At 37.9% G+C, this 144,179-nt stretch overlaps 4 protein-coding genes and 1 non-coding gene across 6 annotated transcripts; 4 read left to right on the top strand and 1 right to left on the bottom strand.

Annotated features, from left to right (window-relative positions):
• Positions 1-19,275: 19,275 nt before the first annotated feature.
• LOC145786884 (uncharacterized) lies at positions 19,276-36,038 on the bottom strand. The gene is made up of 10 exons (XM_082598623.1): positions 35,774-36,038; positions 33,715-33,840; positions 32,895-33,062; positions 30,890-32,215; positions 30,425-30,517; positions 29,715-29,777; positions 25,083-25,094; positions 22,282-22,535; positions 21,321-21,506; positions 19,276-20,363 (listed from the first exon to the last, which is right to left on the bottom strand). Exons 1-10 carry the CDS (start codon positions 36,036-36,038, stop codon positions 20,313-20,315), a joined length of 2,544 nt encoding a protein of 847 aa, XP_082454749.1. The 3' UTR covers positions 19,276-20,312.
• Positions 36,039-50,267: 14,229 nt separating this feature from the next.
• On the top strand, positions 50,268-83,950 carry LOC145786883 (uncharacterized). Its single transcript, XM_082598622.1, has 32 exons — positions 50,268-50,385; positions 51,649-51,792; positions 53,168-53,301; positions 53,933-54,055; positions 54,490-54,548; positions 55,704-55,789; positions 56,896-56,999; positions 58,028-58,160; positions 58,377-59,170; positions 59,700-59,931; positions 60,474-60,728; positions 61,497-61,699; positions 62,248-62,383; positions 62,738-62,851; positions 63,127-63,298; positions 63,696-63,820; positions 64,482-64,597; positions 64,675-64,795; positions 65,215-65,358; positions 65,817-65,977; positions 66,465-66,594; positions 67,184-67,315; positions 67,941-68,039; positions 68,563-68,729; positions 69,110-70,023; positions 70,571-70,788; positions 71,934-72,101; positions 73,125-73,324; positions 73,730-73,821; positions 76,278-76,339; positions 77,943-78,048; positions 78,520-83,950. Exons 1-32 carry the CDS (start codon positions 50,329-50,331, stop codon positions 78,582-78,584), a joined length of 5,766 nt encoding a protein of 1,921 aa, XP_082454748.1. The 5' UTR covers positions 50,268-50,328; the 3' UTR covers positions 78,585-83,950.
• LOC145787014 (U6 spliceosomal RNA) lies at positions 74,553-74,659 on the top strand. Its single transcript, XR_014291342.1, has one exon. It is a non-coding gene; the product is annotated as a U6 spliceosomal RNA (small nuclear RNA).
• A 7,210-nt stretch (positions 83,951-91,160) lies between the features above and the next one.
• Positions 91,161-102,326, top strand: LOC145786671 (AN1-type zinc finger protein 6-like). The gene is made up of 7 exons (XM_082598383.1): positions 91,161-91,295; positions 92,999-93,145; positions 93,351-93,387; positions 95,518-95,592; positions 97,004-97,100; positions 98,184-98,292; positions 99,805-102,326. Exons 2-7 carry the CDS (start codon positions 93,001-93,003, stop codon positions 99,951-99,953), a joined length of 612 nt encoding a protein of 203 aa, XP_082454509.1. The 5' UTR covers positions 91,161-91,295; positions 92,999-93,000; the 3' UTR covers positions 99,954-102,326.
• A 14,420-nt stretch (positions 102,327-116,746) lies between these two features.
• Positions 116,747-139,982, top strand: LOC145786661 (ATP-dependent translocase ABCB1-like). 2 transcript variants are annotated; one of them, XM_082598368.1, is made up of 25 exons: positions 116,747-116,880; positions 119,319-119,436; positions 119,784-119,992; positions 120,142-120,253; positions 120,647-120,780; positions 121,655-121,826; positions 122,278-122,402; positions 123,350-123,569; positions 123,847-124,029; positions 124,525-124,641; positions 125,730-125,942; positions 126,312-126,492; positions 126,986-127,159; positions 127,499-127,528; positions 128,011-128,193; positions 129,619-129,797; positions 133,076-133,286; positions 133,681-133,796; positions 134,003-134,142; positions 134,600-134,740; positions 135,146-135,302; positions 135,576-135,773; positions 136,642-136,848; positions 137,625-137,771; positions 138,154-139,982. In XM_082598368.1, the coding sequence occupies exons 3-25, from the start codon at positions 119,811-119,813 to the stop codon at positions 138,361-138,363; spliced, it is 3,732 nt and encodes a 1,243-aa protein (XP_082454494.1). In that variant the 5' UTR covers positions 116,747-116,880; positions 119,319-119,436; positions 119,784-119,810; the 3' UTR covers positions 138,364-139,982. The 2 variants fall into 2 exon arrangements, with proteins under 2 accessions (XP_082454494.1, XP_082454493.1); XM_082598367.1 differs by lacking the exon at positions 116,747-116,880 and adding an exon at positions 117,841-118,038.
• Positions 139,983-144,179: the final 4,197 nt, after the last annotated feature.

Below are 144,179 nucleotides of genomic sequence, written 5' to 3'. Positions count from 1 at the left end.
GCTATGCCACCGGACAGCACCATTTTACAGAAATATTCATATCCACATTTTTGTTGAAAATGCTCACAGAATGCACCAAATTCAAAGTAATTTTTCAAAATTTTCTTGGAGAGGCCCCCCAGACCCCCCGCCGCTGGGTCGTCAAAACCCACCCTTTCAAAATTCCTGGCTACGCTACTGATTCTGGTGGATGTTAAAGCAAAAAAAACGAAACCGGCTTGCATGCGAAAATAACGTGAGAATTGCTGGTTTCGAGACAAAACCTCGAATCTCACTACTGGTCACAGAAAAACAACAACGGAAGTTTCATTGATACAGTAATGTATTATTATTAAATGTGGTAGATTTTTGTTTTTTGTGATTCAGCGAAAATTTGGGGTTCAACGAAAGTTTGCAGACTAGCGTAAGGGTTCGGCAGCTTAGTAAAGGTTAAGAACCTCTGATATAGTAGATTTGCATGAAGTTTCATGGCATGTTCACCTGCGTTTCGAATTCTTGTGATTCAGCGTGGAAGCAATTAAATTCAGTAGCAGCCTAAAGTCGTTAATTATTGAAAAGAGTCGATTTTTGGTTTCATCAATTTAAATCAAATCTTCAATGGTATTAAATCATCGATATATCCCGGATTATAGTTGATTGATTATATTTGTCTGTCACGAAAATAAACATCAAAAAGCAACAACATTACAGTCTTCAAGGAGCCTATAGTTTATTAATTAAAACTTTACCTGCTGCTTGAAACATATTTAATTAAGTTAACATGCAACCTCTGTATATTGATACGTATCGACAAACCAGATTTGAGTGAAAATTATTCAAATGATCTATGAAGCTAACATACGTTGCTGGTCTGTGCCAAACGAGCCAAGCCTAATCCAGCCAATGTCAAAAAGTCATACCAACTGTCGCTCAGTCAGTTGTGCTGGAATGCAATTCAGATAAATCATATTTGTTGGGTGCTCAAAGGATAATCCTCAACTGAACTTTCTTTTTCTGCTTTTAATTTTTTTCTGCTTGTACAAAGTTCGGCTTTTCTATTGCATTTATGACCATGTAATTCAGTTATGTAATATCATTTTTTAGTCTCCTGCCTCATAACTAAAATAGTGGGCTAAAGCTCATAAAAATTCGTAAACTTAATGACAAATATACCAGGTAGCCTACAAGCTATTGTACATGTCTACCATATGGAATGCTTTAAAAATTTCAAATTATTCGCAAATATTTTTTCGATTTTACATCACTAAATTTTGTCCTTGTTCACAAGCTTTGGTAAATACTTTGTTAACCTTTTCAGCTTTCCTCTTATTTTTATCAACTGCTTGAGATCAAGCAGTTGTGATTTTGCAGTTTACAAATTAAAGTCTTTCTCTTGCAAGGAAGTGTCCGTTTACTCACATTAATTTATTGATTTTAATTCAAGGCATTACACGTTGTTTTACAGGCAATTTACCGAAATATCGTGAAAAGCGAAGGTCCACATGAAATCTGTCAGAAAACAAAGTGGACTGGTGGTCAAGGATAAAGCATTTCGCTTTCGATTAGTGATAATTGCTTGCAAATTAAAACAAATCCTCTTGTCAGTCGCCAAAGTTCATTCAAATATTGATCCAAGCAAGACCTCTCAGTTTCATGATCGATAGCCATTTGCGACCACTTGGTGACGCTGATGCCCATTGTGACAAAATAATACAGCCCTTCTTGTGCTTCATAAAGAGTTAGCAGGAATATTCCGTAATAAGTCCATCCTAATAGCACAATCCGTCGTTTTTACATTGATTCAACGTCTGCAGACGTTGAATTTCACGGTATTTAACTGAACTGTAATATTATATCAGACTGTAAGTTTTATGAGTAGCCTTAGTTTGGAAACAAAATCAAAGTGATCAGAAGAAAAGCATTTATTGGGTGATGCATCTCGGTTTTCCAACTTTCAGCTATTTTTAACAGCCAAGTTCTGATACGTCATCACACAAGCTTTTAGATACAACTAAACTTCGATTGCTTTCATAGCGTTGTTCTTGTGCCTGATAGCTTCCATATTCTTATCTTCAATATTGCTTTACATATGTTGCACGAATAGAAACTATACTTTTTGCGGTAACTTACAATGCAGTTGAAATCCAAGCAAGCAATGGTACAATGGTTTTCGGCTCTAACTAGTTCGCTATGTTAATAGCGATCTGTAATAAGCATTCTGTTTTCTTTCAATAACTGCACAACCAATTAATCAGCAGGTGCAATCCCTATGACCTGCCCAATTCTTCCTAGGCAGAAAGTTGATCTTCTGTCGTCAATTGATAGTTTAACGCTAACCTCATTTTAAAGCAATTTCTACCGCCTTCGTTTATGACGTCACTGAAAATATCGCCCCTTCCTGGAAAAAGCCTTTCCCTTTCCTTGCACCCTCTTTAAGATGGATCTGGTTACGCTACTGATGCTATATCGATCATGGAGTGCTTATGAAAACTTCAATTACTGTAAACTTTTATTCTATTAAAATTATTAAAATGATCTACCTTTTTTTCCTTGATGACTATGATGACTATCTTTATTATTGTTAGGCTACCATTCTGCCTGGTAACCTAGCCCTGATTTTGCTACAACACATTTATTTTCTTGTAATTTAAACACATTGATCAAGCTTTTTAAACAAAACGATAGAATTAAAATTTTGAAGCACAAAGTTTTGTGCGCACCACTTGCTGTATGCAACCGCAAGATTAAAAGCTGAAAATGAAGCTCGAAGTTCTTCTTAATTTTGTTGAAAATATAAAGAACTTCATTTAAAGACAACTTTACTGCATCACAAAATAATACAAACAAAAACAAAAAATTACTGAACAACCAAAGTTAATTTCAGGGAAATAATTTTAGAGCTAATGTTTTTGTGAAATTATTGCAGGTAAGCTGTAACCTTTACACATCTGCATAAAATAGTTGTAAATGTATTTATGTTTCATCAGCCTGCTTTACATGCCATACAAAAGTTACCAAGATAAATTTAAATGTTGTGCAGAAGATTTAAGATAAACTGACTAACAATATGGGAATTTTATCTTTAGGAAGCAACATATTTTCCATGGAAAGTACTCTTTTGTGCTGGCACCTCCTGTCGCCTACATATTTCTAAAAATAAGGCAGAAATCTTCCTAGAAAAATCAACTAGTTGAAAACAACCACCTACCAAACTAGTTTTGTTTGACATTTACTGGAGACATAAATTAGGTTTGGGTTATGAAAATGCTTAAGATATGCACAAGGAATGGCGGTGATGATTAATCAAATTGCATGTTCCAAGACCAAACTATGTCTAGAGATGAAAAAACAAGTAACTGGGCTTAAAAAATGGAATAATTAAATGTCAAAAGTTGCTTTGCAAGATCTGTGGAACATGATGCAGAATGGAAATTACAAATTTTTCTATATATAGGTTGAAACTTTAAAACTGGGAATTGCTTTATTTAAGAGCTTCCTAATGCCTCTTGGCAAAAATTAAACTACTGTAAAAGAGAAAAGATCTCGTCGACTTATTAAATGCTAAATAGCCGACATAGAAAACGTGAAGAGATGTTTTAAGGTTTGAAAATAATTTTATAATATTCTATCACCTGATTTGCTAACCAAATGACACCTTACAGACTACCAAATGTGTAAAAATGAGCGGGTTTAAATCATCCACTGTAGCTCTAGCATGTGCGGGTGTCGATTCATGACAAGGATACGACCGACCTACCAAGTTCTTGTCGTCAAAACCTTTGCATGGCCTTCAAAACGCACCATGGTAGATGTGCATTGATTTAATTTAATCACAGTAGCCTACTATTAGAAGTCTCAAAAGTGCGGTGGCTTACTTGTGTCAAGTGTAAAGAAATAAATAAACAAAGAAATGCTTTCTCAAAGGATTTTGTAATATCTCTGGCAAAACGCCAAGCCAATGCTAGGCACGTCGCACGCAAACTACGTTGACGTATACGCCATGACTCACAACCTGACACTAAAAAATTACCTGCGCAGTTATTACTAAATAATTACATCTAAATTTAAAATAATAAAAAATATAGCCTATTCAATACTTCACTGATTCAAGTGATACGTTTGATCAAAATGAAAAATATTTTCAATTCCACATTCGCAGACAATTCTATCCAGTTTTCGTAGAGAGGTGATTTTTTTTTAATCGTAGGCAAATAAAACCTAACAATCACACGACATTTAATATAATAACATGAAAATAAACTAAAAATTACAAACGTTTTCGGCCAGAATTATGTTAGCCCTTTTCAAATAACCAACTGACTGATGTTGTTCATAAATTGAAATTACAAAACTAATCTACAAACACAAAAATCGAAAAAATAAACGCATTAGAATAAAACGGGAAGGCAGAGGAGAGGCAAAATCACATGACGAAAAGTTAAAAAGTCACAGGCGAAAAGTCACGTAACGATAAAAAGTTTTGCCTCTCCTCTGCCTTCCCGTTTTATTCTAATGCGTTTATTTTTTCGATTTTTGTGTTTGTAGATTAGTTTTGTAATTTCAATTTATGAACAACATCAGTCAGTTGGTTATTTGAAAAGGGCTAACATAATTCTGGCCGAAAACGTTTGTAATTTTTAGTTTATTTTCATGTTGTTATGTTAAATGCCGTCTGGTTGTTAGGTTTTAATTCTATCCAGATTGACGCATTATTAATCAATTTTTATAATTATTTTGAATAGTTTTCAAGTTATACAATCTAGCTCAACTTAGGTCTATAGGCTACTTGTATCAAATCTTCTCCTCCCTTGGAAATGCAGGTTACCGCAGGGTTAAAGAAGCGCGGAAGAACAAGATTTTCAGCCACGATTTATTTTGCATAGTTAACTGTAAATTGAATGCGGCTGTTCACCGAGAGTCTAGCTTCACGAAGAAGTCAGTCGTGTCTGATTGACGAAACGTCGAAATAAAAGCAGATTATCACTTTATACATCGTGTGATAGTTTAGCTTACGTAATTTGTACCAGTAGAACGCATCGTGTTATTTAACTATGTAAGTTAATAGCAACACAGGTTACGTAAAAAACGACGCACGTATGCGATCGAAGTGTTCCAGAACGGTGTTGTGTGTTAATCTCCTTCAAAATGCGCCTTAACAAAAATTTTCAATGGTGCACCTAATTGGAGTGTCTAAAAGTTTCAAAAATATTGTAAAATTCTAATACTTTAAAGCTGTGCAAGGAATCCATCAAACATATTAGTATTTCAATAAATACCCATATAGCTTAAATCGTTCTGCTGCCATTGGGCTAACTCAGCAAAGCCTAGCTAATGCTAGGATACTCACTCCAAAATTATTGGTCCTTTTCTTAAAGTTTTAAATGTTAATTCATGAAAGTTTAAGCAAAAGACTTTCTTTGCTCAACTGCGATTAAGATAAATTTCTGCGTCAATGTGAACGATCTATGATGTGAACTGAGACTAAGTGATAAAAAGTTAATCTTTTGCGCCACACAGTGACAGCATTATGTTAGTGACATGCAGTATTTTTAACTTGATGCTTTTGCATTGTCATTTTGAGTGATGCAATAAATGAAGTATATAAACCATGATGCAATCGATGTAAAAACGTGAGCTTGCTTGGGTTGGGTTTTGTAACCGAGCTAGACTGAACTATTTTGTTAAACCCAAATTTAACCTTGATATGGTTGACAGTGACAAGTGACGTGTGTAGATTCAATCTATCTTTCTCATGCGTACACAAGCAAAAAGACATTTATAGAAACAGCTAGTCAGGGTTTGATATCAAGTACGTCACAGGTTGCTTTGAACTTGATCTCAGAGAACAATTTTCTGAAAAAGCAGCAAATCTTAATTTTTTTGTTGTATTTTGCTCTTTATAGACTTTAAAAAAGTTTCTATTTCTGCACTGCTATATATATTGCGCACGTTTCATAAACCTGGAAACACGTATAACTGTCGCGGCTGGGCTTTATGAAAGGAACACTAGCAGCTATAAATTAATAAACTTAATGCTATACATTTAGAATTCTGATGCCTTGTCTCTGCTAAGCCTTCGGTCTGCAGAACGATGTTCAACATAAAGTTAATCTAACGTCATAGCATGCAAACTTCATTTCACCCGGTGATAAGTCCTCACCTTTTTGATTAAGGGAGTGCTAGCTTGACGCAGGTGGGTTTTTTATCACATAACTTTTACAAAGCGTGAGATGCCTGGCAGCGGTGTGAGCACTTGATCCCGTGGTCCCGCAACAGCGAGAAAAAAGATGCAATTTTTCTCTTTTTTTAGCAATGACCACATTGCAATTGAACTAACCGAATCACTTGCGATTTGACAATCAAGGGGAGCAACTTAATGACAAATAGACTGAAAAAAAAACAAAAAAGTTTATTCATTATTTTTATGGTGAAATGTAATTCGAAAATTTTGTTTTTCAAATTGTTAATTTAATTGCTTAGTGTAAAGGTGGTCCCATACTTGGGTAGATTCAAGTGTTGGGCAGGTGAAGATAAGGTTCTCATTGTGCTATGCCTTCCTTCGGAGAGTAGGGTGGCCAGTTCCTTTCTCTCGACCGCCTTTCCTGCAGCAACTATGCCGACCCAACTTATTACAGCCTATAGATAGAGATGAGCGGTGCTTTTAGCAACCAGCTGAAGCCGGGAGCCGAACCAGGTTTGCATAATTGGAAAGCTTACGCCTTTTCCGTTGCGCCATCCAACCGCCTACTGTGGATGATCAAAAATGTCTGAAGTGCATTTTGTACCATTCTGTTGTGTTTTCGCAATATACATTTTCCTTCAATACACTGTCTAATGTAATGTAAGCAACCTTAGAAGGTCAGGTCATTTTAACATCGAGCCCATGTCACGACTAGATTGTATATTTAAAGCTTATTAATATGCCAATAAATAAGTCACACATTTTAACTATGAAATTTTGGTAATATTTCAACACAAATTCAACTTTATATAATTTTAATTTGCATTTTTAATCAAATAAAACTGGATCAGCTTTTCGAGCATTCAATGAACTATGTGTTCAGCTTTTATGTTTTGAGGAGCTATATAAAATGCTTCCGATGTGTTTTATAATCGGCTTTGTTTTATCAACGAGGGAGTGGCGCCTTGCCATACGTCATCAGCCACACAAAGTAAAGGTTCAAGGTACATTCTATTGGCAAATCTCTGAGAATAGCAATAAGTTAGAAACAATATAGATTTAAAAAAACGCATTTTTAAAACTCACAATTTCATTAGAAAAAAACCTATGATGTTTTTTGAATGTCTGCATTGCTCTTGGAAATAGATTTTGTGAAACAAACTAAATGTGTAAGTCTACCAAAAGGGCTTAACGTGTTACTTACAAAAGTGTGCCTTTTCTAGATCCTTTTGTATTCTCATTACAGGAATGTTGGAAGAAACAAGTTCTATCGAAAGTAAAGATGAACTTCAATTAGAAATTGATGTCAATCATGTAGACTACAAGAAGATTGTTACGTAATTTATAGCTTACAGTTAGAAAAAACACTGGAAAGAATAAAAATATACCGTATTAATTCATTTGCTCAACGAATAGCCTACATAAAGCGTTGTTACTTGGAATATTGTTTGATTGTAAAGTCCTTCATTTGATTATTTATTAAATGGAAAAAAAATAGCGAGAAAGATGATCGCACATGGTAAAGAAACGTGAACTCAATTAAAATTCGAACTATTTCATTGGTCGTGCTTAAGATAAACGAACAATCGGGCTTCAGTTGCAGAAACGTGAAGAGATTGTAAACAAAATAACAATTTTAAAATATCTTAATTGACAGAATTCAGCAAACGTTCATGCAAGTTATTAAAGCGTATCATTTTACCAAATAAACCCCATCCCATCAGCACCGGTAAAAAGGGTTTTCTTTGTTGTTTGTTCCCATTGTCAAGAAACCACGTTAGCTCATCTATAAATATAAGCTTAATATTAAGTGGTTTCTTTGTATAGACCCGCGATCCAGTTTTGCTCATGAATTACGAGATTAACTGATCGATATCAGGCCGCTGTCCAGCTAGAACAACGAGGTGATTTTGCATAGATCAAACGTCTGCAGACGTTGAAGTATAGTAAAATGGGTTAATGTTGTTAGCTAGTTGGGTATATTTTTAAATGCCGATTAATAGTCGTATTTCATAAATGCGTGCCGAAGTGGTTGAGAAAGACTGTTTTATTAACTTGTGATTATTATTTTGTATATATGCAATGTCACACCAGACAACATTAGAATGACTCAAGTATTATCCCAACGACAATGGCAGGTTTGTTGTACAAGTTCCAAGCAAGTTTGGCAAACACTAAATTAGATTTTGTGTTAAAACTGTAAATCTTTCACCGTAAACCTTAAATGGTTATTAAGCAATAGCCTACTCTTGAAATATATTCTTACCGCATACGGAAAAAATGTAATAAATACCAATAAAAAGTGTAGTGATACCATTAACCAAGCAGAACTTGGCAAGGGAGCTTATGTACATTCAAGAAAGTTGGAATCGTTGAAAAGTTTACATTTAAACAGAATGGGCCAAAAAATAAAATACGTAGTCTTAACATATTGTTCTCTACAAAGCATAACCACCTCCACCTCGTACCTGTGTTTCAGTGGGACTTGTTAATTTAATTGTTACTTGATAGAGATTAGTAAAGACTTTTTTGCTTAGAAAAGTTCAGTTTTTAATGACACATGACCAACTTCCTTTGCTCCCGACTTCAATCCACTGGTGGCTAAATATACGAGTGCTTCTTAGTTATTTTCTATTGTGAGATAATTTCTAGAAAACGCTTCCATAAGAACAAATTGAAACAAATGGAACATCCAACAAATGGAACATCAAATTTCTATCGAATTTATTGCAAGGAAAACTTGTGCTTGTTAGAGTATGAAGTTGTAGTCTGCCTTCAACAGGGATCACACGTATTAGCCTATCCGTTGAATCCACCCAGTTTCAACTGATCCTTTGTTGTTGAAACCTTAGTCTCGAATTATAATTATTAATCTGTTGAGAGAATTTATTTTGTTACATGTTTCAAACATAGTTGCAAACGGTGCTTCACTAAATTCAACATCTGCATGCGTTTGTAAAGTACTCAAAGTGAGTCCATAGGCGTAGGAGCCAGGGGTGCAACCGCAACCCCCAACCTTTTCAACTCTGGAAAACTTTGATAAAAACTTGGGTAAGAACTTTCAGCACGTTTTAAAAATTTCGTTAAGATTGAACTTATTTTTGATTTTTTGTTCAAATAATAGTTATGCAGATGTCAAATAAAATGCAACCGCATTCCTAAACTTTTCAATTGCTCGAAAATTTGGAAGTATTTTATAAAAATTTGGACAAGACCTTTCAGCATGTTTCAGAAATTTCATTAAGATTGAACTTATTTTTAATTTTTTGATCAAATAATCAAAATTATACCAGACTATTGGCAGACTATTGAGAGCAGTGTAGAATTTTTAATTGGGCGTTCTATGCTTTGTCGCAAAAAATCTTTGGGCACATTTAATTATATATGGGCAAGAATTGTTTCACATCCCCAAAAAGTAACTTTCCACTTCGCCCATGAAAGCGACAATGAAATGTTATCACCAAAACTCAAATTTCAAAACTTGTTTTTTGTATGTTTCAGAAGTAGATGTTGTAATTTAAACAGTCTTTCCGTTTCGTGAGCCTGGTCTTCTGGACATAGTTACACACTTGTTTATTGTGACCACAGTTATGGTTTGCTTTCAGGAATACCAAAAAGCTTATCAAAATACAGGCGTGCCTTTTGTTACGTAACAAGTGACAAACTGCTACCGCGATATCAACGTAATCAAAAGGCCCACGGCCATAAGCCAATTCACATTCAATGGCTTCGGATTTTGTTGATAAAACGAACCCATCCTTCAACAAAAACACACCCGTACATCTTGATGGACGTGAAGATGGTCACGTTACTTGCCCTATCTATCAAAATGTGGTTGCCATAACAATGTTATTGAACTATGACGTACTACAAAGGCTGCTACCGAAATGATATTAATCTGATGATGTGTAAATTTTGCTGCGAAATTCAAGTTATTTTTCTTTGGAGCTATTTCGTCTAGCCTACTCATCATTACATGGCAATTTTTTGTTTCTTGTAATCGATAGTAAAAGGAACACTTAGCCTTACTTCATGGATATTATTTATTTATGTGTCTACGCATATTTTTCATACTGAATCTAGAATTGGATGTCACAAGGATATTACCCAAGCAAAAAAATATATAACACGGACAATATAAAAGTTAAACTCTAACGAACCAAAGATGTTTGTCGAAGACCGCTGGAGCTTGTCCCTCAACACAATCGGCATTTTTTCCCCCTCGTTGATTGCAGTTTGTGTATTTTAGGGCTAATACAGTGGTTCTCAATCTTTTGTCTTGGCAGACCCCTTTTGGTGCCCTCGAAGCCGTCGTGGACTCCTTCAGAATTTTCATTGGAAATTTAAGTAGGCTATATTGCATCTTTTCATAAAAACAAATGTTTCTTAAGTTTTGAAGCGACACTCTCAGAAGAATTTGCTGAAGTAATTATTTCGAAAATTACTACGTAGAATGTTTGCGACTTTTTTAAGAATTTCTCCCTTTTTTTTAATTTTTTTATGTGTAACTAATATTTCGTTGCAATTATAATCATAGAAAAACTGTGAGTGCTAGTATGATGTTGATTAACGTGTGCATTTCTGAATTAAGCATTGATTAATTTTCTGTCTCAACAAAAATAAGTCGAGCATAGGCCTACATAATTTATAAAATGTTTTAAGCTAATTCTTTTATATGTTTTGTTTTCGTTTGAAAACCAAACCTTTGTGCAACACTATTTGAAATTTCCAACCACGCACAATCTGAGAATCACTGTAAGCTAATACTTAATTCTTAACCGGTATTCCATAGACCACCAAAAATAATAAATTTCTTGCGGAACACCTGACAATTTTTCACGGAACATTATTAGTCTTTCGAGGAACACCGGTTGAAAAATTGCGTAGCCTGATAACTTTTATGTACAGTTTGTCTTTTTTTTATTCAAATCACTCACGAAAAGTGGTGGACATCCGCTACTTTGAAAGTAGCACGCTATCGCTACAATATGCCAAATGAGCGGCGGTAACGCGCTACGGCTACTCGGATCAAAAGTAGCACGCGCTACCGCTACCGTCTTTTAAACGGACACTGGAAACCTCTCTTCAAGTAGGCCTACCTTGTGAAGTCAAAGGACCTTGAAAGCGAATGATATCAACTTTCAATCTCACATTTGTTTGCATTGTTATTTCAACGTCGCTATGGAGAACAAGTTCTAGGTGAAATTTTATTCTGATTTTCCAGGGTTTCCATCAAAAATCTTTAAAAACAATTCATTTTTTCACGCTAAATTGAAAGGTAGCGGAAGTAGCCTACGACTGAAACAATTACAGCCCCTCTCTGCTACAACGTACCGCACTACTGCCCACCTCTGATTATTTTAATGCATAAAGCGTTTCGTAGCGTGGCTCAGAAAAGATGGAAATACACTGGGCTACATTACTCAGAGCAGACAAGTTTGTGAATTTACATGCTAGGAGTGGTGATCACAAATCGTTTGACGCAGTAAGTCCTGAAGAGCATCTCACTGGGTGTGTATGTGGAGCTGCCCATAAAATTAAATCAATTCAATGACAATTTTGTATTCTTGTCTGTACAGATAACTGCTAGCTTAGGGGCTGTCCATAACAGACGTTCTCATAAAATTGCAAAAACTGAACTCCTCTCCCCACTTTTACAAAATGTCTTCTCTGTGTCAACACCCTTCTCCTTTTGTTCATGCGTACAACATTATCAATATCTCCGAAGTGTAAGTGACCATGACCTTTTTGGGGATCTGCCTTTTACCACCTTAGAGGAATGCTGGCGACTCGGTCTAGATGTTTGGGCAGGTGTCGAACAGGAACAGCCACTGAATATATTCGTCATCCAGTTCATACCAACCATTAGTTGCATGGCAAATGGCGCAGTTGCAGATGGTGTGGTCTGCGGTTTGTCACTCGCAGATCGCGAATGGAGTCATTTCCCAATTGTGCAGGTTGGAGCGAAATAGTCCGACGCCAGTACGCAGGCGGTTGAGCCGCACCTTGGCAAAAGCGCTTCGATTGGATGGGGGTAGGTGTCGGAGATGAAGGTTTGGAGTCTTGACGAGGAATACTTTTTCCACTCCGAGCTCCATCAGTGGTCCGCCCAGGTAGTCGCACTGATGGATTGGTCTTCAGCGGTTTTTATCAAGAGTTGTGCAGCCTGTGCAAATGGGTGTCTCGATATCAGTCGCCGGGATTGCTCGCATACAGACTCGTAGACTTGAGTGGAGCAAGTGGTTGGGGTTCGTAGCGATGCGAGAAAGCGACAGGATGGCTTCGTGACGAAGCGTAATTGATTAAGCTACATTCAATTCCAACTGTAATGGACTTAACTCTGTTTCAGATCCCAATGAAGTATTATAGACGCTGATTCCTATTCAGACCAAGCTATTTTTGGCAGCTAACGGCCTGACGTGTGGACTTATTCCATCCACAGTTTTATTTTCTAATAACTTTTGATATAAAAACGTTACGAGGTTGCTTTTTTTGCAAAGTTAGAGCAAAATTATTGACAAACTGGTTAAAATTTTAAGTGGACACACATAACATACTCTTCCAGTTTTTACTAACTTATTGCTTTTTTCTAAAAGTACAGGTAGTTAATTTTTTTTAAATTTGTCTGATGTCTCCGCTATAATCTCTTTGAAATAAGGTACCCTTCCCTAATAAGGCCCGCCTTTTTGATTTTGTCGCAAATTCATCATGAAATGGAAAAAGCGGGTACCAATGTGTGTTTTATTGTGTTTTAGCATCTTTAAAGCACCTCTTTAGAATAATTTTAATAAAATATTGACCACGGTTTTAAAATTATAGTTGATTTGCTAATTAGGCTACTTCTGAGTGGGCCTTAAAAGGGCACCATTGCCTTAATAAGGCCAGCCATCTAAACTCAATTTTTTGAACCATTAAGTGCGGAAAAAAAAACAATACACAACATCAAAACCGCGAAAAATCCCAAAAACAATTTCGTTGCCATAGTTTATTACAAAAAGAAATGTTAAACTTCACGTAATGAGTTCAAGTAAGTTCTTTTCCAATCAATCGTAAGTTCGTGCAAACAAGTTTTTTTTCAATCACAAGTTCAAATAAATTTCTTTAAAGAAATTCTTTTTCAACAATAAAACATTTACATATCACAATCAGGGCATGCAAATTCATTATCATCTTTTGTTAAACCAACGCAGTCTTCATGGTTGCCTACCACATTTTGCAACTTTCACGTTGCCTCATGTCGGAGACTGTATTTTCTAAACATACTGGGCAACACCAATTTCCTACACTTGGACGTCTTTTCATAATTACTGTTTTCCCCTTTCGTTTTGCCTTTTCCCTCCCTTTTCCATACGTGTCAAACAGAGACTTCGATACAGTTGTTGTGCGATAATTAATGCTCCTTTTTCTTTGCCCCCGCTTCTTGCTTAGAGTATTTTCTGACGGTGTAGCCATAATGCTATGACATGGTGTTGATATGGGGGGCTGTGTTGAGATCCCATGACTTGTTGATGGTTGAGGAGAGATCCCATGACTTGTTTATATTTGTGGAGACATCTCATGACTTATTAATGGTTGTTGAGACATCTTATTACTTGTTGATATTTGTGGAGACAACTCATGACTTGTTAACGATTGTGGAGACATCCCATACCTTGTTATTTGTGGAGACAACTCATGACTTGTTGACGGTTGGGGAGACATCCCACAACTTGTTGGTGGCTATGAAAACATTTCATGATTCGGTGATGGCAGCTGAGATTGGTCACCGACTGTATGGTCAACGTTGGTGACATTACTTGGAGCAAAGACATGGTCAGCAGTAGCCTTGTTAGCAAATGGAAAAATTCCAAATCCTAATAAAAGCGAAACCCAATTTTCGCAAAACTGGAAACAGATAGCCGAAGTTATTTTGTGCCCTAACCACATGGTGGTGGTGTTTTGATCTGAGGTTGTACTTGTTAGCTGCCAGTAAGGGAGTATCAACTGCACTGTCTTTCTCCTAACAGCCCTTACAAGCCCACAATTGAATGCCAGGGGTACCTACCCTAATAAGGCCCATGGCTGATTTTGATGGGCCTTGTTAGGGCAAGTCTTCACAATCAGTTTAACATGAACTACCTAAATACACTATCCAAGAAGGGTCAATATGTCAATACATGTTGAAACTTGAGACCCTTTAGCATCTCCTGAAACTCTAACAAAGGTAGAAAACAAACACCACTTACGAAAAACGCCGATAGATTAAGAACTGAACAAAACTTTACTCCTGCAAGATAGCTTTCAGAAATTTACAACTAACTCTGCTGGCATGTGGTTTCTTCTAGGAAACCAAATTAGGGGAAGGGAAGGTAATTTGATACACTTTTAACATTTTTGCCTGTTAACTGAAAATTACGTGACACAAACTATTGATTTTAAGCTGAAATGAAAGTCTGATCCCTTACACACTTTTTAAAAACATTTTCACTTTTCTATTTTTGTTACTTTTTTTTTAATTAAAATTTCAAAAACGTCACTCAAATGTATCAATTTACCTTCCACGGAAGGTAAATTGATACACCCGGAAGGTAATTTGATACAGTAAAACTAATACAGAAATCCCCTTTGACAACAAAGCAATAAATGAAAATTTAAAACGCGGTTGGCTTGCTTGGGTGCAAGGATGACTGTTGAGACCTAGTGTGCGGCAAAGCTTCTGCAGCGGGATGGACATGGGAAGGATCATTGGCTGGAGTTCTTATTCAAGGGGGGTGCTTTGCGCTTTTCTCATTTTTTGAAAGCAGATAGCGTGTAGGCCTACGAAAGCCCATATAATGGTTGTTTCCCAAAGTAGTAGGTCATGTTAACAAAGAATAACTTATTTAAATCAACTAGATCAATAACAACATTTATTACAGTCACAAAAAGAATTTAATATACTGTATCAATTTACCTTCTCTACATGTATCAATTTACCTTTTTCAAAAAAAGTTATAAAATTCTGATTTTTGTATGCTTGGATGCACATCGCAGAAAAAACGTGACATGCCCTTGAAGCCTTATCAATGAACTGTCAAATGAGTTTGGTTTGATCTTTCAGGAACTTTTCTTTAATTTTCCAGACGAAAATAATCATGAGTTAAAATTTTTACGAAAATACTTAAAAAACACACTTTTACAATTTTATGCCATAAAAGCACGAGTTAGCTGCATGGTGCAATTTTTGTAGGCATTATTTTCACAGATCTTCCACCTAATGACAATATTTTTGACTAATATTTTTTGTACATTTCTGTAGGGGGGTGTATCAAATTACCTTCCGTATCAAATTACCTTCCCTTCCCCTACTTTTCTGTTCATTCACATGATTATCGCAGCCAATTAGATTACAACAGATGTTCCGTGCTTGCTTTGGTTTTCCAGATATGAAAGGGTGGGCCTTATTTGGGCAGGGTACCTTAGTTAATCTCTTGGTTAAAGGCACGCACGGTCCAGTCATACTTTCTTGACATGAACTACTTTCTTCTGACAACTGCTGATGCAAAATCCAGCTGTGGAGTTAACCCCTATTTCATTTCACGCTGATTGATGTTTTATTAAGCTTTGTTTTGCAGACAATTTTGGGAGTAGAGTGTCAAAAACTGCTGATAACTAAAAAACTATACTACACAATGATGTCATTTTGTTACTAAACCAAAGAAGGAGAATTTTTAGGAAAAGTCATAAAACTTCAGTTAATTTGAGCCAGTAGCTTTTATGTAATCGATGAAAGTTATAGGTATAGACGGAACCCGTCAGGCCGAATAGGGTTAAAATTCTACAACTGTGCACAAAGCTCTTTCACGACTTGGGCAGACCCAGTTTTTAAAGCGTTTGTCGTTGCGTCCTGTTCGGTTAGCAAGAATGTCCCTGTTAGGCGGTTGACATATCATAGTGCTACGGCGAATGGAAGAAACATTTTTGTTGTGTGATTGAATTACCGAGTGCTAAAGAGAGAGATCTTCCTCATACAACCTTCGCACTGCGAGGTTTAGTTAAGATAAGATACACGGAAATTGTTCTCTCACTTCGCACAGATTTTTTGCTCAAAAAGGTTGTGAGAACAGAGTTAGCACGCGGCAAACATTTAGCGAGTAGCCTATCGTACTGCGGTTCTATTATTTGGATCTGGCTCATATTTGAGACGGGTTCTAAAGGATTCTATATTTTGATATGGGCATCCCTACTGAATGGTTGAGTTTCGTGTGTGTCTGAACTTCCTGATATGGGAACAGGAGGTCAGACGATTTATAAAATGATTTTATTGTTTGTGGTATTAAAAGGATGTCCGCATCCCAGGACCCCCCACCTGTCCACAATCCCTTCCCCCTTGGCTGCGGATGTCTTTTTATGAACAGCCTCTCAGCTTATACAAAAGAAATCACCGATGCAGACACCTCAAAAGAAAAGATGTCGACACAGACAAATCCATAGCCTATACTTTGTTCCTGAACTTCGGTTTTAGTCCAATGCAAGGGTCTGGTAAAGCTAAATGTGTAGCCTTGTCTAATTAGCAGTGCCGCCGAGTTTTATGCTTTTGTGTACACTTCGGCAACACAACGCAAACAAGATCGTAAAAAAATAATGATAGGACTAGTTGCATTTAGCTTACCCTACACATATAATATGCGCGCAGACGGTAGATTACAGATGCGGAGCAATACAAAGTTGCTACATTGTAAGGTTTAAACCTTCGCAAATTTTAAACTAGCCGCTCTAGGGTTTCCCAAAGTATTTGGAGGAAGATAAATTTTCAGTTATTACAACGTCCAGTTTTAAAACGCAATTTAGTGCAGGCAAGAGCATGGCTAGAGCTAGTTTGACTTTTTATAGATCAACCATCTTACAATGCGTTAGTTATTGTTTCTAATGCAGACATGTCCACTGTATCTCTTCGAAGTTTCTCCTTCAGCTGAGAATGACCATGTTGTGAGTGCGATAAAGTTGATTTCAAAAACAGGCTTAATGGTGATAATCATGTTATTTGCGCCCATCGCAACAGCACATCTGCACTGCGATCACAACTGCAACATAGCAGACATAGGGAAGCAGCCAAGAGACCCAGGTCTACATGCTCTCATTAGTTTGGTATTTCATCAAGTGTTTTTTTTTGTCGTATCCAGGCTTACACCTGGTGGTTGAAGATTTAGATTAAGTGGACGGGAATGCAAGGCTCGCAGTCGAGAGCCTGCATGTTCGACTCCAGCCACGCGCACTTGTTGTTGTTTCTCTGGGCAAGAAACTTTACGACAATTGCCTCTACCCAGTGATCGATTTTCGAGTAATGGGTAGTACCAAATTTAAGTCATAAATAGAGTAGACAACCGGAAACAGACATTGCCGTAGGCTGCAGCGTGGGTCAGGTGTACGTCGGAAGGCGTACACCGATGCATAGCGCTCATGTCCGCTTTCCCGCAATGCAGGATAAATATAAAACAAACAAACAAACAAAACCTTCAGGCATGCCTTTCAGTGTCTTGCCAAAGACACAGCCGCATGCTCTTGAGCGGTGTCGAACCGGCGCCCTTTCGATTGCCGTTCCAGGGCTCTCACCACTCGGCTATGTGTCTTGCCGATACACAGCTTTGGAGCGGTGGCAAACCGACGTCGCGTATCACGCAGAGTCGCAGACTTTCCCACCACTCAGCCAGCGAGCGTCATAATTTAAACGTCATTAAGCACAAATACTCAATACAATGCGAGAATTATAACTTGGATCCACAGACCTGTGTATTCGAATAGTCAAGCCAAAGCTAAGCCAAGCCTAGAAGTTGGCAACCTTAAGTGCAAATAAGGTGAAGTGTGACTTGGACATATTCTGGATTAATCAATGTGCTCCATGGTAAGCATTGAAAACACAAGATATGGTTCATATAAAAACTAAAAAAACTATTTGTATGAATGAGATAGTAGTAGTCCAGTTTTAATCCGGTGGGGTCCCCGTTACCGGGGGTGGCCGGATTCACCTCCAGACACAATTTAACAATAAATTCCTTAAAAATTTACAAAGTAGTATCAAAACTGTGCAAAGTATCAAAGTTGTACAGTACAAAATATTAAAGTGCATCAGCATCACTAACACAACAATTCAAACCTGACAGTTTCGATTATTTCATAATAATAAGGGTAGGCTAGGGTCAGGACGCGAAATGCATTATCCCCGATTTCGTTCCAAAACTAAGAAGCAAAAACAATACCGAATACAATTCCCCGAAAACGATATCGCATGAAGGGACATGAAACAGGCCACATGCTACGAATCGATGACCGACATCTCCAAAAATCAGAATACCGATGATGTCACACGATGCAATGACTGAAATCGATCATAGGCAATGCATCTGCAGATATAATTATGTAAAAGTGCGTAATTATGTAATTGCTGTAATTATGTAAAATAACATCACATGCGATACAGAAGTCAGCAATAATCCGAGCTGTTTCAAACGGGGTACCAACGCGCGAGGCTAGGATAACAAGTTACGCGGCTCCTTGAGTCTAACGCCTTTGCGGCTGTTCACATTGACCTTGTCAATATGCTTGCAATAGAAATATCATATACGAACAGATAACTTTACATGAACATAAACCTGCAACTCAGACTTCAACGTCTACTCGAACATACACGGGAAAGCACGCTTGAGACATGAACGTCCACACGACTTTGGCGCTAAGTTGATTGGACTTAAAATTAGAATGCTGCAACACTGTCGAAGAAGCATATTGTTTAACATCGACCAACTATGATCATCATAATCCATCGTCGGTTTGTTCCCCACTAGTGGGGATGGCCGATTGTTTCCGCGCAGCAATTGTTTTAATCCCTTTTCTCCATTTCACCCTGTCCCTTGCTTCTTCCTCCTTCAGTCCGACTTTTTTAAATTCATCCTTCACTTGTTGTTTCCACGTTCTTCTTGGACGACCGCGTTTCCTCTTCCCATCCACCTTTAGATCTAGTGCCTTTCTAAGAAAACTTCCTTCCTCCTTATCACATGTCCATACCATCTTACGATGATGTCATCGAAAACGCGTAAAAAGCAAAATGCCAGACAAAGGTACAACCTTAAAGTGAAACTTTCCTTAAAAAATTAAAAAGCTTGAAGGTACGGTTCTAATACATTACAGATAAAGACTGTAGTCACCAGAGGCTGACTTAAAATAACTCTAGGCTAGATGCACTTTGTACCTCTTTATAATGACGAGAAACCAAGTTCTCAAGTGTGATAAAAAAAAATCATCACAACTGAATGCATAAATATTATAAGTAAAATAATGTGGTTGTGGATTGATGAGATTCCTGCCATGGTAAAACAACATTAATTGTGCAGAAGAAGCATAGGGGCGATTGCAAACTTTGATTAGTCAATGAGAAATATACATTCAGCAGCTCTAAACATTTGTATAGACACAATTACCATATAAAAAAGCATCGATGAAGCCGACAGAGAAGTAGAGCACTTCATGGTTCACTTGGTGTTAGTTTGCATATAAACATTCATTGATGCTGACCACAAGATGAAGTTACTAGAAACAACACAAGTTCAAATCGGTGAGTTCATTGAAGAGAATATGATTGCAAAAGAACTTCCATTAAAAGTGGAAATGTTGCCTTAAACAAAACACATGAAAGAATATCAATTCCAATGAAAATTTAACACAATGAACAATTATATAACTGACAATCACAAAAATTGCGCAGAAATGCAAAATATCTTAACAACGAACAAAAACTAACAATTTAATAATGCAAACAAAGGAGCACAAGAGAATCAAAAATTACAAAATTAAGAGAACGGTCTTTTTTTAAGCAATTTATCATTTTAGTAAACTCTTTCTCTTTCAAATATAAAACAAAGGTAAAATGCTTCGTTAGGTTCAGAACAAGCAGTTCACAAACCGCTTAATCGAGTAGATGAAGAAAACAGCTGTTCATTGATAAAAACACCAAACATAACTGCAATATCGTAAAACTAATACAAATAGAAGAAGCAAAACACAAGTAATGATTTAAACATAAATTTACTTTTGGAGAGATTGCATAATTATATACACTAATACAGCTGATAATAAAAAGATACGAACTGTCCGGCAGCCGAATGACACACTTCTGTGCTTGCGCTGCTGCACGAGAAAATTAAGACTGCTTCTGGATGAACAAGCCGTCTTCGTAAAAGACTTTCAATTTCTGAAAAACAGTAAACGCTATATTATGGATGTACAATATAAAGCAGAAGGTGAAACTGTCAAAATGTTCTCGCCTCTTCTGCCGCCACATCAATGCAAATCGTTTCAATATTCTATAGGAAATTAATTTTATTACTCGTATTTTTGTAGTAGTACATCACGAATGAAGTTTTTGTAAGACCAAGGAAAGTGTCCACTTGTAACCGGAGTGTTGTTGCTGGTTACGCTTTATTGATCAGGTGTCAATGAATGGAAAGGTGCCAAATGAACAGATATGAGGTTGAAGTACCGTTTCTGGAGTTTATCTTTTCTTAGTTTACGCAGTTCCGTGTATACAAGAGCTGTCGAGGTGGTAGGTTTATTTTTAAAACAAGTAACGTTTATTATAACATTGAGCAACGTTTGAGAAACGTTTTTCCTGAAAGCTCCGTGCAATCTTTTTTTATTGCAATGAACGAGAATTGAGAACTGTATGGAACAAGCTAAACCAGTACGATTGCCACTGGGGGTGACGACGTTCGATGTAACGGAGTGACCGGTAGTCTTGCGACACGTTATTTACTGCATGGCCGAGTGGTGTGAGCCATTGTACGACGTTCAAAAAGGCGCTAGTTCGACACCGCTCAAGAGCATGCGGCTGTGTCTTTGGCAGGACACTTAAAGGCATGCCTGAAGGTGGTCACGAAGATTGGCTTCCTTGCCTTCCCGTCTACTCAATGGAAATATTCAACCACCGCGCGTGACCTGAATACTACAAACAGGTTGATTGACACTTTGGGTAAGCCTTCAAGTACTGATATCTTACTGAGCATGTGTGTTTGTGGATTTGCATATAGCTGGATAGACACAAAAGCGATAAAATCGACTGGACTTGCAAAGGTACTGGACGTAAACCAAACGTACAAAACAAAAAAACGTTAAAAAAGTGAGCAAGTACTTTAAGGTCCGTGTAACCGACCGTGTTTTCAAGCCCGTTTAAAGCATCTTGGATCGTGGCAAGTTCCCGGGTGGTAGCATTCCTCCTGTCTCCATCACCACTGTCAAAGGCAACCATCACAACCAACTCATGTTCTATTTTGTGCAAAATCGAACAAATCATTTCCACGCCGGACAGATAGTTGAAGGAAAGATCCAGAACTTCAATCTGTAAAGAATGCTTTGCACATTATAATCCATGCACATTGCACAGTGGTGACGTGCGCAAACGGGCATGTTCTTCTCTGTTTTCTTTGTTCTAAGTTTTGACGCTATGAAAATAAATAGAAACAATTGTGCAACTTCTGTTTTATTTCTTCCTTTTTTTAAACTTAGTGACAAGCAAACAAACGACCAACTTTACCTCAACCAAACTAAAAAACTGATGAATTTTGCTCAACGTAGTCACAAAATGAAACGTGTAACTTACAAAAAATGTGAGATCATCTGAAAGCAAGCGCGAGACTAATTTAGTTTCTCTCGCGGGCTTGCGGTGATCGAAGCCAAACGTAACAGTAATAAAGTGAAATATGTATTGTTTATTTAAAGTTTTAAACATACTGTAGATATTTTCGTTCTTAAAGTTTGAAATCTCGTATTGATGATCAAACTACATGAGAAACAAGCCATTTTTCAGGCTTTGTTGCACCATACCAAAAAAATACTGTAGTTACAGATATAAATTAATAGACACACCAAAAGGTACTTTGCTAGTGTTTTAACGCAATGTAGAAGTCGGGCAATAGCAATCATACTTAAAAACTAGCACATATCAACCAGTTAAACACTAAATACTATTAATACTACAAAAAGTGATCAATGCCAAGAGAAAAAAACAGTCGTTTCCTCTAAAACAATGCTTCCATGTGCAATATGAAGAAACTATCTTTCAAGTTTTACATCCCATTAAGCAAACTTCACTCTCAAATCCTTTAACAACTCACCGTCGCAGGCAAAGCATTCATGCCTTCGGCCAAGTAACAGAAAGCTTCGGATTTTAAGCTGCAGAAAGAAAAGTCCAATTTTTTGATGGGATGTTTCACTTTTCTTAAGACGAAAGAAAAAGCGTGAGCAGTGCTTGTGGTAAAATTGCAAACTGACATGAAGATTTCCTCTGGAAAGTGCCTTGCCGCTCGCGATGTGACGTCATCATCATTACACTCTCGCACTAACGTGTAGTGGTCATTCAGAAGACGAGCTGAGAGAATACAAGAAAAGACGTAATCGGAGCATAATGGAAAGTATACGTGCGATGTGTACGTCTTCAAGTTAGCATAACACTTCCAGACATTGCTAAGTTAAATTACAGCTTTGGTACAAACGAGGACACAAAAATAGATTATTTCGTGCTGAATTGCGTAATTATCTACGTGACTTGAAAAGAAAAGTCTTCAACAAATTGTTTATATTTCGGTGCCGTTTTAATAATATCTACTCTATCGTTTTTTGTTGGTCTGGCAAGACCTGGTGCGTTGCGTTCTGAAATGGCTTTGCCAGTGGTAGGATTTCTTTCAGGGGTTTTCTTTGCCTACCTTGCTTTAGGTGATGAGCTAACGCATCAAGGGTGTTCCCCTCAAGACCATTAACACTTTTGATAACCCATCAAGGTCGATCAACATAGCAACTGTCTTTTTGTCTTTTTTTTTGTTTTGTTTATTTTTTTACTTATATAAATTATTAAAAAAAAAATTCACTAGCCTATTTTTTTCTCTTTTTTCTAAATTGATAAAATTTTTATTAAGGTGTTGCGACCGTGCCATATTTTAAACTGATTGTCCTGCTTTGGTATCATGCACTTTATAACGTCCGCGTTTAGTCGCTTCTACCTTTTTCTAGACCTCTGCTATGTTTGTCATATATTGTTTTTTCGTTGTGATGGTCAGAAATAAAAACAAACTGAAGTAAAGACGTAGAGGAATATTAGTGAAAAGTATTCGTGTTGAACCAGGGTTGAATACGAGAAGGCCAGTCGATCAAGCAACACAACAGTGATTGCTGGATGGATTTTGCTCAACTTAAACCAAGCCCAATGCATGATATTGCCGCAACTAGTTTTTACAATGCTGTCAACACCGCAGCATAGCGGGGTCAAGGTAGACCAAAACTTTCTTGGGAAGAACTTGTAAAACGTGACCTTGTAGCCCTGAACATGGACTCTGCCAACCCAATAAATCGCTAGGTGTGGAGGGGAAGACTTCGTTCTCGATAGACAGACAGGCCACACCCTCGACATGAGGGTTAATTCATGACCTGTATAATCAAAATTGGTTGATGATGATGATGTATCCATCGCAGACGAGTGACTGTCAGCGCTTTACAAAGCTGTCAGTGCCTGCCTATACAGCCGTATAAACGAGCAGATTTATTTTAAGTGGGTTGGTAACAAGGCAATATACTATGTGAGCGATAATCACATCAAAATAAGGAAAAGGGCAGATAATAGCTGAATGGCGAAAATCGACAATTCCAACTAGAAGGGAACAAACTGAGGAGGCGACAGAGTTAGACAGGTCGAAATGGAGAAAGGGGCAGACAACGAACTGAGAATGGGTGATGATGACCGCAAATGCACACTGTGAGAACGGGCACGGCACACCCATGTGTTGTGGGACTAAAAGTTCTATTGAAAAGAATCAGTTTTTTTTTTTGAACAATAGTCCAAACCCGATTGTGGCATCAAAACTGCATCAGTAAAACTATTCAATTTTGTTTTGACAGACCTTCAAGAGAATGTGCTCCTAGCTACAGCAGCAACTGAAATGACCTTTGACCAGGAGCTAATGCGATTTGAAACGATTGAAAGAGATAATCCAAGGACTGCTTACAAAATTACACGCAGCAGAAAGAGCATGTTTTATGAAAAAGTCCCTTCCCAAGATGAACTGACAAACAGGAAATGATCCAGTTTAAAAATTGACTGTACATGAAAAAATATTACAAGAGAAAAGAGATATATTTAACACACATTCAATCAAAAACTTTAGGGGGCAGTGCCTGTATAACAAGAACGTTTTCCTCAACGAAAATTAAGCATTATGTGACATGCATACAACGCAAATAAAGTGTTCATATTCTTACTTTCTTCGAGTGTTCATATTCTTCTCATACACTGCACGTCATAGTATAATCAGTCACGTTTTTCATTTACGCTCATTGCGACAACACACAGTACACTGCAATCACAAAAGCAACTCAACCCACCAAAGAAATCAACGAAGAGAACATAGTCTTCGAATCAGTTGCTACCAAAATTTGGCTTGTCATTAAGTGTTTTTGCCGAGACACAGCTCCGCGTGTTCTGGAGCGGTGTCAGACTGACGTCCTTTCGAACGTCACGCGCGGATATTCTGACTCCTCGGTAACGCAGCCGAAGTAGTAAGTTCGACCGAACGATGTCTCAACACATTTCAAAGCAAGCACAAGATGATAAACAAATGTATTTATTCCACCATTGTTTGTGAACGATCCTATTTTATGTTTAGATCTTGATTAGGCTATAAAGTGTAGTTTTCATGGTGTTTTCTTAAAATATGTTAAACCCATTGAAGTTGCTTTGTTTCGTACAACTGTGGTAGCCTACAAAGTGAACTTTGTTCCAAGCTACTAAAACATGGATTTCATTTTATGATTAGCTGTTAATTATAAAGAATAGTTTTTAAATATCAGTCATTGTAAACAAGTAACGAAATTTCGATAAATATAAATAAAAATAAGAAAAAGAGGTATTTGAGTGTGAACCACTTACCTGGCATGTGTGCTGTTTTGCATATCATCCATCAATCAAACATGGAATACAAATGAAACATTATTAACTTAGACCGGAACGGACCTTGTTTAGAACTAATATATTTATTGGACGCAGTTGCTGGAACACAAATCTATTCAATGATAACACTTGGATACAAGTATAGTGGCCTACAGCAATAATCTTAAGTTTCACTGCAGCTATACCATCGTGTATCAACAACATCCGTCTACAGTTGATTTAATTATAAATCCAATTTTTATAATAATTCTTCAGTAGGGTGGAGTGAAAAAAAATTTTTTTTTCAAATCAAAAAATTAGATTAACCAAAAGTGGCGTATGGACCTAAAACCAACTTCTGAAAAGGTTTTGGGTTTGTGCCACCTACACCCAGGTGGCCCATAATTTTTAAAGGTCATCCGAGGGTCAAATTTCATGAAAATCTCATAACTTGGAAACCGGTTAAGCTAGAATGTTGGTTCTTGGCTTAAAACGTTCAGAAGGTCCATGTTTATATCTGTTATATTGCAACTTTTGTCTCTATTTCTACCACCTAAGCCAGAATTTGCCAAAATACAGTTTTTGCCTAATTCTCATGAAAAACATAGCATCCATCATCATGTTCGATTTTTAAAAGGAATCTTTAACAATAGAATAGTGTAATGGCAATGATCAATGATCATCCCTCCCTTTTCTTTGCCGTTGCATCACATGATTTCTATGGAACTACACTGTTCATTGGTGCTTATTCATCCATGACATTCGGCTAGGTGCACATGGCTCAGTACAATTTGCAGTAACCTAGTGTAGGTGTTACTGGTGAGTTTCAGTCTGTCAGCTAATAAACCGATCATATAGAAATGCACTTGAAATAGCCTAGAATTGTTATGTTGATATTGCTGGCCCATATGCTGTATTTCTGTCAATGGGCATGTTTGTTCGAAAAATTATGACAGTGCAGAAGTTTGGTTGTACTATCCTGCCCAATTGTATTTTGAAAATGTGAACTGTGTATTTTGAACGCTGCACATTTATTTTGTAAAATTCAGACCGTGAAACTATATTACTGAGTTTTGAAATAACCTTAAACTGTTGTTTAAAATGCTTACAAGAAAGGCTGTGACAAGGATTTGTGAACGTCAAGGAGAGTATAAGTTTAGGAGTACTGGTTCATTCCCTATGGGTGTTCTTCCCACAAAAAGAGATGTACTACAAAGATTGTTGCATGAGCGGAACTGGAGAACAAAAGCAGCAATTGTTAACATCGCTTCCGAACTTGTTGAGCGTTGGATTCACTGCAATGTTTATTGCATCACTGTAAATGGTGTAGTTTTTAGACTTCAAAAGGTAGTTAAAGATTTTAGATACATGGAATCTCGGCCTAAAAAAGGAAAATGGGCAGCTACAAAAAGTGCAAATTTGGAACTCAGGACAAAAGAATTTTTGCTTGATATTGATGATTTGTTTGATATATTTTGTCATGACCAAAAACAAAGACGTAAACTGGAAGAATTACATAAGCTGAAAATGAATGAGAAAGACTTTACATTTTATCAAAATCAAAAGGGTCCAAGAATCGGAAAATGCCTTGACACAATTGAAACGTTGGACACTTCAGATTTAAATTTTGTACAAAAAGTATGTTCAAACACAATTCAGGACAACATGCTTGCAACAACCTCTGTTAATGCTGTGTCATCGATATTGAGTTCAGAAACTGACACTAGTGATACTGGATGTTCAGAGGTATCATCATTCATCACTAAGTGATAAGTATGTTAGCCCCAAGAAAAAAGTTCAGCAACAGAACCGTGCATCTCTTAGAGAAATTGCCCTGGTCTGTGAGAGGTATGAACTTTCAGACAGAGCTGGCGCAGCTGTAGCTTCAGCAACACTGAAAGCATTTGGCATCATAACTGACGACAATAAAACACATGTTATTGACAGAAGCAAATTGAGGAGACAACGAGAAAAATATCGAGCAGAAATAAGACAAACAGAGAAGGAGCTTTTCAGTCATGTGGATTCCATATTCATTGACGGAAAAAAAGATGCAACATTAATGATGGCCGAATCCCACGGGACATATTATCGCCAAACAAATATTGAAGAGCATTATGTGATCGTAGGTGAACCCGGTTCTTTTTACCTCTCACATGTAGCTCCAGAAGAGGGAACTGGTGTTAATATAGCCAAGACTATATTCAATGTCATTAAGGGCACATCATTAGAAAAGGTGTTAAAGATTGTTGGTTCTGATGGAACAGCTACAATGACAGGTATCAAAAGTGGCTGTATTGCATCCTTAGAAGCTTTACTGGGACGGCCATTGCAATGGGTTGTATGCTTGCTCCATTTAAATGAGCTTCCACTAAGGTACATTTTCCAACAAATGGATGGTCATACAGCAGGTCCGGATTCATTCTCAGGACCTCTGGGTAAAAAGTTACATGGTGCAGTTTCTGAATGGAGCGTGGTCAAGTTCAAGGCTATTCCTAACCCAAAGTTTCCTGTCATCCCGAATGACATAATTGATGATTTAAGAAGTGACCAATATTATGCGTATCGAATAAGCTTTGCTGTCATGTTGGGATGTGTAGATGCTAACCTTGAGCTGCTAGAAGTTGGTGGATTATGTCACTCACGTTGGTTAACACTTGGGTGTCGTATACTGCGTTTTTATGTGTCTGAAGAAAATGCATCGCCAACATTGTGCACTATAGTGGAGTTTTTACTCAAAGTCTATTTCCCTAGCTGGTTCCAAATCAAGCTCAAGAGCAAGATTACTGATGGGCCAATAAATTTCTACAGTATTGTTGATCGTGTGGTAAAGTTTCCAAAGAAAAATGTACGAGATATTGCATTGAAAGTTCTTCAAAGAAATGCATATTTTGCGCACAATGAAAATGTTTTGTTGGCAATGCTGGCAGATGACGATGAAAGCGTTCGCCGGCTTGGGGTTAATAAGGTGCTTAGCATGCGACGAGCAGCAGGACAGTATGTCATTGAAAATGAGGCATTTGATTGTGTTGATGATGGCAGCGACCTTCAAGAATTGGCAACCACTGAAGAGTTTGGTCACAGTTCATATCAAGAAGTCCGAAAGTTTCAAATTCCAAAAATTAATCCAACTGCTAAAGTATATTATAAATTATCCAGTTTGAATCTGAAAGCCATGTATGAGCCACCTGCATTACAACATTTGAAGAATGAAGATATTGAAGATTTTAGACAGAACAAGTTAAAACTCGAGCACCCATGTCACAGCCAAGCCGTTGAAAGGCATATTAAGCTGGTAACCGAAGCTTCATCAGCTGTCGCCGGATTTGAAAGAAGGTACGGTCATATACGTCAGAAAATAAGATCGCGAAAACTCATGAAGAGATTCAATACAAAGCAACAGTTCGCTACATAGCCAAATTCTTAATTTAGTATTTAATTAATAAACAATCAAGCATGCATTTTCATAGGAGTGATGTTTAGAATAAGCTTAAATTGTTAGAACCAGTATCAGCAAAACGAATATATTTTGCCGTGCTAGTTATTTCATAAACTTGTGCTGTGTATTGCTATTGGATACGTGTAAATACAAATGAGTTGATGTCATAGTTTCTGTAACACTCATTGCAAACAGTGGTGGATTAAGGTTAGCAACGGTCTTTACCAAAGCCCAGTCAGCCTTGTCCAAATTTGCAATGGATCAGAGTCGAAATATATTATTTCTGACTTTGATAGTCCTGATGTTTTCAGGTTGAAGGTTTTCAATATTTTTTCACCACATAATAATTTTTATAATGGACCCTGATTGTAAATAGTTTCTTATTAATTTTATGGAAACCAAAGATGTAAATTTTGAAACTTAATGTCAAATAACATTGTAACATTATTGCATATGAGTCTTTGCTACATTATTTTTGTCATTGAGTTTTTTTGTCACATATCCATGATTGTTGCTTGTATATCCTTTGTACTAACTACTTAGAAAGTATTTTAAGCAGTACTTAGTCAGTTTGTATCTATTATGCCTTAACACATAACTATGGGTGCAAATAGATCAAATATAGCATTTTCACGTCTTCACATTACATAGCTTTCAAACTAAAACGTCATTTTTTATTATTATCAGCTTATGTAGTTAAAATAGAAACAAAAGTTGCATTAGAGCATATATAAACATGGACCTTCTGGAAATTTTAAGCCAAAAACCAACATTCTAGCTTGACCGGTTTCCAAGTTATGGGATTTTCATGAAATTTGACCCTCGGATGACCTTTAAAAATTATGGGCCACCTGGGTGTAGGTGGCACAAACCCAAAACCTTCTCAGAAGTTGGTTTTAGGTCCATACGCCACTTTTGGTTAATCTGATTTTTTGATTTGAAAAAAAAAATTTTTTTTACTCCACCCTATTCTTCAGATGGAGAATTGTCCACAAGAAATGACATTATTAGTCAACAAAAATTAATTTGTAGCAAGACACAAAAAGTACAAGCTTGACGATTGAAGTCAGATCATTGTTATCAAATCACGTTTATTCTACAACAATAAAACTTTCATCTTGGTGCTTTTAAACAAGAGTAAGCTACTCCAATGGGAAATAACCTTATCATGACATAAACCCTTTCCTTCTCACCTTCATTTTTGATGCTTTCTTCCATCACCTTCAAAAAGATGTTTCTTTTCATTTCCAACGGATCTGAAACAAACATTGTTGAGTTGTATGTGTCAGGCATATGGTTACTTAATACCTATGCTTCAACATCATTGTGAAACTTTGCGAAAAATATGATATCAGTAGAGAATCAAATGCAACTATTAAAAAGGCGAAGTTGGTTACAGAATAAAAATTGTAATTTTAATAAAAAAACAAACTACAAGACGGGATGACGTTCTTACTATTATCGTGATCAATGAAATCTCGAACGCAAAATAGTGGCATTAGAGTTGCCATACTTGTGGACGTAATGTTGCTATGATGGGAGGAAAATATAAGAAGCCGATAGTGTGCGAATTTTTGGGAAACTGTACAGAAAACGGGCGAATGATAACGCGGCGGCAGCAAAGCGACTCTCACCTGGACTTTGGCAAGTTATCAGACAACGGAAATGTTGTGCTTGATAGAATGATAGTTTATGAAAAAAGATAAACGTGGCTCAATTTAACGATACAAATGACAATGAAGCTGCCTCGTACTTGTCAATGCTAAAGGTGAAGGCAATCCATTTGAAATCTAAACCATTGCTTGAACTTAGATCAGATGAATTAGAATCAGGTGATAGAATTGAACCTCATCAGAGTTTTACCACTAACGCTTTTGGTCAAGTGTAAGAGTTCAAATCTTACCTGACTTCTTCTTTCGCAAGAGTCGTCTTGAGAATGACACCAACTTCTGCTTAATGGACAACACACTGCTGGCATGTTGGGAATGCAATATATCTGCGCAAGAACATTAAAATTCAACTCAAAATGATCAACTGAATTGCAGAAGTATGTTGCCAGAACACAGCCACGATAGATTAACTGAGTTTTATTCTCGGACTGAGAAAGGCATGTCACAATTGTCACATCGTGGAAGTTTCACGTACTCGAATCATGGACGCAGGCCAAGTCCACGAGACTGAAAAAATGAAGTTTTGCCTGTTGATAAAGTATTGTTATCTATGAATTATTCCACCCACTAGGTGCCACTGAATGGAGAGCTGTCCTTGAATCACGTTGCTCAAGTTCATACCCCAAGAATCGAATCGCCAAAACGTAACAATCTGTATTTTAAAAGTCATGCCACGATGACATCAATTGATTATTTACCATTTGATATTGGAACGTCCACCAGAATTCCACCGAGAAACTGACGAACTAATGCCCACTTCTCTGTGAAAAGCTTTTGCTTCAAAAACGTTTTAAACTTGTGCAGTGGCAATTGATTTCTGATGTACAGTGCTGTAAAATACTCTTGAAATGTTTGATGACAAAAATAAAGTCGTGTCTTTCCTTCAAACAATGGACAAGAGCTTTGCTGAGAACCGTGCAACGTTATGATGATGTCTTGTACCATTTCAATGCTGAGTTTTTCTTTTTTCAGTTGGTCAATGTCAATGACAACGGTTCCGTCCATAGTTGCTTGAAAAGCCAACCTAGCTAAGCTTGATATAAAAACTTGACTTTCGTCATAATGAGTCGCGTGTTTTGATTGGCGGAGATTTTTAAGCACAGTAGCAAAGATTCTGGTCATGGTCGTGATGTCACCAATATCTTCAGACATGTTGATAGCAGCTCGAATATAAAGTTGAAGAATTAGAGGGCTGTGGCACATGGTGACCAATTGAGGCGCAGAAGTGGATAAGATGTTCCACAACCTATCAGCTTCATCCCCGGCTAAAACGTAAAACAACGATTTCATATCAACCGAAGTGAAATCTTGCAGAAGATAAGTAGTTTCAGGACGGAACAACTTTGGAACTGATAGCATTGCATGCGGTCTAGCAGTGAAAATCAAGTGGCAATTGGGTAAAAAGTGTCCACAACAAAGACTGGCGATCAGATCTTGTATGTGCAAAGGCGTTCCATAACTTTGCTTTGCTGGGATTTCTTGCAGAGTCCATTTGGCTTGGTCATAACCATCCAAGACGATGAGACATCGATCTTGGTTTTTCTGAATCCATTTAAACGCATTTTCCAGGCATTCTTTGTTCAGCATTAAATTTGAGTTATCCAGCAACAACTGTTTCAAAGTCAACTTTTCCTCACCATAATCCATGTCAAGAAATTTCAGCCGAAAGCTAACATAATCAGCGTATTGAGAAAATCTTTTTGCCAGTCTCTTTGAACACGTGCTCTTTCCCATTCCTGGGTAACCAATCACGCTAATAAATCTTGATTTTCTGCTCTTCAAGATCAAATCATCAAAGCTAATTTGCTTGTCAAAACAAACCTCTTTCAGTCTATTAAGAAATGGTTCATATCTGTTGTCCTTTGGCAGAGCTCTCCCCTCATAAAAGGAGATCCGATATATCTGTGGATGAACTTCAGGAATTTCAGTTTCAGAAATATCAAATCCAGGCAAATCCAAGTCTTTTTCGCGAGTTTGTTCAATAACTCTTCTTACCTTTTCGATTGCATCGGCCATCATTTTTTCTAAAAATGTTAAAGCACTAAAATGTCATTGCTTTCAAAAAAACATTTGACCGATTGTTTATGTGGTCAGTGGTAGTAGATCACAAGTAACCAAACGCCATCATTGAGGTTTACTTAATATTTACGTATTTTCTAGCCAACAGCCAGACATCAGAAAACGATTGACAGTTTGAAACATTCACCAATGTTACTTTTTTCATTATTATACTGTTTACAAGTGTAGGCTACATATATTATACAATAAAACAATGAAAACTATTAATACTACAAAAAGTGCTCAATGCCAAGCAAAAAGGCAAAGCAGAGCGAATTAAATCAAATATAGTTATTACCGTACTATCTGAAGCCTTTACAAATTGTTTCACCTAACGGATCATCAGAAGGTCTTATTCAAATAGAATCTATTACAATCTAGATTCTATTTGAATAAGACCTTCTGATGATCCGTTAGGTGAAACAATTTGTAAAGGCTTCAGATAGTAATAACTATATTTGATTTTATATTATACAATACATACTTTTAAGTGAAACATAATGTTTTCCATGGCTTTTTATGTGAAAGATGTGACACAAATGTCAAATATCTTTTGTAGAGTATCAATTACCATGATTTGTAACGTTTAAAATCGTATTAACTCCATAAAATAGAAAGTTGTTTAGAATCCGTAGAAACGATTACCTTCTGAAAGCGACAAATCTTGAAAGTTTTCTTGAGCCGGCACAGAACGTGGACAAATTGTATCAGCAGACAAAGCTCTTGGTGACAAAAGAGTTGCACTTTCTGAAGATGACAGCTGATTTGTCGCATTTGAAGTTATCGAATGGACAACAGCTTCTAAACAAAAGGCTGATGACAACGTACAGCATTGCTAATGAGCTTACAAGCATATGATGCTTAAAATTCTAAAGTGTATGACTGTATGTGACATGCTCAAATATTTTGCTTTGTTGAAATGTAAGGATTTTAAGCATGAAATGCATTGAGAGTATAATCTAAACTAAATTTAACATGCCGGTGTCCAGTAATATGGATTACGGTACTGTAGTGTATTAACTTAATTTAGCAATGTTGTGCAACAAACATTGGCCATTAGTGTTGTCGTCATTCCAATCAGAAAGTGTGAGAAGTCGTGTGTAGACTATCATTTTAGGAAACTTCATCTTTGATTGACAGAACATCATTGACGCATTACAGCAGAATAGTACCTATCATTGTACAAGAAGTGCAGTTGCAATGTCATGATATATTTTAATCTAGAAGTGTTTGTTGTCTGATTTTATTACAGAAATAATTGAGAAATATTTTAAGTTGGTGTCACGATTAAAAGTCAGCTTTGCATAAAGAGGATATCACAATGGTAGCAAAACTTGTAAAAAAAAACTAAAATTTTCTACAAAAATCAAAGAATGCAAATTAACCTGAATAATTATAGAATAAACGTAGAATAATATACAAGAACATTGATCCACTGCAAAACTTTTATAAAATGATTTCATACCTGATGTAACAACTTTTTGTCCAATATGAGCTCCACTGGTATGGGACAAGTCAAAGATGTTATACTCACGCACATTTTGATTGATTTGTTGAGCAAGATTTAAGTTGACATCTACATGCACTGCACCTAATAATAAGATTCAAAAATATAATTCACTTCTAGTTCTCTGATGTGTACAAGTTTAATGTATGTATAATATTATGATATATTAGGCAGTGTAAATCAAAGTTATTTCATTCAACAAGTCATGGATAAAAGTGAAGTCTTTATGCTATTGCAAATGTGTTGAAATTTCTTTAAGTGAATTTTGAATAATTCAAAGAGGATCTAGTTCAGTGGTTCTTAAACTGGGGGGCACTCCCCCCTTGGGGGGCGTGTGAAGCTCACAAGAGGGGCGCAAGAAATTGAAAAACTCTGCATAAATTATGACTAAACATGTCTTCACAACTACGCTGGACAGTGGACAGTCGATTGTAGAAGATGAAACTTTGTGTTACAGTGGCACAGTGTTTGTAGAGCGTGTTGTTGTCACATCTAACATACTTTGTGATGTTTTAGAGGTTGCTAAATGTTTCTGCGACACCTTAACTCTCGTAACATAACGGTTTTCTAACACAGCAGCCTCGAGCTCTAATTGTAATAATAATGGCAACGACTGACTGACAAGTGACAGCGGCTAGAAGTGCAGCAGTATACCGAACTCAACAACAGTACCATGCGTAAACTTTTTTTTAACATAGATTTAACTAGGTTTATATTTAATTGATCAATTCTATTGACATAAAATGAGTGGAAAAAAGAGAAAGTATGACAAAGATTATCTGAATTTTGACTTTATAGATGCCACAGTGACCAAGCTGTACCACAATGCGTCATATGTTTTCAAAGTCTGAGCAACGACGCTTTGAGACCAACTCGTTCGCAGCGTCATCTTGAATAAAAAAAAAAACACCTTGACCATCAAAATAAACCTTTAGCATTTTTCCAATGCAAGAAAGACTCTTTTAAAAAAATAAAGACTGCAAGTAGCAAGTGCTTTCGCCAATCGTCGTCGGCAAAACTTGTAGAAGCGTCTTTCGAAATTGCTCACATGATAGCTCGGGAGAAGAAACGCCAAAGACAATTTACAAGAGGAATTCTTGGAGCTAAAATGAAATTTTACTGTGAAAGGGACGACCTTAAAGCAATGCCACTAACTGAGTTCTGGGTGAAGCATGTGCAGACATTTACAAGAGTGTGGTTGCTGTGGTATATGCACACTTCTTCCATTTTCGTCTACTTACTTGTGCGGAAATATTTTTCTACTCTCATGAACATAAAGACAAAATCTAGGCACAAACTTTACTGTAAAGCCGGTCTGAGATGTGCATTTTCTGCACATTTAGTATCCAAAAAACAGTTACATCTTTCGCATTAATGCAACTTCCTGGAAACGAATTGCTGCTCTGCTTAATGTTTTTTGATTTTGAAACAAGGTGGGGTGCGAATTTTGTTAGAATTGTAAAAGGGAGGCGTGTCTCAAAAAGTTTAAGAACCACTGATCTAGTTGCTTTAGCATTCTAAAACTACACACAATCTTTATTGCTCAAATATATCCTCTAGTTAAGGCTTCCCAAATTATGAGTCATGACCCAAACAAGGTCACAAGTCATAATTTTAGGGTCACCAAACTAGGCAAAAGTGAGCCTACAGTGAGTAGTTTGCACTGTAAACTGCCAAAAAGGGCTTGCATAAAAAAAATTTTCCGAAATGGGGTCACACAATAAAAAAAGTTTGAGGAGTGCTGCTCCGGTTCATTCAGTCAAATTTTGTTTCAGTGTCCATTTTTTAGAGATTGCTTTACCACTGGTAAAAAACACCACCTGTAAGAAAAATCTAGTGATATGGTAACATTGCTTGCAGTAATAAAAGCCTCATAAAAAATGAAGTAAACTTACAATCAAACAGTAGAACTTTCTATTACATTAAATCATCAAAAGAAATCACTACTGATCAATAAAAAATGTTTTGTTACTGTAACATAAAAGTCTTAACAAATAAAAAACCAGCCAGGACTTACCACGAGATTTTGCAACACACTGCGCAAAGTTAGAAAGTTTTTCATTAACTACATCTATTTGAGAGTTCTCCAGGGTTGAAAGAGTGAAGCCATCTACACCTTTATCGACTGTTGTGTTGCTGAGCTGGTGAGCAATGCCATCAGCATCACATTGGTCTGCAGAAGAAAAAGCTAAGTCTCTTTTATTTTCAGTTGAAATACAGTGAAAACTGTTTCTAGCTTGGTCTTTACACATTAACATTGCTTCATCTTGAAGATCTGACATCTTTATATATCAAGCTGAGATAAAAAAAAGTTGATAAATCATATCATAACGCTTACGGTATTATGCAAACCCCTCATACCGTAACTAGGCAGATCACATTAGTGCTATTGACATTGTGCTCGTGAATGAATGAAGCCAAGTAGAAAAGAGTAACCCCCGTTGGGAAAGTCCCTTTATCAGAGTTTCAATGCTTAAAACAACTTTTTCACAGCAACAGAAATAAATTTATGTTTATTCGGTCCAAAACAGCTGGAAAAAAATCACAGAATGTTGACCATGTTGTCAATACCAAAGAATTACAGTGAAGAACACTTGGTCCAAAGCAAAAAAGTCTTCAACAAAAATTCATTTTTATATAATTTTTATTCTTTTTATTTTGGATTTTCATAATTCTTTTTTACTGAATTTTAAAGTTTTGTCAAAATGGTACTAGTAGTGCGAGTTATCATCTTATTTCGGTAGCAACCACGTCTTGAAGTTTACATATACTTGTTTCTACCGTTTTCAGACTTCTGTTCTCTGACATTTTGGTATGAAAGAGATTGTCTTTTTTTTTCGAATTGCGGTAAAATTGAGCAATTTCGCGCGATACCTCTAAATATTTTACGGATCATGGTCGAATCGGAGAACCTTTAAAAATGTCTGCCAGTTCTTAGCTAAAAATGTCGGTAGGCACTTTAACATCACCCACTCGTCGAAGAGTGCCTGCTTTTCAATGAGAAATTGCTTTGTGTTTTAGTGACAATTTTCCTTATAAACTCCATTGATTGCAGTCATTAAGATCCTTCTTGCACTCAGTTCAGTTGCAGAATTAAAAAATAGTAGCCTATTAGCAGAGGGTGGGAATCGAACCCACGAAATCAAAATTACTGCTCCTCTGCCCTAACCATTAGGCAACGCTGGTTGTAGCGAAGCATTCAGTTAAATTTCTTTGTATCAAAATTTTTCGATCAGAATATCACGTGTCGAGTCACATGACTGAAATCAGCTGAATCGCGAGTACGCTTTTCGACGAGTGGGTAATGTTAAAGTGCCTAGTCTTCCAAGCTGACAAAGTCCAAAGTTGCCAATTTCACATTTTCAGCTTGCGAAAGTTGGCTTGTTTTGTTTTCCAGGAAAAGTTATGAAAAATTTTTGGCAGTTAAGAGTCATGGTGTCGTCAGTTCTTTTGTTTTTCTTTTATTTCAAACTGAATTTCACAAAATATTACCCATTTTACCTCAAACCTTTTGTAATATTGACAATATGTATTTAGGGGCACCGGTTGGGGATTTGTGTTGCTAGATTTTTTTTTTTTTATATTTCGAACCAATTTTCACGAAAGGAGTTCCATTTATCTTCGAAAAGTTTTGTTTATGGTGACTTTGCTTTTCACGAATTTTTTAACTTTGTATTAAGCTACTTATATGCTTGCTTTGATTTGTAGTGATTAAGCTAGTTTTATTGACAATACTGTAGCGATCCATTATTTCGTCATATAAGTTTCCCTTTCTTTTACTAAAGTAAACTACTTTAACTTAAATTTATTTCCTAGTGTTTTTGTAATTTTCCATGTAAACTGCTCCCGAAGTAAATAAGAAAAAGGGAACACAAAATAAAATGGTTTGTTCGTCCTTTGACGAGAGCTCACATCAAACCAGTCCAGTTAGACCAGTTCAGCTCTCAGAAAACATTAAATTTATTGTTTAGTTAAAAATGTAATAATTCGTAATAGCTTAATGTTTCCCTGTGCTGCAATTTCACTATTCTGTAATGTTTAAATTCAATTTGTGTTATAGACCTACAATATTATACGAACAGTCGAACACCTTCTGATAACTTAAAATTATAATTCGAATAACAATAATTGTGTGGAAATTATTTCATGGAGTCAGATAGCCAAACTAGATAAATTAGATAAATAGAAATTTTATCAGGCAGTTAGATAGCCTTAATATTAATATTAAAATATAAACAAACATTCTCATACTTAAATAATCTAAATAAAGATTACCACATTTTTATAAGTTACGTAAAATATACCACAATACAAATGCAATAGACAGACAATCGATAACAACTTAACAACATTGAATTGCATAATTCAAAATTAATACAGAAATAAAATAGATACATAATTTCAAACGTTTTCGGCAAAACTTTTTGCCCTCTTCAGGAAAATATCTTAATTCATCTAAACAAAACAATTAAGTTATTCGTGAAATGTTAATAATAAATGACTGAAATTCAATAAAACTGCACTGACCTGCGTACAAGCAACAACTGACGAACAAACACAAAAGGTGGTAGCAATCTGTCATGATTATGCGGGAGTGTGGTCATGAGACAAGATAGTGAGCGGACAACATAACATAAAATAAACGTATGCTAATACAAATTTAACAAAAAGGATGCCCCTCCAGCGAATAATTGTTTGTTGAGCCTGGGGTTGGGCTGCTTTATTTGGAGTGCCTCATGAATTTTAGTTTCAAACTCTGATTGACAGTTGCGAATTTTCTTGAATGAATCTAATGTAAATTTGATATTGGAACAAATACTGCAGTCATAAATGTGGTCTTTGACTGCACTGAGTTTATTGATGTCTGCTAAATTTAAGTGTTCTGTTGCTCTTGTTACCAAGTGTCTTGTGGACATACCTATGTAGGTATGTCATGTTCGTGTCGCACGAACAAGTGAATTTGTAGACAATGTTGAAACGAAGAGACTGCGGAACGGGAGATTTCAGCGAAAAATATCTACTGATTTTAAAGGTTTTGTACAGAGGAACAATGTCGATATCAAATTTACACTTAAAGAGTTTAGATAGTTTTTTAGCGTATACGAGAGATTCCTTTCCTAGGAAAGGTATATGGATATGGAGTTCTGGAAATTTATGACGTCAGTATTCGGTGAAGATACTGAATTGAAACGTTGTAAAACCTTATCAAAAAACTGCCCGGGATATCCATTCTCACATAACGTAGATTTAATTTTGGTGATTTCATTCATGTAGTGGTATTTGTCTGAGCAGATAGAAATGCAAATTTGGAAAATAACTGGCAACACTTCTGTATTTCTCAATGTGTGTGAGTGTGACCAGTGGTGCCATGGCTTGTGTTTTGGCACAAGATCTGGTGTTTTAATTTTGATCTTGTGTTCTTCGATCGATTTTTGGCTAAATCTTGTGCTTTTTGATAAAAGTCAAATTAACCGTTGCTACCATGGTTTGTGTTTGGTAGAGAATTAAGGACTAGAACTAAAAGGTTTTGGTAATTATCGTAGGTTTCCGGTACGGTACCATATGGTACTTAATCATATTGACCAATTTTACTCATTGGGTTCAGGCTTGACAAGATTAGCTAAAAACTTGATCTGAAGAGAGTATGGTATGTGCTTGTCGTCAGACTCAGAGGTTGTGTACTTGTGTTGCTTGATACTAGATAACAAGAGCAGCGAAAAGAGTACCGTACATCAGCATCAAATAATGACATTCATTCACCAAGTCCCAAAACGAAAAAGTGGTATAAACAGCTTTTTAATCGTCAATGGTTGGGTTATCCTGATTTTAAGAATTTGATAGGCTACATAAACACAAAACTGATCGATAGGCTATGTAGCCTTTTGTGAGATACCGGTAGGTACCGTACGGTAGCTCAGAAAGCTCACATCACAAGCAACGTTCTCACCAGGGCTGGAAAAATGTTTAGCTTCCCGGGAATCTGTTTTTAGCGAAAAAATTTCCCGCGGCTTACAATCACGATAATGACGTCATAATTACACCATTTACAGTTTTCTTGCGAAACGCCTCACGCAAAAATATATTATAGACAGTCTTCGAAATTAGCATATTTTTACTTCGGAAAAAACGTTGCCGAGGCCAAACGGCAAAAGGGAAATTGCCTCGGCAATTGCTGTGAACGTTTAATACGAAAAGATTGTACCAAAACATGTAAAACGAGAAGCAAAAAATATGCTAGAGTAGTCTATCACAGCCGCACTGTTTGACTTGTTGTGATGTATGTAATAATACCAAAAGTAGCGATAAAGCAAGCAACGCGATACGCACGCTGTTATGGTAATTCACGTTAAATAACTCCCGGGAAGAAAAGTTAATTTTGGGTGGATTCAACGTTTGAGTCGGCATAAATCAATTTAATTTTCCCGACGGGTTATATTGCGTAACAACAATGCCCAATAAGAAATTTACATATGTTTCACATTAATTCGACATCTAGCGACGTTGAATTATCATAAAGTAACGTTAATTGCTCCACCAGGTACTAGTAACAAATTAAAAGCTCCCTGCACGAAGATTGCCTCGATATACGTATACAATAATTTCGGCACAATTAGGATACTGCGAGCAACACAAAGTTTGTTTGATAAAGAACTAGTTTTCAGAATTATCAGATGCTGTATTGGAGGATGAGGTTGTCCGTTGTCGCGTCATCACTGGAATCAGACACATCAAGACTCAAGAGGCTCATCGCTTGGCTTTAAATCTACACTGTCTTAGCCGTTCGCAATGAAGCGTCCACGTTTTGCGGCTTTTGTGCTTTGATGTCCATCCACACGCCTCTTTTGCAGAGCTCCATCATGGTGGTGACTACGGAACAAATCTATCGCTGTGGCATAACGACTGGGAGGAATGTCTAACCCTAACCTTACAAACGCTCGTGTGGCCTCGGCATTTTTATTGCCGACGTTAATGCGCCAATTGCCCTATTCATGCATCTGCGTCGGCAATCACCTCGGCAATTTCGAAGACTGTATAGACGGCCATCTGTAGCTTCATAGTTCCAATAAACAGTCTTGGTATCGTATTTTATTCGTAAGCAGGCATGGCGCACTGTTTGTGCCTGATGTGCCCACTTTGATCGGAATAAATTGGAACAACAATAGGCTTAATAAATTAGACGCCACATGCTTACAAATTAGATCCACTGACTCACCCACCACCGTGTGAATGTCATGAAACAATACGACATCACGAGCCGCTTGTTACATACTTGACAAGTTGGCAATAACATAACTTCATGCTCGAACGGGTTGATAGTATGTGCAATGTGCATGAATAGCATCACTTATTACGAAAAGCGATATAGGCGAATGGCCCGTTTCAGCGAGTTCCCTATTCGGCGATTTTTTAAAAATTTAATGGCGCCTTCTGTTTAGAGAATTTTGTATTTTATTCCACAATATCGTTTTTTATTCCACAAAGAATTTTTGATGTCAACAAAACTTTTGAATGTAATTTAAAGGCAATTACATCATTTTAACGTGGCCAGACGTTGAAATCGTATTCAAAAGGGAACTATTGCTGACCAGGTATAGGTTGTACCTGAGAAACATTTACAAAAGCCATTCGATTTGTTCAAAGAACCCAATTAGCCTAATGGTTCGTATTTACATTGATTCAATGTCTGAATATTGAATAATATTCAATCATTGGCTTTACAGAAGGCGTCGTTGGATTTTCAAAAAATCGCCGAATAGGGAATTCACCTAATAGTAGCAGACCCGATATAGGCATATAGCACAAAAACGGCCAGACGGCTGAATGCACAAGTTTCGCTGAGTGAGAACACAAGACATTGCGAAAATTACTTCTGTAACCTATAAAACAACCAGTCCGCTACATGAAGAGTAACGAAACGCATTAATTAACTTGACAACAAAATCAAAATTATGACGTTAAAACAGCTGTTTTTGCAAATCAAAGAAACCGCAAGCAAGTTTTGCCCATGCGAAGTTACTACAAATACATTACCGGGACATAAAAGATGGTGACGATTTCTTGTTGCTTGGTCTATCTACCACAGCAGACACTTTGTACATTTTCGAGCGAACGTCATTGGTACTAAAATGCAATAGTTTTCCTTTGAAATGTAGATTAAGAGCCTGTTTCACGATGCTATTGCACTTAGGGATGCACAATACAGAATACCTGGCTATTCTAGAATACTTAATTTCGAATCTAGAATTTCGAATCTATTTTGAAATTACACGGCAATTTTTTCCAAATAATATCGAACAAAAAGCGAAAATATTTGTAGCTTACTTTATTTTGAATTGTATTAGTTTACATGTCAAACAGAGTACAACATATGATAAATCAAGCATCATACGATGCATCATCATACGGTCACACGGAAACGTACTGCGTGTTTGCAGTTCTGATAACTGCGCAAACCCTATGAAGGAAGAAAAAAGTCGGCGCGCAAGACGGAAAATATCAACTTTACATTGTTTAACGTTGCACACTGTTCAATGTTCATTTAGGAGATTTATTTTCGAATCCTGATGTCCGAAAAGAAACTGCAAATGCGATTCGAATACATTGAGATTCGAATCTCTAAGATTCGATATTCTGTGTATTGTGCAATGTGCATCCCTAATTGCACTATGTTTCGCGATGCTATTGCTTATGCGTGGTCCATTCCAGTGAATGAGCAGCTCATCGCTAATGTCTTTATTTTTTTTTTTTATGGATGTTTTTGTATACCGTACCTCTGCATATATTTCGAATTTTTTCAATGACACTTCCTAAATCCCATGCTTTTTACGACGCTTTTGAGCGGACTACTGCAATATATTTGTGCAATTTTGCCAAGAACATGTTCAGCTCTGAGGTACAAGTTGGAGGTCGTAAATACGCAGTGGTACAAACCAGTGTCGGAACTGCAATGTGTCAGCAAATTACGATGACGGTTGACGGTGAATGAAAGACATTAGTAACGTGATTTTGACGGTAAAAATTGCCCGCGAACTGGCAAATTTTCTCGGAATGTCATTCCCGGATTCCCTATTTTTTCCAGGCCTGGTTCTCACAAACAAAATTCCACTATAACGTTGATTTATTACAGCTGAATCATTGCCTGAAGATAATAGAAGCATTAGGTGATTCCCCTCTCAACTGCTAGCAAAGGACAGCAAAAAGCGACTACGGCTGTCAAACCAAGAAAAATCTATTGAGTTGCCGACGTCCGACGAATTGACACGGAAAAAAATGTCGGCTATAGCCGACCGCCGAGCGGAAGTAGCTAAGCGATGGATCTGGCATACCGGTACTGTATATTAAGCACAAAGGAAAAAATCAATACTTCAAACATAATTTTATGGCTGTGGCTATATTTACACTATATATATAGTAGGGTGTTTTTAGCGTAATACGCAATATTCTAACCATTGTTAATATTAATGTACAGGGTGGTGTTCATTTCCTTTCAGTAAAAAAATCCTTTTGGAAAATTTTTGTTGAAATCCGTCGACATTTACTACTTGCGCAAGGAAGCTAAAGTTTAGGTTGTTTAGCCTATAATCTAGCAGCGGAATATAAGCAATTACCGGTACTTGTAGGCTTCACAGAACAAATAAAGCATTGTTACGTCACAATTGCAACACCTCGTAAAACTACAAAAATTACACTGTCAAGTTTGTTGTGCTGTTGCATTTATTTCAGTTTGCTAACAGTTTGCGGTTGTACAATGGCTGTGACAAGGTCTAAAGATAAAATTTGGCTGGTAGGTAGCAGTTCAGGTCATTTCAGCGCAGTAAAATTACCATCGAGAGGAGAAGTGCTACAAGTTTTGTTTGATTTTCATTGTAAAAAAGGTTTTGATTTGAAAAGTAGTGTCAAGAACACAGTATCTTTGCTTTTGCCTATTTGGAGTCGAACACGAATTCCAACACGCCATCAAAACCATGTGATTAATCAGGTTAAAAATTACACCAGGAATGGCAAAACTTGAAAAAATCTATCAATCGTAAGAGTGCGCTTGAGTTAGTCAAACGGACAGACTAAGAAATCATTGGATCACCTATTCGATATAGCACACAGTAATGCTTTGGAAATGATCAACATAGAAGAAGATCTGCAGGAGAGACGAGCGAGTGAGGAATAGAGCATTAAAGGAGAGAGAGCGAGTTGAGGCGGAAGCAGTTTGTGTTGCCGAATCTACTAATTTAACCATACTGGAATCCAGTGATTCAGAAATGGATACTCAGCAAGAAGATAATCTCGACAAGTCTGGAGATGGGCGTCATTCATCAGCTGGTGGATCGACGTGTTTCGAACAGCCTGGGTCCAGTGCTGCAAGCTGTCTGCCGAAATTCCGACAAAGTAAAATTGCTGTAGTAACCCCCCGAGATAGCAGCAACATTGGACAGGACCAATACTACCTCGAGGAAGGCCGTTCATATTTTAAATGCACTGGCAGTGTCCAAGCAATTGCTCCTTCCAACCGGTGATCTGATGATTAGCCCAAGTGCAATTCACAAAGCTCGCCAGATCTATCGCCAAAAGCCATCGGACGAAATTAGGGAGGCTTTTGACCCTTACACCCAACTGACCATACATTGGGATGGGAAGTTGCCTGAAATGCGTGCATATTAAAAGTATTGAATAAAGCTGGTTATTTGGTTGCGTGTTGTAAAGTTGCTTGTTTTATTGATTTTGCGAATTTTTCTACCTCCTTGCGCAAGTTGTAAATGTTGAAATAATTTCTTGAAATTTGAAAGACGTTGTTTTCTTACCAATTGTAACAACCTGGTGCCCTGTACAAATCAAACTTACGATATGAGAAAATTAAAAACACCCTAATATATAGTGTATACATAAGCGTCGAAATAGGGTGAGCCGGGTGGGCGACGCCCACCCTGCCGTGAAACGAGGGTGGGCAAAATATGTTTCGCCCACCCTGTTTTCATGACACTTATGAAGTGTTCGTTACAATTATTTCCGTTTTTCTTAAACGCTGGACTATCCAACCAACTGCAGCGCAACTTCTTGTTTTACGCTATGTCTCTCGCTAGGTACCGACAGAACAAAGCAATTCCGCAACAACGCTGCATGGAAAAAAGGGGCTACTCACTGCATTGTTGTGGCTACGGCAACTGCCACAGCTGGCAATTCCTGGTGAGAGAAAGCCACGTTTAATTTTTTCTCCGAATTAGCGTCGGCAATTTGATTTTTTCTCCGAATGGTCTCACTTTCGTTACGTCACAATTAAACTTCAGTTCCCGGTCAGCGTAAGGGAATGTGAATATGACATCATAATGATGAACATGACAATAAAATAACCGATACAAACTAAAGACGTACTAAAGCAATCGCTTTTACAAATCAAAATGCGGCAAATCCGAAGGCGCCACTTTAAAGATAACAGGTCACGAGTCACGCGTTTTTTAGGTCGCAACGGAAAACATAAAAGAAGTTTGTTTAGTTTAGCAGCGTTCATAAGATCGCAAGATGCAAGAAAGAAAACATCCAACCTATTAAAGCTTAATTTCTGCAGCGACGCTAAACACAGTCTTTGTGAGAAAGACTAACCACACTTTTCGAAATTAGCGTCGGCAATTGCCGAGGTGATTGTAAGGACCACAAGATTACAAGAAAAAACTAATTTTCTTAGACTACACCAGACTAGGAATTTGATTCAATCTTACTATTGCTGGATGTTTTATTTGGGTTACTTCCTACTTCGCCGGCGCTTAGACACGTGCCCAGCTGGGAGAATCTTTTATAAAAATATCACCCTATTTGCATTGATTTAACTCCAGTAGATGTCAAATTAATTGTAAGGATTTACTCCTTGTTGCGCCTCGCTTTTCGTTATCTCGTCCAGCTGATACAGCATCTGATGATACCGATTCTGACTAGTTCATCAAACAGACTTTGTGTTGCTCGCAGTGTCCGAATTGTGCCGAAATTATGTTGGCTTATAAGCTTACATATATCGAGGCGATCTCGCAGAGAGCTATTAATATGTCACCTGTACCTGGTTGAGCAATTAACGTTATTTTATGATAATTCAACGTTGCTACATGTCGAATTAGCGTAAAACAAACGTAAATTTCTTATTGGGCATTGTTGTTATGCAATATAACCCCCCGGGAAAATTAAATCGCTTTGTGCTGACTCGAACGTTAAATCAACCCAAAATTAACTTACTTTTCCCTCCCCGTGAGTTTTTTAACGTGAATTACCGTAACAGCGTGCGTATCGCGCTGCTCGCTTTATCACTACTTTTGGTATTATTACATCACAACAAATCAAACAATGCGTTCGTAATAGACTACTGTAGTATATTTTTCGCTTCTCGTTTTACATGTTTTAGTACAATCTTTTCCTACTAAATATTCACAGTAATTGCCGAGGCAATTTCAAATTTTGTCGTTTGGCCTCGGCAACGTTTTTGCCGAAGTAAAAATATGCTATTTCGAAGACTGAACCATTGCGAATTTGCAAACATACACATTCAATGAAATCTGTTTGATACGTCTCGCCCACCCAGAATTCCTCTCTTCTAAGAAAAAATCGACGCCTATGAGTGTATACCAGTGCTTTCCAACCTTTTGCAGTGTGCGACCCACTTTTAATGCAAGTTTTATTGTGCGACTCACAATGATATTTGATATCTTTATTACTGGCGTACGTTGGCTACTGAAATAGTTAATGCGACACAACACATCTAATTGTTACATATTTGTTACATTGTTGCATAATTGTTACGTAATGATAATGTAATAAGTTCCCAATCTAATAGAAAACAGGGTGCACAATTCATAAAAATGGAAAGTCAACAAATGATGTGAAGATAAGAGAGTGCAACCTAATTCGTACCGTCAGTTCGTACCTTGAAAAGATCAAGAGAAAAAATTAAAAAAAGCCGTAGTCGCTGATCGCAGTTTCCGCAAACATTTTAAAAGGGTTAGGGTATCTGCGTATCGGTATTTGCAAACAAACTGAAAAAATCGAGAGAGAAAAATAGAACATCGCTGATCGCAGTTTCCGCAAACATTTTAAAATTTCCGAGTTTGTCGAGTTTCCTTCGAGTTTGCCGAAGTCGCTTTCCGCAAACATTTTAAAAGGGTTAGGGTTGATCGGAGTTTCCGCAAACATTTAAAAGGGATAAGGTTTAGGGCTAGGGTGTTTCCGCAAACAAACAAACTGAAAAGATCAAGAGAAAAAAAATAGAACAAAGCCAAAGTCACTGATTGCAGTTTCCATTTTTTCCGCAGTTTCCGCAAACATTTTAAAATTTCCGGTAAGGATCATAAGAGTTTGCCGAAGTCGCTGATCGCAGTTTCCGCAAACATTTTAAAAGAGTTAGGGTTGATTGGAGTTTCCGCAAACATTTTAAAATTGCTTTAAATGATCCTAAGAGTTTTTGTTTGTTTGCGGAAAATTTTAAAATGTTTGTGGAAACTGCAATCAGCGACTTCAGCTTTTTCAATTTTTTTCTCGATCTTTTCAAGGTACGAATTGTTCATGGTTCGAATTAGGTTGCATCCAAGATAAGAGTAACGATTACGAAGGCACAGTACTGTTCAAAACCAAACTGCGGCTTGTGAGATCCATAGTAATGCCGGTATTTTTTAGAAAATTTTAACATTTAGTAACATTTAGAAATATTATAGCTTTGCACTGCACACCGCAAATTACAAAATTTTCAAAAAACATTTTAACGCGTTATTTTTAAGAAAGTCAATTGTGGCAAAAAACACCCATGGCATATAACTGGTAACCTACCCGTACAGTTGTGCACTAATTGACTAGGCTAACCAGATCATATTGTCTTATCACTATCAGCAATGCATCTAAGTTCTAACACATCATGTTTTTTCAATAGAATGTTTCTGGATCCAGTATCAGGACTTTTGAACACTTTTGTAAGCAATATTGCAATTTTAATGTCAGTGGTTGTATGAACTACACAGTACACAGACAGACAAGACCTCAAGAGTAAAACTTATAGCCTGAACTCACGGGGCTAACTGTTATAGTAACTAATGCACTAGGCGGATGCAACCTAATTTGTACCGTCAAGTTCGTACCTTGAAAAGATCGAGAAAAAAAATAAAAAATCCGAAGTTACTGATCTCAGTTTCCGCAAACAGACAAAAACTCTTAGGATCATTACTAGAAATTTTAAAATGTTTGTGAAAACTCCGATCAACCCTAACCCTTTTAAAATGTTTGCGGAAACTCTGATCAACCCTAACCCTTTTAAAATGTTTGCGGAAACTGCAATCAGCGACTTCGGCAAACTCTGAGGATCATTACCGGAAATTTTAAAATGTTTGCGGAAACTGCAATCAGCGACTTCGGCAAACTCTGAGGATCATTACCGGAAATTTTAAAACGTTTGTGGAAACTGCGATCAGCGACTTTGGCTTTGTTCTATTCTTTTCTCTCGATCTTTTCAGTTTGTTTGTTTGCGGAAACACCCTAACCCTTTTAAAATGTTTGCGGAAACTGCAATCAGCGACTTCGGCTTTTTTAATTTTTTTTCTCGATCTTTTCAAGGTATGAACTGACTGTACGAATTGTTTATGGTATGAATTAGGTTGCACCCGCGCTAGGCCTATAGCCTGGTAACTGATTAATCAAAAACACTCGTACAGCATCCCTTACAAGCCAGCCCCAAAAACCCTGTCAACTGCAAACAACCATTTGCATATCTTTCCAGCTTAGGGTTTCCATTGAAGGAAAAAAAAACTGATCCGTGTTTCCAATTTAAATTTAAAGTTTCATAAATAATATTTCTCGGAAAGATTACGCGACGCACGGCTTGGTCATTTCAACCTTCCACGCGGCGAAAAAGTCAAAAGCAACCGGCAGCCACGTACACGGCACGGCTTGCATCACTAATTTATATTATACTATCAATAGCCTTGCCAGATAAAGAATTCTGCCCGAATTTGAGAAAAATTTAAAGCTGTTGAAAACAAACACTTGTAGCCTATTTTGGAATTTTTTTTTAGTCCTGAGCAAAGATCAAAACCCTAACCTTATTCCTAACTCTGACCCTTACCTTTACCCGGGTCTGCTACTATTCGGTGAGTCCGATTCGGTGAGTCCGATTCGGTGAGTCCGATTCGGTGAGTCTGATTTGGTGAGTTCCTAACCTCTAACCCCTAACTCCTAACCCCTAACCCTAAAACGGCAATGATAATTAAGCCACGGTATCCGATAATTAAAAAAAAAATTGAAAAAATCCCCCGTTAAGGGATCAGACTCACCGAATTGGACTCACCGAATCGGACTCACCGAATCAGACTCACCAAAACGGGCCATTCCGCCTTTACCCAGTGGTTCCCAAAGTAAGCAGTAGGCACCAGCGCACCCTGGGGGCGTTTGCGACCATGAAGTGTTGAAAATCCAAACATTCAAGACTCACGCATTAAACTCTGGACAGCTATAGTCAGCTATCATAATCACATTCCATCTTTCCTGAAAATCAAGTTTCTTTACTAAGTCTTCTTTATTTCGTCCTGAAATTGGGGGACGAAGTGTTCAGGGGACGAAATAGGTTGCATCCATAAAGTTGTGCTGAAGAGAATTTAGTATTCGAAATCGTGATACACAACAAGATAACTTGATATAATTTGGACTCATTGTACATTTTTCTTGAAAATATAACAATCAGGCAGTGCATCCTATGCTGGGTTTTTTTTTCGGTCATTGACCAATTTTTTAGCAAAATGTCCGAAAAAAATATAGTCTATTTGGTCAAAAAGGAAATACTTTCGTCAGAAAAAAATGACCAAAATAAATTAAAACTAACCGAATTTTTTCAAGTCATTTCGGACAAATGACCGAAAAGTCTCAGCGAAAAAAAAGCAGATCCTATGGGTCCGTAGTTGGGCTTCTCTCTAGCACCAGCTTGCTTGGCACGTGTCGCGCAATTCTCTTGAGTTATGTGAAGAAAGGGGCGTTCTTCCCGGCTATCAGCACAAGGTTGAGCACTCACTAGTACAGCGAGCAGTTGCAATTCGCTAACCATAACGGTGTAGCTTCCATGCTAGCCATTCAGACTATCCAATCAACAATATGTTTCTATCGCTGTCAATTCTTGATACAAATCGGCTACCGAGAAACATACTCTTGAGTTATATTGCCTTTTTCATTATTTTTGGTTGTTTGTTTTTGACTTTTGCAGTCACGCATTCTAATGTGTACCGACATTGTACTACACAATCAACTATTCAGGCAAGTTTATACTAGTCAAGGTTTGTCATCTTTTTTCGTTGATTGACGTTCTGAGATATCACTCACTGTAGTTAGTACTATGGTTTTTGTTCCAGATGCATTACTAATGAAAAACATTACAATGTGAAGTTAAGGTATTCCAAAAAGAGTTTTCTTACTACACAAGTACACATACACTTGTATACATATATATATTAACACAATAAATCATTGTTTTCTTTGTATTTTCAGCTGCATATCTATTGGGTTGGCAATTACAGTAAGGTTTTTCTAAGCTCTTATAATTAATAATTTTGCCAAACAATTTTTACTGATATGGCTTGGAAATATGAGTGCAAGGATCAGAATTTACCAGAAATGATCATACGGAAGGTAAGACTGGTGTGTTAAAAACTTGTAGCTTCTTAGTTTTTAATCAATTTTTACAAGGTATATTTCATATCTGTGTCATGCTCATGAATTTACCACACCAGTATATGGCCTACATGTAATGTATAGTTGTAATTGCGTATGACAAACAGTTAGGCTAGTATATAATACTATATATGCAAAGCTTGGCTACTACCGTATTTTACGGACCATAAGGCGCACCGGACTATAAGGCGCACTGTCAATAAATTGCTTTGATTAGTTTTTTGTTCATACATAAGGCGCACCGGACTATAAGGCGCACCGGACCATAAGGCGCACCAGACCATATATAATAGTATATCGGTACTGGTTTTGAGTGTAGGTAATAAAGCACTACCGCACTTGATCCATACATAAGGCGCATCGGACCATAAGACGCACGATCAATTTATGAGAAAAAAAAAGAATTTAAAGTGCGCCTTATGGTCCGTAAAATACGGTAATATTTTTTTTTTAATTATTATGTATGCAAAGGAATGTCCATTAGCAAAGGAAAAAATACTAGGTAATAATACACTCGGTTGTACCTTGAAACAGATTTGCTAACACTGTCTGCTTTGTGAAAAGCTAACATTGTTGCAAATATTCAGTTTCTACAGAGTTATAGAAAAATCTACGGTTACAAATCCTTCCTTTTAAAGTTGCAATTCAAAAATTATAGCTAATAGGGTTGACAGTTGACAAAAGTTTACCATAAATTATATCAGACTGATGTTGGAACTAGAGTTTCTACGATTATCCCACATATAATAGGCTAGCCAAATTATAGTATATATATTTTCAAGTAATTAGTAGGTCGTTGTGAATGTGGGATTGTTTGAAGTCCTGTCTATCTGTGAATTCTCAACCATAGAATATGGAAACGGTCTTAGCACAAGCTGTGTGAGAGCTATTGCCCTGAAACAATACATGCTCATTGTTCATATATTCAATGTTGCCCTGATAACATCCTATGTGCTCTAGGGTAGAAGTTTGCATTATGTTTTGTATTATATTAACTTTTGTGGCAGTTAATCAAGTCTACGTTCGTTTCACATTAAAGTGATTTTTAGAGCAAATTCTATTGCATTATAGTCCCAAGACTACTGTGGCGTCAGAATTCGCTTTTTATTTTATCATTTCCAGGGAACTCATCCACTGTTTCACTACCAGTAAATTGAACTTGATTAAACAAAGCAACAACTACAATATAGACTTATATATTATAATGATTCTTGGTTGCAGGTTAGGGACCCTTCCAATTTCTGGGGAGTAAAGGCAAAAGATTCTGAATCTGGAGCTTTCGATAAACTGCAAAAGGACATTCACAACTATTTTAGCAATGAGCTGATTTTCAAAGCAATCTTACCTAACCCGTCGCCTGGAATGGTAATATAGCATGATGTTGAATTGAAAAATAATGATAATGCAGATTTACCCAAATTGAGGCAATACATCCGAAATGAAATATATATACATTATACTTTACATTATATATACAATACATAATAACAATGAAAACTATTAATACTACAAAAAGTGCTCAATGCTAAGCAAAAAAGCAAAGCAGAGCGAATTAAATCAAAATATAGTAATTATATAAATAGTAATAACTATATTTTGATTATACAATACATATATAGTATATGTAATATGCAGTGATATGCAGTTATATATAGTTAAATCAAATCAAATATAGTTATTACTATCTGAATCCTTAACAATAAATAATAAATTAACAATAAATAATTAACTAATAATACTTAGAGAGCGATGATACTTAGAAGAACTGAGAGAGCGATGCTGAGAGCAATGTGTGGTGTAAAGCTGATGGACAAAAGGAATACCGAAGAACTTCTGAGCTTGCTTGGGTTGAATGAGAGTGTTGATAAGTTGGCGAAAGCGAATGGAGTGAGGTGGTATGGGCATGTTTTGAGAAGGGATGAAGATGATGTTTTGAGAAGAGCGCTGGAGTTGCGAGTGGAGGGTCGTAGAAAACAAGGAAGACCAAAGAAAACGTGGAAAAAGCAAGCTGAGGAAGAAAGTAGCAAGGTGGGCTTGACAAGAGAGGACGCGCTAGACAGATCGATGTGGAGGCAGGGTGTGAAGACAATTGGGGCACTTGGAGGTGAATCCGGCCACCCTCGGTAACGGGGACATCACCGGATTAAAACTGGACTACTACTACTTAAATAATAAATAAATTAACAACAATAAATTAATATGCAGTTATATATAGTTATATATATAATATATATTGTGATTTTACAGTATGTGCAGTGCACTGTCAATTGTTAAAAGGATTTGTAATTGGAATAATTTTGTAAGGTTTGCAATCACTATTGTGACATTTTAAATTTTGCAGTTTGAAAGTATATAAGTTGCAGCTTGAAAGTAATTTCTTTCCATGGCGGTAATGTATGGTTTAACTCGTTTTGGTCTGTGCATCATCTGTATTCAGATGAATCTGTAGGCTCAGGTACCCAAAGAAAAAAAAAAAGTTTTAGGATTACAATGTATCATCAGATTCAGTACAAGTCAATTAGCAATAGAAGTTATGCCATTCTCGGACCAAAGTTTACTTTAGCTCTAACGATTGAGTTTAAATTTGAACTCGCTCAATTAAAATTAACATAGCCTACTTCTGAGAGCACAAAATGTAGCCAGCTGCCTGGACAAAGTTGACAGGTTGGCCTTGTCAGAATGTTCTCATTCCGTGTCAAAAAGGACGTTCTTAATCTTATTATGTTTTAATATTTTGTAGCAATGTGTTGTTCGTACTGGCACATCGGAATGGGAAAGAGGGCACGTTGAAGCTGTCATGGTGACTCATAATGGATACAAAGTTAAATGCTTTTTGGTTGACAAGATTACAACAGATCTATTCCCAGCAAACAGGTGAATGATGTTAATATCAGTGCATTAGAAACTTATTTCTTTTATGTGTTAATGTTATGCTAGTTTTTGTGTCTGGTGTGGAATATGGTATTTTCATTCGAACATGTCAAGGGTAAAATTTTGTGGCAAGAACGTAAATGTGTAAAACAACAATAACACTAAGCGCTTGTATTTTTGTTCTGCCAGTTAATTTTGGTTTATCCGGAAATATTCGCAAATGCTGTGGTACCGTACGAAACCACATGAAAAACGTTAAAAACAACAGCAACTAAAATAAAACGTCACCTGCTCGAACACACAAGAATCGACTCGCTACTCAACGGCAAATGTTTCATATACTGGACTAGTGGACTTCTGTGTGTCTCAGGGTGTTTTATGCAAGAAACTGGCCGACTTGTCAGGAGTAAGTTTCCATCGACTTGTGATTGAATCGACTTCTAGTAAAGAGCAATGCCAAATTTTCACATGTGGTGTATCCGTGTAAAGAATAAAAAAGATAACCAACGCGAGGGAAAATTGTAGGTCATCCAAATATTGTCAAAAACTTATTTATATATTCCTTCTACAAACACTGCCTTGGTATCCTATCAGACTTCATCATTCACAAGCAAGTATTCCATTGTTTTACCAGGATATATGTCAGTCCGGACTGGGTATGGTCTGTACCTCTACGTGGAATACGCCTGGCATTGCACGGGATCATGCCACTCAGTTTAAAACCAGATTATTTTCAAGATAATGTCGAACGAAAGATGTAAGACAGTGCTTCTATTTAAAGCATCGATTTCTTTTTGTTACTGTATCTTTATTAATATGTCCTGTGTCAACATGGTGGCAGATTGTTAATGGTAGATAGATACATCTTCTGGCCCTGGCCGTATTATATGAAATGACTATGAAGAGTGACATTTCAAGGGACTTATTTACACTTAACGATAAAAGTTTAAGAAACAAATTTCAATTATTGTATATTATTTTACTTTTGTTGCAATAAAAACGATCCTGGTACAGCGGGCATTTTTGTATTGCTGGCATATTGACCTCTTGCGTTCACCATCCAGCCGATTGTGTGCGTGTGCCTATTATTTCTACCATTTGGGTATTATTTCTTGTCTTTTTTGCACTACGTTGCATTAGCGGAACCTGATAACCGATGTGTCGAGGCTAATGTTTAAGGATTTTTTTCAGCACAAACGGGACATGGGACGTTGCAGCAACGGAATACTTCAGAAACCTGATAAATGAAAGTAGGTCAAATTAAAAACTGAATAAAATGCGCTGCACAATTAGGCTGATTCCGCGGAATGGCCCGTTTCGGTGAGTCCGATTCGGTGAGTCTGACCCCTTAACGGGGAATTTTTTCAATTTTTTTTTGAATTATTGGGTACCGTAGCCTAATTATCATTGCCGTTTTAAGGTTAGGGGTTAAGGATTAGGGTTAGAGGTTAGGAACTCACCGAATCGGACTAACCGAATCGGACTCACCGAATCGGACTCACCAAATAGTAGCAGACCCCTAATTCCGGGTAGCTGAACAATTAAACTTAGTAGAGCGATACGCAAGAACGACCACTTTTATGTTCACCTAGGCTTCAAGCGTGCTTTTAAGTGTCTTTTTTAAAGACACGGTTGTGTCCTCTGTACAGGTGTCGAGCTGGTGTCTCCAAGTCGCCATGTGAAGATTAATAAATCAGTGTAGAAAATCATGGTTTCAAAGGGACTCGGGCTGGGTAGGACAAGGCCTGGTAAACTTTTTCTGTCGCCACCCATTTTTTATATTAGAGCAGATCTCGACTCTACATAATTTTTGTCAGTCAACATTTTTAATTATGAAATATTACTTTAGACTTTGTCAAGTTAATAAGCTAATACGCTGCACATTATTCAGTATACATAGTCATAATTTCATAACCACACAGTTCAACATTATAAACAAACTAATTTGCCGAAGCGGCAACAGTCACGTGATTCTGTCCGGAGTCCCAAATTGAAAATATAAAAATGAGCACAAGAAAGTGTTTCTTTGCTATATATATTGTTATTGAAACAACAAAACTTTCTTTCGATTTCATAGATCCATTTCTTCGGCTTAATTGATGACCCACCGGATAAAGGCCAGTGGCCCAACTTTGGTTTGCAATCCATAATTCAAGAACCCCTAGGGTTGAGGTTGTTGGACTTCCTTAATCCTTATCTTTATGGCTGTTTTTTTTTATCTGGTTTAAAATCAAAGCCCCCATAGAACAATGCCCAAAGAGTTTTTTAATGTTATATATCTTTTTGCACGCAAAATTGCACATATTGCATCTTGAAAGTGAAAGAAAATGTTACCAATCAAAATTTGAGGCTAACTTAACTGAATGTTGTGATAACTGGCAATTATTGATTTCTATGCTTTTCAGACCGGGGTGAAGCGTATGTGAAGATGATCAAGATACTTAGCAATGGAATTCACTTAATTCGCTTGTATACTCCCAACAAGCTAGATGTACGTATATAGTAATGATTCTATTTGAATAAGGACCTTCTGATGATCCTCCTTTTGGGGTGAAACAGGCTGTAGAGGTGTTAGAGAGTAGCCTAATAATTATATTTGCTGTAGTAATTCTCTATATTTTTGTAACATTTGCCTGCCCTTGCATCACATCATCATGGCTCAAGAGTGCACTTTGTTGGTTTTAATTTGATTTTTAACAGCGGCCATGCTTATTTGCAATCTGCTTCTGTGAACCGAACCAAATTTTCATGCCTATAAGAACTATCAGTACCAATGAAAACAGCTGAAAATTAAATTCAGAGGTTGAACTCGAAAGAAAGTCGTCGAAATGTGAACTTAATACTTCTCATGATGGTTTTGTCAAGGAGACTAAAGACGATGTAAGGAAACTACGTCGAAAAAAAGTGACACAACTAAAATTAACAGAAACTGGACTGGTAATCTGTATCAGATTTGTCGGACACTGACATAAAATAACTCGGCTTTGCCGTTTTCAACATTTACTTCAGTTTTGTGTCAAAAACGTCACTCAACTCATTCTTCAAGCAAAGAGTCCTGAATGGATACAGAATTGCCGCTAATATATAACAGAATTGCCGTTAGTATCAGTAAAAATGAAGTTTCAAGCGATACTTCTGAACAGTGCAATCAAAACACAAGAAATAACCAACTTTCGCGGCATTCGAACCGTATCTTTATGTTGTGTATTGCATGTGAAGCCACTGTCATGTTCTGTTAGATTTTATGTCTAACCTTCTGCAGTGTGTTTTTAGATTCCAATTGAGGCAAAATTTGTTTAAACTGTAAACCTAGTTCCAAATTCACTGAACTATCCATTTAATATTCCGAATAATTCTTTCAAAAGAATTTTTGTCTACTTTCCAGACAGCAAATCAACCGTTTGTTACGTTGATTCTACGTCTGCAAACGTTGAATCAATGTAAACAATGGTTGATTTGCTGTCTGGGTTACTTCGTATGCAGCACCTTATAGCATGCAGCATTTCTCTTTTTGGTATTGGCGTAGCACCTTGCACTAACTAACGTAGTGCCATAAAGTGCTACAGTTGACACATGTTTGTTGTTAATTCACACCAGAACGAAACCTACAACGTGAACGAAATCTTGATTCGGCGCCAGTTTGCCTGCAAAGGATCAGCCCACCGAGTGGTGGCGCTGCAAAACAACGATTCATCTTCAAGGTTAGTGGAAAACCAAGCTGTTTCTTTAGAAATGTGTGCTCAGTGTGAGAATAATTGGTTATTTGAGCAGCCCAGCTATGTTGACAAGTGTGTTGTTGATCACGTGACATTCAATTTGCACTTTTTTGTTTGAGCTTTTGCGCCGGGTAGGTTTTAGATATCGTCACAAAAGTTTCGTTAGACGCCTGTGTTTGCGTGACCGCTAATAACTCGTGTAATTATAATAATGATACGGTTTATTTGTTGTCGCTCAGCAACAGCTAAGGTCTTTTAGGGACAGTAGGCTACTGTTTTTCAATAAACTATTATCCAACTTATTCTCACTGCGTTATGCAAAAAAAGTCGACTATCAGTATTGTTTTAAGGTTTTAAAAGTCTTTTGTAAAACCTAGCCTGGAATCGAACCAGGCCAACCAGCGTTGGAGCCGACGATACCCTCTCAGCCATTGAGCTGGTAGTGATTCGTGTAAGGTTTTACGGACGCTAAATCTCTTAAGCGAATAATAAAAAAGTATATATTAAAAATGCCCAAGGAATCCATACGGATTGAGTTGCAAATGTTTGTTTTTCTTCTGTCTATATGTCCATTCAGCAAACCAGTTTCTTTTTGCATTGACTCAATGTCTGCAGGCGTTAAATCAATGCAAAACAGGACCAATTTGCTGGTTGTACGGTTGGCAACCTACTTGTCATGTGTAGCAGTTGCTCCTATCACTGATGCAACAGTGTTGAGCTCATCCGGCTCCAGGCCAATATCCTGTTCAGGTGTGCTTGTTATAGTCTTTCAACAGGACGCTCTGACCTGCTTGTGTTGCTCATTCATCACAACATTCGATTAAAACGTTTATTTTTGTTTGTATTTGCTCTAAAACTATGTCTTAATTGTCTTAACTTTAAGTGTGAAGTAGTTTTCCAGTATGCATATGTCAATGAACTGCTTGTTACTACGCATGGAAAGACAATCTGTTTTTTTCCTGCCTGTTGTTTAAAACTTCATTCTGTTGTTAAATTTGCTGCATTGTTTTTAGTCATAAGGAGTCTATGGGTGAAGAGGATGAATCGTCTGGCAATGATGAAGGAGAGAGCTCTCAAATAGATGAGGATTCCATCCGGAAACAACAAGCTGAGTTTCAAAAGCGATCTTCTGCAATGCTTGAAAAGGTGACGTCAAGAAACTCTGTAAATGCGAAGTTATGCTTCAAGCTTTTTTTTACCACTTTTGATGGACCTTTCCTATGTCTTCATTTGACCGTTTTCAATAACAAAGCACATTTAAACATTTCTAGTCGTCAGATGTTCCACTTTTTTTTGTCATGTCCGTATTTTAATTGAATAGTTTTGAATGCTTTAAAAGGGTAACAGACGTTTTGTTTTCAGCAAATGGAGGATTACAAGGAAATATTAAAGTGCGCTCAGCAAGATGACAATGAAGACAGTGATGTAAACTCCCACTCTGAGACGTGCGGTAGCTCATCTGATGCGGGAGATTCACCTGCAGACTCTGGAAGAAGATCAATGTCTAAGAAGTCACCTCACTCGAACATGCGATCTGCATCTTCTGCAAATCAAGTATTTGACGACGAAGATAACTCTCTGCTGTCCACTGAAAATCAAGCCTTCGATACTTCATGCAACAATCACAAGCAGAATGTTGAAAATGGTCTCGAACGTTTTCCACCGTCTTTGTCAGGTCGACGTTGTAGTTCAGAAACTGATCAAAAATTGCACACTACTTCGCCACAATTTTCTAATATGCCAACTGCGAAATTCAACGCCTCTGGGCGAGGAAAAGGTTTTATTGACTATGTGAAACAAAATCTTGCAAACTCTACAAAGGATAATAGCAAACTCTACAAAGAAAATTCCAAAGTTTCCGATTCGATTCCCCCACAACTACGTAGCGAGTTTGATGAGATAGTCTCAAATGAGTCTCTCGCTTTGTCAACAAAGAAAAGAAATTCCTTTATATTGCTATCGCCCAGCAGCCAAGCAGAAGAACAGCTCTCTCAGATGTCAGTTGCGGAAAAAAACTCGCTTTCCCGAAAACAATTGAAGCAAGAGGCTAAAAGCCTGGATAATTGCCCAGGTTTTGGTGGCAGTTTGCCTACAGGGATAGGACGTGGTACTCCAATCATGCCAATTCGTCAGAAGCCTAAAGAATCTCCAACACCGTAAGTAACCTCACTAACCAGTCTATAAGCATCGACTGATTTGTTAAACGCCTTTTTGAATAAAACTTGTTCATTTGAAAGATCGATCTTAGTATTTTTGTCGTGGCCACAAAAAACTTTAGGAAGCACTGCTTTAGTTGTGTAAATAACTGTTTCAAATAATGTGGACATTTAAATGTTGCCAATGCGTTTGTCTTACCAACCACCAAGATGGTATCAGCAATACCTCTGGTAGTGGTATAAAGCAACAAGACAAGCAGGGTTTTAATAAGGTTGGTTAATATTTGTTTAAACTTATGGCTTAGATTCCTTAGAATGATGATGTAATGTGTAAGGACTGTAGCAAATGGAGTTAAGCTGAATCGTTAGCTTTGCTCTTTGATAAACTTCAGAAAAACAAAGGTGCATAGTGGAAGCTATGTGTTGTGTAAAGAGGTTGGAAGAAAAAACGTAAGTATGTTCGAAATTTCGTTTTCACAGTTGAATTTGTGTGTTATTGCAAATTGCAATCACATTTTTCTTCTTGCAGACTGTCTGGTTCTTCAGGCACACTTGTTGGACCAAAAAAGTTATCGGTTGAAAAACCGAAGAAGAAAGTTGACGCACCCTTGAACGAGCAAGGGTTTTTCCTTGCCAAAACAGCTGTGCTTGACAGCTCCCATAACTCTGGGGCTATGCTGGTGAAAGGCGCCGAACCCCCAAACCCTATTCCTCTTTTCTGTGATGCCCCCTTTCCTTCTTATATCATTGAAGCAATGCAGGTGCATTTACCTTTAAATGTTTTTTTTTTTTCATGTTTAACCAAATATTTTTTCATCTAATTATTATTTGGTGTCCACTGTTTTTTTCAAATTGTTACCTTCATTATTGATTGTCTATTTTGACGTGAGACTAGTTCACCCCCACTGGCGATGAGTCGACACTGATCCAGGTGTGCAACGGAGCGCGTCCTTTGTGATGCTGTTGTGCATCATGTGACCATGGCAACCACACTTGTTAGCCTTTGTACCAAGCTTAACTGAAAACAGATTTTAGTCAATCACTGATCAATTTTTACTAGAATGATTTTGCATCACCCAAGTTGCGATTGTTTCTTTAGAATTGGGACTAAGAGCTTTGTGCGTGTAGGTGGACATTAACTTGCATCTCGAGTTTACGTGCACTAAACATCTGACTAATTACTGATGTTGACAGTTTCAATGTTGAACTTTGAGAAAATTATTTTGTTTTTGCTCTTATTTTGGCACAATTCAATGCAATTCTTTACACCGGTTACAACCTGTATCATATTGTATATTTGTAGAATTTGAAGTACAGAGGTCCATACTTTTTGCAAGCTCACGTCTGGTCTGCTATTCTGAGCAAGCGGAACGTGGTTGCTTTGGCGCCCTCTGGCGGTGGAAAAACTCTAGCCTACGTTGTGCCTATCCTGGCAATGCTGAACCCGAGAAAAGTTTCATCGGCAGACGACAGGGCAACGTCTATTGTGAAGAAGCCTCGCTTTTCATCACGCAGTCCACGAGTGGTGGTGTTGTGCTCGTCTTGGAGAAATGTTGAGGCAAGTGATTTGACTTTGCATCGTCTTTTGCACTTTTTTCTTGCTTTCTTAAGAAATGATTTGTTGTTTGAGAGGTAATGTTTTCATGAAAGATAGGTTGATTTATTGAAGTTGTTTAAACCCACGATCACTTTCGTTTATACTGCACGCTTGCTTAGCTTTCATACGGTATCGTCCATCTGGGTTGTGTTTTCTACTTTCTAGTGTCTCACCATAGAGATATAATCTTTGTCTGCCTCCTAACCGTCTTGGCACACTGCTTAATGGAAGCCAAATCCATGCCTTTCATTACTCAGTAAAGACACGTGTATTTTAGTAAATATGAAGTAAATTTAAAAGTGTATTTTAGATCTTGTGCATCGTCTGCCAGAAGGATTTTCATATATTAACAAACTCTTCTTTGTGGTGCTGTTCAGTTATAATACATGTACTGTATCATATGTTGACAAAAATCTTTTGACTGTGCATAAAAAAGTAGCATATTGTCATGGCTGGATTTAACAATTTGAATAGTTCATATTTTAGCTGCAAAGTAAACTAAGTGAAGCTTCATGCGCCACGAAATTTTAGAACGGAATCCTTTTGAGGATAAGATATCAACAATCTTCGTCATACCACCTAACAGCATGCCTGCCAATGTATCCTCTTATGTGTCCTTGTCGCAAACTGAAGATCTGAGGAGCGATAATGTTGGTGTGGCACTGTGGCTCTTGTTATCATGATTGTATCTTTGTGATTTATTAAATCAACTATTATTTCGTCGCACAGACTGTCGTGGACTGCTTCAAACATTTCTTGAAAACCCCCTACAGCGATAATGCGCAACAGTACCCTCGAGTGGTGGGTATATGCGGAGGACCTAAAAGCGAAGAAGCCAACCTAATCGAGCTGATAACAGGCTGTAGTGTACTGGTGTGTTCCCCGTACACACTGGTACGCATACTGAGGGCCAACTACATCGACCTCAAGAGGTACATATATGCTGTATTGATTTATATGTATAAACTCATACACTGGCTATGTTTGAGCTGCATACACTTTATCAAGTGCTAAAGTTAGCAGTCCAATTTATCAATCAGAACTGTTCAAGCTAACTTAGATGATTGTCTTTTGGTATTTCGGTTGCGACTCCTGCGGCCTTATTCAATTCTGAAATAAGTGCTTTCTGTTATTTTTTATTCCTTGTGCTGCCATCTCTGTATCTGAGGGTTGTTGCAGTATTACTCTGCAATGTTGATAGATTCTTGTGCTTTCAAAGCATTTGTTGCAAAAAAATAGACTTGTCTGAAAGTGATATTGAGTGCAGTTTCAGAATACTACTATCTTTCATAAACTTAACGACTTTCTATGTTGACGTTTTGTTGCGAAACTGTTGTATAATGTAATTTGCCTTATATGTCTTAGTGTTCAACCTGTCTATAATCACCTTGCACAACAGCACCACTTGAGCCGTAACCTGGTATCGAACCAGGAACTCCGTAACTGCCGCCTAACATTCCACTTTGGTCTCTCGCCACAGGCTGGAGCAGTTGGTTCTGGATGACTTCCACGTTCTGGTGGAGGAATTCACTCCGAAGATTCGAGAAACCATGAAGTTATGGGGGGAGGAACTGGACGACCCCGACCGATCACCTGACCCCACCTTCAAGCCCCAGGTATGGCGGTAAATGACCCAGAGAGCAGAATCAGCCATTATTACATTGATTCAACGTCTGCACGGATTTTTGCTGTCTGGGTGAGGTTGTTGGCCAGTATAGAGACTAGTAAATAATGAGGACTAGTATAGTATACAATGTATAGAGTTGGGGATTTTCAGTTTCTACGTTTACTTTCTACTTTCAGTAATTTTTTTCTAAGTTATCGGCTTTTCATTTTTTTTTATCAAATTTTCAGTTTAGTTTCATATTTTAGGCATTATATTTTTTATAAAATGTTTTGTTTAAGAAAAAAAATATTCATTTATAAAATGGATATTGCTAAAGCTACAAACAGTGCAACTTCATTTGCAGATACTGTGCTTTGGCATCCAATGGACATCAGGAGTCGATAGTTTCATGAAAGTCTTCTTGAAGAAACCTCTGCTCTACATCAGTGATCCTCTGGAAGCGTCAGTTTATGGGGAGGCAAGTTTATTTTTATATAGCGAAGTCTGTCCTTTTTACATTGATTCAGCGTCTGCAAACGATGAATCATTGTGAAAAGTACCAACTTTGCTAACTGCTAATTCTAATCTGGAGAAATTGGAGAGTATTGGGTAATTTTCCAATGGAGTGGATAACTCTTCTCTCCTCTTGAACTCACTTGTGAAATTTGGAATTATATTTTCGATTTGATGTAAAAGTTTATGCTGACGTAAGTAGTCAACGTAAAGCAACGTCACGAAATCATTGCGTTCTAGGTTGTTCACCACGTTGACGTATTGACGCAACCCTCCATGTTTGATTGCTTGGTCGGCTTGCTGAAGAACTCACGGAACAGACAAGGGGGAGCTGCAGTTTTTGTCAGTTCAGTTGACAAAATGAAGGAGGTTGTTGAAGCCCTGAAGAGCATCAGTATATATTGCATTGAAGGTAAATACCGATATGAGTTTTTGCGTTGTTTTAACTTCTTTTGTATGAGGCAGATTTTTCAAAGCTTAAAACAGGTAGTGGAAGGCCAGTCGGGGTGGCTAGGTCTAGTAAGTCTACTGCTAATATTTCAATGGCTCACGTTCTCTAACTGCCAACATTAAAACGTGACGTTATGAGTTGAGCGTGCTTGAGGTATTGCTTTCTTTTGAAGGATGCCACTGTTCTGGAAATTGCGTCTAGTTTACGGCAATCCGCAGACAGCAAATCAGTCACTTTTTACAATGATTCAGCGTCTATAGGCGCTGAATCATTGGAAAAAACGACAGATTTTCTGTTTGGGTTGAGAGTGGACCATTGCACATACGGACCTCTTATAAGTTGACTCATTCTATCTCAGCCCACCGTGGAATGAGCGATTATGAGCTGCAGATCATACAACAATCATATGATGAACCGCCATCCTCTCCTGTGCTGGTGGTATGCGATGACGTACTCTCTGTGTTGGAGGTCGATGATATCGAGGTAATTTGACGGACGGTGATCATGAGACCAGAAAGCGAATCAAACGTTTTTACATTGTAAATACAGTAATTGTTGATTTGCTGTCTGGGAATGCTGTACTTGTGTTTCTGTCATGACTCAATGCGTGGAAGTCATTGTTAGTTATAACCCAGCAAGCGAATCAAATAACTTTATTTTGAATTTTCAGTTTTGGGTAAATTTTGAACATATTTTCACTCCCTTGCATTCGTTTTTAGTATTGCCTGCGATGCATTAGCTATGACGCAATCTTTTTTAGATAAATGTTGCACTGTTATCACCCAGAAACCGTTTTTTTCCGTATGAAACAACCTGATATGTTGTCTGAATGTAATATCTGAAATTTCTACCTGTTAAGTCTCGGCCAACATTTGGTCAAATGGGATCAGATTTGGTTTGTGCGATCTTCACATAAAACCGAACAATTCTACACTTTCACTGAAATTTGAAATAGAATGTGTTTGTTCAGTAACGCCATTGTCTCATGCTTTTTGATCGAAATATTTTCCCTTGTTGCAAACCGAAAGAAAGCCACAACTAATTTGTATCTAATTTCAACGCGCGGTTGATTTGAATGAACTGCAATCATTGCCGATCAACCATAAAACGCAATTAAATGTTTTAACAACGTTGATGTCCACAGGTTGGTGTTCACTATGAGTTTCCCAAGGACGACTACATCTTGGGCATGAGACTGTCCCTAATGAGACATTTCTTCAAGATACAGAAGGCCAACAACGAAACTGGAACCGTGCCGCAGTTAGTTGCTAGTTGTTTTGAAATGGCAAACGCGTTCACGTCGGATTTGCTAACTCGATTTTGTGTGTTGATTACAGCTCACACATCCTACTCAACGAAAAAGAGCTACCAACTTCTCTATGGTTAGACAAATTTCTTTCCCGTCTCTCCCAGCCAACCACTTCTCATTATAGACAAGTAGCCAAGCAGACGATGGAGGTAAAGTTTGTTAAGATCAGGCTAAAACAGGTCGTTAATATCTACAATGTGAAATCAACAACGATCATGCTGCTAGAAGCGAAAGTCAATCTATTTGTTAAACTTAAGGTTAACAACGCCCAGCTTCGGATTCAACAAACCAAATTACTTCAATAGCAAATGTTTTGCCAGATGTTGATGTTAATAACTTTATCGATTAATTTTTTGTTGCCACACGACAGCTAAGGTGTTTCTAACTGTCATTATGCCCTGGTACCAATAATAAGTGCTATAATGAGAACAATCAGTACATCGATGAAACCTTTGCTAATGTTGTATGACCTGACCCGGAATCGAACTCAGATTCCTCAGAGGTCGACTCGGGACCGCTCATATACTGAGCTGATAATTCGACGTTGATCAGTTTATTTTAAACTCAGAACCTGAAGATCGACAAGAGCAACTACACACTGTGTCCATTCCTGAAGGCTTATGGGAGATGCAGGGATGAGCGTTCGTGCAGCTATCGCCACTGGATTGCTAGGAATCTTGATAAACCAAACCTCGACAGCAAATATCCTCCGGTAAGCGAGTTGCTGTTTTCTCTCTTAGAGCTTCTGAGGCTGAGGTTCTATCCTGGTACCACCCCGAGATTCACGATGTTCCTGGTTTACACGGAAGGCTATTAGATAGCAGCCAGTCTTTGTTTATCAACTCTATTTCAATGCTCTCATTTCAACTTCCTATTCGTGTTTCCTATTAAGTAGAATGTTATCTTCTGCTTGCGTTTGAGGCCGCCGCAGATCACGTTGTTACATCCAGGCGCAGCAGCCAATAGATTGTGTGTTCGTCGAGCGTTGTGTTATAGAATGTTATATAGCTATGTTATGACAATAAATGTTTCAAGATTTTTATTATTTCCTCTTAAAAACATCGATCAGTAAATTTAAAACAATGTTACTTCCATGGTGTTGCTCAATCTAACGTCGTTCCAAGCTGAAGATCGACAAAACTCTGTTCTTCATACTTCTGATTATTCCAGATCCCCACTACTGGCCACGTCAAAGTACGCGTTACCAAAGTCAAAAACGCGTCGCTTTTTTTCGGTCACTTGGTCAAACATCGTCCCAGCCCAGGCCAACCACTGCACACCTACCCCAACACCCATCAACAACTATGCCGTGAGCTGAACAGCTACTACAGGTATTGTGTATTTTCAATTCCTAAGGCGAATTGGTCCTAGATAAGTTGCTTGGCTTTCAACCATGCGATGGTTGGCTGGTTGCTCTGCTCAGCTTGTTGAGAAACACCGTTTGCTCAAAGTGAAATCAATTAGATAAGAAGTAAAGTAGTCCGGAGGAAGAATTAGATAAAAAGTCCCATGATAGCCGAGTACACTAGAAACCACCTTATTCTCGATGATTGGTATCTTAGCAGCAAACCACCTGTTTGTAATAATGATAAAGTGCATTTAGATTCCTATTTATGCAACTTTGACATGTTTATTAACTCTCACAAGTGGTTCTACCATGTATTTGTAGACGTTAAACTAAACAATGATGTATTTTACATTGTAATCTGAGTATAAAATACAATAGGGTAGTTTGCTGTCATATTCTTCGTTAGTCTAGTTTGCTCTTCCTGAGCAATCCCTTAACTTTTCCACCACTTGATTTTGCTTTTTATCCAGTTCCGAAGAGCATCGTCACTTCCCCGACTTTGAACTGGAAGTGGACCAGCTCTTCGCCATCAAGCTATCCGGTCAATTCCACAGAGCGAAGACGATATATACTCCTGTCTTCAAGTTTCGGAAGAACAAGGCAAGATACCTAACTGCTCATTCACAAATGTGTATTGATTGTTCGTGTTTATACTTGTGAAAGTTGAACATTATTAACAAATGCTTGTGCTTTCTCACAATGTTGAACAGCATGAGCGTATTTCTCCTTATATTTTCGTGTAATCTTTTTGAGAATAGCATGTGTGCTGCACTGACAGGATGACAGACACGCAATTGTTGCTGCTGTGGTGATTTCATGTCAGACCTCAGCGTTGTAGTGATTTCATGTCGTATCCAGACTTGCGCCGTTGGTTGAAGATTTAGACTAAGTGGACCAGAAGGCAAGGAAGCCAATTTTTATGTCCACTTTCACTCCTTCAGGCATGTCTCTAAGCGTCTTGCCAAAAGACACTGCCGCATGCTCTTGAGCGGTGTCGAACCGTCGCCCTTTCGATTGCCGTTCCAGGGCTCTCACCACTCGGCTATGCAGCCAACAGCGTTGTGTTGATGATTAAATCGATCAACGCCACATAGCACAGATTGTGATTGACATACGTGCCTTCCCAGGTCATTTCATGATGTTTTACTCGGTTTGGGTGGACGGTTAAACCACTGGTTATATGTTGCAGACCGTATCTTGGCCCACAAAGGGTGGAGTGACGAAGGCTAGGATTTTACTTGTGGACACCGGAGCCATCCACATCGTCAACATCAATGAACTTCTGCTCTTGCCCAAGCGTCTTCAGTCTGTTCCATACCAGGTAGACCCTTCATGCTTTTCAACCTTTTTAAGAGCAACTTCGACTTCTTTCTCAAACTCTGTTTAAAGCAGTGGTATTTAACGTTTTTGTTGACACGCCTCCCTTCAACAATGATCATGTTCTGCCCCCCCTCTCCCAGTTCGAACAACTGTAAAAGTAATTATGATCTTGTCGTCACTGTAGCCTACATATTAGTGAGGTACTTGACATTGCTTTTAAGCAACTAGATTTTAATGCAAGGTTCAACTCCAAAAATTGTGCAACGTTGCTAAAGTCTTTAACTCTCAGCCTGTCATTGTTCTTGACAGCAACTGCAGTAGAAACTAGGTTCACAAGGATATGTGGATCCGAGCACTGTTAGTATTTGAATATTCGTTTATTTAAACTCTAAGTTATCATCTGCGAGTGCAGCGACCAACTTACTGAAGATCACTGGATTTCCTTGTTACCTCGGCTTTTCCAGATTTATAGTTTGGTATTAATCACTGACCAGTCTATACCCAGACAACAAAATCTGTCATTTTTACATTGATTTAACGTCTTCAGACGTTGAATCAATGCAAAAATGACGGATTTTACTGTCTGGAAACATGTTGCCTGTATGTCACAACCATGTACTCTCCAGGCTATAGAGGTGCGAACAACAAACTGCCGACCGATCGACCAAGACACTGAGTGGTTGTTTGCGGCGAACAAGTTGGTCCATGAACTGACCTTTGAGAAAGTAGGCAGCGTTTGTCTCTTTGTGAATGAAACCCATCTTAACGTTAATTTAACACGAAACTCCGCATATTTCTTGTTCCAGGCTTTTGCTCTAAACTTTTAATAACAACCTGCGTTTCTATTGCGCATACTTTCTGTCTGTCTTGTTCGTGTATGACTATTCGGATATACACTGTTGGCTAAATATTACCAAGTTACATGGGATTACAATAGATGTGAGGAAACGTCCAAAACATGCATACTGTTTACGTTGTGTTAGATAGGATATAGGTTTCTCTTTACAACCTTTTCTTGTGTTTTCTGCATTTGAAAAGGTTTGTAGCAAACGCAATGTACATTGTACAGGCTGCATAAAAAGTTCTCATCTTTTTTTCACTGTTGTGAAATGTGCTTTTTTACAGAAAAATACATTAAGGTTTAGCCTGCGAGAAAAGGATTAGGTTTAATATAATTAAATCCACTGCAATGATAGGAAACTGTGCGATTTCCTTGAAGTTATTTTTGTGTTTTTGTTTTGTTTCCAGGAAATCGAAGGCAATATTCAATTGGCTCTTGGCCACACAATGTGGTTGCAACCAGTTCTAATCCGGTCTAAACTGCCTTTGACCGGTCATCACGTAGATGACTGCAATGTTGTTCAAGAGTTGCTCGCATCAGGACTCGCTGAGAAGAATCCCAATCAGCTTGACAAGTTGGTCTTTTGCCTTGCGTTTCGTTGTGTAGATTTCATGGCAGCCAACTTTGTGACCAAAGTTTCTTCTGCTTCAAATAAGTGATGTGAATATCTGTTTGTGGCGAAATTGTATTGACCATACTGTCACGTTTTTCCTTTTGTTTATATTGTTTTACTTCACAAAAAACTTCTTAGCAAAATTCAACGATTGTTTAAGTTACTAGCACACTTCATTTCTCATAATACAGAATGTAGACATTTTTCAAGCATCTCTTATCGTTCCACCTTTTTCATACGAAGAAGAACGTTTCCGTTTATTTCCATTAGTTTCTTTTTTATCTAATGTATCACCACATCAGTTCCTCATTTTTATTTTCTGCTTTTACATTTTCTAACAGGCTCCTATCCGACTGCCATGGAAAGGATATTTTACCTGAGAGCGCCGATGCCACGCCCACTGCCTCGCCAGATCGAAACAATGACGTGGTTGTGCGTGGAAATCGAAAATGTACCTCTCCTAAACAACTCCACAATCTCCCTTCACTGAAGAAGTTTGCAAGCCCAAACAAAGCTGTTTCTGCCACTCAGTGTCAAGACCTTGATAAGACTCCAACAAATCGGGACATGGTGCTTTGTAGAAAGCAACCTTCGGTAACGGGCGACAACAACATCAAGTCGCCATCTTCGTTCGCATCCGCCTCATCCGATAGCGACATAACCGTTTTAGACGAAGCGATACAAAGTGTCGGTCCAGTAATAAGTCGAGTCGGATCTGTCGTCGTCGAGGATTCTCTTCCTCCATTAGTGGTCGAAGATTCAGATGATGACAGTGATAAAAGAGATTCTCAAAAGGCAACCAGGACTTGTCCTTCTTCTTTGACTGAAACCACACGTTGCTCTGAAAGCGTTTTTACTCCATTGCCGCCACGGAAGCCACTAGCCAACAAGACCAACCCTTCTAAGCCTTGTCAGTATGCGGTCAGGAACTTGCCAGGTTACTCGTCGACAAGTGAAGAAAGCTCAGGTTTGATACCAAAGCAACCGATTTCCAAGTATTCGAATGGCAGTTTCATAAGTTCCGAAGAATCTGACAAAAGCTCTCCGCGCGTGACGTCACGTCATCGCAATAAAGTCAATTTTCCGTCTACTCCGTTGTCCGCACTTCCGTGCTCCGAAAAGATTGCACCGAAAGCGGAAAAGTTTCCTCCACTTCATCCAGACAATGTGAAGAAAGTCGGCCAAGACACCATGTACAAGAAAGTCGCTAACTATTTGGAGAATCAGAAGTCTGTGTCTTTGCATGAGTCCCCAGGTATTTAATGTTGAAATTGTATGGTAAACTACGCGATGTACACCTCATACTTTAAGGTCATTATATGTGTTGATCATCCATCACACGACATTGGATTTTGTGACTTTGTCAAAGAAAAGTTAATACCATGTTAAACAACTATTTTTCGAAGGAAATGACACTGGTGATATTCAAGAAACCTTCACAGATTGTTTCAACCTAACGTGGAATCATCAGATGGTTCTTATTTAGGTTTTATTCGAATAAGAACATTTTTGTTGTCGTTCGATCAATCGCTGTTTCACGTGTGGACAGCTGGACACAGCACCGTATAGCAACACGTATTATGATACATTGAATGAACTGCACAGTAATACTGTATTCCTCCTTTAATTTGTAGCCTCCACTAGAAACTTGCTCGGAATCTGAAATTATTGGATTTTCAGAAAGCGTGTAATTGTTTTTAGAGATTCTCGTTTTCATAATGATACTCCAACAAACGTTTCGTTAGTTGGACTTTTTGTGGTGCATTTAAACAATGAAAAATATCTTTTATGTGGCGCCGCAGACCTGGACCTTCCTCCAAAGGAAGACATTCACAACACCAGCCTGTTGTATCCCTGCTACGTTAAGTTATGTTACACTGACGACACTCGGCAACGTATTAGCATCTGTGAGGAAATCTACATTACTTGCTGTGAAAGCTCTAACATGGCGACAGAGAGAGACCTGAAGAGCGTTTACAAGGCTTTGTTGTCGTCGAAAAATCAAAGGGAAGCCACTTTGGTGAGGATGCTTCTGTTAATATGTTGGAAACAAAGTTTTATAACTTTAAATTGAAGAGTCACTCCAGTTTTTTGCATAAGTCTTTTTTTTCTGTTTTCTCTTCTAAAGGTTAAAGCAGATTGCTCTGTTGTCTTGAACTATCAAAAACCTTTAATAAAAACTTGTTACCAACAGTAGTGAGGAAGGGCTTCTATCTGGCTATCAGCTGGTAGATGCCCTAATAAACAGCGGTGTCGTGGGGCGTGGTGTGAAACATGGTCAGGCAGCACATATCTACTTTGTCAAGTATTTGGATCTCATCTGAGATCCAGTTGGGTCATGCCCTCTCTAGACTTTCCTCATCATGGCGTAATCGTTTGCTCACTGGTTTGGGTTCTATGGTGCAGACATAATGCTGGAGTTTGGTAGATAGTGCTGCCTGTTGGTGGGGTGAAATGCAGATGACTCGGTCTGTACAGTAAGCAATCAAGCATTGCCCGCTGTACATCTCACACCATCTCATGGTGTGGAAGGCCTAGCCGCCATTGACGATGACACCAGGCAGTGGCTAACCGACGGGCGCCCTGATATTTAGCGTCACGAGAGAGCACATGGTTAAATACTCGCTAGTAGAGCTGGCTTATTACGTCACCAGCCATGCTAGCGTAGCTTCCTCGTTAGTCACGAAACTTCCTATCATACAATTTACACTTATCACAGTCGGCTACCGATAGACCCATTGATTGCTAGTTTTTGTCACATAAGATCTATATTGTTTGACATTAAAAATGTCACTGAGCCACTGTTCTCAGCCAGGAAATAAGTTCACTAAGTTTTTCTAGCTATCAAAAATTCTCAACTATTAGTTGACTGTGATTAGATCAAAAATATACTAACCCAAATCTAACGTTCGCAAACATAAGAAAAATATCACTCAACAATTTCACCTGTTTTCAATCAGGCTGTCTATATCTTTCATCTCGCTCCAACACTTGTAATTTCTGTTTAATTTTTGTAACAGTAGTAGCAGTTACTCGCAAGCGATAGTCGTTACCCAGGTGGCAAATTAGTCGCTTTTTACATCGATTGTAGACGTTGCATCAATGTAAAAGACGACTGATTTGCTGTCTTGGTAATGTAGCTGAATATTTCACTCCATTTGACAGCTGACTGGCTCGCTCCTCGTGCTGTCCTCCCACAAACTACCAGTGGATGATTACGTATCTTTGTCGTTGATGGTCAAGAAGTTCTGTACCGGCGTCAATTCGAAGTCGCTCGAGTTGGCGCAATGTGTGCTGGCAGTGTGCATGGCGTTGTTTGATGAAACTACACAGGTAATACCCAGACTGAAAATCAGCCGTTTTTTCCCATTGATTCAACGTCTGCAGACGTTGAATCAATGTGAAAAACGACTGATTTCTGTCTAGGCGGGCGACTTTATACCAATATAAAACTCTTTCTCGCACCATTTGATTTATACAATTTTGAAATATGTTTGATGCTTTACCAGCATTGCATTCTGAAGATCTGCATTAACATGGTTCGTGAAACGTCAGGCAAGCAAACCAACAAGCTTTCAGCGACTCGTAGACTCAAGCATTGCTAGTAAGATAACTGGTCGTGCTCAGCAACCGACCTAGCTAGTGCCCGCCATGGCAAGTTTACTGGGTTAAAGCCATAGACATTGAAGAAAAGAATTCATTCTATGACCAGCTCTTGGTTAAAGAAACTGTTAGAGCGAAGTGCTTTGAACTCAACGTCTTATTTTCAACTCATTTGACACTTGGCATTTTCTGAAACGTTATTTCTAAACTATAAATCTATATTATTGATGAAACTACATGTCTAAATACGTTGCATGAACATTTATTCCAATTAACTGCTTTAATTGGTTGTTTCAACGCGTTTGTGATGAAAAATATTTGCTTAATTAAACCCTTAAAGCAGTGGTTCCCAACCTTTTTTTTTGAAGCGACCCAAATTTTCTAAAAAGTGAAGTTTAGAAAGTTTTGCGACCATATCATAACCTGATGTCATGTCATGCTGTGGAGGTATCCAGAAAAAAAAAGTATGCTGGCAACATTACATCGTGATGACCCTTTAAGTTCGCCAAAAACAACATGAAGAATGAAAGGAGGTAGCCTACTTGCAAAATAAGAACGATCAATACAGGCAGCTTCACTTGTAGGATTTTGCTTTACTGCAATGTATTATACAAACAGTTGCTTCATACAAAACATTTTTCTTGTTTGAAGAAAAAAACAAGCAACCCAGAAATTCTTTCTGGCAACCCAACTTTGGTATGCGACCCATGGGTCGGGACCCACTGCCTTAAGTATTATTGTTGTTTTTTTCAGAAGAATAACCAAGATTGGTCCGACTTGGCAGAATCACTTATAAGTATTCTCCATGAAATTACTTTGGACTTGCACATTCCACAAGACAGCGTTCTCCATTTAGTCAAGTCATGTCTTCTTCTCTTGGAAAGGCTGATGACGTCACCAGGGCAGCCACTGCCCAAAACCCAGCAAGGTTGTCTGATGGATGTTTTATCCAGGTAACGACACGGACGGGAAGTCCGCCCCCTTGCTCGTGACGCGAAGTTGTTCGACCCCAGACAGCAAATCAACCGTTTTTTTTACATTGATTTTTGTCTGGGAATGTTCGTCAATGACGTCACTTCACCATAGATAAACTTAAAGCAAAGTTTCGAAGAGTTATTTTATTATTTCATCAGACGTGGACACATTGTTCTTAAACGTTGAATCGACATTGTTATTATAAATCGGGTGTAGACCAACCCAGTTAATTCGAAAATCAGTTTTTAAGCTTTCGTGTAGGTTTGCCTGCGTTCTTAAACGATCGGTTATAATTTGAAAGTTACAATCTTGATGCGACGGAGCAGATCACTGTGGTATGCAGTAAACTTGATTATGTATCAGTTATGGGATTTCTTCTCCAGAATCAAGTCCGACAAAGACACGGATGACATCAGGAAGAGGTTGTTTGCGAACTTGATGCTGAGCATGGGTGGTGATGATGATGACAGGAAAGGTTGGATGTGTTTGTTTATAATCTTGTTTATTTTGCTCATTACTCATTCACTGCACCAATAATCTCCCAGACAGCAAAATCCGTCATTTTTACATTGATTGAACAATGTAACAATGACGCGTTTTGCTGTCTAGAGTCTCTAGACCAGGGGTCACCAACCTTTTTTGCATGTGGGCCACTTTGGCACTAAGGAGAGCTGTGGCGGGCCGCACTAATAAAATGTTAAGTAGGTTGACTCTTATGCTAGAAAAGAACGCATTTCTTACCCAGATTGCTTCCTTGCCTTCCCGTCCACTTAATCTAAATCTTCAACTACCAGGTGTAAACCTGAATACGACAAAAAAAAAATCAGAATATTCATCGCCAAGCAAGAGTGGAGTTGTCACTTCGCTTCACAAAAGATATTTTGCAATTAGCAATTTCAGTAAACAAGGAAATGTTTGACACATCGCAATATAGGCAACGATAGTGACCTGCAAACATATCAGCGAAAAATAGGCTCCAATAACAGGGAAAAAGAAACCAGGCAACCATGAAACAAACGCTTGTGGAAATCACCGAAAAATTGTAATTCTATCGTAATTCTTGAACAGTCTTCCCTCTAAAAAAGCAATGAGCTGGTTTTCATTCTTTTTGTGAGAGTCTATAAACCGTCTTTCTTTGATTATTGACAACTGTCACTTGCGGTGCTTATCAGCGTGGCAAGAATTGTTGATTAACAACATTTTGCAGGACTTGCTTTGGCAGTACATATACTAAAATTGGAACGAAAGAGAGAAGATTAGCATGGCCCCTGCGCAAGGATGACACGCAAAATCGTGAAGCGTTCCATGTTTCTTTTAAAAAAAAAAACAGTTTGCAGTACTAAGCTAAATATTTTCATAATACAATCAGAAAAAGTCTTTAAATTCATATATAATATTTTGCCAATTTATTATAAATTGAGTTGGCACACCGACCTAATTTTCCAACAAAACTTGCATAAAGAGAACACTGCTCATGAAACAAAATAACGGTGAAACGCACACTAGTGTTTACATGACATTTGCAAACTTAAAATAAGCAACCCTATGCTCACAGACAATTTCGAAATTCGAAAACAGACGTTTTAATCAACCACTGGAGCAGTGTGGCTGGACATCGCATTGGAATAACTTCAAGCAACCCCCACGTACAACTATAATCTGATTGGTAGGTCGGTGGACAGGGGCGTTGACAGGGGGTCTAGGTGGTACTTTTGGACCCGGGCCCGGAATATTTAGGGGGCCTGGATTTAAAAGAATCCCCGCGACTTCAAACATTATCAAGATCTTAATATAATCAGATCTAAAGGAATTGCCATCAGAGGTTAAAACAGCCACTTCAGCCGTCAGATGGTAAAGTACCGGGCCCTTTCCGGGTATAGTGATTTCCCTAACCACGATTTTTTTCTTGAAAACACGAAATATTTTTCTTTACCCACTCTTTAATTCTGAATATACATACTTTGGTGGTAATCACTTCTAGCTACTTGCGTCTACTTTTCAAAGAACTAAGTTCAGCCGATTGTCCGCCCCGTTAGCTCAGCGGATACGCGCCCGGCTCAAGATCACACGGCGCTGGTTCGACTCTCGGGGTGTGCGCTTGAGCAACGCATTTCAGGACTGCTCTCCATTCAACAGCACCTAATGGATGGAATAATTCCCCGGCAACAACACTTCAACAATTGGAAACTTCACTCTGCCAATCTTGGTAACCGGCCGTGCGTCAAGAGCCTCTACAAGTATGCGAAACTACCAGGAATAATTTATCAAGGCTTTGTCAGTCCGAGGATAAACATTCAAACCAAAACCAAACTCCAACAATTTTAAACATACCGACGAAGATCGTGATTGAGAGCAAGGATTTCGCGATTTACGAAGAAATTCCTAATGCGTAATTGCGCAGTTGGGGAAATTCGTGGATGCAACAAATCTTTGAAAATATAATAATATATATATAAATGATATTCCTCTTAATTTTCTACTTTGAACGGCATATGTCATCCTCATTTTAACAACACATCAATAAAAGTTTGTACACAACCTTTATATTCATAACATTGTGCATGAAGGGGGCCCGAAAATAAATTGGTACCGGGCCCGAGAAATCCTGTCAACGGCCCTGTCGGTGGAATCGTATGCAGTGCGAAAATATGCTTCCCGGAAAGTATTTTTTTGCCTTCGTGCTCTTTAACTCCTCAAGAAAAGTATTTTTGGTTATACTTGTACGCTGATACCTTCCGCGGGCCGCAGCGATACAGCGTGGCGGGCCGCATGCGGCCCGCGGGCCGCCATTTGGTGACCCCTGCTCTAGACTGTTCTCTTTCTTAGTTTTACATCAGTTTGCAAATTTACAAACTGATGCAAATTCACGTTATGACTTTCAACCAAAGGAAGCGAACTGGATTTAAAGTTTTGATCACAATTTTTGTTCAGAGGACGATTCGTTTTCCTCCATTTCAACAAAGCAACCAGTGAAGGCTCCAACAGTGAAAAAGGTGAAGTTCCTTCTTTTGTTGTTGGTCGTTGTGCAGTGGCATGAAGTAATGAAAGTCGGCAAAACTATTTTACTATCTTTACATTACCCGTAAACTGGGGATACTTTGAACAGTTTTCGTCTTTTTCATATCGTTAATTTTTACACCCTGAACCCACCGTCCTGATATTGCAATATATTAGGGGCTACATATACCCCTATTGACATGTGAAAGGAATGTTAAAGAATTTTTGAACAAACTACCTTTTTTTGAAATTATGTGGTGTTCAAAGTTTCACGAGATTTTGGGGTTACTTTGATGCTTTGAACAGAAAATGGTATTTTAAACACACAAGTCAACGAATATGTACACACAACAGTGAGTTTATGACATTTAACCCTATCTTGGGGGTTATTTGAGGCTAGGGGGGAATTCCAACAAATAGTGTTAAAGGTTTATTATCCCCATTCTTTTTCAAGGTCAGGGAATCGGATTAACAGGAATAGCCTCTATGTTACGTTTTAAAACGTCTTTTCATTCATAATCGATTTCATCTTTGAACGTAGGTTAATTCTATCCTACGTTTTTGCCTTGCCTTAGTGTGAATACAAGAGAGCCTTCGTCGTCAAACGAAATAATTTTTCGTGGAAACTTTTCAACTTCATATTGAATAATGACGAATGTGCCAACGGCAGTGTTCTGCTGTTCTCCTCTACATTGTAGTTTTGTTCATCAGAAACGTTAGGGTTGGAGCTTGCTCCAACTTCCAAACCATTTTCATCGCCGTTGGATAGACTTGCATCACTCATTATCCCTTCAACTTCTTCGTTTCTTTCCTCACTTGCGATAGAAGCTTCATCTCTTGGCACACATTTTTTCTTACTGCTTGGAACACTCATTTCTGGATCACGTCGTCTTCATTGCGAATGCTTTTATCCAGTTCCACAGCCATTGTCTTTTCCTCTTTATCGACGTTTCGTCGTCAACTCCTCTCATATCTCAATACTAAAACACCGTTCAAAGTAACCCCATCAGTAAAATAAAAGCTTTGCTGGCCAGAAAACCCTGATTTTCGGAAAAACTGAAAGTAATACAAAAAAATCCTTTTAGATCTAAGATCTTGATGATATTTCCAACATCTGGTTAAAACAGTGAGCTGAAATACCATCAAACGGCTGAGAACCAGATAGAAGTTGGAACGCATCACTTCACCATGCTGTTTTACTAAATTCACTTATCTATCAAATTGTGTACTGGAGTGTGAAGTAAATTTAGTCTCGGACCAAAATTCCAGACTTAATCGAAAGTAATTTCACCAAAGACTACGAAAAAGTGACTTTTAACCCGAAATTCCGCTTTATTACGGAGTTATTAACAAAACTATTACCTCGACAACTAATTTTTGGGAACTGTTCAAAGTTTACCCCGGTTTCAAAGTATTCCCGTTTTACGGGTAATACAAAAAACTTTTCTGTCGCGTCATCCTGATTTTATCAATTTCTATGGCGATGATGTGTCACAACATGACATGCAGTGTCACGGCTGTTTAATCAACTGCTTTTCGTGGCGTATGTAATTTATAATAAAAAAATTGTATTTTCAACATGTATTGGCGTTCTTGCAGAAGTATGACCGGTTGGATTATGACCGATTCAACGGCATCGATACAACCGACACATCAGACAGCGGTAGCTCCTACCGACCCTACACTCCTGTCCATTGCAAATTTGGTAGGTGTCTGGCAACACTATTTTGTTCATTTTTCAGCTTCGGTTTCCACCTTACTACTGTCCTACCCATTGCCAACTGTCTGATGGTAAATTCACACCACCGGCTATCCTGTGGTGAAAATCTGTATTTAGCGTGCACTCTATTGTTTCTTCATTGTTAGATGGATTGTCTTCACGATTTCTGTCACGCTATGTTTGTCACAATTCCAACAGCTTAGAAACTAAATACTTGAAAGGCTAATTTTCGAACAACTTAACTAAAATTTAGTACTTTTTTATTTTGATTTAACGTCTTATCAGGCGTTGAATCAACAAAAAAGGGTTTGGTTTGCTTGCTTGGAATATCACATTTGTTGTCATACCCAAACAGCAAATCAGTCGCTTTTTACATTGTTTCTACGTCTGTAGACGTTGAATCAATGTAAAAAAACGACTGATTTGTCATCTGGGTACAAGTCCATCATCTTTCAGATTCCACTTCTGAGACACAAGCATCGGAAACAGACACGGACACCGACTTCCTTCCGGGAACATAACTCCACATCATCTTCATCCACCACGAGGACTTCAAATTGATGTCACTCCCGTGCAATGGCAAACCGAGACTTGAAACGTTTTGTGGAGCGATCCAATGAAACAATTCATTCTCCACGTGGAAGAGTTGTTGACCACCTTACAACACAGCACAGATATCGTGACCATCACACCGATGCACTGTCAAACTGAGACAACTGGAGCGAGATTCGCAACGGAACGTGGAACCAAATCGATAGTTTTGTCACTCACCGTTACATCAAAGTGATGTATCACCATTTTAAATAACAAGGTTAAGTTCTTGTCAACCGTTGTTTTTCACCAAAGCCCAATAACCCCCCAGTCTGGGCTTATAGTGCTCAGCTAATAGAATAACTAAGAATATTGATCATTACCGTGTTTATGGGCACTGTTGCAAATATTTATGATCATGTTTGATCAAACTAGGGAGTTTTAGACAAAATTATCGGTCGGTAAGTTTACTTGAGACATGGGTTGTCCACCTGGGATGTCCTGGAGTGACGTCAGTCAATACAAGTGATGGCGCTATGCAACTGGGTTGTGCGGGATTGGGTACGGTACAACAAACACAGTAGACCCCAACTGCAGTACAACCTTGGAGAAACAACATCTTTGCTCAAGAAAGTACATTTTTGAATACTTCCTTGTTGAAAGTGGAATTAGTGTTGAAAAGTGAACTTTTGACAAGACGGCACTTTTTCTTTGCAATAATTTGAAGTGCCGTATTGTGAAACTATGTCAGCGACAAGGAAAGCGTGTTGTTTGTGACTCCACAGTTTAGTCATATCTAGGCTGACGCCCGGTGGTTGAAGATTTAGATTTAGTGGAAGGCAAAGCAAGGAAGTCAATTTTCTTGTCCACCTTCAGGCATGCCACAAGTGCCTTGCCGCAGGTATAGCCGTGTGCTTTTGAGCGGTGTCGAACCGGATCCTTCATGAGCTTCGTACTATAGCTTTGTATGACAAAACAAATTCACCGCTCCGCTATGCAGTCATAAGATGTCTCAAGTTGGTAGCTTTTGTTTTCTTTTTATTGAAAATTTGCTAATATCAAACTTTGCTAGTACTAGAACTGGCCATATTTTGTTTCATATTTGTATGAGCAACTGTGTATTGTGCGATTGTTAGTTTCTTTATAGACGACTGGGTCGCACCCTTGAGGTAATCCTGTAATGCTTTTTCTCACTCTTGCATGATTAAGGTTGCCATTTTTATTTTGACTTTATTTTGATCTGACTCTTTTTCTTGAAGTCTTAACGTACAGGTTTTTGTTAAAATATTGCGGAATAGACAACTAATAAAGTTTTGGTTGGTTCTCAATTGTCGTCAGCAATTCGATCAAAATCTCAGTCTACAAATTTGTCACAGTGAAGATTTCCAATCACTTTTGTGACAAAGATTTCCAATTGAAATGCACAAGTTAACACAGGGATTCAAGGACTTACCTCTTATCATTGTGCGCGTATTTCTTCAAAATAATTTTACCTCAATGAAGCGAAGTTAGAATAAGTTTGATGTCATGACATGGACCTAAAATGAACTTTGACCTCACATCATCATCTCTTGTTATCACACAGAACTAATGCTGACATATGGAAGAATAATTTCAATATTCGTTAGCACTGGAATTGTTGTTGTTTGTTATATATCCCATCCACTGTGTACTGCTTAATGGGGTGTTGTCCTGAGCATTGCTTCAACGCTCGTGATGAGAATTGAACCTGTGTTGCTTGATCTTGCCCTTTCATCGTCTGCCCGGGTCGAGATTCCGTTGAGACTGAACCCTCTGGAACGAACCGGTTCCATAACTTGTCTTATATAACTACTGTTACTATTACTTTACTTTTTTGGATCACGATGATATGGTTCTATCTGAAAACAAAAACCTATTAAGTTAATATATTTACCAACACTCAGCTGTCCATTGAAACTTCATATTTGCGAAGTGAGAATGAGATTTCTTTTTGATTGATGCCTTCACTATATTCTGTTTCGTTAGTTCCTTTTGAAGGAAAGAACTGTCTGGGTGAGTTTATTTGCAACGAAGTAATGGAATCAAGTATTTTCCAGGGACGAATACTTCTGTGTTAGTTATTTGGTAAACCAAGGTACGCAAGCAAATTTTCCTTTTTGCTTTACTTTGCCTTTTCTTCAAACTAGAACGATGTCATTGACTACTGTGCAAAAAGCGTTCTATGACGTTAAATTTTGTTTGCACAATGTAGATATTTAACGATCTGTTTTAGCCTGATGCTGCGAGTTCGCTGTGGTTATATGCAGCATCAGGCTAAAACAAGCCGTTATTATCTACCTTGTAATTCTGCTAAAAGTGAAACTCAATCTATTGTTAGATTTTGTGTTCGTGCTTTAAAGTTGATTCACCGACTATTGTGCACAGCTTTGTGCGGACTTTCGTTGTTTCTTTAACATAATGTTGATTCAATGTAAACTTATCTGTAATTACAAACATATAATCTTGAGCAAATTCTCGTGTTTCGATTGCGGCGGCGGTTCTCATATTTGTTAGTTTTTGAGTTGTTGACTAAGTTTGATCTTTTTTATTAGGAATTTGGCAACCGAGAAATTATAAAAAAAAAAAGTGTCTGCTGATGTCGTAGCGCAACCATTCCATTAAGTTTATTCGCAAATAAATCCATGGCGAGTTTCTTTGTTCAAATTTTGTTGCGTGTGTATTTGCTTTCTTTTTTTTAAATTATGAAAGTTATTCCAGGGCAGTTTAAATAATTATACAGCCACTGGGTTAGATATTTCAACTGTGCTATAGCTTGACGGTCTTTGCTGTGTTTCAACTCTTGTGCTCTCAACTACGCTTGCGATAAGTGTAGGTGAAAATAGCAATTCTATTATTTATCAGATATGAATGCTGTGCCAATGGCTATATCGAATCCATTTAAATAACGTGATAAGTTGGTGGTTTTTCACACTCGCTATTGCGGCGAATCGTACTTGTGCTGAGCTTGATTTATTTGCTGTAGAAATGCCACGTGATTGTTTATTTGTTTTCCTGTAATTATAATTGAAGCAATTTGCTTTTAAGCAAACACTTTGTGTTTGAGAGCAGAGGATATCCACTAAATTAATAAAAACGAGTTTATAATAGAGTTTTTGCCACACAACTGTGGCGTCGTCAGTGTATACTTTATTCAAATGGAAACTATAATTATGTTGAGTCTGTAAACCAAAATGAGTCCGCCAAATGTGCTGTCTATCGCGTTGGTTTGTTCGAAACGAGGAAAATTTGCGTAAACCGAACTTCGCTACCACTATATCTACAATATTTCATTTTAACCTCATCGCCTTTATTTTCTTGTAGTTTTGTTACCAGCGCTGCATGTACTCTGTCCTTTTCCCATTGTTACCCAGAAAGCAGACTTTGTTATTACATTACACGATGTAAAAATGACTGATTTCGCCTGCTTACTGCTTAGCTACCATCACCTCTCTCCACGCCTTTTACTTTTATGCAATTTCTTTTTTATCCGCCATGTTAGATGATTTGTATCGGCTGCGTGGCCGTTGTGACAACCAAAGCACGGCGTTTGGAAGAGCACCGGTTCGGCACCTGTCCAGAAGGTGAGTCCCATACTTGATCCAAGCATCGGGGGATGAGAAGATAAGGTTCTCATTATACTAAGCCTTCGGCACTAACGAGAGTAGGGGAGGCAGTTCCTTTCACTCGGCCGCCTTTACTTCAGCAACTACGCCCACCCAATTTATTACACCCTGAGTAGAGGTGAGCGGTGTTTTTCAACAACCAGCTTAAGTAGGATTGCAGGATGGCAGTCGAACCAGGATTGCGTGTTTGGAAAGCGAGCCCCTTATCCACTGCGTCATCCAGAGCGGACCTCAAAATCTTTTTCTCCCACTACACATCTCACTGGTATCCTGCTACTTTCATGCATCTCTTGGTGGACGCATATTAATGTGCTTTCCTTTATTTGGAAGCAATTCTATTTTTTATTATAAAATTTCATGTATCTTGTTTTGGCAAAAAAATTGTTTAAAAGTTCTTTTGGTTTTGAACACCTCTTCGTAACCAGCAAAAGTTTGCATATTTACATCGTTGCATCAACGTTAAAACGATGTAAAAGGGATATTTTTTTTTGTGTAGATCAGCAAATCTTAGCGAACACGAGCAGCAGTTTGAATTTCTAGGCGTTGTGTACCATTTAAGACTCTCACACGTTTCGCGCTTCCCTTTTTAAAGCGCCCAACCATGAGCACCTCCGACAGCAAAATCCGTCATTTTTACGTTGACACAACGTCTGCAAACTCAACCAGCTGACTTCAGTCATTGTGACCTTCCTAGCACTCCGTCTGAGACTTGCTTTGAACTTTGTTTGGTAGGCTACTTGGTAGTTACAGAAAAAAAAGTGGTTGAGAATCGAACCAGGAAAGAGGGGATCGAAGCCACGCCATCAAAATAACTACTGTATTCCCTAATCCTAACTTCTTGGCCACCCTGGCGACGGGGAAACGTTCAATTAATTTACTTTCTAACGCGCATGACTGCAATCAGCTGATTTAAATCTTGTCTTCTGATTGGTTGATAAACCTTATCTGCTGCAGCGACTTGCAGATTACGAGTACGCTGTCGGAGCATTGCTCAGGAATGTAGGAGTGGCTACCATCTCGCCATGCTAGCTAGTGCTTAACCTGCTAATGCTGATAAAAAAATCCTTACTATAAATATTAAACATGATGTCGCAAGTGTTTTTCCTGTCGTTAGAATTCATCGCTTTTTCTCGAATCTTTCGTATTCCTAGCGAAGTTAATCTATTTATGTTGCTTCAACGTCGCCAGAGGTTCAGACGATGTGAAGGAGGAAACTTTTTTGTCTGAGTGGTTTGTTGCGTGGATTTGTACGGACAAGATACCCCCCCCCCCCCCCCCCCCCCTTTGATTCAACGCTGTGTACGTTCATTCAACGAAGAAATTGCATATCTTGCATGTCGCAACTAGGGAATTTTATGCAGACCATTTTTCTTTGCAATGTTCTAATATTTGTTTTAAATTTCTGTTTATTTCTTGTGTAATGTTTTCTCACTATTTTTACTGATTTTTTGTTCATTTTTTTGCCTTCAATTCACTGCATGAGTTTGTGGCTTCAGCAGCTAAGTGTGAACGAACCGGGTCAGTTGAAATAACATTTCCCAGCCAAGAAATCAGCCCTCTTTACATGCATTTATCGTCTGCAGACGTTGAATCAATGTAAAAATGACTGGTATTGTGATTGGGTTCTCCAGCCAACTTCATTTGATAGGCCATCATGTCTCGTTGTGCATTTGTCTCGTCATATTTTGAATAAAGACTTTCTCAACGATTCAGTGAGTTGTAACAGAACATACACAACAGAAAGAACTTGTGTGATCAGTATTCATTTCCCTAATTCAGAGATATTGGCAGATTAATACTCTGCAAAAGGAATATGCAACTAACGGTGAATCGAAGCTGTGGCCGACTGACAGAGACGGATTAAAAACTTAGAAATGCGAGTACGACCTCAGAATCTCAGTGCATTAGCCTATCAGCGACTTTCACCTTATATCTTCACACAACCAAGGTGTGAGGACAATCAATTTATGCGAATATAACAATGAGAGCAGGATCATTGAGCAAATAAGATAAAACTAAGTTATCGGTTGCAATGTCTCATGATAGGGTTTGGGGACAATCTATGTGCGCAGAAATCTTTTAATTCAAATTCACCGTCATCCAGGTCTATTGGGGTTGTTTCTTGTCTTTCACCACCCCATAGTTGATGATGTTTCTCAGGACTAGGCTACACTGACACATGGCTTTTGCTCCAGATTGTCCTCAAAGTAAGGATGCTTAGTCAATATTTAAAGGTTAGCAAAAACTTTTATTTCTGCAGTTGTTGCAGTTAACTGCTGCTGCAGTTAAATCTGTGCGAAAAGGACGGATTTTGCACCAAAACTTGGTTCCCAGACAATCTCATCACGCAATATTGTGAAGTCGTAATGTTTATTGCTTTTTGTTGATCTCCAAGGGAATGCTTGATCTCAGCATAAGCTGGTAGAGAAACCTCAGAGCTATTTGCTTCAGCGTTCACCAAGGTAATGTTTTGACACATAATGCTTGAATAGAGTGTTGCCTATTGGAGAAAAGTCAACCGTACAAGTGACCTTGCTGAATTTATGTTTTGTGGCTTTCTCAAGGTCAAGCCCAACCACCTACGCTGGTGATCGAAACAAATTTAGGTTTAAAACCATAATGCAGTTAATTACGTTTCCTTTCTGCTTAGCCTATGAATGCTAAACCGTTCCATACTAATTATCATCTTTATTCAACAAAAAACAACACCAAACACGGTCAGAGTAGCGGAATGAAAAATTTCTATTGTTGAGTGTCTTTCAACTGCGAAAATAAAAACTACTCGTTTGAAATTCTAAACTAAATAGATCGCGTAGCCACCCTCAATTTACATTTCTTTTTTTTTATGCAAATTTTACAAAAGTTTCCGAATAAAAACAAAATTAAAACAAGTTTTAAAATGTATATACGTAGTCATTGTCATATAAACCACTAAACCAGTAGCTGTGGGTAGGCCTATTATGGTTTAGAATATGTTGATGGTCAGTGAATTATTCTATCCGTTCTTTTTCTCTCTTTAGTTTAGGCTATGTACTGTAATATAATTTTGGTAAAGAGGTCACTTTCTTCAACCACAGACATATACAACCAAGCAATTTAAACGCCATGTGATGTGCCTTTCTCCTATGCTATGCCGTTTCATTTTGCATTTCGTTTTTTCAATTCAGTGTTTAGATCAGTTATTCATTTTCAGTGTAGATATGATAAGCAGTTATTTTTTTGTTACTTGATAAGGGCTAACGTGTGTATGGCCGAAAACGTTTGTAGCTTATAGTTTATGTTCAATTTTAATGGATTATGTTAAATGCCGTGTGGTTGCTTGGTTGTATGGGTACTGTAATATATTTCACAAACTTTACCTAGATTTTTCTTGGGCCGAAAAAAATTGGATTCCTGGTGTCAATTTAGGAAAATCCCAAAACAACCGATTTTATATTATTTGTAGGCCTGATTATAACTATCTCAAACAAGTGAAATAACCTATCAATTAGAATTAGGCTACCACGCTTAACCCGATTGTATTAACTTAGAAATTGTGCAAAAACAAAAGTAGCCTGCCTTTTTATAGCCAATGTTGAAGATCACAATGACATAAGCAGACAAACAAGACATTATTGTTGTGTTGGAAACAAGTTTGTTGACAATTCTCCGCAGCAGCATTGATTGATTGATTGAATCTTTATCCTCGGACTAGGAAAGTTTCTTGCAGAGCTTAATCCTGGCAGTGTCGCATACTTGTAGAGGCCTTGAATCACTGACGCAGGCCCGGTCACCGAGATTGACAGAGTGAAGTTAACTGGGTTATTGTGATTATTGCTTGAATTGCTTGTCTTTATTTTGCTTTTCGCATGTTTGGTAAGCTAGTAAATATAGTTATAGACCTAGTGGTCTGATGCAAGTAGGCTAATAATAGCCCAATTCTGAACGTTTTGGTAGCAGGTATAAATATTGAGTTGGTTTGCTTCGGCGATTAAGTTTCCTCCAATGAACCAAAGTTTCACTGAACATCGACTTTGCCCAGGACAAAAATACAAATTGAATCTATTTTAGTAATGCAACAGTTACTCATCATGAAAAGCTCGTGATGTCCAGCTGATACCTAACGTCATCATACGTCGCAGTGAGAGAAAATGACATTAGACGTAAAAAATACCGGGCGTCGTGACGTCACATAGTTTTGGCTTTTTCATGTTAATATTAATTTGGAAACAAACCTTTTCAAATAAAAAAAAGTTTTAAATTTTATAAAATGACATATTGTTTAATTTACATAAACGAATGTGTGAAATTCCAACAACAACCGTTGTAAAAGTTTATACAGAGTTTAATTCAGAGAAGTCGATAAAATATCTTTGGATTACTTGTCTCGACGTTGTGCACTCGCCCGACGCTGCGTCTGTTGGACTGCTTTATGACGTCATCGAGTGGTGGGTCATCGCTGTTTTTCTCAACAAAGAACTGGCCTAGCCTAGCAGTTCTTCAAAATGTGCCTTGTCACTGGATATTCGGTAGGTGCTTTGTTTCGATGAAACGATTCATTGTATGATGAAACCAGTAAAAGTCAGTCTGAAGTTGTGAGTTATACCCTAGTCTAAACTAAGTACGGTACATTAGGCCTACTGTAAGCTCTCTTCAGTTACTGGTAATGTAGACTACCGTAGTGTATAGTTTGTATATAAAACACTGTCAAGAAGTGTTTTAAAACATGAAATCTGGTATGAACTTGTAAAAAAGCTTTAGATAAAATTACGCTGTAATCTTATTTGTGTGTTGTGCTGATCCAATAAGTCAGGATCTGCACAAAATGTTACTAACAGTAACATAAACCGAAAAATTGTTCTAGAAATAGGCATGTTGTGGCATAGGAAAAACGCCATGTCGCATAATGGAGCCTTACAACTTAAAGAACCTTGCATGAGCCTCAACCTTACAATTTGGTGTCTGCTAAAACCTAAAAAACATTTAAAGGTAAATTAATTAGGCTACGGTAGGCCTACTGTAAAACGGATGCAACCTAGTTCGTACCCTGAACAGTTCATACCTTCAGTTTGTACCCTGAAAAGATCGAGAGAAAAAATTAAAAAAAGCGGAAGTCGCTGATCACAGTTTCCGCAAACATTTTAAAATTTTCCCCCTGAAAAGATCGAGAGAAAGATAGCACAAAGTCGAAGTCACTGATCGCAGTTTCTGCTAACCGTAACCCTCGCTGATTGCAGTTTTCGCAAACATTTTCCGCACTTTCTGCTAACCCTCGCTGATCGCAGTTTTCGCAAACACTTTTCCGTAGTTTCCGCTAACCACAGTTTCCGCTAACCCTAACCTTAGAGTAATCTATGCTCTAATCTAACCCTCGCTGATTGCAGTTTCCGCAAACATTTTTCCACAGTTTCCGCTAACCTTTATCCTAACTCTAACCAATGCTCTAACCCTCGTTGATCGCAGTTTCTGCAAACATTTTTCCGTAGTTTCCGCTTACCTAACTCTAACCATCGAGTAATCTATGCTCTCTAACCCTCGTTGATCGCAGTTTCCGCAAATATTTTTCCGCAGTTTCCACAAATATTTTTCCGCAGTTTCCACTAACTCTAACTCTCGAGTTGTTTGCGGAAACTCCGATCAGCGACTTCGGCTTTTTTTAATTTTTTCTCTCAATCTTTTCAGGGTACGAACTGAGAGTACGAACTGTTCAGGGTACGAACTAGGTTGCACCCCCGTAAAACAGCACAACCTTGCCCAATATTTGCGAGTTAAAGTCTGACCGTTATATGGCCTTCGTGTTTTATTGAATTTGTCTAATGGATAATACCAGTACAGTTATCGGTAATTATTATCTACGGTACTACACAAACCCATTAAAACATGAAGGTCATACTGTGGTCAGACTTTAACTCACAAATATTGGCCAAAGTTTCTTTAGCTCTGTGGTGAAATAAGCATGTATAATCCAATATATGTACGGTATAGTTTAGGCCTTTGGGAGATTGTGAAAACAGTAGCTCGGGTGACGTTGTTAAAACACTGCCCAAAAAGAAAGATTAGTAGACAAATGAAATATCCCATCTGTGATTTTATTGTTTTGTGTAATGTTTTTGTCGCAACAACAAAGGAAGCTAAAGATACACCTGTAGTGTATGAAAATTCAAGTTAAAATTTAAACTTAAAAACTGTGTCAGGTTCAGAACAGTGTGATCATATATACAAACCGTGTGACTTTGCCAAATTCTTAACATTTATATTGCAATTTTGTGTTAAAAACGTCATGCACCGTACGTTTGGTCAATTTCACATCTTCAAGTAAGGAATGGTGAAAATTGCTGTTGGTGTATCACCATTTACAGCCGTGGCCGAGTGGTTAGCGTGTTGGGCTCGCAGTCGAGAGCCTGCATGTTCAACTCCAGCCACGCGCACTTGCTGTTGTTTCTCTGGGCAAGAAACTTTACGATAATTGCCTCTACCCAGTGATCGATTTCAAGTAATGGGTAGCCTAGTACCAAATTTAAGTCGTAAGTAGAGTAGACAACCGGAAACAGACATTGCCGTCGGCTGCAGCGTGGGTCAGGTGTATGTCAGAAGGCGTACACCGATGCATAGCGCTCAAGTCCGCTTTCCCGCAATGCAGGATAAAGATAAACAAACAAAACATTTACAAGTTTAAGTGTATTTTACTTTATTTTTTTGTGTTTTTATTCTGTCATTATTGTTATCAGTATCCTTTATCAACAATGTTGCTTAGTCAACATAAAATTGTTGCTCTATGCAGCCAGTGGTTTGAGGGTTACATCAATAATGGAATAATACGGTATGGTATGTAACAATAATTAATAATCACTTAATGACAGAGCTCTATTTGTATGCTGAGCAGAGAATAATATTTTTAAAACAGTCGTTATCTTGTCTCATGAGCTTTGTATGCCGCTAATCGAGTAAAGTTTTAAATCTGCCAGAAATCATTAAATTTGAAAATACATACCGTAATTGTTAAGCTCTTGCAGCGTTTGAATCGTGGCAAAAACGTCTGTATTTGCTTTGTACTTCAGTATAATAATTGTCGAGGCCATTTAACAACTCATGTAGTTATGTCGACAATAGTTTTGCTATTGCAAAAGTGTACTAAAGTAACACAAAAAGTATACTAAAAGTAATTCATCCTTCCTTTGTTAATATTTACCTCATATAATCAACGTTGCCACCAAGCAGTTATTGGCAGTAGTCGGCTGCGTAGCCGAGTGGTGAGAACGTCTGCGCGACGTTCGAAAGGACGTGGGTTTGACACCGCTCCAGAGCATGCGGCTGTGTCTCCGCAAAGACACTTAATGGCAAGCCAAAATAAGGGGAGCAGCTGACTCGAAGACGTATATATGTCACTTCGCTGCTTCCTCGTCTGTTGTATCGCATCTGTGATCTCAGTGTACTGTATGTTATTGCAATGGGCACAAATAAAGACATTATTATTGACAGTGTGGTCCAAAGGGTACTTTCAGATCTGGGATGATTGTAAGAGCTGTAACCATTCCAAGGTGCCTGGGAACTTTAAAAAAACACCTCGTATTTGCTGGATACGGTGCATTTTTCTTAGAAGTGTCTGAACTTGGGACCTGGGAGTCTCATTGATACTGGGCGCAAATTATCCTCTCAATGGCCTTTATTGTTAGTCCATCTCTCTTATCAAGCAGTGATGTGATAACCAGGCACTTTTAACATGGCAATGCTTACGGTCCTTTAAGGAGTTCATTTAAGAGTGAAGTAAAGTTTAAGAGATTTAGTTTAGGTAGGTTTCAAATTTGATTGTGTTTTTTATCCATCTGATGTAAGATATTGAAGATTTTTGTTGACTTCCTTGAACCCATTTTCAAACTTACATGGACAAAGACCAGAGTAGTGTGTGTGGGCTACTTTGTCTCGTATTATTTACGAGCTGTAGTAAAGCAGCAAACAATGTTTTAAATACTGTTTAAGCTAACATAAGGTGACTAAAAGCATTTGAAACAATTTTTTTTTATGGGAAAGAATAATAGTCAATTTGCTGTGATGTTTAATTTGTACTGCTAATTGTGTAGAATTGCTTTGTAGCACATTTTTCTGGTCCCAACTGACAAGTTGAAAACTAAACGGTTGCTTAAGATTAAACGTTTGATTTATTGTTTCACCAAATAAAAGTTGTTTATGACTTGTCATCACACAGTTATGCTGAACATTCAAAATGCAAATGTTACAGAAAACCGCTCAGCACTATTTAGTTATCAGAAAGCTGCCCTAGAGTTCAAACTAAAACAATGCAAAGTTGTTATTACAAAAAATTGTTTGCTATTGTTCACTCATAACAAATTGCTCTGAACGTTAGTCAGCTCAAAATATTATTTATTTTAGATTATGAGAATCTGTATCCTCGTACTGAAAAAGCTTCTAGAGCTGGCTTCTAGAGCAAGCTTCTATTCCTGACAATTTTGCATATATGCTTGTAAAGGCTTTAAACCACTGATGCAGGCCTGAAATGCATTGGTTAAGTGCACACACCAAGAGTTGAACCAGTGCCTCTTGATTGTGTTGCTTTTTGTTTGTGAAATCAGGCACTTAAGTTAGCTGATCTATAGCTCAGTTAGTTAAGTCACTAAACCAACTGAGCTATCAGATATGTATTTAAATATTTATTCATTTTTTCAAGTTTTGCAGCTTTGTTACCTTATAAATTTTAAGATAATTAAGTTTAAGATTTAGATTTCCTTCAATATTGTTTTTTTTTAATCATTGACAAGTGTAAGTAGCCAATCCAAAGTGAGCTTGTCCATATATTATACTGTAGTGATATGCGATACAACAAAAGAAAAGTTTTTCTTAGGTGCAACTACAAATAAATTTGAGGCTACTTTAATCAATTTATATATAGTGTGCAAAATTGACAAAGATTTTTCTGTTTGCTTTTTCAGTGTATTGTGTGCATAACGTTAAGTTGTTTTTCACTCCTTGTGACTCAAAAGAGCTTCCTGGTATTTGTCGCTTGACATCCTTTGTTTCAACTTTGATACCACATTACAAGAAGTGCATTCATATTTTAATAAGGTAAGTGCAGTTTATTCTGTAGGCAAACCAAACACTTCACCAGTGCTTTGAGTTTTTGCCAATAACAATAAATTTCAGGATGTGATTCATATTGGATAGTATAATATGTTGTAAGCTCATCTTTATTGTAACAAAAGCTATAAAAGATATTTTCCTGTTTGCTGGACTGGCATATAAATTGCGGAGTGATCTAATGATTTGCATGTTACCAGATCATCACAATTCAATAAGGAAGAATATATATTTTTAGTTTTGAGTGGTAAACTTAAATGTTTCTATGAACATGACATAAAGCACATAGCTTTTCTAGTGAGAAGGAATATCTTGATTTGAAATGTGATTCAGGCATCCGTGTGTAATTATAAGTTTTAGTGGCATGAACATTAAATTTAACTGTCCTGTCTGTTCCTGTATTGTTTTTTTGTTATATGTTCATTAGCTTGTGCAGCAGTTTACAATTTTAAGTAACTAAACCTGGCAATTGAGTAAAGTGCTATATTGGCACTGTAAGGCTACAGCATCTGATATCTGCACTCCTTTCTTTTAACTATCAATTGCTGTGTACATGTTTTTTTATTATGCACATTGCACATGCAAAGTTTATGAAGTATATTTCCAGTCAATGTTATTATTATTCCTCGGCATACCAGTAAATGTGACCAGCTTGTTTTTTTTTGTTTCACTTGTTGCACTTTTTAAAGTTTGGATGTAAATACTGTATAGCCTATATATTATACTGTTTCAACTGTATTGTACTCAGACTATCTAAAAAAACTTTTTGATTACTGTAGCCTAGTGTACCGGTACCTGTGTGATGAAGTTTATTATTTGAGCATTGAGAAAGATTATATTAAACTTGTTATCTTTCGAAAATACGCACCACCAATTATTTGATGTTGACTTTTTGATCAGCGCTGTTTGATTAGAAACCAGAAGGATGCGATTGTGAAGCAACTTTTGACTTAATTGTATCAAAGCACCTTAGTTGAAATTTGGGAAGCCATGCCAGGCTGCCAGCTCACATGTGTGTTTTGACACACAAAATGGTCATCAGTTTGCCTTCAGGGCAAATCATAAAAACATAGGTTGTATTCACTTGCAATGAGAATGATAAAAACATGTTGGTTGGATCTATTCCATTTCATCATACTTTGTTTGCTGCCTCTTCATTTTCAAGTGCACTTTTATTGATTTAAATGTTTGTTTGATAATTTTCAGAATTAATAATGATATAATACTGTATGATTGAGTCATCATTAGTTATATTATACCGTATATTTCCAAAATAATATGATTAGATTACTTAGTTGATTTTTACTTTCCACAACGCTATTTTACCATAATATGTCAATCTTTTTCCTCTCAATCACTAAGCTATTACATTGAGTTAAAGTAAAGCTGGTGCTAGCTATGCTGACATTTGAAGTATTTCAACTTCACAGTCATTGTTTCTAGTTGTGATGTAATTGTTTTGATCTTTGTTCAAGTCGAGTTTTTGGTCACCTACATAGATGTACAGTACTAGTTAGCAGCCATACTGCTACAAATGTTTCTTCACGTTGTAAACCTCGTGAGGTTTTCAAAGTTTCTGCTCATTGACATGCTGGCATGCTCCCTTATTAATTATGGTTCATATTAAATGAAAGAATGGAAATATACACATCGAGTGACCACTTGTACTTAATCTCATGACAACATTTTAGAAATGGAAGGTCCGAGTCAGTCCAGTCAGAACACACTTTGTAGAAACGGGTGTGGATTCTACGGAAGTTCAAAGAACGATGGAATGTGTTCAATTTGCTACAAAAATTCTATACAAAAGAAAAATAATTCTGGAAGAAAATCTCCAGGTATGTCTTCTACTGAAAAGGTTTTGATATTTATTTCTACATTATTCAAACTTTTTTTCTATAGGTTGCAAACATACCGTACTGTTACTTGAAAATTATCAAAAAAATTTGTGAATGGAAATGTATTGTGTAAATAAAACGAAAGTTAATTGGCACCACACCAATTATTCTTTTTATCCATACTTTTAGTTTTATGTCATTGCAGGATTGACGCATATGAATTCCCAAGAAAAAAATATCAGGTGAGTTACTGTTCTGTGCATGACAACAAGGTACAAAGTACTCATTTAAGGTCAAGAAACTGCTTCACTTTTACATTCCAACTCGCTAGTAACACACACCATCTCAGTCAGTAAATCAGCCTTTTTTACGTTGATTCAATGTAAATTTGGGTTGATTTGCTGACTGGGATATGACCATCTGGAAGCACACTGTGGTTCACCAGTGGCAGCAGCTGTGTCGGTTATCGCATTTCACATCGGCAGGAAGCCGATTTTAAATATCGCGTTTTTCCATTGTGCCAGTGGCGTATTGCCTTGATATAACTGTCGTAGTTGTGACACAATTAGCTTTACCAGTTGGTAGGACGTTGTACAACGGGTCTGCTACTATTCGGTGAGTCCGATTCGGTGAGAGCCTTTTTCGGAGAGTTCCATATTCGCTAATTTTGTTGAATTTTTTTTTGAAAAGTATCGGGTACCTTAGCCTAATTATCATTGCTGCTTTTACATCGTTTTAACGTCTCTAAACGTTGAAATAAGACCCTAACCCCTAACCCTAAAACGGCAATGATAATTAGGCTACCGTACCCAATAATTTAAAAAAAGAATTTCAAAAAATCACCGAATAGGGAACTCTTAGAAAAAGGCTCTCACCGAATAGGGTACTCACCAAATCGGACTCACCGAAACGGGCCATTCCGTTGTACAACTGCAGGAGTGCAGGTGCCATCGATTTACTTCCCAATGTAAAAGGTTCTTGCTCCGCTTCCCTGCTTCAATTGAAAAAAGAGTGTCTTTGATTGAAGGCGAGTGAACATTGAATTTCGTTGACGCGCAGTTTTAAAAGTTAATTCACAGCTTTGCGGCGAATTTGTAGATATTATAACTTGTAACTGTAGTTCCGCTTTCTCCCATTCTCTGCATGTTACCTGCTTTTATGCAGTAGTTCGATGACTTGCTGGACTGCCAGCTCACTTAGACTGTTGCTTTCCCACAGCACAAGAAAGAATTCGTTCATTTCCATTTTGTCGTATGTGTCAGTGTCAGGAAAGACACCATTAAAGTTATTTTCAAAGAAAATTCTCATCACAATCAGTTGTATTTTTTGTTTCTTTGTGGGTCAGATCAACGCGTTCTGTGTGAAATGCACGTACCATCTTTGGTTTGGTGTAATTGCTATCCACATAAGCTGAATTTAATACAAAGCGGCACGAAAACATTCGTCAAAGCCTGGTTCTGGGTATCTGCCACAGTTCATTACACATTTATGTAAATATCGTTTTCTTTATTATTTTGTGTCAACATGACTTGTACCATTCTTTGTTTTTTCCAAATCGTTTGTTGACAAACCGTTTTGTAAATACTCAGCTAGCAAAATTGGTTCTTTTTAAATTGATTAAACGTCGAATCAATGCAAAAAGAACCAATTTTGCTAGCTGGCTTCGTGTTATGACACCATCCATCCGCTGTAGTTGGTTATCAGATGTTTTTTTAATATCCAGTGATGGCACAGGCTGACGAAATGTTAAGTGGCGCAACCACTGGGCCAGTGCTGTGTTGAGAAAGCTACACCATGAGTGGTATTTTAAGTAACTTAATTTCGTTACCAAGTACCAAATTTGTCCATTTTTTATTTATTCATTGTCTGCAGACGTTGTATCAATGTGAAAGCGAGGGGTTTCTAGCTAGGTCCTAGCTTGGATTCTTGTTTTGTTTGTTTTTTCCACCAGTCTCTTGACTTGCATGTAGTTTACACGGACTGCCAAGTGTCACGTTTATACAATTAATTTGATTATAATGTGATTGAAAGCCAAGCAAGATCATCCTCTGCTAATTCGTCTTGGCAAGGTCAGCCAGTTCAGGGCGTCACCAACCCAGCCATTTGCGATCTTTGATGACTCAAGGTGGTTTGTGACGTCACTTGTTGTCGTCAACTTATTAGTCGCCATTGCCAGGGAGTTGGCAAGGCGCTTTGTCATAGCCAGCTGCATCTACAGCAATGAATGAATAATAAATAGTTAAATCGAACCACACAGCAAAGTGTGTCAGGCTCAAGTTAAAAATGACGGGTTTGCTGTCTGGTTCGTTTAGCTTGGACAGAGTTTGGTTTTCATTTTAAAAAGTGTTCTTATGTGCCTGTTTACTGTTCAGCTTGCCGAAAGATTGTACAACTCAGAGCGATGGAATAGTATCTTTAGCAACTGACAGTTCTTCAACGAATGGAAGGTATGGTCAGTCGGTCACCACCAGTCATATCTGTAGTTTAAACGATAAATAATACTTAGAAGTAGAGTATGTTTTATGCGTGTGTTGTATGTCATGTAAAAGCACTCACTAAACAGTTTGTTTCTTCAGATATATAATAACTGTGTGGAATGTTTCAGAGGATTGTATCACGAACTTGTTGTTGGTTGGTTTTGAAATTTTATCCTCGGAAGTCGGACTGACAAAACCTTGGTAGTTTCGCATACTTGTAACAAAACCTTGGTAGTTTCGCATACTTGTAGAGGCTTTTGACACGAGCCCTGTTATCGAGATTGGAAGAGTGAAGTTTCCGATTGTTAAAATGTTTTTGCCATGAAATTATTCCATCCTCTATGTGACGCTGAATGAAGAACAATCCTGAAATGCGTTGCTCAAGCGCACACCACGAGAGTCGAACCAGCGCCCAGTGATCTTGAGGCGCTTAACCACTGAGCTAACGGGGCGGAGATATAACAAGTACCACCCAAGTGGTGACTCCCATTCTTCTAGTGAACGAAATGTGAATTTGAAGCTTCTAGAGTGCATCCAACTAGACTTTCAACCATTTTTGCTGAAATGATTCAAGTTTTAACAAGAAATATTAAAACGAATTTGTTTCATTGAAATACATTTACTGACAACGAAAACTTTTTATATTACCGAATATTTTCGTGTTTTAAACAGAGAAACAATGCAAAGCCAACTAGGCCTTTTGATGTCGTGAGCTTGTGATGCATGGCCAAATATTTCCCAATCAGCAAAAACGGAAATTTCGATTACCATCTTTTACGTCATAGATAAGCCATGGCGCAACAGTCATTACTCTCAGTAAATAAAGATTAAAGCTGCCAAGTATAGCAAAATTAGAAATACATGTTCTGATTAGTAAAACAACAAAATAACGCAAGCAGACTCGACTCGCACTACTTTTCTTGAAGTCGAAGCGTAATCTTGACCAGGAAACAGTCAAAAGGACGGTCCTTCTTTGTTATATTGTAATAAATACAAAATATTCTTGATCTCTACAATCGAACAAAGCAAAGGTTGTGTTAAGAATGTGCCGCTATGAATCTAGCCACGCTTCATCCTAGACAGTAAATCAGCCGTTGTTTTACATTGATACACGTAAAAGACGACTGGTTCACTGGAATATTGCTTGGACTATCGTTATTCGAAACTTCTGTTCACTTTCTCGTTGCTATACTCGGCGTCATCTCAGCCACGCCTTTGTTATGTCGCTTCAACGTTACGTAATGTTAAAGCGACCTTCAGATGGCAGTCTTTGTTTGCTGGGCAGCTGATTCATTGTTTGCTCACTCCGGTAACGTCTTTTTACGTTGCATAATGTAAGGTCGTCACAGCATTCATGTTAACACGTATCTTGTTTGCACAGCACTACCAGTGTGACGACAGCAGCCGCAGCTTCTCAGCCAATCGCCATTCCTACAGCTACAAATCCAGTCAATGCATTAACATCTCCGTCGACAACGGTAAACGTTTGATTCAGTTCAAATCTGACCCAAACAACAAAATCCGTCATTTTTACATTGATTCATAGTCTGCAGACGTTGAATCAATGTAAAAATGGCGGACTTTGCTGTCTGGAGAGTGACATTTCATGGTGTTTAACGTGCTCATATCTGGTTGATTGAACGTTTTCGACTACTGCGATTCCTAGGAACTTAAATATATCATGATTCATGAACCAAATGTCATTAGTAAGGAAGTCACATCCCGACAACCAGATTGAAGGTCTGCTAACAATCTGAATCGGACAATCAGTATTATCTAGCTCGTCTCTATGAAGACTGGCTGTATTGCATCCGAAAGTGTTTGTAGTGAGTTATTAAAGACGTTAATTTTTCACATATGGCGTCCATGTTTTATTCTGTCATATCCCAGACAGTAAATCAATCGTTTTATTTTTTATTGAATCAATGCAAAAAACGGTAATTTTGCTATCGTAGATAGTTTTTTTTTTTCAGTAATCGAACCAGCGAAAATGTATCAATGATTTCACATAATTATGTAACAGTGGCCATAATGTGAGTTGCAGTGCGGCTCTCTGTTTGACAGAACTGCATAAGTGCTACACCAGTCACTGGTTAACGATCAACTCGCAAGCGATGTGGCAATGTTTGATTTACAACCGATAAAGCGTGTACTCGGCTAACAAAGGGGGAGGCTTGCTGGATCATCTGATTAGCCTGCCTGCTTACACCCTCGCAAGTGCTGGAAAAGTACGAGCCATGTATAGTTTGTTTGAAATCGATCTTACAGTTATTGAAAACTGTAAAGTGAAGTGCTTTCATTTGAAAGTTTCTCATTCACTTATCAATATGAACATTTATGGGGGAGCGTTAGGCTTGATGGTGATGCGAAAAAACAGTTGTTCAAAATTCTTCGTTTTATTTCTGGTAGTGCAAAATAGGTTACTACTCCCTTAGAAACTTTCTTTTAGCACTCACTGAATGAACACCGGTGCTGAGCAACGCAGAAGAGAATGCGTAGTGTACCTCTCTTTTGAATTTCACATATTACACCACCTTTAATAGCAAGTACATTGTTTACAGAACTCCAGTCTCAATGAAGGCAACTCGTCAATGGACGACAGCACTTCATCACCCTCCAAACCGAAGAAGAACCGTTGCACCACATGCCGGAAAAGGCTTGGGCTTACCGGTCAGTCATCTTGCGTTGGTTCCATGTAAATGTTGTAGGCTTTTTAGCCAGGCTGATAAACTTTCCATGAACTTAGCATTCAAGTTAGACAAGAAATTTTTATTCTCTCGTGTGTACTGCATTGACTCTGCTGGTAAACTTTCTTTAGTGTTAACAAAGTCACAAAAAACCCTCAAAGCTTTCATTTATGCCAAACTACGGTCTGTAAGACTATCTTGATTCTAAGCTCTTGAATGGGAGCGCAATTCGACTTGTGTTTTCTCTTCACCGCATTACTCACCCATGCCAACGTACTTCAAATATGCTCAATGAGCCGCACTCTATTTAAACAAGGCAAGAGCGTGGTTAAAGCTCCTTGCCAAGTCGTGCCGAACGACCAAGCTTTCTAAATACAAAAGCTGACTTAGTTTCACAACGCAACAAGCAGTTGTAAGAAAAACTTGCTTATCATACTGAATTGGATATCTTGTCCGAATTTGTTGTTATGGCTAGCTACAGTCATGTGTACAACTTGAAACTCAAATGAACTTTCCTAGCACTTACCTTTTCTTTTTCTTTGTGCGCCCCTTTCCTGGCACCCCGATCGATACCCCTGCGTGTGAGTTTGCATGTAGATAAATGTTTTATAAGAATTTCTATTTCAAGCTTATTGCGTCAACACTTCTCGTGTGATGTCAGCGTCACATATTTCCTTCTTGCTCGGTGACCAACAACCCATGTGCTGCTGGTCACGTGGTCATGCGGCACATACAACACTGTCGTCTTTGTGTCGAGTTATGGACGACAGAGGAAGAAACTGACTGCTTCCCCACTTTGTTTGAGAAGATATGAAAGCGCCTTCTCACCCTCCGTTTCTTGGCATTCGAGTGTAGCAAGACTTAACAGCGATAGACACATGTTTCACCCATGTGGCTGGCCACGCCAGTATCGCTCACCAATTCATCCAACAAGGGTTCTCAACTGCTGCTTTTTCTTGTCAATTGAATTCTTACCCCGATGCTCAAAGCACGAGCTCAGTTTAGTTTCGGTGTTTTATGCGGAAATAAAGTCCTTGCATGAGAGGAAGGGTAGTCTTTGTCCACGTCATAACTGCATGTGGAGGGTTGTCCGGACGTGGTTGTGGTTTCGTTCCTAACTATCCCGGAACCTTGCGTTGAAGAAAATTTTCATTCCAATTGTTGTAGGCCTACTTCATCATCTAAATTCGGTTTTGTCCCCACTAGTGAGTGGCCGATTCTTTCTTTCGCTCGGATTCTCCATCTCGTTCTGTCCATCGCATCTTCCTTCCAAAGTTATAAAAAAAATTGCTTGGTCATGTACCACAGGTGGTTATCCGACAAATCGTTCAAGGGCGTCGTTGTTGCGGTTGAAGAATTTGCCAAGACCAAAAGTTTTTAAACTTAACTACTTAAACTGCATTTATGACTTTATTACTTCACGTTGCTATGGTGAATAGTTTTATTTGTTTTGTAAATCAACAAATTTGTTCATTTCTTCAAACCAATCTTTCAGGCTTCTACTGCCGCTGCGGCCAAATCTTCTGCAGTCTCCACCGGTACTCCGACCAGCATGCGTGCGGCTTCGATTACAAGGCGGACGCACAGGCGAAAATTAGGAAAGAAAATCCCGTCGTCGTTGGCGAGAAAATTAACAAGATCTGAAAGGAATCGACATTTTTATCCAACACATTTTCTTTGAGTTCGTAATTCTGCGTAGCAAAAAGGAACAATTTGAAATGTCGCGATTGCAATTTTTGCTGCCCGGATTAACAAAATACGTTATTTTTTACGTTGTCTTAAACCAAAAATAACTTAATTTGTTACAATCTGGGCAAAACCAATCAAGTCTGCGTGTATTGTTGATTGGTTAAAGTTCTTTATTATTTATTGTTTCTTAATGCATTTGTCCATTTCAACAAATAACGCTTTGGAAGACAGCAAGTCTGATTCCCTTGATAGAATAGTTACCCGCTTCACAGTGTTTTGTAACTTTTCTTGAGTTGTCAAGAATTGTTCTCGAGGTCGTCACGGCTCTGCGAATTTCCAGACAAGCAAAATCCGTCATTTTGATTCAAGGTCTGCAGACGTTGAATCAATGTAAAAATGATTGATTTTGCTGCATGGCTCACTCACTACAGTAGACTTTAATGATATTTTTGTCAATGATTTAGCGTTGTCTTGTGTAAATTTTGTCAGTCTTGTTACCAATGAACAGCCTGTTTGCTTACCCCTTCACGTTATTATCTGGTTTGTGTTGGAAGATTTATTCCAAAATATCAATTTCATACGTGGCTTTGCAGAAGCCCAGTCAAGCGTTAAAACGATGTAAAAACAACAGCTGTTGCTGGCTGGGACCAGTGTAATGCTGATGCAGATTCATTTGCGTCGGTTTTTCATCGAATAACATTTGCTTTTGTATTGTACTTTATCGCTCTTTTGTTATCACTATCCTCTGTGCAGGTGGGTACCTCTGGCATTCAATTTGCCTGAGTTATACGTCACTTGCGTCAACGTAACGTTTTTACGCTTAGGCAATGAAACATAGCGTTGACGTAAGAAAGTATTTTTTCTAGTAAGTTGGTGATGGCTTCGTTGAATTGCGAGCTGGCAAATCAATCCTTTTTTACCTGTGGAGGCGTTGAACCAATTTAAAAAAAGGGCTGGTTTTCTGGCTGCGTTGTAGTCAATGCCAAAGCTTGGCTAACCAACAGAAGTGTTGGTTTTCACTTGGCTGTTCAAATGTAACATGTATCTCATGTAAAATCTGCTGTCTGTTGCCCGGATTCTTTTCCACTTGTTTTCTATTAGGCAATGCTTTGTTTTAATCCTCATTTTAGCTGTTTTTGTTTTTATGTTAGCTTGACTGTATCGTCAGATTTTTGGTTGTTTTCAATTTCACTCGACTTCTGGCCACGTTGCGTCGTTATACGTAAGAACAAAGTCTTTTGCGTCACTGATCACCAAACTCAAAAACGTAAACATACCACCTTCTCACCAAGCAGAAGTAATTTTTTACGCATACAAAGGTAACTTGCTTTGCTGGTTAAGGTTGTTCTGTTGTCAATCCCAAACCTCATAACTTAAGCACTGCTGCTTTTTAAAACAAACCCCTTTCCTGTTGCTTGGTATTTCCATCGTTATGGGCGTTGTGATTAGCGTCCTCGATAACAGTGAACCGACATAAATTGCTTTGTCTGCAATCCTGCTCTGTGTTGCCAGTGAAGTTGCTTGCTCGGTACAACACTTTAAATACTTTCCTTTGTAACTTGGTATTAACACTTGGTCTAATGCGACACCGCTATCTTTTCCACAACTTCACGAATAACGGCCTCAAAATAATGCTTATCAAGCCCTGTTACGCTCCATCGACTCTCGCAACAGCATTTTATCAATGTATAAAAATCGTGTTTTGTCACAACTACAACTGTCTCTCTCAAACCTTTGCTTTTACGCTTTACAAATTTTTCACCAGAGCCGGATGTTCTTGTTCGAGTTGGTGATTCTGTCCGTTGTTCAGTTTGATTTTCAGCAGTCTACTGTGCCATTTTCTCGCTACAAATTTATCTGAAACAACCCCCTCTGGCGAGAGTTAGTCAACACGACCTGAGGAGTCGACAGGTTTACAAAATGCTATTTCCAACATGATCTTACATTTTACATTGATTCAATGCCTCCAGACGTTGAATCCATGTAAAAAGACAAATTTACTAGCTGGATTTAACTTGAGCTGGTTGGAAATTTATGTGAAACTTAATTACTGGTTTTCTTTGTACCAACATTTGTATCGCAATGCCATATTCATCATGAGGTCAACTTGCTGGCACGCGGTGATGATTGGTCATAATGGTCAACCGGCCAATCACACGACAACACTGAGGCTGTTACACTACCGGGTTGTACTCCATGATTTTTGTGGCTATGATAAGTGACGCATGCCAGCCCATTGTGATGCAACATGGTTATGATGTATGAACATTATTCAACATTTTATGCATGTACAGCGTGTGTGACGAGGAATTACAATCAACTGTAGCAAAATAATGACTCGTGTGAAGTTGCTGCGAATGGTTGTTGTGTCAAATCGCGATATTCCCGAAAGATCTCGATTATGATGCGTTTCAAAATCGAAAAGTTACAGCTTCAAAAAGAAATAGTCCACTTCGCCATACACCTACAGTCCTACACACTGCTGGATAGAGAAGATATAATTTTCGACCAGTTGCCGCATCTGGTGTCGATTGTTAACTTAATGGCAAGTACAGGATTCGGGCAATACGTACTACCTCAAAAAAAAACGATGTCTTCAAGAAGTAGAAATGAGAAAGTGGTTACTCATCTTTTCCTATGTTAAGTTACAATTTTATAACATGGATATTTTTGATCTAGAGCTCTGAACAACTTTCATAATTCGGGATGATGTCCAAGCTTTTGCCAGGGAAATGGAAATAAATGGCCCGTTCTTTGTATGTAGGCTATTACAGGAACATTGCAACAGTGCGCATATATTTCATAAAAATAATACGGTATAAAGTTAAACTTGACTAGTGGATAAACATTCGTGAATTTGAGACAAACTCACCCGTGCGAATCTAGTCGAGAGAAGGTCTGCCTCCAGCTGGCATGCAAAACTAAGAGGAGTCGCAATCATTGACAAAGATACTGGTCTCCTACTTAGACGCGGCCTCAGATATCAAACAAAGGCAAGAAGTTCCTGACGCTTTACGGCGTACGTAGCTTATTTAGCGCAACAGCTTGGAATTACTGAAATTATTCTGGGCTAGATTTGGATTGTAGCGACGTTTTTGTGACTCGAACCAATCCTGTATGTAGATCGTTACTTGATCTACTGTGAATTTTTCACCCCAAAACAATGCTTGCAAGGGAGGAGTAAGTCGGTTATGGGCTTGACAGGGGCATAGGCTCGACGATGCAATAATTTGAAACGCAAACGAGGTAGGCCTGTATTGGACAACAGCCTTTTTGGTCGGATGGCTGATGATGATTCAGGTTTACAATCACGAAAGCACTTCAGATGTTTGCAATCGTATGCTCAATACAAGGCTGTTGAAAGGATAATTTAGGACCTTGTAAGATCATCCGGCCTTAAATTAAGATACTTCTATGAAAGCCCACTACATCCAAATGCTAACTGTCTTTACGTTTCCGGAACCGTTGCAAAGGGGAACACAGGCAACTAAAATCATACCGGGTTTAAAAATATTTCCTAGACCCCCTGTAAGTGCTGCTGGTAGCTTACAACCATAGAGGAGGAAAGAATAATTTAGAACCTGAGCCAATGGAAAGAAAGGGCCCCCAAACAAGATTATGATAGTTTGAAAGGAAACAATAAGACTCCAAAAAATAAGTGGTGTTGTCTTTATTCCTCCTGGAAAGATTTCGGGCACCTAAAATCATCTCCAGTCCAAACGTAACCCTGTCAACTTTAGGCTACTGGTTCAAAACGATTAAGGCTACTCAGCTGCTGAAACTGTCTTCCATGTAACGCGCGGAGAGCAGCGCATACGATGTATGAAAAACGGTATATGCAGTAAGCACACAAAAATGTCATCACGAGATGGGGCAAGTCATTAATCAAAGCAGCCACGCAACCAGGAATTGGATCGAGAGCATGGATTGCAAGTTTAGAGCATATCAAATCTATCTGAGCATGGAGACTTGCATAGTTTTACCATGTTGAAAGCGAGAATTTCTTTTATATTTAAATCTTTAGAAAGTAGGCTATAGTTAATCTCGGAACCGACTTGTCCGGCACCTGCCTGCATCAGTGGCTCAAAACCTCTGCAAGTACGTAAAATTGCCAGGAATAACACATCAGATTGAGGTTATCCAGTGTTGTACGTTGACGCCGTCAATTTATTTTTCAGTTGACCGAAGTGATAGCGCCGTCAACTATTTTGCCGATTTTAAGCGTCAAGCGCTATGCGTCATTTTTTTTCATGGAAAATCTCGTTACACAATAAGAGTTTCACAATGTATTCTGGCCAACGCGACTCATCCGAATAACCAGCTTTTGCGTTGGTTGGAATGGCTCCCTGGAATACACGCGGAAGAAGTTCGCCAAATGGTGATCACTAGGGCCATTTAAAGTCATTAAAGTCATATTTTTTTCTATGCATCAGTAAGTCGTGAAATCAATTTTAATGCAAAAACCGCATCCCTATGATGTATATTAAGAAAGTTATGAAGTCATATAAAGTCATATTTTCCTGGTTAGGTCATAAATCAGCTTTTTAAGTTATATAGTCATATTTTTGAGTTATAAAGTCATACCGTTGTATACTTTAAATAAAAAATACCAATTTAAGCGGTGAAGCAATTAAGCACTAAGAAAGTAAGGCAATTTCTGATTGAACGAAGGCAAACTGTAGGATTAGCCTACATAACACTTATAGTCACAGACCTATATTTTATGAGGTCACACATTGAGGTCAACTTAATACTCAAAATGGAAAGTTGTACGTACACCATCAAAGAGGCCCATGCTGATCTAAATGCCCTTGATTTCGGAAAAGATCCGCTTGAGCTCAAAAATTACATTAAGAAGCGATTAGACAAAAACGATGTGAAACAAATTATGGAGCTACAAAGACAAGACATTTCACCAGCGCTTTATGCAAAACTGCAGAAGTGTCAACCCACATCAGCGTCTGTGGAGCGCTCATTTTCCTTACTAAAGTCATTTTTACGTCCAAATCGTAACTTCAAAGACTCTAACATTCCACACTACATGAAACTGTACTACAACAGTGGTTTAAAATAAAAATGGATGTGTATTACTGTTATGTTGCGTATGTTTTGCTCTTTAGTTCTGTGAGTGACGTTGTTCGCATGCAAAAATAAAGATTTTCACATAAAGTCATATAAAGTCATATTTTCCAAAAAATAAAGTCATATTATTGATTTTTTAAGGTCATATAAAAATGGCCCTAGTGATCACACATGTATTGAGAACGAGGGATCAGAGACAGAAAGCGAAAAATCCATGAATGGCATCGCGGACGTTGAAGATACTTTATTTCAAGAGCTTTATGCCCCTGAAAAGAGCGATATTGGTGCAGTGGACCTCGCTAAAATATTTATACATGCTAAACTATCACAGCACGCTTGGAACAGTGATACCTTTTCGAGTAGCCTAAACGTTTTCAACTTGTTTTTGAAATACAACACACCAATACCAACCAGCGCTGCTATGGAACGCATGTTTTCACTTGGAAAGGACAATACGCGTCCCAAACGCAGCAGATTGTCAGACAAACGTTTTGAAATGCTTGTTTTTCTGCAAGGAAATAACTAATAAGCAGGGCCCGCAAAAGTCAATAAAGTCAAAATTTTTTAAGGACTTCGTTTATCCACAAATCAAAGAATAAAGTTGTTTTCAGCACCTAAGGGACTGTTTCTAAGAAGTTTATAGGTCAAAATAAAGTCAAAATTGATAATAAAGTCAAAATTTGTCAAATTATGGCTTTTAACAAACTTAATTCCGTGTTTCTAGAGAGTAATTTTTGTCAAAATCCTCGTGGAAGCATTGCAAATCAGGAACTGCGACACAATTAAACCATATTAACCCATAAAAGCAGGAATATGTCACAATGACCACGGATCAGCAGTAACTTTTATCGCAAATTGTCCTTTGTTTATTCATTGTTACGTCGTTATATAATTTTTATGAAACACTCCCTCTTCACAAATATGGTCTTTTCGAAGATCAACAGTTTTGATTTTAGGAATAGCCTAGCCTAATGACATTCTGTAGTACAAAAATGCCTAAGCAAGCTAAATCGTCTTCTGTCTTCAGCAAAAGTTAGATTTGTGGAGATTTTCCTATCGCTATAAAACACAACGAACTTTTTATAATCCATAAAACACCTTGACTTTTCGACAAAGTATTACGTTTGGGTCTGAAATCGACACATCATTATGTTTTGGTAAGTGGTATCAATTCAAGAAAGAACTGTACCCTCTATAAATAAGCAATTTCGTTAGTTCAAAATAAAGTCAAAATTTGATAAAAATAAAGTCAGAAATTTTTTTTTTAGGCTGGGTCAAATTAAAATGGCCCTACTAATAAGTTAAGTAGCTAATTACAATACAGTCTCAAAACATAATAGGCCTACCTGCTCTTTATTTATAGCTATTGTTAGCCTAAACTTGGTTGAGATATTTCCGTTTTATAAGACGCTGGCAAAAAATAGCGCTAGAAATTAGCGCTGACGCTGACGCCGTCAATTTCTTTAAGAGCTTACGCAGTACTTTACGCCGTAAAGTTTTTAGGCAATTCGCGCTGACGCCGTCAATATATTTCAATGACGCGTGCAACACTGAGGTTATCTCAGTCCGAGGATAAAGATGCAAACCAGTCTTCCCTTCCTTTTGTGGTTATGTTTCATCACTAACGTAGATACCAGAGTGAAAATTAATTTACACACAATATCAATTGGTTATATAGTACCAGTACTCTAAAATATCAGTTGATGCTTAACGATCTGTCAACACCGGGACGGATCCAGCAAGTAGCCTCACTGGAAGCGATTTCAACAAAACACAACGATGCGAAGATCTTCTTTGCGACCTTGCAGATACACCATAAAATAAAGTTCCTTTCTGATGTTTTAGGGGGGCGATTGCCCTTGGATCCGTCACTGTTTACAAACCAACAGATATTCAAGTAGTAGTTTCCTTTCAGCTTTCTGAAATGGCCTCTAACCATCTAAGTCAAAGCAAAGGTATGACTGCGCGAGGAAAGAGTTGCGAAAAAAGTAAAAATTTTACATTACGGTATAGTTCAATTGATCCTTAGAATGTTTATCTTCCAAAAGAAAGAGCCTCTTTAGAAGCCTAATTTTGACATTTGCGCTAACTTCTTGAGACTTTGAACCACGGCGCAGGCCCGGTCACCGAGCTTAACAAAGAGAAGTTTTCTCTTGGCAAAGAGTTGTTATCTGTCAATGGTTTCATTTGCTAGTTGATGTCACTTAACGGACATGAGACATCTGGAAAGGTGTTGAAGTAGCCTAGCTACTTTGCTCCATTGGACATCTCAAGATCACCGAGAGTCCGAGAGTTGAATAAACGTTACTTGGTCTTGCTATGCCAAACCTTAGTTTGCAAGCCAAGTGTTCAACCGTATAGCTTCTCTAAACTTGTAAAGAGGTGACTTCTATCTTTGGAAAATTCCTATATCTGATGGAATTAAAAGTGGAATTAAGCTCTGAAAAGCGACATGATTGATTGAATTTTTATCCTCGGACTGGAAAAGCTTCTTTGAGAGCTTAATCTTGACATTTTCACAGGGGCGCCGAAAGCGGGGGGCAAGGAGGTGGATGCCCCCTGCCCTCAATTTTTCTGTCGGTGGAGAGGCAGGGGGCAATGGTGCCCTTTTAAAGTCATGTAAGCTACTGCACATTTTGCAATATAACAATTTATGCTATTCGCTTTATCCTATTTATAATCTTTCATTTTTGCCCCCAAATATTATTCACGGCACAAAATTTTGCAACTGCAACACAGTAGCCTACAGGCCTTAAAACACGTTTTTTCCTCGGCAGCCATCGTGGCTTACCGGGAGCTCCTTCTCGGCGGCCAAATCTGCGTGCTTGAAGGCCAAAATACAAAATAAAAATAACGATAGCACAAGTAAATAAAATTAAACTTGCAGCAATGCTAAAATTATCACTTAGCGTTGTTGAAGTCTGGGCCTGGGCGACGTCCTACAATAAAATCGTTGCACCACGCATAAACTGCTTTATCGGGATTGTAATCCAGTACTGCGGGACCATCTAACGACACACGCACGAGTGTCTCCTGTCTCCACGAGTGTCTCCATGTGGCTGATTTTAAAGAAGTTCGCCACTCCCCTAGAATTCTTTTTAGCAACGAAAAACAACGTTCGACATGTGTTGACGATGACGGCAAGGTAATAAAATAAGTATTTCAATGATGTGAAGGACATTACTAAAAGAAGCATAATTTTTGCAAAATAACTTATAATCAAAAAATTTTTCCCCTCGGATGTTCTCCTTTTTAACAACGATTCAATGTCCGACAACATGGAATCGACATAAAAACGACAATATTGCCAGCCGATGTAAATTAGCACTTCAGATTAAGACTTTGTTAAAATAAACGTCGGGAATTACAAACAAGCCTTACAGCGCTGGTGATTGCAGATGGATATATTCCATCAATAACAAATATTCCCGCACAATGCAACAGTGGAGATTATGACGCGCTGACCTAATTTTGCGTCACTCTTTGATACTAGCCTACATGTTTTCGACAGTTAATCCACGATCATTCTATTGGGAAATTAAATAATTGGCTAGAAGAGACCGGCGGCCAAACTTGGCCGATTGAGGAGGTAGCACCGGCGGTCATTCAAGCACTACTTAGCGGCCATGGCTGCAGGCTGCTTTTAGGCTTAACAGTAGGTTACATCATTATAACATACCATGATGCCCTTCTTTGTATACCGGACACTTGTAGGCTATCATTACTCAATAGCCTACACAGTAGGTATACACAGTGAGCTGATAGGTTAGCATTATCGCTATATCTTATCTTAAACCTTGAAAAAAAAGGCCTTTTAGTAAACAAAAGTGCCCTTTTTTGTAATCTTGCTCCCCCAGTCAAAAATCGTTCCGGCGCCCCTGCATTTTCGCATACTTGTAGAGACTTTGAACCTGACTGACGCAGGCCTGGTCACCGAGATTGACAAGTGAAGTTTCCGATTGTTGAAGTGTGATTGCTGGGGAATTATTCCATCCATTAAATGTCCTTAAATGGAGAGAAGTCCTTAACGTGTATTGCTCAAGCGCACACCACGAGAGTCGAACCAGCGCCGCTTGATCTAGAAGCTTCTTGGTTCACGAAATCACGAGCTAACCAACTAGGCTATCGGGGTAGATTTGTCATCTGATGGGAACAGACTTTAGGTAGCCTAAAGTCAATCTGAATGAGTAGGCCTACATTACTGTTCTTCGCTTACTAACACTCATTAAAGGCTTAGTAAGCTATATCGTAGCAGCTCCCGCCTTTAACAATACTCCTCTCCGACTTATAACCTGCTGCAGTGTTGTACGCGTCATTGAAATAATTTGACGGCGTCAGCGCGAATTGCCTAAAAACTTTACGGCGTAAAGGACTGCGTAAGCTCTTAAAGAAATTGACGGCGTCAGCGTCAGCGCTAATGTTTAGCGCTATTATTTGCCAGCGTCTCATAAAACGGAAATATTTCAACTAAGTTCAGGCTAACAATAGCTATAAGTAAAGAGCAGGTATTATGTTTTGAGACTGCATTGTAATTAGCTGCTCAGCCTATTAGTTATTTCCTTGCAGAAAAACAAGCATTTCAAAACGTTTGTCTGACAATCTGCTGCGTTGGGACGACAGGGGCGCCGGAACAATTTTTGACTGGAGGGGCAGGATTATGAAAAAGGGGCAATTTTGTTGCTGAAAGGCCAATTTTTTTTGTAAGTTTTAAGATAAGATATAGCGATAATGCTCATCTATCAGCTCATTATCGAGTAATGATACAAGTGTCCGCTATACAAAGAACAATAGCACGGAAGGGCATCATGCTAGTTTATAATGATGTAATATAACTCACTGTGATGGAGAATTTTGTGTCGTGAATATTATTTTGAGGCAAAAATAGAACATGACAATTAGGCTAAAAGCGAATAGCATAAATTGTTATATTGCAAAATGTGCAGTAGCTTACATGACCTTAAAAGGACACCATTGCCCCCTCTTCCCTCCTCATCCACAGAAATTTGAGGACAGGGGGGCATCCGCTCCCCCTGCTCCCCCCCCCCGCTTCCGGCGCCCCTGCGCATATTGTCCTTTCCAAGTGAAAACATGCGTTCCACAGCAGCGCTGGTTGGTATTGGTGTGTTGTATTTCAAAAACAAGTTGAAAAAGTTTAGTCGGAAAGGTATCACTGTTCCAAGCGTGCTGTGATAGTTTAGCATGTAGGAATCTTTTAACGAGGTCCACTGCACCAACATCGCTCTTTTCAGGGCATAGAGCTCTTGAAATGATTGATTGATTGAATCTTTTTCCTCGGACTGGGAAAGCTTCTTGCAGAGCTTAATCCTGGCAGTTTCGCGTACTTGTAGAAGCTTTGAATCACTGACGCAGGCCCGGTCACCGAGATTGACAGAGTGAAGTTTCCGATTGTTGAAGTCTTGTTGCCGGGGAACTATTCCATCCATTAGATGCCGCTGAAAATAAAATAAAGTAGTATATAAAATAAAGTATATTCAACGTCCGCGACGCCATTCATGGATTTTTCGCTTTCTGTCTCTGATCCCTCGTTCTCAATACATGGTTGATCACCATTTGGCGAACTTCTTCCGCATGTAACCTATTCCAGGGAACCATTCCAACCAACGCAAAAGCCGGTAATTTGGATGAGTCGCGCTGGCCAGAATACACTGTGAAACGAGATTTTCCATGAAAACAAAGAATGACGCTTAGCGCTTGACGCTTAAAATCGGCAAAATAGTTGACGGCGCTATCACTTCCGTCAACTAAAAAATAAACTGACGGCGCTAGCCTCAGCGTCAACAAAAAGTTGACGCCGTCAAATTGACGGCGTCAACGTACAACACTGACCTGCTGAGATAAACTTTTGAAGGCTTTTTCACGTTACAGGCAAACCAAATAGCCGCGACACTAAACATCATAATCAACAAAAGAAATCAAAAAGATATTAGCCCACCCAAATATAACCTAGCTACTTGATACAGTAGCAGACCCAGGTGAGGGGAGCCAAGGGATCATTCGGTCACGTGTCCCAAACCAAAAAAGTGCAAATTTTTCCCAATTTTTTTTCGGTTCTCTTGCTGGAGGCTAGCCGTAACTTAATTCTAAACTAAGCAGCATCAGGAATTGCTTACATTTATTGCATTGAAAATGAAGACAGTATCGTTTTCGAAACGTTTGCTGAACATGAGTTTATCATCAACATTTTGGAATCTTTACTTTTTGATTAAATTAAGTTGTGTTTTGTATTGTTAGTTAACGTTACATTTTTGTTATTTTGTTAATTTTTCATCTCCATTCTTTCCAATTATTACGTTCAGGCTTGTTGCCGTGTTTCAACTGTTTTCTCTTTCCTGATTGATTAAGCCTACAGCTCAATGAACGTTTTTTTGTGGACTTTGTATATTGCCGTGCTGGTTTTTAACAAAATCCTTTGCTTCTTGGTTTGCAATAAAACAATAACTGTAAGAATGACCTAAGTTAACTCTTGATTGAATGAGGTGAAAACACAAGTTTGCAGTTCAGCCTCACAGCTGAGGATAGAGAGCGCCTATTGGCAGCTCCGTCAGAAAAACGTCGTACGTTTTCAAATTGTAATAACCTACAATATTAGTTTTTGTGAAAAATTCACAAAGTCAATGTAAACTTAAATTTTTGTTTTGAAATCATGAAACCCTCCCCGATTGGCGTATTTGTAATCTGCAATCTGCAGGTCGCTGCAGCAGATGCAGTGTTTTGACTGGTAGACGCTTTAAATATAGGACAATTTTCTCTATAAACCAGCTAATTGCAGTCATTGTCGCCCTTCGAGCACTCAGCTAGACAGTTGCTTCTTGATTTGAACCATGTTTGATATAGGCTATACAGAAAATTAAACAGTAATGGCAGGAGTGGAAACCGAACACACGTCATCGAAATGGCTATTTCATAACCCTAACTTTCTAGGCTACGATGGCGACGGCGAAACGTTCAATTAATTTATTTTCTAACTCGCATGACTGCAATCAGCTGACTTAAACATTGTGTTCTGGTTGGTTAATCATTGATCAACCTCATCTGTTGCAGCAACCTGCAGATAACAAATGCGTCCCGGTTAGGAACCACTGATATAAGGGAAGGTGGAAACATCTCTTAAATTTTTGAAAATCACTGAATAACCGGAGGCTACAAGGCTATACAAAACTTCGCCAAAACAGTCGTTGATATTTTTTTGTGGTTGTGAAAAAATGACACTTTTGGAATCAGTTGTAAGGTAATTTAAACTAGTCCAACGTCTATGGAAGTCTAGTTTGAATTTAGTTTAGTTACTGTAAATGCAAAGTGTAAGTCTTCAATACAAAAAGTATTATTAGTATTTGGCTTAAAAATACGCAAAAAGGGACCAAATCAGGTCTTGTCAAAGTTTTCAGGACAAGAGATGTTAGATTCCCTACTAGACTATTTGCTTCTCTGCATTTCAACTTTTGCATTGCTACGTCTCATAAAATCTTACTTCGATGGAACTTTGGTGCTCTCAAAGGTGCTCTATTTTCTAGATCTGTTCCTGCTCTGCACCCCTTTTAAGCTAGTGTATAGCCTACAGGAGTTGCACCAATTGCAAACACATTTATTCACAGTATACGGTAGTGTAGCCTAAGGCATAGATCAGCAAACTTATCTGAGGAAGGGCCAGGTGACTGTGGGAAGACATTAGTGGCGTACGGTGAATATTTTCTTGAGTGTTCACTTTTTCAGCAGGCTTTAAACGCACACAAGGTTTGCAGTTTGTTCAATAGCTGTTCACAGGGCCGTTGAGAGGATATTTTGGGTCCGGTACCAATGAATTTCTTGGGCCCCCAAATCAAGACATTTATAAAAAAAACACCCTGCATTCAAAGAATATGCTGTGGTTTTTGTGCTTCCGTGTCCCTTGAAAAATTCAGGGCCCCGGTTCAAAATTACCCCATGGAACCCCGGCCTGTCAACGATACCTGCTGTTCATATCATATCAAAATAAACAGATGTGATATGATATAGCCTAAAGTAAACTATAAATAAGTTAGTTACTGTTCAAATCAAGTAGGCTACGTGTTTGTAACTTTCTAACACTCAAAAAAATGGTCACCGTCAACGTAAGTCACTGGAAAAGATGCTTTCAGACCTGATAACTATTTTGTTTAATGCAGTCTGCAAGCTGAGGTGGTGATTCAAGTCAGCAGAGGGGGTGTGATATATTCAGCTGTTTAGCAACAATTGACACGTTTGGTTATTGCAGTTGCAGGCGACTGCGTTGTGGAAAAAAAAACCGGCATTATTTTATTGTAAACTCCCAGCAATTAGGCTACATACGTACTTAATAACTTTACAAAATCTTAACTTTTGATAGGATTTTATTTTCAAATCGTTGTCGTTGTGTGGGCCTCCGGTACTGAGGGTCTATCCTTTTACCACCCCAGATTCACGATGTTCCGTACTATGCTGGAAAACTACCAGTGAGCAGCCAGTTTTTGGTTTCATCATCCAAGACGCGTAGACCTTCCACTCAATTAGGTAGCTTGAAGGGGTGTGGTCGTGGTCTGTTCCTCAGCAGGTCTGGATGGAGATGTTAAAGAGAAGTGGAGCCAGAACTGACTCCAATGGGGCACTATTTTTCCGGCGTCTCGGTCTGTTTCAGCTTGCTCCTTTGGGAGGAGCTGGTCGATGATTGAGTTGACGCGAGGATAGATCAGCCTTTCAAAGATTTTAAAAGAAACACAGAAGATAGATATCAGACAATAACTCCGTGGGACCTCTGGTGGCTTGTGAGGCTTAGAGATTGCAACGACTAGAACCTTCCTCCAGATTTTTGGGATTGTTACGTGATGCAAGTAGGAAAAAAGGAATCTACGTAACCAGGACTTCATTCAGTGTAGGCCTACTGTGTGTAGGCTACATAGGCCAATCACATTCTTTCCGCAGTGCGGCGGCGGGCGCACGAAACTCGCCGGACGGATCTGACCAGTTTGGAGCGAAGCATAGTTTGGTGACCCGGGTAAGTTATATCGGATAGCCTAAGGCTCTGGTTTTCTAGTCATGCGATCCTGGTTCGACAACCGGCATAAGCTGGTTGGTGAAAATAACACTCTTCATCTCTACCTAGGATGTAGTAGATTGGGTGGGAATAGTTAATTTGGTTTGGATTTTGAATCTTTATCTTCGGACTGACAAAGCGTTGATAGGTTATTCCTGGTAGTTTCGCATACTTGTAGAGGCTCTTGACGCAAGGCCGGTTACCGAGATTTGCAGAATGAAGTTTTCCGATTGTTGAAGTGTTGTTGCCGGGGAATTATTCCATTCACTAGGTGCCGCTGAATGGAGAGCAGTCCTGAGATGCGTTGCTCAAGCGCACACCCCGAGAGTCGAACCAGCGCTGCTTGATCTTGAGCCGAGCGCGATAGTTGCTGGAGGAAAGGCGGCCTAGAGAAAGAGACGGTTGGCCACTACACGCTTGTTACTGCCAAAGGCCGAGTAACATTTTAGGTAACCAAAAAATGTGGAAAAACCAGAGATGTTTTTATAAATGTCCTCGTTTTTGCACTTTAATAGTTAAGGTGTCTTTCCTTGTTAAACAAACATCAAACTTTATCTTGAAAAACTTTTAGAGGGCCTAATTTTTTCAGAGAAGGTCCAGAATTACGTTTAGTACCGGGTCCGACCTGTTTACTCAACAGATCTCGTCGCGGCTACTGTAATTCATCATCTAGGCAGCAAATCAGTTCCGTTTTACATTAACCAACGTTGAATCATGTGTAAAAAATAACAGATTTGCTGACTAAGCACGCCGATCCTGAACCAATGTAGAGCGTATTAGGCTACAATCGTTTTGATGAGTTTCAGCTTTTAAAATCTTTGCTCAGCGCTTGCCACGGATATTGGAAGCCTCAGTTGAATATACAAATCTATGAAGCATTTGGTAGCCTACTGAAAGTTTTTATTGCATCAATAACGATGGCACATTCAGGTGTCATAGATTTCGGAAAGTTTTAATTACCCTATTGCTGTTGGTTCACATCTCAACTCATTGGCGACAGTGTGCCTGCTTGATTGTAACCGATTGTAGCCTACCAACTGTTCTAAACATTTCATTTTCAACAATGTAAGGCTCTTGTGACGACTTTGCAAATGCAAGTCTATATTTCCAGATGAGCTCCTAAAATTTGAGGTTTTAATGCAAGGGTTCCCAACCTGGGGGCTATGGCCCCCTAGTGGGTCATGAGCCTTTTTCAAGGAGGCCATGGACAATTTTTAAAAATAATAATTTTTTTTTTGATTTATCATCTCTAAGTCAACCTCCAACACTATATCACAAAATAAATTAAACTTTAATAAAAATACTAGTAAGTTACATTTTGCCCAAATCTTCATGAAATGGCCTTTAATTCCTGGTTGTTTCAAAAGTCATAGCGTAGTATAAGATTTCTATGTAAAGTTGTAGCCTAAACAGTTGCTGTGAGACTAATAAACATCACAGAATTTTACCATTACAATGACGTTTCTTAATTTTTTCAAAAAATTAAAAAAATGGGGGGCCATTAATTTTTCAAAATTGTCAAAGGGGGCCACGGTGTAAAAAAGGTTGGGAACCCCTATTTTAATGCATCAGAGCAATTTATTCACAAGAACATTTTATTCACTTCCACTTTTTCTCAGTGCGACATCTCGGCTGATACGATATCTGACTTTTGACCAGTGTTTCATGCAACACTAGTCAAACTGATACATTTCTTGTGGAACACCTGACGATCTTTCACGGAACACCGGTTGACATCACTGCAGTAAAGTATAGGCCTGCAGTTCGTACGACTATATTCGAAAAACGAAGGCATCTTTATTTAAAAAAATATAAGTTTAAAAAAATTAAAAAAAACTGCAAGAAAAAAATACTTCTGTGTCTCCTTGAAGGCTGCGCCCGAGGCGACCGCCTCTGCCTTGCCCCTGAGCAAGCCGGGGTTTTCAATTTGGCAGATGAGTCGGAGATCAACCGCTTTGAGGTGAAGAAGACTCGTGCTATGATTCTTGACTGCACACTGCACACTCACAGCCGCCTATGTCACCGGGGACAAGCTGAAGTTGTGTGGAGGGTTGTTGCGTTTTGTTTCAACAGTTTTGATAAAAATACATTGTTTATTCTAACACAAAGGTCAAAATAGCTAATAAAGTCATTCTTTGAATTTCGAAGTAAATGTTTAACTATTTCGATCAATAACGCTTGAACCCTTTTTGGCTGGCCAATGCTGTAGCTGTAGCAACAGGCGGCGACAACTCTACTCACCATTCATTCACCAATCTACGACTGTAACTATGAAGGAACACATTAGCCTACTTGATATTATTCAAGTTTATAACAACAAAAAAAAAAGAATAAGTTATTTCATTTTATAGTAATGGCTCGTAGTTGACTAAAAAAGGGAAGTAAATACATAAATTTTCTCCTGTCGTGGCAAAATCCACGTTGGAATATTGCATCAGCAACTTTAAAAGCTATAGAGCCAAAGACCAAAAGTAAAACAAAGAAATGTTATGTTGTGGCAATCATTAACCAGCTTATCCAGCGAGATCTTTGTTACGCAACATCATGTAACAAAGTCAAAAGGTTATAAATACTGTGAACTACAAAATTCAAGCAGAACAGAATGTCAGCGTTCAGGAAAGTTGTATGGTGCAGGGTTACGTTGCGTAGTTGAAATTGAGAATAGTTTTCTGATTGCATAAGTCCCTTATTCTTATTGAGTGCCACGAGGCTTGTGCTAAAACAGCAATATTGTTGCATTTCCGTGAAGCGCAGGTAGGCTATGTATATGTAATATGATCGTAGGCCAGCTTATCTAAATTGTCAGGTTTACTCTGTGTTGGAATGCAGACATATCGAAAGGGATTTACTATTCGGTCACAAAACTTAGGCCAGTTACTTGTTTTGAGAGGAGCACGAAGGATTTTGAACATTTATAATGTCTTCATCTTCCTTAATAAATTTAGGCGTAGGAGCTAAGTAGATGAATGTTACTGTCAGGAGTTAACTCATACCGTAGGCTATAAAGTACTGTATCACCAGTAGCAGATCCAGGAGGCACTCGGTCCCTGACCCCCCTCTTAAAAAAAATACATAAAACATGCAGGTTTTAATCACTTTTGCAAATTTTCTCGCTCACTCAATGCTCTAGCAACCGAGCAGTTGTCATGGGGCACGCGTGCCATTGATGCACAGATTAGCGCTAGCCTATTTAATAGGATGAATGTTTATTCATCTACCCCTGAAAAGCGGAGAAAAAGTGCAATAGCTTACTGTATGTTCAGTAAATACATTGCTGAGGCCTACTCGTCTATATCCAGTTTTACAATTGAATTAATCTATTTTCAGTGAAGTGAAGTATGTCTTGGTATTGTGTAAGTTCTTTAGCCCTAACTTGTATGCCCTACAGGCTACAGGAATATAGCTTTGATTAATGGTTAAATGCAAACTTCAAACAAAAAAAGCATCTTTGGGCAGCAAAATATGCAAAACGAGACCAAAACAGGACAACATCATGCAAAATGTTCCAGACCTTCTATACAGAGGGAGTCGGTTTTTCAGACCTTTATTTTTATACTGCTCATTTTTTTTCAAATTAATCCTTTTTTCAGAAACTATAATGCCCCACCATTTATCACTGTTGTACATTTGGCTTTAACTTTAACAACAGGAAAACAAACGTTTATGGTAATGCTATTTTTATTTTAGATTGCAGTGCATTTAGTTTACGCCATATCAAAAATAAAAAAATATTTTCTAATTGTATGAATATTTAATTGAAACTATGTCGAAACATTCTCAAGGAAATGTGACTGGTCTAAAAATCAAAAAGTTAGATTCCTTAGAAAAGGTTGAGGGAGATCCCCCGCCTTATGACTCCATTGATGGAAATGAAGGATACCACAACGTGACAGTTGATGTTAAAAATGGAAAGTAAGTAGAAGGTTATTTTGTGGCTTTCAGTAACAAAAATACCGCAGGAAATAAATATGGAATGTGGGCATTTGAGAGCAAAGTGATTGTTTCTGCGATTTGACAGCTTTCTGAAGAAGTAAAGGATACTTCTGTTTTAAACTATAGCCTATTTTAGATGAAACAAACTTTTATTCTGTGAAAGACAATTTAAACAAAGTGAAATTCGTGATTTAGAAACTTAATTCAAAATAAAATCACAACAAAAAATTTTGCCTCGAAAAAAATAGCATTTCATAAGTTCAAAAGATGTTCGAAACAGTTTTCTTTCAAACAGCCTTGACGTGAATCGAATTGAAGAAGACACTACTCGTCTTTTCCCCTTTGTTGTTACGTCACAGGTTGTGACTGGTGATCGTGTCTATTTTCCACTTAATTGGTCGATAAAATATGGTCTGTGTATGGTTTGAATACCCATTACCATTTGAAGGTATAATTCCGTGTGTACGAAGAGAACAGTGGTTTTGTTATATTGTTGATTCTGTTTCCCAAATGACTGAATTACATTGGTCTCACAACAAACACACGCCTCGGCCATCAAAAGCCGCTCCTTTCATATTGAAGATTGCCAACGTTGAATCAATGTAAAAAAACACTAATTTTTCCAGATGGAACTAAGGTAATAATTAAAGTCTGTCTTTCACTATGCGGTTACTCATTAACTAAGCGTTGATACGTCACACTAGGTCGCTTTTGACCTACGCCTTTTGAACATATTTTTACGTTACTTTTGCTCTGTGAAACAAGTGAAGGAAAATGAAAAAAATCATTGAATCAACGTATTGTTTTTGTAATTAAAAAAACAAACAAAAGGTTAAATATAAGACCGTATAAAATTCACTTGCTTATATATTCAATATGTCTACGTTATTGAAATTGTTAATAATTAAACATGGCAGCCTCAAGATTCCAAACACAATCCACCTATATAGATAATTCATCAGAAAATTTGAAGTTTATTGTTGGATAAAGCAATTTTGTGCAACTTTGATATCATGCCATTCAATAGCGGACGGATCGTTTTTCCTTCCCAATACATGCCTGGCATTGCAAGGCAAAGCATTTAAACGCAATGTTTTCCGAACTTTCTAAGCAGCCAGACAATTAACTGATATAATATTTAAGATAACACCTGCTTGATGCAAACATTCGGTTGTCCAGTCATTGTTGTGTAGGTGCGCCTTAACAAAGCGCACCAGGAGTCATGTAATTTTTTTGCAAGTTTGTGTTGTTTATTTCAGGAACGGTTTCAACGGTAAAATTGCTTCATCGTCTTCTTCATCGGCTTCAACATCTTCCTCTGACGATGACGAGGATAAGAAGAAAGAGCCAGAACCAACAGTTGCTTACTATCAAATTGTATGTCAAATTTCACAACATTCAAAGTACTTTTGATATTGACTTTTGGGTGTGAGCAAATAAAGGCTAACTTCCATATGATAGTCAGTATTCGTAAACTGCTAACCTATTTCATGACATTCATTTTACGTCCAAACGTAGTGTGCAGGTCAGAGGGGAGGTGATGGGGCGATCGCCCCCTAAAACACAGAAAATTAAATTTATTTACGTTATTTTTGCAAGGTTAGTAGACCTACACATCTGTGTTTTGTTGACCCCACCCCAGGCTACTTCTACCCCCTGGAGCAGGCTAGATTTAATTCCAGTTGCTTATGCGTTGTTTGAACAGTTCTTCCTCCATTTTTCAGTTCAGATACGCGAATTCTTTGGACTTGATGCTTCTGGTGATTGGGACAATTTGTGCCGCAGCACACGGAGCGGCTTTGCCAGTCATGTTCATCTTGTTCGGCGATATGACGAATTCTTTTGTTGACTTCGGGAAATATGTGCCTTGTAGCTTTAACTACACCATTTGCGTAAATATGAGTATTATTGATCCCAACATCACATCACCACAGTAAGTTATAATTTATTTATTAATGACTCAACGTTTTTTCTACAAGCCTGATTGTCAACTTGTGTGATTTGCCTGCTAGTTAGATTAATATCACTGAGACTTTTCACAGAAATGGCGTTGTTTTATTAATTTCCAACGTATTTTTTTAGAGATTTCTTTGATATAATTATGAATGCTGCAAACCTAAACAAGGATATGGAGCAGTTCTCTCTCTACTACACCTATCTAGCTTGTGGTATCCTTGTGGTCGCCAGCCTTCAAGTAAGTTGCTTTTTATGTGCGAACAATTCTTTTAGTGTTTGCTCATTTTAAATTTATTGCGAGATGCTTCTGCAAAAACATTACCTTTTGAAAAAGAAAATTTAACTTTGTTTTGTTTTATCTGATTACACGACGGATCGATATCCTGAGAGATATTTCTTCAGTCAAAATATAGACCGAAGCCAAAGGCTGTTATAAACCATTGTAAGGTCTATCTTATCCAGCACAAGCAAAACTTGATCTTTTTACATCATTTCAACGTCACCAGACGACGACTTTAAAACATGTAAAAATAACCACTATTGCTAGCTGGAATTGTTCTATGCACTAATTTAAAAACGTGGCATTTCACACCAGGAGCAGAGTCACAAAAGTGAAGTTGTTTGTCCACAGGTGACCTGCTGGATGCTGCAGGCTGTCAGGCAGATCAAGAGGTTGCGAGTTGCATTCTTTCGTAGCATTCTGCGCCAGGATGTTTCGTTCTTTGATCTGAATCCTGCTGGAGAGCTAAACACAAGATTAGCAGAGTGAGTGTTCCGCAAGTGCGCTTGCTTTTCACTGCATCATTTTATCATTATAAACATGCAATGCTTTTTTGTGTAGCCTACTACAACAGAAAGTAACGATAATAGCAGAAGAGTTTATACATTAACACATAAATTGAGAGTAATTGAGCAGTACAATGATTCAATTACCACAAAAATATATATGAAAATATTAAAACATATGATAGTTAAAATGTCCGCTTTCATCAGCGAATGGCAAATGATGACAGCAACTACAAACTATACCACTTTGTACTAAAAGTTTGCGATCATGACTTTCATACTAAACAGTTTTCACCAAAGTATTTTGCAAGCTAGGCTACAGAGTTCCCATTTTAAATTTCTGAAAAATTACTGTTTAGCTTATTGCGCCAACATTGCAAAACAAAGTCATGATCACAATATTGAGTCTTGCTTGCACTTTTGTTGTTTACGCTGTGTTCGATTAGAAGGACAACTTATTTGTCATTTATTGATGTAGTTTCATTGTTTTTGACTTTTTATTTGGGTTCTAATCATGTAAAGCAAAAATTAAAAAAAAAATGTCTTCTCGACAAGGGGAATTTGTATTTCTTCACTGCTTGTTCACGTTGTCATACCTCAACATTGTGCCAAACGCATTTGCGCGGTTGGGACGTCATGTCATCAGAATGTTTGCTCATCTAGCATCCTTTTCTCCTCCGCGTACTTTCTTTAAATGCTTTATGATTTCCAATCTACTTTTATGCTGAGTTCAAATTCGCTTGTTTGCATTCCATTTCCAAAGTTAGATGACGTAACTGTAAGTAAACAAAAGATTTTGACGTCTTGATTATTGCAAACAAGAAATTACGTTTAACGTTAAATTTATGTTTAGTGATGTTCAAAAAATACAAGACGGGATCAGTGACAAAGTATCTGTGTCCATACAAATGCTTTGTCGGTCAATTGCTGGATTAATCATCGGATTTGTTTATGGATGGAAACTGGCCCTGGTGGTACTGGCTGTGTCTCCCCTGCTGGGTGCATCCGCAGTTGTTATGTTCAAAGTAAGGTTTTAATAAACTCATTAACTTCACTTGTAGGTTTGCATATGTTAAGTTTAAAAGCGTTTCATTCACGTTGATTTAACAACTTTTAAAAATAGAACAACTGTAGAGTTTGTGGCACACGCAAATAATTCAGTAAACTTGCTAAATTGTCTTCTTGAAACGGAAGTAAAAAATCGGAAAAGTCGCGAAATCCGAGAAATACCCTCCGTATAGTTTTACAACTTTATACAGCAGAACTCGGCTAATATAGGGATGTAATAAGTGGTGGTTGTATTAACCAGTTTTCCTAAAAGTTGAAGTATCCCTGTATTAAGCGATGACTGAATTTATTAACCTTTTGTTTTAATAATAAGAAATGAATACAAAAATTCTGTTGAACTATCTGAAGGTGACAAACCGTTGGTTATATTATCCGTGGACGCATTAACCGGGTTGTACTGTATTTTAGATAGCAACTTCGTTTACTAAGAAAGAGCTGGATGCTTATGCCAAAGCAGGAGGAGTCGCCGAGGAAGTCCTGTCATCGATACGAACAGTGGTTGCTTTTGCTGGACAAGACAAAGAATCTGAAAGGTAAGTTTAATTTTATAAAAATGTCAAACATTTTTACTAGACAAGTGTAAAAATTTTGGTTCTTTTTAATGCTTTATCACTTGGTGTTATGATTTTTTTTCGTAAATTGTATAACAAAGAAGTGGGGATTACAAATTTAAAGAGATGTTTTTTCCATGAAGAGATCTTTCTTTGCTATTTTGAGTAGCTACAAAGCTTGAAATGATTGATCTATCTTGATGCTTCAATTACAAACTTCGTATGGACTATTCTACCATAACCTATGATTTGAATGGTTGTTATACGTTGAATGGTTGAATAACTACAGGTTGATTGTTGGGAAAAAAAGCAAAAAAATTAACTTTTTGGATTGCAAAAGCCTGTTTCAAATCATATTCGCGATAGTTTTTACACACTTGTAGAAGCTTTAAGACAATGGTCTCAAACACGCGAGGGCATGTGGCCCCCGATGCGTTTTTAACCTCTGAAATAATTAACAATTAAATTACATGTTTTTTCTATAGATTTAGAAAGATAACATGCCCTTTAAAATTGCTCAAAAAATCTGAAAATGCCTATCAAACGTCACACGACTTTCTAGCACTAGGCTACTCTCCAGGTCCATCTCGTTTTGTTTGTATTCTTTCTTGTTTTTCGTTTGCGTTTGTACAGTATTTTTCCATCTCCTTTTTCTTAACTACTTTTTCTTGCTATCTTACGTCGTTGGTGTGTTCTACTGCACCGTACCTTTTTTTATTGCGTTTCAGCTATGTTATTTTGTTTACTGACTTCTTATTGTGTACTACGGCCCTGAGGTTAATTTACAAGTGTTCATTTGACTCTCAGAGCAATTTGAGTTTGAGACCTTTGCTTTTACAGCAGACTCGGCCATAAGGTTAACTGTTTGAAATTCCCACTTGTTGTTAAAAGTGTTCCTTTGTTTATTTGCGGTTATTTTTCATTTACAGATATGATAAAAATCTATTGGACGCAAAAGCAGTTGGAATACGGAAAGGAATCTCCCAGGGAGTTGGGCTCGGTACAGTCTTTCTGATCATGTTCAGCACTTACGGTTTAGCATTTTGGTACGGTAGCGAACTGGTGTTCAATGGGGAACCTAACTTTGATGTTGGCACAATGTTAACAACTTTCTTCGGCGTTTTGATCGGTGCCTTTTCACTGGGAGGGGTGAGTTTCATTTTAGGCATTTTGGGGGATGTAATCCACTGTCCCTTATCATTGACTCTTACAAAGCTTTTGATGTTTTGATACCCTTGCAGTACAATAACTCTGGCTACCCTTCTTTTAACAAGTCAACCTTTTGTTAGCACTGTACACTAATTTAAACAATAAAAAACATTTTTTTACTTTTTGTTTTGTTGTTAAAGGTGATTCAACCAAACTAAGTTGTAACTGAAATTGAAAGACACATTCACTCGTTTTGTTGACTTAAATGTTTATTAAGGCTGCCAGCAACATGGAATACTTTGCTGCGGCCAAAGCAGCGGCCTACAAAGTCTTTGAGATCATCGACAGAGTGCCGGAAATTGATACTTTTTCCGAAGAAGGTCACAGACCCGACGAAGTCAAAGGAGAAATAACGTTGAAAAACGTTGATTTCACGTATCCATCGAGGACCGATGTGCAGGTATGCCATTAACATACCTTTGTCTTTTCTGGAAATACTTCAATATTTTTATTTCAGTATTGTCTTTACCGAAAAGTTACAAAACGCGTACTTGGCAAAGCATGAAACTACCTGCACCAATGTGCCAATAAACGGAAAAAGCATTGAAGACTTTAAAAATCTCTGTATCAAAACGATCACCAGATTGACTAAATCTAACTGCACTCAGGCAAACTGCTTAAAAAAAAACAAGTCGTAACCAGTGCTGCTAACTTCCACAACATGTGTTGCCAATGACCATTTTTGTAAATGATTGGCCCAAAGAGTTAAAATTAAGAAATTTACTTCCAGGAAGAAAGTCACCTGAGGTTTAGAATAATTGCTGATTCAAAGCGTGCGCGAATAAGATCTTTTGATAGTAAGATGCGTGTTTTCAGCTAGCACAGCTCCCTAATTTATTGCTCAATTCATAAACTTTCTATTTTAACTACTCATTGTTTTTAAAATATTGTGCAGGTTTTACATAAAGTCAGTTTCAAAGCAGAGAAAGGGAAAACGACTGCGCTATGTGGTCAAAGTGGTTGTGGCAAGAGTACCTGTGTCCAGCTCATACAACGGTTTTACGACACTCAGGTTGGTTAAATTGTATAAGATAACTGCTAAGTGTGTGACTATTTTGTGCATCCAAACGTCCTGCAGTCACTTTGCTATACTAACTTACTAGCCTACTTTTAAGTTATTTTGGCAGCCGATTGTAGCATCGAATAGACAGCGATAGACACGTGTTAACTTAAACGTTTAATATAAAAATTTAATAATAAAAATAACTTAAACGTTTAATTGGAGGTCTCAATGGCTAGCGTGGAAGCTACACCGTTCTGGTTAGCGAAGCGTCACTGCAGCTCGCTGTGCTAGTGAGTAATCAGCCTTGTGCTGATAGCCGGGAAGAACGCCTTTCTTCACATTACTACTTTTAATTATTATTTAACTATTTTGTTCTATTTTTACGTTAACTTTTTTACTTTCTTTGCTTGTACTTTGCATTACTACTTAGTATTTTTGTGCATTTAAGCGTCTGTTACTTATTTTGCCGTAACTATAATTGTGTAAGGTCTACTCATCGATCGTAGCGTTTCATAAGCCCCATTCTTCAACTTTAACAGTTATTAAACCCAGTTCCTTTTCGTATGGTAAAATAAACTTTTAAGTATAAAAAAGCCACGTTTCTCATGATTTTATGAAACTAAACAAATTTGTTTATGTTTTGCTGTTAATTTTTTTCTTTTTTCGATTTTAATGGGAACCGGTGTTTGTTGTTCTTTATGGACAGCTTCTTGGTAATTTATTTTGTTTTACTTTTGCGTGCTCTGTTTTATTTTGTCTAAATATATGCACACTACTTTTGGTTTACTGTCGAGTCGCTGATTTGTCTTCACTGGATGCAAAAATGTTACATGGACCCATCGGTGCAGGCAAAATGTGGCACATTCAAAAACGTTCAATTATGAAAGGTTGGACTCTGAGTCCTTGTCTTTGTGACTCCTTTACCCGACCATGGAGCCAACAAATAACAAAACTTGACAAAAAAAAAATGAAAAGAGTGAAAATTTGACTATGTATCATTAAGGCTTTGTAATATGAACTCACTCAGTCTAAATGCACAATTCCTCCTTTTCTCCCGTTACTTCCTTAAGCTTAATACTGTCCACGCTTTATTGCAGGGAGGTACAGTTGAACTGGATGGTAGAGACATCAAGACTCTAAATGTGCGTTGGCTCCGGGAGAACATTGGAGTTGTATCCCAAGAGCCGATTTTGTTTGACACGACAATTCTTGAAAACATCCGGTACGGACGAGAAGGGGTCACAAATGACGAGATAAAGGAAGCGGCACGTCAAGCAAACGCCTATGACTTCATCATGAAGCTCCCTAATGTTCGTATATTGTTTTAATGCAAGTGTTGCCATTTACAGCCACATTTTCTCATTTTTTTAAACGTTTTTAACTAATTTGCACTGAAAACCTTTGTTTTATGAAGGATTGAAAAAGAAGGGTATTTGCGATGTACGTAAAAATACGTTGTTGAGTACAACGTATCTATATCTTCATTGTATTTCAGTCGTGTTGTTTATTTAGAGTTTTTTTGCTGCAATGTTAAATTTGTTTTCTGCAAGAAAAAATGTCTGTGGAAGATATATACTTTTCGTAAAATATTTTTTCCTCTGCTGTGTCTAAACGTTATAGTCCTTCTCCGTATAGTGTCGTCCATTTTGTCAAAATCAGTTGTCAATCTTCATCAATAGAAATTTGATACCATGGTTGGCGAAGGAGGAGCCCAGATGAGTGGAGGTCAGAAGCAGAGGATAGCCATCGCTCGTGCCATCGTGCGTGATCCCAAGATCATGCTGCTTGATGAAGCCACCTCTGCTCTGGACACTGAGAGCGAAGCAGTTGTACAAGCTGCCCTAGATAAAGCCTCGAGAGGTGAATGGTCTTCGATATTTTCTTTTGCATATTGTGTTTGCTGATATGAGTTCAGAAAAGAAATGCCACGCGAGCACTGTGGTGGAATGTACATAAATATAGATAATGTTGATGCAGCCATTTATAACCTAAGTTTTGTTATCTCTGCCAAACTTGCAGCACCGCATTGATTCAATTATCATTTTGACTCTGGTTTTACTTTCTTAGAAGAAGCATGCTCATGTTTAACGTTTTTACACTAATTTGTTACAAATTTATATTAGTTACAATATATATTTTAAATATATTATGTATTTATTATATATTATTATATTATATAATATATATTTTATATATATTTTATATATATATTTTATATACAATATATAATTTATATTAGTTACAAAGTTACAATAGTCAAGATATACCTTGATAGATACGTACATTTTCAGCCAATTTGGAAAGCAAGTTTTCATCACGCGTCACTTTTTGATCATCGTTTTACAACGTGCAGGACGAACAACTTTAGTGATTGCTCACCGTCTCTCTACGATACGAAACGCGGACAAGATAGTTGGTTTCCACGAGGGGAGGGCCTTGGAAGAAGGGAGCCACGACGATTTGCTGAAAGTAGAAAATGGAATTTATCAAAATCTGGTCAACATGCAGAGCTACAGCGCAGAAGAGGGTCAGTATGTCCACTTGGGTTATCGCTCAAAAATACAGTCTCTTGCTGCAGAAGATACATTTGCGCAAATTGCTACCAAATGGAAATTTAAATAATTGCATTCATGCATTGAGCTCTTGTAAGTACAGTAAAATATAATTTCTTTTTTAATTGAAACAGGGTTTAGGTTGGAGAGAGACAACATAAGTTACAAACTATAATGGATCGTTACCTAGACAACCACTTTATCTGGCCCACATCTTTACCAGACCGAGTATAGATCAGACCAGATCTGGACCAGATAAAGTGGCTGTCTGGGTAATTTACATGAGTGTACTAACAATTTGTTTCAACTTTTAGGAGGAGATATGCACAAGAAAATGGAAAGAGGTAAGTTAAGCTTAAAACGACTATTTGCAAGATTTTTTTCGATTTGATGTTCTCAAAACATCAAAACATATAGTTTGCAAACATTAAAGTCTAACCAATTGATGGTAGAATATCCTCAGTAGGCTATACGCCACTTAATATTGAATTGATTTCATGCTGAGAAAATTTGTTCTTAAGTTTTGAAACAAAAGAAAACATGAAAACGACTTAGACTAATTTATTTTTACCTAAGTTCATTTACTTGTTTTTGTTTAGAATTAAAATGACATGTTGGAAGAACTTAGTTCTAACTAAACTAAAAAAAGATTTGAAGGACTTGGACCTATTTAAAATTTCACTGTTTTCCAAACACGTAAAAATAACTTTAAACAAAAGAGTTTTCATATCTAAGACACTTATAATAATGATTCAAACGATGTCTATTTTATGACCGGAGTCCTTAAAAACAGTGCTTTTTGACTAAATCTTAACTTAACCTTTAGCCCTAAGCGACAAGAAGAGCGCTCATAGGAACGTAAAGCGTTTAACCAGTGTTGGGAGCGTGGCATCGGATTCAAAGGAAGATGATGAGGAGTCGAATCCCGAGGAAGAAAAAGAAGACCTACCTGAGGTTGCTTTCACAAGAGTGATGGGGATGAATAAACCGGAATTGTCTTATATTCTCAGTAAGTTTGTTTTCAGATATAGTTTTGCATTCTAAGTTTGTTCAGGCAAGCAATGAAGAGTTTTTCTAACCAGTTGACCTAAATTTTCTTAAATACTTTGTATCTAAACAAGACGAAAATTAACGCTTTTCGGCTAACAAAACTTTTGTAAATTTACTGAATCTTAGAATCTTGGATTTAAGAATCTTGGAATAGCTTTCACTTTTAATCGGTTAAATCAGGGGTGTGCAGACTTGCAGCACTGCTGGGCCAAATACACATAACCAACTTGGTCGCGGCCGCAACTGAAAATATGTATTGTTCACTGTATTATGACGCATGTGCACGCAATAAATAACCACGCAGCTATCTCACACCTAGCTAGTCTAAAGACGTCTTCAGACGTGGACGTCGCTATAATAGCGTAGCGACGTCCACGCTTTAGAACGCAAATAGCGGGATCCTCAGCGGATGGATCTTCACTCCTTTTTCACACACATCACGCGAGTAGGCTATTCGACCGCAAATAGCCGATTTTGTCTGTGTTTTTTTTCGTCAGAATTAATAAGTAGAATTAGGCCACCAAAGATAAAATGTGACTGCAACCAAAAGATCTAACTACAGGGGTTGTAGGTAAAGATTTGTTTGTTTGATTTCATACTGGATGAACTTGTCGGGTTACCAAACAAAAAATAATGTTTGCTAAATATTGCAAACTTGAGACATAAATGAAAATCTTCTAGCGAACCACACATTTTTTAAAATCCGGACCTTTCCCCAAACCAAACATTTTAAGCTTACGGGCCACGTTTGGCCACATTTTAAGCCCTCTGGCCACGGTTTGAACACCTCTGGGTTAAATTCTTCATCTAGAAGTAGGATTATTGTTCGTTATTATTCAGTTGATATTTAATAGTCAAATTGTGCTTGCTTGAATGGAAATTCAAATCCAAGCTAAAAGTTTTAATGCTTACCGTTGGTTGCCTTGTCCAATGGCATGCGTTAGATTTTTTGTTGCCAATAAGCGTTCGCTGAAAATCACTTTCTGACGTGTTATCGCGTTAACTAGCTTCCCATTGAGAAATTGTTTTGTCACAAAAACATTTCGTCGACCTTCGCATTACAAAACTTTGCACATATATGGTTCTTTCAAAGCAACTTAGTGCTCCAAGTTAGGTAATTGAGTTTTATGGGAAGTTACAAGATTGAACTCTTAGGTGGAAGCTGGAAATGAGTTCAACCATCAGCTATGTGCAAACATTTGCTAAATACGTAAAAGTAAACACAAATTACCTCCAGGACTTTTATTGTGCTTATATAACGAACTGATGTCAGCATGCTGTTAACTTTATGTCGACATCAGAATACGTTGTATTGAGGGTAAAATACTTTGATCATAAAGTTAAATTTAATTGTTATAAATTTAGCAAGTCATTGTTGTCATAGTGGGATGTATTGGAGCAGCAGTGAACGGCGGAATCCAGCCTTGCTTTGCAATCCTGTTCTCTGAAATCTTGAACGTTTTCTCTTTGTCGGACGTCGATAGACAAAGGAGTCAAATCACTTTGTTTTCCTGTCTCTTTGTGGCCATGGGTGTAGCTGCATTTGTTGCCAGCATTGTACAGGTTGGTTTGAAGAGAATATCTTGTATATTTTTGATGGTTTCAAGCGTGTTAGTAATAATTTACTTGTGTTAATAATAAAGTAAAATGCTTGCATAAGTGTTAATAATTACGTTCCCACATACGTTTCTATATATCTGCACTGACAATCTCTGCTTTGAAAGTGATGAGAGCAACGCATATCAACGATTAGTAGACTACAGCACTGTGCAAGAACACTCAATATTGTGCATAGGAAACTCAAACAGATTTTGCTTTTCCCTTTCTGTAGTTTTTGTATAAGGTGTAAAGGCTTGCGACATTTTCATGGTAGTAAACTTTTGTAGAAGTGGACTGTGTTGAATAGGCTTCATCCAAATATAACTCAGGCTTGAATTCGGAAAAGTTTACAATTGCCTTTGATATTTTACATAAACCATTTTCCAAACAATCGACATCTCGTGTAGTTTAAATTTATGTCTTCACATTTATAACCATAACTCAAGCAAAACTCACAGCAACCACTAAACAGTAGACTACCCACCAACTTTTGAAATAGCGGTCGCAATTTTCAACTAATATTACAACAATGAAATGATAAACAGAACAATGAGATTTCAGATGTCTTACTATAAAAGCGTCGTCAGCAATAAAAGTACCAGTAACTACGGTGTTTATTGAAGGATTTCAAATAATCTAATAGTTTGCTTTTCTTGTAAGTGTTATAAAAACACTTTTGGCGTGATGTTGGGGGGTGCGGGAAAGATGAAGTATTATGATTAGTTATAAAGGAATAACTTGGAAATCAGGATTTGCCTGCCTGCTTCCTTCCAAAACAAAAATTGACTAGATTCTTGATATGCGAGTAGCCCTCAACACCAACACACCACAATTTGAAGACAGCATCAACAGGAACACAGTAAATACGTCACTGCTGAGCTTGTTGTTTAACCACCACTACGGAAAAACTACTTTGCATTTTTGTACAACTAACGAAATAAAGTTAGTCTCGGAGCCAACTGCAATTTTGATGACAGGATTGGGCAATCAGGAGCCTGTGTGGATGCTATTGCATTGAGAGTGCAATTGGCCTGAAAGAGTTTCCGTAAGCTCATCCCTATTCTTATGGACAAGGATATTTCCTTCGGTAGTCGAGGTCACATGCATAATATGTGTGGAAGGAGTGTTCTACTGCATGCAATTGACACCTAGCCCATTACCATCAAAGAGCGAAATCGGCTATATTGCAATAATAATGTCATAAAATGATGGATCTGTTCCGAGTGCCTTTCTGACAGGATGACGATGGAAGAGCTGAGATCCAGGCTTGGTATCCATCAGCTTGGAGATGTCATGAGATGAAGAAGGCTACGTTGGATGGACACATGCAACAAATGGAATAAGTCGCGTGGCCCAAAGAAAATCCAGCCCTTTAACGTCCATGTGAACAACCCTTGAGAACACCCTACGGAGCGTAAGCTGTAGAATACGTTTGAGAAGATCTGCGGTTGACAGATTTCGTCTTGGTCGACTTTTCAGGACCAGTGGCATGGGAAATGCCATCAAACAGAGTAGAAGATTGTTGACCACCCACCCAACAATACGCGGAACAAGAGACGTTAAATCAAAGAAATATATAGAGAAACAATCATCAAGAAAAAAAACACAATTCTCATTCCTCCGTATGAGGAAACTATCATATTGTGTTATTTAATTATGAGAAACACCATGGCTCTGTTATTTACACATGTAAATGAAATTACTTCACAATGTAGATTTTAACGACCTGTTTTAGCCTGATGCTGCAAGTTCGCTGTGGCAATAACGGTTTGCACTAGCTTTCGGAACACAGTTCCCGGTCATGTGCTGTGACGAATGATGTTGAATCAGTGGATCGTTGTTTTATGCGGCTCTTTTGTTTGGCTTGAGGCTGCTGTCTTTATGTCTGTTGAGTTTCTGTGTTAGGTGTGATTGTTGCGAAAGTTTGTTTAATCTCTTGATTATTAGATTAGGTGACGTAGTTCTTCCCTTTGCCAATTGTTGATCTTTGGACTCAGTCCACTTATGAAAATGGCCTTTTTGAAGCGCAATCGTACCGCGTCGTTTTCTCTGGCAATGATGGTAAATTAAAGTCGGCGAGGCACTGTTGTTAATAATCAAAGACCGAACTTTTATCTGAGCTAAGGTGTTCTTTCAGGCGGGAGTGGACGGATCGTGCTGCCTATATAGCTTTCCCTGCATTTTTTTGCATATGATCTTGTAGACACAGTTCTTGGTGGTACACATGTCGTCGTTCCGTAGTGGGCAGTCTTGTAGCCGGCAAGGTTCAGATTTTTGTGGTTTTTGAAGGGCATTTCGGAAGGTTCGTGAGCGTCGAAGAGGCGGACTGGCAAATCCAGTTCTTTGAAGAATTTCTTTAGTTTACAGTTCACGTCGTCGCTGATAAAAGGAAATTCAAAATGTGTTCAGTTATATGGTGTTTGGGGGTTTTGTCTATTTTGCTGGTGTCTTGCTGAAGAAAGTCCTTGGGGCATCCGTTGTTCTCGATTGTCATCTCGAATTCCCTCAGGTGTGGTGTTGCTCTGTTGGATGAAGAACATCTATTTTTTCTTTTCTGTATTTTGTTTAAGAGTATGATCTGCTTGGTACTTGTGGGTAGGGCCGAGTCGAAATGTGGGAGTAATTTTAAGTAAATAAAATTACTTTTGAATCATTCTAGAAGGGGGTGCGAGAACTGGTTGGTGATTTCAAAGGGGTGCCGACAAGGAAAGAGATTAAGAACCACTGAGTTAGAACATGAACAACAACAACATCTCTCCTTTACAGTATCAAAGCAATTGCCCTTGAGGTCATTGGCTTAGTTCTCTTGAACTCAACTACAGCACGGCTGCGAACAAAAGTGGCAAATCCAAGTTGTCTTAGTTGGGTCAGCTGACTCAGTTAACACTTTGCCACTTTTTACATTGAATTGATGTTGAAATTACACCTTTTGAAGGTTAAATCTCTGTATTCGTTTGAAGTTGTTAAGCTGAAGGCGAGTCAAAAGTGTTTTTTCATTGTAACTGGTTGTTATTTTGTAAGTGATTAAGCATTTTATTTGTTTGCTAGCAAAGATTGTAAACTCATGAGATAGATAGCTCTTCTCTCTTCAATGCGATCGTACAATAGTGTGAGTTATAAAATATCTTACAAACTCTTCATTTATTTTTGAACGATTTTTCAAACTATGCTTAAGCGCTGTACATAACAATTGCTCATGAACGGAATTGGTATTAACCCACATCTTTATTTACTTTTTCTAGAATGCGTCGTTTGGAAAATCTGGCGAAGAGTTAACAGCCAGACTCCGTTCCATGGGATTCAAAGCGATGCTACGACAAGAAATTGCCTACTTTGACGACCACATGAACAGCACCGGAGCTCTGACCACTAGATTAGCCACTGACGCGTCAAGAGTCCAGGGATGCACTGGAGTCCGAGCCGGAACCATCATACAGAGCGTATTCGCGTTAGGTAAAACGTTGTTCAAGTGATTTTTCGTACTACTTCGAGAAAAATGTGTATTTTCAATCAAAATATTATGACCAGGTAAAAGGATATTCCCAACAGCGTAACTCCTCGAATAATATGCAAAAACGCTTTGAAATATATAACTCCGTTTCATGTGACAAAAATAATGTGGTTGATTTACAATTTTGTGTAAGCTTTGCAACATTAAGTTTATATCTCGAAAGAAACCCTTCCAATGTGTGCGTGTTAGTTTCACCGCAGCTGTGGGTATTGCTACTACTGTCTGTTTGAAAAGCTGCTGATAGCAACGTGTTTGTATAATGGATAATATAGCGGTATATAGATTATTTATTGTTTATACTTCGTCTTGTGAGGTTACGAACATCTTATAATTCAGGTGTCGCTCTGGGCATAGCTTTTGCGTACGGATGGCAATTGACTTTGCTGACATTGGCATTTGTTCCATTCATGATTGGTGCAGGAGTGATCACAATGAAAGTGTTGACTGGGCAGGTAAGATGTTGGAGAAGTTTATAAAACGTTAATTTAACGTAATTTTATGCCATTTAGTTATCATTGTCAATGTAGGATAACATTAGCAGTACGGTTAAGTGAAGTATTATGAAGTGATGTAAAGTTCGAGTGTAAATTAATCATTATTAAAAAAAAATAAGCTCAAATTGGTTTGCCTTCTGACATCCACTTTTTTATCCTTCCAGTCTGGTCAAGAACAAAAAGCTTACGAAGAAGCTGGCAAGATAGCAACTGAAGCCACACTCAACATCAGAACAGTTGCATCACTAACAAAAGAGAGATCTTTCTTCCAGAGATACGAAGAGGCCCTCGCCACTCCTTACAAGTAATCTTTTGCTTTTGTATAGCTTCGTGTATTAATTTACAGTTGAACTTGTAATGAATGATATAGGCTGCTACTTTAAATTCTTAAAATCTTTTTTAACTTTTTGATTTGAATTAGTAGCAGACCAAATAGTCCGCCATGCTTGAGTTTAATTCCTTCTGCATGTTATTTTTACGATAATTTCTTGTTAGTTGTAGCTTAATATTCAATTCAGAAATGGTTACACGTCTGTGCTTTCAAACTATGCTTGCAGTAAAAAAAACTCATTTTTGCCTTAGGCTATCTCATTTTGTGCTCAGTATCTACAACAAGCAATCGTCTAGGTTTTACGAAATTATTAATGCTTGTTCAACTTGGTGTAGAGATGATGCTTTTGACAGTGTAATCAAAGAAAAACCAACAGCCATACACGTGTAATGCGAAAGTTGTGAATGTAAAATATTTTAATTTATTCCAGGCAATCGCTCAAAAAAGCTTATTTCTATGGCGTTTCGTTTGGCTTCTCTCAATGCATCGTGTTCTTTGCATATGCTGCCACCTTCCGGTTCGGCGGATGGCTAGTAGAAGAAGGTTTGATGGAATTTGAGAATGTCTACAAGTACGATATGTTCTTTTACTGCTTGTTTTCGTTTCGTTTATAACCAAAAAGTGGTGATGCATCATTTCGAAAGCAAAGTGGTTGTTATTGAAATAAAGCGCTTTATCAAATTCATGGTGTATCTAGTTTAAACTTGACTTTAATGACATAGACTCTTTATTTCGTAGTTTCTTATTATTTGCTCTAGGGTGAAAGCTGATTTCGTTGACGCTCTAATATTTCGCTGTCACCCTAGTACCAGCACCATATTCAATGTATTTATTTATGTAGCTGTGTAGCATAAATGATTTATACTTGCTATAGTGCTTAATCATATGAAAAAGGATCTGAACCTTAATCTGCTACTAGGAATGTTCTCGTTCCATCAGTCTCCATTCTAACCCTACAAATTGCTGCTTTATTAAGATGCTTGATGGCGGTTATCTTCGGTGCGTTTGCGGTTGGTCAGACGAGCTCCTTTGCGCCTGACTATGCACAAGCCAGGATATCTGCCGGACGACTGTTCAAGCTGTTGGATAAAGTACCGGAGATTGACAGCTACAACGAAGAGGGGCTCACACCGGTAACAAAAAAGAATAAGCTTTGATTTATTTCAAGTCATCTGAACTCGTTTTCTTAACTTTAAATTCAATTTTCAACGTCATTCTTTGGCTAGTCACGTGTGGCGAGTGTTTCCGACCAAATAAATAACATTGTGACGGCTTTAAAGTATCATGCATCTGATTTTTGTTTTACAGCTTATATTTTTTCAAATAATCACATAGTTTGATCCAGGTGTTGTTACCATAAACATAAACCATTGCACATTATACCACAACCTCTTATTTAAATGCAGGCGGCTTGCACCGGAAGCATAGACTTTACTGACATCAAGTTCAACTATCCCACTAGGCCGGACGTCCAGGTACTGAAAGGCTTGACCACTGCTGTCCGTCCTGGACAGACGGTCGCACTCGTTGGACAGAGTGGGTGTGGAAAATCAACTTGCATTCAGCTGCTTGAAAGATTCTACGATCCAGTGGAAGGGATAGTGGTAAGTAGGTGTTCGTGTGCACTGTGCAAGATGCAGAAATTGCCCAATATCGTCAACATATGAGTTGTTTTTTGAGTGATTGATTGCTTTTGCGTTATTGCTTGAGGTGTAAAATAATAATAATTTATTTGCATCAGACAAAGCTGTCCATATCCAAAACAAAACAACAAAATAATACACAAACTGCAAATGCACAAATAACGAACAACAACAACGAAATAACATCAAAAAACAACAAAATAATACACAAACTGCAAATGCACAAAATCTCAATAAATAGGCTAGGCCTATCTACTGTTACAAGTTTACAGGCAATGGTACGGTAGCGTTACAAGTTAGAAGAACTGAAAGTATTGAGAACGATAAAAACAATCAGATGACATGGCAGCCATCAAAACTAGATAATAGCATACATAGAATTATTATAATGAAGACGGTAATTTGATATACGATGGCAATCAGACCTCATCAGGGAGGCAACAATAGAGTTAGACGATACTTCGCATCTTCCAACAAAAGAAAGATTAAAAAAAAAGTACGTGCTTTCACTGAATTAAAAAGATGAACTCGGAAATTAGTGTAAAGTTTAATTGCAACGAAAGTTCAATGACTTCACCAATCGATCTGTTAAGCACGTGGTCAGTGAGAAGCAGGGGAGGGAGAACCCTTTCTCTTAACAAGCCAAATATAAAAGTGCTTCAGAAATGTTACCAGAAAACCTTTTGGTAACTCGACTTTTCGTGTTCGCTAACCTTTAGTCATCCTCTTTCAAGCAACATTTTATTTTTCAATCCGAGTTTCAAATTAATCAATTGCATCGGACGGCAACCTTGACTAACAGTACAATTAAAACTTTTTTATGTTTCAGAGCCTGGACCGAACTAACACGCGGGAACACCAGATCGGCTGGTTAAGAACTCAGCTCGGAATTGTGTCACAAGAACCAGTTCTGTTTGACCGGTCCATTGCTGACAACATAAGATATGGTGACAATACTAGATGGGCGTCTATGGACGAAATAGTGGCTGCCGCTAAGAGCGCCAACATCCATAATTTCATTGAAACTCTACCACAGGTAATATATATTTCAGAATGCAGCAACATTACATTAAAACAAAAAAGAAACGTTGTAGAATGACGAGGTTGAACTTGGTTTGGTTTTTAATCTTTTCCTCGGTCCTGGCAGTTTCGCATACTTGTAGAGGCTGTTGAAACAGGGCTGAAGCTTCGCTCAGGCGCGAATAAATTGTCTCGTAGTCTGAATGACATTAACAATAATGAACTCTGCTGTAATGCATGAAAGTTAAGTCATGGTCCGGCAACCAAAGATTAAAACGGCACGGTCTGGCTTTGGAAACTTTTAATTATGGGTTTAGTATCTGCATTTCAGGCTTCGTTCTTTTTGCTTTAACCTCCTACTTCTTGCTATTATGACTAGAGAGTAGAGACACTATTCTCATTATCCTAGTTTTGCATAGCAAGAAAGCGATGAGAAAAAGTGGCCTTTGCCTTCATCAACTGCAATAAAATGCGATGTAGACTTTTTTCGATAAGTTTAGTATCTGCGGTAATTTTTAATTAAAAACTTTTCAAGAGCCGAATCTTTCCGACGCTTTAAAATGTTGGCAAACCATTCTTGGCATAACAATTACGTAGGTTATGAAGCGGTTCATTGTGTTTGAGAACGATAACAATTTATCCTTTCATTTCATTAAGAGTTTTCAGTCATTATGGCATCATTTATTACTACCTTTGAAAGCAAATGGTAAAATAAAGGTCAGAAATTATTATTTGGCAACCCACATTTGTTACACTGTGTAACTGTACACCTCGTGTTTTTAATGTATTCAGAAATACGACACCAGTGTTGGAGAAAAGGGCGGACAACTTTCCGGTGGGCAGAAACAGAGAGTCGCTATTGCGCGAGCCATGTTGAGAGATCCGAAAGTTCTTCTGCTTGACGAAGCCACGTCAGCTCTGGATGCTGAAAGCGAAAAGGTAAGCGGCAGACAAAAGTCGTCTGTGACACCGGTTTAATGTTTTTAGTTGTTGAAACGACGTAAAAAAGAAAGTTTTTTTTTTGGCTGCGATATTGGCCTTTACGTGCGAAACTTTATATGCTGAATCAATCACTTATGTATATGCTACATTATACATTACAAGCTTACAAATCTTAACAAGATACTGAGGCATGCATGAAGGTGGACACGAAAATTGGCTTCCTTGCCTATCTGTCTACTTAATCTAAATCTCCAGCGTAAGACCGGATAAGATAAATCATTTGGAAATATTTTTGTAAAAATAAAAGAATCTCTGAAAGCCCTTTACAAAAAATTAAAAAATGCCAGTAGCCGTTCATTAATTTCCCGCTTCTTTTCAGGTAGTTCAAGAGGCTTTGGACCACGCCAGTGAAGGCAGGACATGCATCGTGATTGCCCACAGACTCTCCACGGTGAAGAATGCTGACCTGATAGCTGTCATCGAGAATGGAGTCGTCGTCGAAACAGGGACGCACGCCGAACTGCTTGCTTTGAACGGGTCCTACTTCAGCCTTGTCAATGCTCAGTTGCATGGGAAAGCAAAGGAGTAAAGAAAATTATAAGAAACAATTTTGAGCCTGTTACTGACAGACGCACCATAATGATGACACAGCGTATCTTGTAAGGTGCAAAACACCATTTTACGAAAGGTTTGGTTTTGAATGCGTGCATCCGGTTGCTGACAACGTCATGTGACTGAGAACTTAATTTTTTTCAAGTGTAATTTGCAATGGTAACTTCAATGTAATGTAACTAAAAACATGCGGTTTCTGATATTTTCTGCACTTTGTTACTTTTACTTTATTTTGATTCAGTGATATCTTAGATGTAAGTTTACTGGTGTTTCTTCATTTGCGAGACATTTGTTGGTTCCGTTATGTTAATTTCGCCATTTTAATATGAAATTTATGCAAAACTTTTCCCATAGACTTACTAATTGAAAGCACTACAAATGTATAGCACATTGAATTACCCACACGCATCAACCAATGAACAAGTCCTATACAGCCTTTAGTTGCCTACAACAATCAAGCAAAAAATTGTTCGTTGTGTGTTACATTTATAATAAATTTCTATTGCTTAAATTGACCGCAGTTATACCTTTGTCGATCTTCCGTGGATTATAAGAAAGCTCACCTGCTGATTTCCCTCTTGTATAATGACCCGTAGGTCTGGACTCCACAATGTGTTGGATGAACTGAACCGAGCTAACTTCACTGAAAATGTGCAAATCTCTAATCAACAACTTCTAAGAAATTGTGCAAATCAGTTCTCAAATTTGAAGTCATTGAACTTCAGTAGCGTCGTTGACCGGAGTCCATCCAGGGGTTACTTTTGCACGGTTATAGGTAAATTGTTCGTAAACAATTGCTCGTAAAACAATTGTTCGTAAACAGTTGTTCGTAAACAGTTGTTCGTAAAACAATTGTTCGTAAGCAGTTGTTGGTAAAATTAAATCCCTTAAACAGTTCTTCGTAAAGCATTTCTTGGTATACACCAATTCTCAATTGCATGCACGAAGAAATGCTTTATGAACATTGTTTTACAAAGAATTAAATTTACGAACAATATTGTTTACGAACAATTGTTTTACGAACAACTGTTTACGAAAAAAACGTCGGACACCCTTTTGGACGCAGTAATACGGTGTGATTGCATAAAATTCTTACATTGATACCTTGATTTTGAGAGCACTTCCGCTCTTGGGAGAGAGAGCCTCTAAAACTATGGCCTTCGAAACATTTATTTCATTAAGACTTAAACATGTTTTAGATTCCCAAACATTTATAGTTGTGGCCTTGGTGATTTATTCAATCTTAAAAATATTTGGCAAAAAAAATAGCTCACTTAAGTCTTGATAAGTATATTTTAAATTATTGTCAATGAAAACTAGATTTCTTTTGCATTCCACTTTTGGCTAATTATTGCGTTTATTCAGCTATAAATTTTTGAAAACTTCATTGAATAAACTCGTTGGTTGGGGGTTGCTAGTTGTGTTGTTTATGGAACTCCATGTTATTGCTTTACAATTTTGTAACATTGCCCACTTGATCGCATTATTCGCTCTTTTGAATTTGTTGCAGATTCTTCTAATTGGTTTAGACTGTATTCATTTCTTCATAATTGCTGCCTGTAATTATTCCTTTTTGTGCTAATAAATTACCCTTTCACGCAATTATTGCCATTTCCAGACTGTGAGACGGTTTTCAGTGAAATGTTAGTGTCGAGTTTATTCACAAGATACAAGGCCTAATTCAGAGTTCACATATTTTTGTTCCTGACAAAAACAAAGGGCCAACAGTTTATGCAGCGGACGCCTAACATCGTTTATCACTTTTGTGAATGTAATCAAAGTCCAAATGGTTGTGTTCCATCCAGTTGTGGCACGAAGCAGCTATATCCGCTTTCGGGATTTTGCTCTATTTCGGTACCACAAACCTAAGTTGTTTATGACAGAAGACAAGGGTCGAATTGACTATGCTGATAAACCAGACATCAGGAGCTCCCACTCCCTCTGGAGCTCCAAAAAAAAAAAAAACACCTCTGGTTTCGCGCAACGCTCAGAGTTCAAGATGGATAGCACTACATCTTGCGCAAAAAGAAAACCTCTGGTTTACCAATTATTTTGCACTGTGGTCGATGTATGGGGCAGTGTCTTTACATTGCCTTTCGATCAAACACCCATAATTCAGATCTTATTTTTGATTTTTAGCATTCTACTGATATAAAAGTTCCCTCTATAAAATATGCTTTTAATTGGAAAAAATAGTGGCGGACTACCAAGAATTTGGACTAATGATATCAAAGTTTGGTCAGGACTTGATTACAAAACTGCAATAAAAAAATCTCACAACAGAGAAACTTGGCGCTTCATTGCCTCCAACCCTCGATGAGAGGAAGGAACTTAATGATGATGATGAAACTTGCACTGGGTAGCGCAATTTTTTCAATGCAGTAAGTAATTTTCAAAAAAATCTATCAATCAATTTCCCTGAAGATTAATTTGCCAAAATGAGTGAAACTTTCGATCAAAGAGAATATGTCGGCACTTGGTGAATGTAAATCAGAGACCCCAAAGTGCAGTCACGTCTGTATACATATTGGAATAAACATTCTTAGTCTGAAACAAAGCGACTGTCTGAACCGTTAAGTAAGAAAACACAAAGAGCCAACGCTTTAAACCGCAATTGAGTGGCACTCTATCCAATCTGTAAGTGTGATAATTCGAGAACATATTTGAAAGACAAAGAAGTTATCCTGATTGTACGTTTGCGCTGACAGCTGTATAATTTACAGTAGGTATTGATTTAAATATATACAAAAAAAATTATAAAAAATACAAACAACTTTTTCGGTTAAGTCTCACAAAAGAGCATTTATAATGAACTGAAAGGTGCTTTGTCGTTGATTCGTCTGCTGTTATTTTAAAGGTCGGGTTCTGATGAGATATTTACATACTTGCACTTCAAATAGTAATTAATGTCAAATACCAAACGAAATAGTAGCAATCAGTTTGTTGAAAACTTGCAAAGTTGTATAAGCATTGAATGGCAATTCAGGGACCACGCAAAAGCTTGTTATGCCGTAATTTCAAGGCGATCCTTGAAATACATTTTGCTTGTAATGATTCACCCCCCTTATGTTTGATTTGCTGTGTTCCTACATGAGTTTGCAAGGTAGTGGCAAGGGTTGTCTCGTACAGCTGCCACAACTCCGCCCAATCAAAATAAGCAGTATCAATAATGGTATATCGTTCCATCATGTGATAATGCTATGTTTATTTATTGTCGCTCCACAACTGCTGTAGGTCGTTAAGCAAATGCAATTTCTCCCAATTTGTTAATTGAACAATACGAAGACTAGCAAGCCTTCTCTGACTTGTCTTTCCTGCTTACTCAAGAACGAACACAACCAGTACCGTTTTTAAAAGAATTTTTAAAGTTTTTAGTCTGACCCAACTTGGAAGCGAACCTAGACCTATCAGCACTAGAGCCGAGCCCAGATACCACACCAACCGTTTTTACATTGATTCAACGACTGCAGACGTTGAATCAATGTAAAAACCGGTTGGTTTGCTATACAGAAATGAACTAATCACTCTAGCATAGACATGGTTGCAATGATGTTTTATTACAAAACAAGAACACAATATATAACATAGAAAACGCTGATAAAACGGTAGTCAAAAGAAAAGATAAATATATTACAATCTTGCAATGCCCAAATCTCAATTACTGAAAGTAACACAATGTGAAGAGAAGACCGGTAAAATAGAAGTAGACGACATAAAAGTTATTTAACAAAAGCAACATTAACTATATTTTATGAAACATCTTACATCAGCTCCAGAGTAATAACCTGGATGAGTAGGTTACATATGGCAGGTTTTAATTTCTCATCTACTGATGAGCCGTAAAGCTTGTTAAACGGGACATTCAATTAATACGCAATTATTTTACCCTCCATTTACATTTAGATACGTGTAGTGGCAGGTCCCCCTTACCCATGCAGTGGCAGGTTCCCCGCAGGGTATCAACTTCCCATTTCACCCTCACAAGTAACTTACCCAAGTCGATCAGTTGAAAACTGATTTTAAAAGATTTCAACTTTCAACTGTCATGTCGAGAGCTTTCAGGATGAGAAAGCTAAAATTTTTGAGCAAAACATTGTTCATCTTGACATTGTATAATTTCTGTTACATTTATTCATGGCCGATCTCTAACACTATATCTTAAAACGAGTATTGTTTCGGCTCAAGCAGCAAATCAACTTCTGCGGATGTTGAACTAATGTAAAAATGAAGTGATTTACTGGATAGGGAATGTCAATGGTTCAATATTAGCTTAAACAATGTCAAGATCACGATTTTCCATTTGGTGCAAATAGGCAGCTCCAGACAAAGTGACAAGAGTGTGGTTTCGGCTTTCACATACGGAAGAAGAACGTCGCCTTTCATTGTCGGGACCCTTGATCTTTTCAAACCACTTCGCAAAACATTTAAATGGAAACAGTTTTTCTCTCCAGTCAACAAACGATAAGATTACTCCCAAAAGATTTATGGTCAGATTTGAGCTGAACACAATATGGTTTAGGTAACGAATTGGATTTTTGTACAAAATTGTAAAACCAGAATTCAGTAAATCTGAGAAAATACAAACAGAAGCAACGACTGCTGCTCTTTTCACAACAGACAGTATAGATCTTCCATCTGAACCGCTGTTAGATATGTTCTTCTTGTGATGTATGTACAACGGGTAGATAAACGAAAAGAGCAGCGAAACCTGGACTGCTATCGTGCAACCGACCAGCAAGGACCATTTGACCGTACTCTCGTCTTTGCTTTGTATTTCCAAGCAACCTCGCGATGTGGTTTCATACGGAGGAGAAGAGTAAAACAATGTAAGGTTCACAATTAAAGACAATGCCAAAAACAACAAAGAAGATATATTGGCCACACGCGCAATAGTTGTCAAACTAGGTTTAAGCACCGGATTCGTGTAAAATACTGTAAACACCCGATACCACAACGCGGTGTAAGCCGACGCCAAAGCGATGCCGTACAAAGTTATTTTCACCATGTTGTAGATTGCACAAAATGGATGTGCCACTGGACCCACAAGAGGAATTTCTATAGCGACGTAAAACAAAGTTGCAACCGCTTCAATCACAATCAATGAGTTGACAATCGTGAGTCTTCGCATTTTTGGACTTTGACTGGAATCTGAAATAGAGATATTGATTGTAGTAATGTGGTAATATGTTTGCCGTTTTTATTTGAAATTGTTTAGATTTGTGGTCCTCGTCTGGGGTCTAAAATATACAATCTTAGAGCTTAGGCCGAATTTCAAGGAAAAGTTAGTAAAAAGTTTAAAGTGGCCGTCACGACTTGCGAAATGCGGTATGTGGTTACATTGATTGTAGACCTACACATCATTGTGTTGTATTGAAATTGCACCTCTCCTTAAGATTACTTGCTGAATCCGCCCTTGCTCCTGTAGTCCTGTTTTAGGTGAATATAAAAATTAATTTACAAGAAAGCAAACGTCCGACTTTTAGTGAAAATATGCACAACGATACCCATCTGGTGTAGGCTATTCTTTCAGCAATTTGGCCGATAAATTTGAAACCGCTTTCTTTGGTATTCTTTTTCACAACTATAAAAACCTATTCCTTGGATGAGGGAATCTTTTAGAATCTAGATATTACACAGTTTTTATGGCAAATTCATATAATTATGCCGTGTATTCAATGTGGAAATGAGTCATTATGGTTTAAATAGCAAGTCTAAACAAAAAGGTTTAAAAATTAGTCAGCGCTTTTGAATTTTGAAAATGCAGTAAGTTTTATTACTTTTAACAAATAATTT

This window comes from Aplidium turbinatum, chromosome 17 (genome assembly GCF_918807975.1).
Source record: "Aplidium turbinatum chromosome 17, kaAplTurb1.1, whole genome shotgun sequence".
Classification (NCBI taxonomy): Eukaryota; Metazoa; Chordata; class Ascidiacea; order Aplousobranchia; family Polyclinidae; genus Aplidium; species Aplidium turbinatum.
This window is presented reverse-complemented; position numbering and strand designations above follow the sequence as displayed.

Bases quoted from the DNA above. Each gene is read 5' to 3' on its own strand.
- LOC145786884 (XM_082598623.1), bottom strand. From the start codon at position 36,038: ATGTCAGATCTTCAAGATGAAGCAATGTTAATGTGTAAAGACCAAGCT. The intron at 32,216-32,894 runs GTAATCGTTTCT...TAACATTTTTAG, and splicing joins AGATTTGTCGCTTTCAGAAG to AAAAAATGATGGCCGATGCA. The intron at 29,778-30,424 runs GTAAGATTTGAA...TGTTTGTTTCAG, and splicing joins CTTGCGAAAGAAGAAGTCAG to ATCCGTTGGAAATGAAAAGA.
- LOC145786883 (XM_082598622.1), top strand. From the start codon at position 50,329: ATGGCTTGGAAATATGAGTGCAAGGATCAGAATTTACCAGAAATGATC. The intron at 59,932-60,473 runs GTGCATTTACCT...GTATATTTGTAG, and splicing joins ATATCATTGAAGCAATGCAG to AATTTGAAGTACAGAGGTCC. The intron at 63,821-64,481 runs GTAATTTGACGG...TGATGTCCACAG, and splicing joins TGGAGGTCGATGATATCGAG to GTTGGTGTTCACTATGAGTT.
- LOC145786671 (XM_082598383.1), top strand. From the start codon at position 93,001: ATGGAAGGTCCGAGTCAGTCCAGTCAGAACACACTTTGTAGAAACGGG. The intron at 97,101-98,183 runs GTAAACGTTTGA...CATTGTTTACAG, and splicing joins TAACATCTCCGTCGACAACG to AACTCCAGTCTCAATGAAGG. The intron at 98,293-99,804 runs GTCAGTCATCTT...CCAATCTTTCAG, and splicing joins GAAAAGGCTTGGGCTTACCG to GCTTCTACTGCCGCTGCGGC.
- LOC145786661 (XM_082598367.1), top strand. From the start codon at position 117,890: ATGTCGAAACATTCTCAAGGAAATGTGACTGGTCTAAAAATCAAAAAG. The intron at 121,827-122,277 runs GTAAGGTTTTAA...ACTGTATTTTAG, and splicing joins CCGCAGTTGTTATGTTCAAA to ATAGCAACTTCGTTTACTAA. The intron at 124,642-125,729 runs GTTGGTTAAATT...GCTTTATTGCAG, and splicing joins AACGGTTTTACGACACTCAG to GGAGGTACAGTTGAACTGGA.